Source organism: Bacillus rossius, chromosome 5 (assembly GCF_032445375.1).
Source record: "Bacillus rossius redtenbacheri isolate Brsri chromosome 5, Brsri_v3, whole genome shotgun sequence".
Taxonomy (NCBI): Eukaryota; Metazoa; Arthropoda; class Insecta; order Phasmatodea; family Bacillidae; genus Bacillus; species Bacillus rossius.
This window is the reverse complement of record NC_086333.1, coordinates 30,194,063-30,338,241: the sequence shown is the minus strand read 5'-3', so window position 1 is coordinate 30,338,241 and position 144,179 is coordinate 30,194,063. Positions and strand designations below refer to the sequence as shown.

The 144,179-nt window shown below is 37.2% G+C and overlaps 2 protein-coding genes across 5 annotated transcripts in view; both read left to right on the top strand.

The window, feature by feature from the left end:
* Nucleotides 1–56,581, top strand: part of LOC134531680 (mitochondrial uncoupling protein 4) — a 92,567-nt gene extending 35,986 nt beyond the window's left edge. For both annotated transcript variants that reach the window (XM_063367480.1, XM_063367481.1), the window contains exons 5-7: nucleotides 19,416–19,613; nucleotides 23,336–23,428; nucleotides 56,199–56,581. In XM_063367480.1, the coding sequence (XP_063223550.1) occupies nucleotides 19,416–19,613; nucleotides 23,336–23,428; nucleotides 56,199–56,373 (466 nt within the window). In that variant the 3' untranslated portion in view covers nucleotides 56,374–56,581. The remainder of the gene's footprint in view (nucleotides 1–19,415; nucleotides 19,614–23,335; nucleotides 23,429–56,198) is intronic.
* An 18,759-nt stretch (nucleotides 56,582–75,340) lies between these two features.
* On the top strand, nucleotides 75,341–143,555 carry LOC134531679 (uncharacterized). Of its 3 annotated transcripts, none has more exons than XM_063367476.1 (6): nucleotides 75,341–75,758; nucleotides 96,944–97,040; nucleotides 107,367–107,526; nucleotides 118,797–118,952; nucleotides 131,450–131,613; nucleotides 134,943–143,555. In XM_063367476.1, the coding sequence occupies exons 1-6, from the start codon at nucleotides 75,583–75,585 to the stop codon at nucleotides 135,135–135,137; spliced, it is 948 nt and encodes a 315-aa protein (XP_063223546.1). In that variant the 5' UTR covers nucleotides 75,341–75,582; the 3' UTR covers nucleotides 135,138–143,555. The 3 variants fall into 3 exon arrangements, with proteins under 3 accessions (XP_063223546.1, XP_063223548.1, XP_063223549.1); XM_063367478.1 differs by lacking the exon at nucleotides 75,341–75,758 and adding an exon at nucleotides 75,786–76,023; XM_063367479.1 differs by lacking the exon at nucleotides 75,341–75,758 and adding an exon at nucleotides 76,034–76,279.
* The last annotated feature ends 624 nt before the right edge of the window (nucleotides 143,556–144,179 follow it).

Sequence of the window (144,179 nt, the reverse complement as noted above, 5' to 3'; positions counted from 1 at the left end):
AAGGTGATAAATTTAATTAGACCAAGTATTTTGTTAGATACCGAGATAATGTTTTCAATGTGAAGATGAAAAAATAGTTTTTGATCCAGTAAAATTCCTAGGTCTTTGACATGTTGAGATTTTTTAATAGGTGAGTTATCAAGTTTGTATTCATATTGCAATGGGTAGGTTTTTCTAGAGAAGGTAATGATAGCAGTTTTTTCCATGTTTAGATTGACCAAATTATTTGTGCACCAATTTGCAATTTCTGTAATATCACATTGTAGAAGATAGCTGTCATGATATGAAGAGATTTTTCTATATATCTTTAAGTCATCGGCAAAAAGAGTGCCAACTGAGTTCTTTAATCCAGATATTATATCATCAATGTAGATATTGAAAAGTAAAGGAGATAGTGTGCCACCTTGCGGGACGCCAGAAGGACTTGGGTGGAGATCTGAACTTATATTCTGTACTGAAACATAAAAGTTTCTGTTATTTAAATAGCTTGTTAACCATGATAAATATTTATCACTTAGCCCAATTTTGGAACATTTACTTAGTAGTATTTGATGATTAACAGTGTCGAAAGCTTTAGCTAAATCAAAGTAACAAACATCTACTTGACCACGTGTGATGACTTCTGAATAAATAGGATTAAGAAAGGAGACTAAGTTTGTCATGGTTGTTTTACCTGTTCTGAACCCATGCTGTGAATCAGACAATCTATTATTTACGTTAAACGCTAAGTGTTTAAATATTATTTTGTCAAAAATTTTGGCAAATCCATTTAACAGGGATATAGGCCTATAATTTGAAACAATAGAAGTTTTGCCCTTTTTGTGTACAGGAATAACCTTGGCAATTTTCCATTTATCAGGGTAGATGCTATTTAGAATACTGAAATTATATATATGCTGTAAGAGAGGAGCAAGGATTAAGGAGCAACCTTTGATGATAAAATTTGGTATGTTATCAGGTCCTGTGGACAATGTAGATTTTAAGGTTTTTATACTCCATAGGACTAAACTAATCGAGATATTAGACATTGGAATATTGTATGAACAACAAGGAGATATGTTTTGGTTATTTGTGTTATTTGTAGTAACATAGACACTTGAAAAATATTCAGCAAAGGAATTTGCAATTAAATAATTATTATCCGTAATTGAGTTATTAATTTTAATTGAGGGATGCTGACTATAACCCTTTCTCATTATTTTAACATAATTCCAAAATTTTTTAGGGTTTTGCTTAATTTTATTGTTAATATTACAAAGCCAGTTTGTTTTATCCCTACACATAAGTGATTTAGTTTCCTTACGGTAATCTGAGAATAATAAATAGTAAAAAGGATTCAGATTTTGTTTATATAATTTATGATAGTGCGATTTCTTCTTAAGAGATTTTATTAGTTGGTTGGAATACCATAGGGGATATTTTTTAGCCTTTTTAATAGTAGTAGGTACAAATAAATCTATAAGATCATTCATTGTACACGTTAAGTAGTCAACCATGGTATTTATATTTTTAGAATTGTATAAAATTGACCAGTCATGGTCCCTAAGAGCAATAAAAAGGCCGAGATAGTCACCAATCTTATAGTTTTTATATGAAGACGGTGTATTATCGTTTATTGACATATCAAATTGGAAGTTTATCTCTAATGCAGGATGAAAGCTATCTTCTTTAACTAGTGGTTCCAGAGCTTTGCTAACCAGACATGATTCAATATTAGTGAGACATAGGTCCAAGAGTTGGGCCGAAGGTTGAGTTTGATTAAGCTGAATTAAACCTCTTGCTGATACAAAGTTGATTAATGATCTGGCTTTCGACTTAATATTTGAATGAACTATATTTTGGGTATGTAATTGAGGCCAGACAATGCCTGGAACATTAAAATCACCAATTATTAATAAAGAGACATCAGAATTCACAAACTTATCTTCAAGGGCCTCAAAGTATGAAGTGTAAGCTGAAGGAGTTGTTTGAGGGGGAATATAGATATTCCCAATGATTAAAGGTTTATCATGTGTTCTTATATTTATCCAGACAGCTTCTATTCCTGGATAGTCATATTCATGCGTAGATGTTACATTTTTGAATTTATGTTTATTAACAGCAGTCAGGACACCACCACCTCTACTCTTCAAAGTTAATACAGGGTCCCTATCAGATCTGTAAATAAGGTAATTATTGTTGAAATAATGAGAATTCAGACTATTATCGGTGAACCAAGTTTCAGTTAGACATACTAAATCATTATCACTACGCGAGATGTTTTCAAAAAATTCAATTGCTTTGGTTCTCAAGCCTCTTACATTCTGATAAAATAAAATAAACTCCTCATTTTTAAGTTTCACACTGAACTAGTGAGAAGCCCCTCCAGGCGCTAAGGCAGAAGTAGGAGCAGATGTAGGCTTAGAAATAGCAGTAGAATTAGTTGCGATGTTGCAGGTAGAGGTGTTTAGTTCCTCGGTAGTGGATGAGTTGCTCAAGATTTGTTCTGGGTGTAATTTACCATAGAAGGGGCTTATTAGGCAGCCGCTGGGCCAAAACACAATGTTATTAATTCGACTGAAGTCCTCTTCTAAAACCTGAACATGGAAGGAGGCATATGAATTGAATTTAGTTTTCATCTTCGTTACTTTAATATGATCTAAGTTCAGTTCACTTGAGATGTATTCTACAATTTCTTGTTCTTGTACACTTGGGTCGAAACGAGTCACAAAAAGAGCTTTCATTCTTTTGGGTGCTGGTTTGGGTATCATTTTAAGTGTGGAAATGTTACGAATCCCAATTTTCATAGGAGTTTTCTTCATTTCCGTTGAACGTTTAATGTCACTGGTATCTCTTGTGTTGGACTTGCGCCTATGTTCCACTAACGTGAATGGTGTACTGTCGACACGTTCTTTGTCATCGTGTCTCATGACGCATCGGGATTCCTGCTGACTGGTAAGTAGGTCACGCGGCTGGCTGCGGTTTACCGTGTCCCGTTGAGAAATTACACGTTCCGCTGTCTTGTGAGTGGAAGAATTCTTAATTACTTGACTATAAGTTGCATTATGGTCTTTACCTGATGATAAATGTTCCTTTATTTGTATCATTTCTTGCCTAATTTTGACAGTTTCTTTCTGGAATCAAGGAGTAGCGTTTTTAACACGAGGTTCTCACTTTTTAGTTCATCAACTTTGACACTTAGAGAATTCACTAGATTATATAGAGCTTCCATATTTATTTGATCTGACTTTAATGGTTCGATACGTAGCTCGTACATAGGTTTATCACATGATCCCGTCGCATTAGTAGGAGTTTTTTTCGTGGGTGATCGAAACATACTCGGATGAGTTAGATCGTGATTAAAAGTACACGCATCATTTAGGGTTGAGGGGAACCCCAAGAAGTCAGACTGATTAAGTAGCGAATTATTAATACTGATTTTGTCACAAAACAACAGATATACACGGAGCGCGATCGCACACACACGACCGTCCGCTTTGAACACACGGCGGCTACTGAACACACGGCGGCTACTCATGTTGTTGTAATTCTTGTGAATATAAAACCGGAAAGAAAACGTTTTTGTTTGTGTGCCAGTTAACTGAGTTTATAGTAAAAACGTTCCGTGCGTTATTTACCAGTAAATCGATGTGTGCTTTTCTAATTAATCGCCACTGCAACGTTTTAGCACGTGGTACTAAATATAGATCGGCCAAAAGGTGTTTTCTGTAATTGGTGCAAAATATTTCTTGACTTTTATGTATCATGTGCTATTTAGGAACATGGAAGAGTTTGTTGTAACAAAAAGTTACAGTTAATTATTTACTTAAGTTCTGGAAAGTGCAGTTTCCAAGATCAGTGGTTCAAAATGCCTTGCGCAATAGAAGGAAATTGGACGTCTTGGCTTAGGCCTGTAGAAAAGTCACAATACAAAGCTTATTGCACTATTTGTAGAAGCGACTTTGGTATTTCCCATGGTGGTGTATACTGTGTTAAAGTTCATGAAAAGGGGAAAAAACATGTTCAGAAACTCCTGGAAATCTCTAAAGGTAAGCAAACATTACTGCAATTTTCTAAGAAAAATGATGCTCCATCTGTGTTGACAACAGGTACTTCACCAATGAACACTGAAACACAGAATGACTGTTCTAGCGGAACAACTAATAGTGATACTAAAAGAACTGAATGTGCAGGTACTTCTGGCATAGGCCTAGGCAATTTCATTTTGAAGGATGACGTAGCAAAGGCAGAAATTGTTTGGGCTTTAAATAAAGTAGTTACTCATGGGTCTTCACGTGGCTCAGGATCAAGTTCTGAACTGTTTCCGTACATGTTCCCCGATAGTTTGATTGCAAAAAATTTCATGATGCAAAAGGACAAATTGTCCTATGTTATTACTTATGGTCTTGGACCTTATTTTCAAAGTAAACTTGTAGATGAAGTAAAAAATGCAAATTTTTTTGCTATTTCCCTCGATGAAAGTTTAAATAAAATTAGTCAGAAAGGTCAAATGGATCTGATTGTACGTTTCTGGGATGAAGATTGCAATGCAGTTGTGACCAAGTACCTGAGATCAACATTTCTTCAACGAGCAACAGCAAAAGATTTGTTGGAAACTTTCACAACTACTATGGCCAATCTAGGTTTGCCCCTAAATCACATTTTGCAAGTATCTGTTGATGGGCCTAACGTGAACTTAAAGTTTTTACGTGACTTGCAAGACAGTATTGGTAACGAGCTGGATGGAAATGGAAAGCCTTTTGATACTGGAACATGCCCTTTACATGTTGTGCAAGGGGCTTATAAAACAGCACACACTACAGTAGGATGGAAAATACATGAATTTTTGCGATCTGTGTACTATCTGTTCAGGGATTTTCCGGTTAGAAGAGCTGAATACACTCTGAAAACTGCTTCTGAAGTTTTCCCACTCAAGTTCTGCCAAGTTAGATGGGTTGAAAATTCAAGAGTACTTCAAAGAGCCATTGAGATGTTTCCATCACTTGTGAAATATGTCAGTGCAGTAGAGAAAAATCCCCCGAATTCTCAGTGTTATGTAAGAGTGAAAGAAGCCTTGAAAGATAAGCTATTGTTTGCAAAGTTGGAATTTCTTCTATCAGTTTCATTGCAGCTAGAGCCTTTTCTAACGAAATTCCAGTCCAATGATGCTTTATTTCCGCTGCTCTATCAAGATACGTTGTCTCTCTTGATAGGCATTGGCACTCGCATCTTGAAGAAAAATGTGGTAGAAGACATCAAATCGGGTGTTCAGCTGACAAATGTTGATGTATACAATTCAGATGTCTTGAAAGCTGTGAGCAATATAGATATAGGATTTGGTGCCAAAGCAGCATGCAAAGACCTTAAAGAGGTTGTAGTGTTGTTGTTTAGAAATGAATGCAGGTGTTACTTACAACATATATTTTCAAAGTTTACTGTGAAGTCTCCACTCAAAAGTAAAATTGTTAAAGGAGCATCCTGTTTATCGCCTGAAGTCATCAGAAGTAGTCTATTAAGAAACTCACGCATTACCACTGCATTAGACATTTTTGTGTCAAATGGACACATGGCTCCACATGTAGCAGACTGCATCAAACGAGATTACTTGATTGTTTGTGACAATGCAGCTGTTAAAGATGCTATAGAGACATATGATTGGAGGTCTCAAAAATTGGATGCCCTTGTTTTGGAATTAATTTCTATGGCGAAGGTGGACAATGCTGCCCTGATTCAGTTTTGCAAGAAGATTTTAGTTATGTTTCATGGCAATGCTGCAGTTGAGAGGGGGTTTTCAGTGAACAGAGAATGTCTGGTAGAAAACTTGTCGGAAGCCTCTTTGATAGCACAGAGATGTGTGTATGATTCTGTTCATTCAGAAGGTGGAGTTAAAAATGTCCAAATCACTAAAAAAATGATCCATTCTGTAAGGAATGCATCTGCCAGGAGACAGGAAGCACTCAGGATGAAAAACATGAAGAAAGATGAGGAAGTAGAAGCAAAGAGGAAAGCCAAGTCAGAACTGAAGGAACTGCAAGCTACAAAACGCAGGATGTTAGAAATGCATAAGGAGGAAATGACCAGCATGGAGGATAGGATAACATTTTTGAAAAAGCAGGCTTAAAATTATGAATTATGTTTCTATCCATATCCACAGTGCAGAAACACATAGGCCTACAAATTTAAATATTAACTGTCAGTGTTTTTTGGCCAGTGTTGAAATTGTGGTCTTGTATAACAACTGCTAACACCCGGGACTATTAAAAGGTAAGCACATAAAACTGTGTAATATTTTTTAGTATATTTTGTTGCTTTTTCGTTATTTTCAATAGTGTATGTTATTACATAGTCAATAAGTTGCATTAAAAATATTCCTTTTTTCTGTGTGGTATAATGTGAAACGTTTCTGAAAACTTTTTACCTAAAAATGAAACGTGTAATTCGAAGTATCAACTTTTCTTGAAAAGGTCACCAAAAGGTCACCAAAAAGTCACCAAATTAATTTTTCTGTTGCCTGTAGACACCCTGTCCAATAGCTTCCATGACGACTTCCCTAACTTTTTCATTGCCAGGACACATTTCACACTGTGAGGCAATACACTTTTCATTATTCAAATCACAAACCATCTTACTCAGAAGTTCTTTGTAATCAAGTTTAGTTTTTATAGCTGCAAGCATAAGTTTTAACGTTTTGGTGCATTTTACATACACACACAGAATGAGTACCAGCAGAACCTGTAAGCACACAATATTTTGGTCATAACTCTGCAAATTTAGAGAATCCTATTTTAATGTTGGGGCTATTATCTTTAAATGCAGAGTACAATTCTTTGAGATTACTTAGCACAAGTCTTTTTTGAATGTTAGTTTTTACACCATCTTTTCTTACAGATACACAATCTTTCTTCCCGGGCATCAAACGACTATACTCGTCATTTCCATAAAATGTTTGCACTTTCACGATGGTTAACTCGTCCCAACTTTTTCCACTTTTTTACTCAAAATATCAGGCAAAACTCCATCCTCTTTTTTCAGGTTATGGGTCAATTGAACTAAGTACTGATTAGCATTAAATTCAGTCTGAATTTTTTTTATACTCCAACTTTTAGGCAATAAGCTGAGAATTCCTATTTTCTCTTTTATATTTTCTGCAGTTCTGAACTTTTTTCTATGTTCCTCGATAAGTGATTCATATTCACCACCTAAATTTTGTAAATAATTGCAGATCGTGTCCTCTTCATCTTGTATTGATGTTTCTACATTGAAAGATTTTTGTAGCTTATCAGATACACCTGCAGCAATCTTAGACACCTTTTTTTAAAACAGGTGGTCTAGCATACGTTGAGAGTTTCTGTACTTTAACTGGAGATACACCAAGTGCTGAACATGCTGTATTAACTGACTCTACCAAAACACATTCTGGTTCAAACAAATCATGTGGTTGTTCAGTGTCATCACCTGAAATATGTGAAGAAGTTTGTACTTCTTGTAAGCACTTGGAGCACAAAGATTTACCAGGAATCAAACTAACGTGAGTGCAGTTTGTAGCAGTTGTGAGGATTATTTCTCGAAGAGATTGTTTAATTGTTTTTCTTGTGAAGTTGGTAGGGATCACAACAATGTTTTCCATGAATATGAAAATATTTGTCCAGATATTTTTTTTTCATGATACGTACAAATATTTTTTATGTTTTCACAACCTGATCTCAAAACTAGAAGTTTTGTTTTCTCATCACTAACATCACTTAATGTTTTGAGTTCGGATGATCTACTATAGGCTAGATTATGACATACTTAACGAATATCCCAACAGAACATTCCATTCTTCTAACATGACATCACTCCAAAAATTAATAACAGTTAATAACATAGAAACATCTCTGAGAAAAAATGTCAATATCACTGTCTAACTTGCAGGTCATATATATACTGGATTAATAAAAAAAAATTTGTATTGAACAAAAAGCACTGAGAAAAAAATGTTATTTCCACTTTCAGCACAACTGCTAGCTTGCTACTAAGGCTGTCTACTGGCAAGACTTCTAGGTATTCACTATCTAATGTTGTGACTCAGACTTGCTGCACATCAGCAGATAAGCATGCCTCAGCATGCAAGGCAAGCATAACTAATAAGCCTACAGACAGGACAAATACTGCTTGGAGTGTCCTAGGTTCCAGGCAAACTTTAAAGTAATACATTCCAATACATTCCAGGTTGTATAAATAACTTTCCCCTTTATTTTAAACAAGTACTGAGTTATTAATTTCACATCCTACTTATTTGTTCTGAAAAATAAACGTTTCAGTAGTCTTTCATATTTCATCATATTCTAAGCTCTGCAACTTTTTGGTATTCAAAGTATCAAAACAAACTATTCTTTCCTTAAAATATTATCTCATGAGCTTTATAAATTATATTAGTTTAGATTTTTTAAATTGGTCCCACATTAGGTTTTTTTTGCCCTGAAAATCCCATTTTTCCAAAATTTTTGATTTTCAGGAATTGTTTTTACAGTGTAGGACTGTGAGTATCATGATGTTTTTGCTGGCACACAAAGTGACCATAGGGATGAATCACAGGAAAAAAAAATTCAAGTTGTTCCTCAAATTCCTACATTAAAAATTAACTATTTAATATTACTGAAAATCGAAGATTTTTTGGTTAATTTCATAAATTTACAAAGTAGTGAAGAATGCAAAAAATATCCTATTTCAATAAGCCAAAAAAGGTACATTCAATGAGTTTTCCGGTGATATGTGTACGAGGTGTATAGCTCTTAACATACAAAAGTTATGGCCTATAAAAAAAATACCCTAAAATGATGGTTTTACACCATACTTTTAAAGAAAATTAGCTTTATTTCAGAAAGTATTAATAATAAAAATGTAAAAATTTGGGGTTTTTCTTAGGAAAGGTAGTTGTGAACACTAACTAAGTTTTGGGGGAATAAAAAATCATGCAGCAAAAAAAATAAATTTAATTTGTATATTTGTCATGGAATGACCCAACGTTTTTAGTAAGGGTCACCCTCGAATATGAGTCACGCCATATAACTTTCTGCAACAGAATACAAGTGGAGTTTTTATGGTCTGTGTCCTAGCTTATTGCCACATAAGAAACACAGCACTGTTGTCCTTCGCTTTCTCCTCTTCATTCTTTATGGCCTTTCCTCTCCCTCCCCCATCACTCCTTCTAACAAGAAATACAATGGAAAAGAATGCTATTTTATATACCCATGTTTTCCTTTTGGTCTTCCCCAAGAGAGAAAAGACAGCAGGCTATTTCCTTGTCAATCTTTTGTCAGATTATTCAATAAAAACAAGCATGTCCTTTACAGCAGTTTTGCCATAATTGAATTGTTGCAGTAAAAAGCATCGGAAATATAGTAGAACCTCGCATATCCGACCTTCCCACAACCGACTCCTCCCGATATCCGACCTAGTGTCCGACTGTCGGTGATTCACACGCGCTTCCGGTTGGTGAGCCTGTTAGGCTTGAAGGAGTGACTCATCTACGATATGCTTTGTTTTCGTATCAAAAACACTCAGTTCAGCCGTGAATCTTGATGTGTAATGTGCTCTGACTATAATCTTGTACAGTTCTGTGTTTGTTAACGTCAATACTGTTTGTGTTTTTCCCCATTATTTATTCACGACTACAGAATTTAAAGTGTGCAATACGTAGTGCTTTACGTGTGTGACAATGGCAACTCAAAAACGTAAACGTGTTTGTGTTTCTCTGCAACAAAAACTTGAGATTTTACAACGATTGGACCATGGAGAGTCTGTTATTAAATTAGCTTCTGAGTTGGGTGTAGGGGTGACTACGATAAAAGATTGGAAAAAAAACCGTAAAGATCTGGAAACGTACTCCACAACAGTTGAGACAGAAGATGCCTTAAAAAGTAGAAAAATGTTGAAAAAACCAAAACTTGAACTTGTCGATGAAGCATTATGGGTTTGGTTTTGTCAGGAAAGGCACAAGGGAATACCATTGTCAGGCCCCATCGTAAAGGAAAAAGCCATAAAATTGCATGAAAAGCTGGGAGGTGATCTAGAAAAATTTAGCGCTAGCGAAGGGTGGCTACATAAATGGAAGTTGCGTCATGGCATACGACATCTTATTATTGCGGGGGGAAAACTCTCAGCTGATGATAATGCTGCTACAGAATTTGTAGCAACATTTGAGAAGTTGGTCACAGAACAGAAACTTGTACCCGAACAAGTGTACAATGTAGATGAAACAGGCCTAAATTACAAAATGCTTCCAAAAACCACTCTAGCTGCTAAAAATGAACCTGTGTTAGGAACAAAGCTGGCTAAAGACAGGCTCACAATTGCAACTTGTAGCAATGCCACAGGAAGCCACAAAATGCCGCTGTTCGTCATAGGAAAATCTAAGAAACCAAGAGCATTCAAAAATCTAAACATGGCAACACTTCCAGTTTTAAATATCGGAATCAATCATCTGCTTGGATGGATGGCGATTTATTTAAGGAGTGGTTTTTTGGCGAATTTGTCCCCGCAGTAAAAAAACATTTAAAGTCTAAAAACTTACCTGCTCGTGCTGTTTTGCTGTTAGATAACGCTCCTAGTCACCCCTCTGAATGTGAATTAAATTAAGGAAACATCAAGGCTTTATTTTTACCGCCCCTTGTTACACCTTTAATACAACCTATGGATCAGGGCATCATCGAGTTGTTAAAGAGAAGATACAGAAGAAAATATGTCGGCTCTCTGCTGGACAAAACAGAAGAAGGAGGTAACCTTTTTGAGGCGATGAAAAGTTTCAACATAAAAGACGCAATCTACACCGTTGCTGCAGCCTGGGACGAAATTAATCAAACTACCCTTCAGAAGGCTTGGAAAAAGATTTGGCCATCATTGAAACAAGAAGAACCTGAGACAGAAGCACAAGTTGAGACAGACAACACAGAAGTATTACAAAATTTACAAGTGTTTCAGCATGATCTCCAGATGAATGATGTAGAAGAGAGGTTTGTTGAAGCTGATGTTTCGGAAGACACCAATGAAGAACTAAATGACGACGAAATTATCGCTGTTGTGCAGAACAAAGCCGTGGAAGAAGATATCGACTCGGATGAAGACGAAACCACCGGTGACAACGTAGTGAGTCATTCTGCTGCTAAGGATGCCTTCGAAGTTGCGCTGAAATACATTGAGCAACATCCAAATGCAAACCCAATGGATGTATTGTGGGCAAAAAAGTGGAGGGACACTTCTGCAAAGTCAAGATTGACAAAATTAAAACAAAAGTCCATTACTGAATTCTTTAAATAAGGTATGCTTGGATTTTATTGATCTCATTTAATTTAAAAACAGTAAATGTTTGAAATATATACAGCAACATTTTTATAAGTACATACTTTACAATAAAGTTGTATTACAGTACGATATAGCTGTTTTTCTATCTGAGAAAGTCGTTTTTTTTTTTGCTCCTCCCGATATCTGACCTTTTGGCCATTCCGACCATGGCCTGGTCCCGTCATGGTCGGATATGCGAGGTTCTACTGTATCACGAAAAAACACACACATTTGCATCACAAAAGCTTGTCGAGATAGATGTGATAATTGTGTACTGTGCCAGTTCTTGACGACGCGAGAGGGAGGGAGAACCATAAACAGTGCTGCATGATCACACGCACTCAAACACATACTCACTCCCTCCCTTCCCCTCTTACTCAGTCTGTCTCTCTGGTTGGTTTAATTTTAGATTCCCCCTCTAGCAGAGCGCCTGCCTAGCGGCAGTCAGCCAGGTCACATGCCGGTGCCGGCAGGGTAGCGGCCCGACAGGCGGCAGACGTAGCGTGAACGGCGCAGTCCATGATGCCTTGCACGCTCTGCCGAGAGATCTTAATTAAGCCCTTTATATTTACTCGTAACATATTTATTGAATACCAACACAAACTATTATTTAAGCACATATTCTAACATTACAGTGCAATTTTAATGTTTGTTTTACCCAAAATGAACATTTTTGCATTTGGTTAGCAGTACATTTTCTTAAACAAAAAATCGGTAAAAACTCTATGACCCATATGCAGGTAAATAAGGTAGTTGGTACCTGTGAAATTTAGTGGAATTAAACAGGTACAGAATTTTTTTTTGCAGACTAAATTCTTATATTTTTTAATGTGTTTAAAGCATTATCAAAGTTGACAATGTAAAGATTTTATTTTAATTTATTTTCGTTTACATTATCGGGTATTTTTTGTGCTAGGTCGTCACAGCTAGCCAAACACCTCAATGTGCCAGCACTCTTACATCTGGTAGAGAATTAGGAAAGCTCGCTACGTCTGAACAAAAGCATAAACATTTGTTCAAATCTATGTTTTTTATATTTATTTTTGCTTATAATTTTGAATAAAATTTCAAGTCTTTCATAATATTAAAATTTGATTTTTTGTAAGCATTACACTCAGGATGCATCTCATTTTTATTTAACAGTAGAGTGACCATTCAACCGGAAAAATCGGGAGACCTTGAATTAGCCGTAAATTTATTCAGTAAGAAACCAGTAAAGTTTTTCAAGCCACTGGGAATTATCTGATTGTCCAGCAAGTTGAAAAGAGCTTAGTTTAAAAACTGCATGCAGTGCCCAAAAACTCCGTCACTTATATTGTTTTTGAGCGCTGTTTACAGCTTAGTTAAAAAAACTACATGCCGTGCCTACAAACTGAAGACCATTTTTAAGTACCGTTTACTGGCAAACCTTAGCGGGGATTTGACAGATGACATCTAATAAAAATAATACAGCTTATGGATTAACCAGAAATCAGGACCAAAATTAATACGGCAATTTGACACATGTAAAACCAGAGAATCTCAATCGCAGGATAAAACCAAAAAATAATGTTGAGCATGAAGGTTTCTAGACTAGCGGATAGTGCCATAATTCTTTTTTCTTGCCTTTTTTTTTATAGCATGTAGCTATTCCAACACAGCACAGTCTAATAGCCACCGACCCTTGTTCAAGTGAGTAATGCCACATTGTTGACAAGTCTCCTTGCTCAAAAGACGTGCAGTTTTGAGTGAGAAGTCAGGCATTACAGTTTGCAGATATGTCAACAATTCACTCAAAGTAGAAGCATTGTGTTGCTTAGTAAGAGGCAGTCATGAACAGGAGACTTGTTGTTTGCTACTCTCATAGTTGAAACAACATACAAGAGCTAGTAAATTATGTTTAGGAAAAAACATTTTTATCACAGTCTTATTGAATACGTACTTTTCATTTCAATATTACCTTTTATTTTATATAGTACTAAATGATTGATGAGTAATATTATTTTTTATAAGTTCTGATAGAACCAACATGGTTTGCTATATTTTTATTAACGTAATAACATTTTATGTATTATTTATTTTAGAGAAAAAACTTTAAAAAATTCCTGGAAAAAACCTGGAATAAGTTGAGACAGAAGAATGGCCACCCTAAACCATACATACAGGATGCTAAACTCTTTTATTACCATACAAAGTTTATGAGAGCACAGTGTTATTTTTCTGAACATAAGGCCTAAAATTTCTACTAAGATGTAGTTTAGCTTTAAATTAAAATTTATGAGCATATTTATCTTACTGTATCTGAAATTTCATATTGATTTTTCATCTGTGCTAAGAAGTCATTTTAGACATGCAGCTTTCATTGTCCATCTAATGCACTAAATATTTTATTTTCAAGCATACAGTTACTACACTATAACTAGAGCCACGATTTTTTCGCGTATGCAAAATAACGCGAAATAAAACAATATTGAGTGTTAACACCACCAAAACGCGAAAAATAGATTACGTACCATATGAACACGAAATACATAATGATAACATCGCCAGTTAGATGACAAATTCTTGTTTATGTCGTTTCTTGGAACAACTATCTTTGTAGGCATTTCAAACACACCTTTGCAATATATAAATCTAACAGAAGACTTGAATATTTCATAGTTTTTACACAGATAATATTTTTTTTTTTCATTTTTGATTATATACACACACGTTAGAAAAACAGTGCCGCCATTATGTGAAGATTGTAAATAGACACAGTTAGTCAACACGACGCAAACGCACTTGTGTTGAGCATAATAATTTTCCGTGTGCGTGTTTTATAACGTAATTTAAAAACCAGGAAAAAATTTATCGTTTTCTGACCAAATAAGTGTATCGCAGGACCCGAAACTTTAAAATCTTGATGAAGTGCATCACGCATCGCATGTGTTAAGAAAAAAGAATATTAATGTTTTGTGTATTGGCATGATTGAATCAAACAACATTATTTTTGTAAACATAAATAAATGAATTTTACAGCGTCCGTGACGTATTTACCGTGCTGTAACAAATTGAGTTATATTTTCATTAAATTTTAAAACTTTTTACATTCGTTAAGTTTCTATGGATTTTTTTTTCTATGTTGCTGGCTTAGGAAAAGTTTAGCAACATTGTGTAACAAACCAAAAAATGCCTAAAAATAAACCAACAGTGACTGCATGTGCAGCAGAATTTTCAAAAGAAGGGTTTTATGTGAGTGGTAGTAAAATATTGATGTGTAAATTTTGCGACTGTCGTTTAGAGTTTGAAAGGAAAGGTACATTAAACAAACACATTCAGTCAGAGAGACACAAAAATGGGAAGCAAAGGTAACAAACTTCAAAACGGCAGCTTTCAATTGATGAGGCAGGGCCAGTGCTAAAACAAGCCAAGGAACAAAAATATGAATTTGTACTGGAAACAGTTGAAACATTTATTGCGGCTGGAATTCCTGTTGAGAAACTGGACAACTGCAAACTTAGGGAATGGCTAGAAAACATGTCAGTGGTGCTGGTGATATACATAGTGCAGACTGGGTAAGAAAAAAATGTATTCCTCTTTTAAGGGAAAAGAAAGAGGCAGAGATCAGAGAAAAAGTGGCAGACCAGAAAGTCATAATTATGGCAGATGAAACCACAGATAAAGCAAATAACAGTATGTTCAATATTCTTTTCCAGATATTGCAACCAGGGGCAGAACATAGCATTTTACTTGGAGCATCATGTGTACTTGAAGCTGCTAATGCTGTTAACTGCTCGAAAGCTGTGATTGACATATGCACCAAGTATGAAATCAAAGAAGAAAGCATAGTTGCATATGTAACTGACGGTGCTAGATATATGACCAGATCTGCAAGCACTTTGAAAGTTATATTTGGTGAGCATGTGTACCACGTGCAGTGCTGGGCGCATAAAATAATCTGGTAGGGCAGATCTGGCAGAACAGTTTGGAGGATTTAAACCTCTTTGTGGTCAAGGTAAAAAATGCTTTTTTGAACACTCAAAAGAGATGGCATGCCTACCTCAACTTTTTGAGGGACAAGAATGGAAAAGATAACGTGAAGATGTTTCCAATGCCCATTGTGACACAATGGAACACGTGGTTTCATGCTGTTTTATACCTGGCTGATCACCTGCATAACATTGTTAGCTTCTTTGAACAATTGAGTGAAGAAAATAATGCTGGTGTGAAATTCATAAAGGGACTGCAACAAACTGTGATACAAGCCCTTGAAGCTCAGTGTGTGTTTGTCATGAAAATTGTGCCTGCTTTGTTGACACAATAAACTTTTTGGAGGGATTCTCCTACTCAACTGCCCACCTCCTCTATTCAAAGCTTCAGAAGCTTCAAATTGCATTGGAAGTTCTAACAAAAGGAATTTTTCCAGAGGCTGTTGAAAAGTTACTGAGAAAAATGAAAAGTGTTCAGTCTGCAGCCTTGAAAGAACAGTTCAAACAGACATCACAGCTCAGCTTACTAAAGCTACATGATTTTGTCTCAAGTGATCCTTCTCATCCACTTTTTCGTGATACTGATGCCCTGCTGAACCCCAAAAATATTGGGAATGTCAGCATAGAAGACAAAAAGTTCTCAAAAATGGTTGATACTCTACCTTTCCTACAAAATGTGCCAAGAACTGCAATAGCAGCATGTTATATGGCCCTTCAAAAGCTTGTAAACAGTGAACTACAAAAACCACACTCAGCCAGTGTAGACATAGTGAACCTCTTGTGTCAACTGAAATGTGACTCCTGAGTTTGCTGCAGCTGCACTCAAATTAATGTGGATACCAACATCAAATGTTGACACTGAAAGGTCATTTTCAAAGTATTCTGTCATTGTCAGTGACCGGAGAAGATCTCTTTTGCCTGAGAATGCTGAACTTCTAACTATGGTTGCTTTCTCATGAATCATGAATAATGTTCACCAAAATAAAATACTGGCACCTGTATATAAATGCACCTTCACCAAATATGGGAAGAATCATGCCAAAATTATGAGGTCCTAAGTTATGTTCATAATGTTTTTATACTTTCCTCTAATACACAATCTACGCCCTTAATATTTATTTACTTTGAACAATGTTTTAATTTACTTTGAGCAAAAATTGTAAATATTAAAAAAGGGGGTTACAATTACATTTACTATTATTGATCTTAAATCTCCTAAATAAATCATAAAGGCGATACCAAAAAAATCTGAATTTTTATGACGATAAAGACGAAATCTCAAAATCTTTAGGACGAAATTTCCCAAAAAATAAAATCGTAAAATCTTGGCTCTAACTATAACTTCACATAAAAATTTTTAAGATTTTCTAACAATTGTTTACTGAATTTTAAATATTCAACAGCACTTTAGTGTACATTTTTACAACTCAGCATGATAGTTTTGTAATTTCAGAACATTTATACCTACTTTAATTTATTTTATGGTAGTAAAAATATGGAAGCAGAAGAAATATGTACCTACTTGTTGTACACATAGACACAAAACAATGCCTATTGTCAGGCTCACCACCGTACTTCCAGCCGCTAAATGTTTCTTCAGGCTGGCAGCTGGGTGCCCGTTGTCTCGTATATACGCATTATGTCATTTCGTTGGCCTGTGTGACCTAAGTTACTGTTTTCTGGGTGTTTAAAATGTGTCATTTTCAAACAGCCTAAAATCCCTTTAAACCGCGCTCAAAAGTAAAGATTTCACTTTATAGCATCTTAGTTTTACTTGTAGTTTCTTTGGTTCTGTTTTTAAACTGGAAAACACTTAAGTTATAGGTAATGATTATGTGAAATTGGTTAGAATTAGTAGTAAACTAAATTATGTTCTTTCATATAAGACTTCAATTGTTCAGAGCATCCTTTAAAAAAATTTGTACCAATATGTTGACCTCTTCTTGTGTGATGTATAGTATTAATTGTTAATGTGTCTGCATAGTCCATGAGTGTTCTGTGTCCAGGTAATATTAATAAAATAAGTGAAGTTGCTTTAGAAGACTAAGCATGTAAGAATTGTGTGGTTTTTAAAAAAATGTTTCTATGAATAAGTATGGAATTGAAATTGTATATTTCATTGTTTTTATGTCTGCTAATCCAGCTACAAATATTCATATTTGTTGTTTCTAGTTGGTTGTTACTAACTTCACTAGAATATGTAATAAAAATATCTTTGTAAGACATAGACAGCTTTCTCAGAAGCCGGTTGAGAGTGAGTCAAGCATTTGGCTTGCTTGGTGAGTATTTCTTGAACTGAGAATTATTGTTACATTTTCTCAAGAAAAATGTGCACATATTATTAGACTAATATTTTTTTTCAGATGAATAGAAAAATTAAATTAAAGAGATTTTGAAAATCACTGTTACTGTTGAGACATTAAAAAATACTTAAGCGTCTAGCAGCTATTGTTGATTCTTGCAGTAAATAAATGTAATTCATATTGTGAATGATTTTGTTAAATTGATGTGGTACATGACCCAATGTAACACTTACACACATGCATGTGCCAATGCTCTTACCACAAATAATATGTAGATAACTTTATGCTTGGAACACTTTTGTGTACATGCATGTAGAATCTTTGACATAAAGTAACACGTTGCACATGATTGTGCATGCAAGTGCTTTCTTTCATTTGTTCATATATTAAAGATAACACCCATGTGAGAGTTTGGGTATTTATAAAAAAAATGTCTGTAGTTTAGTGTCAGAAAAATTAAAATTTCTGATCGTGGTATTTAAATTAACACTTCTTGTTATTTATGTATGGGATATGTGTACTGCTGATATGTGGTACTCTTGCCCTCTTATGTTGGCCAATTATTGCCTGTTGTTGGTACCACAGGGGTATGTGTCCATATATTTGTAGTGATAACCTTGTATTGTGTCTGTATTTTTTTTGCCCACTGACTGTTGGTAGGCATGTTAGATCTCTAAAATAAAAATAAAAAAGAAAGTAAAATATATTACTAGAATTTAATTGTTTTTGTATGCCATTGGTTTGTATAATTGGTCTTGTACACAGTCACTTCTTGTTCCCTTAAATTGCTTACATCATCTCTAACATCATCGTCAGTGTAAAGTTTCTTAATTTATAGTTCAATTTGGCTGTTAAAATTTTAACTTTACAAATGTACCCTAACGAATGAGGTGCGGTGGTTGGTGGTTGAGTGGTCAAAAGACTCGCCTCCAACCAAGGGGATCCTGGTTCAATTCATGGCGGGGTCAAACCCAGATTTTTCACAAGTGGGAAATGTGGTGGACGTTGCCGAGGACTGTGGGTTTCCTTTGTGTACTCCTGTTTCCCACACCAATTCATTACGTCGCTGCTCAATACCCCATCATCTCAGCTCACACATTCCTCAGGCTGACCATAACTACGGGTCTGGCCCTCAGGTAGGGCAGCTGGATTCTATGAGTGTCAGCCTCATTCCATTCATGAAGGTCCTGCCTCGGGCGAGAAACTACATGTAGATTTACAATTGTACCCTAACACAACCTTTATTCTTGTTGGTTTTATGAGACATTAGAAAATAAGTGTTCCGAATATTCAGTTCTCTTTTAATGGCACATAATGAAACACTTTATGGCCATACAAAAGCATAATTAAATTATGCTGCATCCTTAAAAGTCTTCATAGCAAAAAAAAAAATACATCCACTAGAAAATTTTCTTTTAGAATGAAATAATTTAAAGCTAACATATATATTCCAATGGAGAACTAATTGTTTCCTTATTGTTTATAATGCTGTTAATCTTTTTGTGTTAAAAAGTTATTAATGTTTGCTAAGTGATCAGTTTATCAGCTTTTCTATATTATCCACGGACTTGTTAATATCGTGCTTCAGGGAACTGCCGTGACCATCAGAGGCTGTACTTGCCACCATCGTGGCTGCTGAGCAGTCGATGGAATCTTAGTTTGTTGAGCCGCTCAGCACACTAATAATTGGTCCTACCAATAAGGAAGGGATTCATTGTAAACTACTTGAAAACTTCAGCCAGCTCTTTGAGACACAGCGTCGACTTCTTGCTGGCGGCTTGTCGCGGTTTTCGCAGTGGTGCTGAGGTCGGGGAACGGTGAGCCAAGAGCCAGCAGGTGGCACGCGGGGTCCGTGTTGCAGGGTGCACGGCACGTGGCACGCCTTCACCACCATCCTGGACAAGGGCGGAGTGAAGGGGCTGTGGAAGGGCTCCATCCCCAACGTGCAGCGTGCCGCACTCGTCAACCTGGGAGACCTCACCACGTACGACTCTGTCAAGAGGTTCCTGCTGACGCACACCACGCTCACCGACAACCACTTCACGCACATCCTCTGCAGGTAACCTCTCCGCTTCTCAGCCGTGGTGAGAGATGTGCATGTTGCTGCAGTAATAGCTGTTTGTTAACTGGGCTGCAAATATCCCTTTCTATGTGGAGATTATTTGTAACAGAATCTTTTAAAAGTAATAAACTTTGAAATACGTATCATCGTTTAAGAAACAACACCGTCTATGTGACAGAAAGCAAATTTATCGGGAGATCTTAACAACTTTTTGTGCCATGCTGCAACTGATTGATAGCCGATGTTAGAAAAAAAAACCTTAGCAGCACATTCTGTTTGCTGCCTGCAGAGTGAAAACAATTAAACTCGGACAAAGTACCGTAGTTACCGTAAATTTCCTGATACATATTGGAAATGTTAAATCTTCATCACTATTGCTTGATGCACTGAGCATAAGCTCTATAGTAGAGTACATAAAATGTAAATTTTTTCGTACTGGGTGTAAAATTGTAGAAGGGTCATTCTAAAAGTAAACAATGTTTTGATCTGATAAGCCGTGCAGTTCTCCCACCACTCTCACCGCCACGTCATGGGCATTTGCATTCTATCATGCCACTCTGATGCTAATAGTAAGTCACAACGGTCATTTACTGTTTATAAATTTATAATGAAACTTTTAAGTGTGTGACAAAATTAAATATCCTGCCAAGTGTGTGGTTTTAAGTGTAATACCCTTTTTTGAATGCTAATAATGTCAGTCACATTCAAAATTCTCACACAGATGATCGAGGTTTATGGTAACTTAATGAATGAAGCTTCAGTTCAAAAATGGTGCATCATGTTTAATGGTGGGTGAACGAATATTCATTTTGAAGAACGCTCGGGCATTCAGTTGTGACTGATGAACTCAAATCAAGGTTTGGGGAAAAAAATTCAATAGGATAGACGTATCACTAAAGATGGAAGTGACAGTGAATTGAAAGAAGCCTGGTTAAGCAACTGACAGTAACTGAGTATGCAAAAGGTATCGAATAGCTGGTGATCAGCGAATAGCTGGTGATCAGCGAATAGCTGGTGATCAGCTATGACAAATGTCATCTATACTAATATAAAGCTGAAGAGTTTGTTTGTTTGTTTGTTTGAACGCGTTAATCTCAAGAACCACTTTTCCGATTTGAAAAATTCTTTCAGTGTTGGATAATACATTTATCGAGGAAGGCTGTAGGCTATATTATATTATCAATAACATTAGGGATCCTTACTAAAAGTCCAATTTAGAATCAAATGCGTTGGAGGGAGTTAGATACAACATGCAGTACACGTACGAAGTGTGTGTTGACAATGCCGCAGGCGCTAGAAGTTTATTTCCTATTGCATATTAACATTGTTGCCGTGCACTAGATGCCTTATCATTCTTAATTTTCCCAAACAAGTAAAAAAACATCCGTGTGATATTAACAACGAAGCAATCAGTACCCTTATAATAGTTCAATTAGTATTTAAATACTTTTTATCACTTTAAACCGCAAACCTAAACTATTGTTTTTTTTCCCTCTCTCTGTGTTTAATTTGTTTTTTATAGCCCTTTTTTTTTTCAAGTATATATATTTTACAGACTTGAAACTTCACAGTAATGTTCCTTATGTTACGCAGGATGACATTTTCCGAAAATTAGATCCCATGGGTGGTTAAAACCAGGCAACAGTGGGTACTTTGTCTGCATGAGAACAGGATTTTGCATTATTCATGCCTTCTGCGTCTCCATGGCAACGGGCATCGCGCGGCAGTGGCGTACCCACAAGGAGGGGCATGTATAATGAGCGGCGCAAGAGTGATCTGCCTGTAGACTGCCGTAGCAAAGTACGGGTACATCAGTAGTACGTTGCGTGCACGAGTTGGGAAACCATCGGTGCTATTCATTTTCTCTCTGGTACATTATACAGCATTGTAATAAATTTTCACTGAATTTTTTTTTATTTACCATTACTGCAAATGGGAGATGTGGCGTAATTTTTTTCCATTATTATAGCCGTGTGAAGTCGGGTTGGGCAGCTAGTTCAAAAATAAAAGTTTTAACTGCACTGCAACTGCACAAATATATACCGTGTTTTATCGCATAATCTTCGCACGCGCGTAATCGTCGCAACCATATTTTAGGCTGTCAAAATTGGGATAAAAAAACTTCTCGCGTAAATGTCGCATGATGTTTTTGGTCCCGCTAGTAGATGCCGAGCGCTTTGTGTAGGTATCATTTCCGTATAAAACAATGTATTTTAAAGTATAAATCTAATATTTATTCGGTCATTACCACTTAATAAATTAACGGAAAAATACGAAGTTGTTTGACGTGTAAATTTTCTTATAAAGACGTTTTTAAACGTTATTTCCTTTATCTGATCGTCTGCATCGCCGCGGTGTAGGTATAATCTAAAATTTAATTTCGGTCATTACCACTTATTTATTTAATTAACGGAAATACAAAGTTGTCTGACGTGTAAATTTTCTTTTAAAGACGTTTTTAAACGGTATTTCCTTTATCTGATTGTCTGCGTTACCGTGGCGTACCGCTTATAAAAATGTAGCCAGCGCATCATTCATGTTTGGTTATGTTGCTTCCCGTATAGAGCGCGCACACGTAGTCGAATATCGATATCTCGTCGATTTGATGCAACGCGCACTCTCGGTCAGGTGCCGAGTTAACTACATTTGATAGCCCGCATTCTTTCGTGGCAAGTGTGTACTACGACACGTTAGTTAACATCAGATTGAAGTGGCTTGCGTTCGTGTTAGAGTTTTGGTTTTTTTATTTAAAGTTGAAGAAAGGTTTTTGTTTAATGAATTATTAATATAGATTGTTTGGCGTGCTCTTGTATACTCCACCTTTTTTTAAATAAACGTACTTTCCATGAATTGGTTTTGTTTTTATGAATAACTTTACCTAACAAAAAAAATTTTTCCACATAATCGTTGCACCCCTACTTTTCAAACTTGATTTTAGAATAAAATGTGCGACGATTATACGAGAAAACACAGTATTTAGTATCATTTTACTCCATCTGAAATTTGAAAGTTTATTATTATTATTAACACAAGTTCCTTGTGAATAATTTGTTAGGAAAATTGTAATGGGCAATTTACATGAACAACTATAATGTCAATTAAAGTGAGAGACTTTTATCTCATCTTCCAACTTGTAGTATGCTGAAGTTTATGAGGAGGCAGTCTTCTTGACCTCTTTTCTAACCACCCCTTAGGCTGGTGTGTATCATTTACAAAGATAAGGAGGTTCACTGTCTACTTGAATTATTATCTTAACATAAACATAATATAGAATGTTCCTTCTTTCATTAACAGTGGACAGGTATAAATCAAAAGAAGTTACAAATGAAAAACTGTGAATTTAATTTCAAATTTTATATTTATTCATTCATAACATTGCATTAGCTGAATGAGCCACACATTTATTAAAACTGATATGCACCTTTTCCTAAAGCTGTTCTAAATTTTTTTATGGTATCTTCATTTTCGCTCACCTCATTTTGATTTTTTTTTTTTGTACTAACCATCTTAACTTTTGTAAAACTGATACTCCATGAAACACCTTTAAAGACACAACCTCATCCTGTCCTTGACTAGGGATACCTTAAAGAACTAGCAGCATGTGGAGACTGGCGACACTGCATTGCTGCCATCTGCCTGTGACCGGTCCGAGTGTGTGCCGACTGATGTGACTTCCTCCTCGCTGGCGGGACTCACTGACACCAGTGGTCGTGTTGCAGTGCGTGTGCCGGCCTCGTCGCTGCGACCATGGGCACGCCAGCCGATGTCGTCAAGACCAGGATCATGAACCAGCCAATAGATGATTCAGGAAAGTAAGTGTTGTGTTTTCCAAACTAACTGTTATTGTGTTTTAAAAGAGTTTTTCATTATGTTTAAGTTTTTCATTATGTATTAAGTTTTTCATAAGTTATATTTATTATGTGTACATACCTGCCAACCCTCTTGCTTTAGGCGGGAGACTCCCGCTTTTGTACCTATTCTTCCGCCATCCACCACTTGCTTTGAATCCGTCACATTTTGTTGTGTTCTGTTAGCGGTGGTAAGTGTGTCACGGTTGTGGCAGTGCTGCACAGCTGCCACACAGCTCAGCGATTGGAAACATTCGTCTTGCTTCGACAAGTGCACGAAGGGTGTAACCAATCCATAATCAGCTCTTGAAAGACTTTTCCTAATAAAATCATACCTTCTTGTGTGCTTTGTGCAGCTGGGATTTTAATTTTCAGGTGGCTGTTTGTGGTAGTTTGTAGTTTACTTTTAAAAAAAAATGTGTTTATTAACTGAACTACGTGGCTAAAGCAGCCATTAAAGTTTCATACCTTAAGTTAAGCTTACAGTTATGAGTTTCGTAGTATTTTAGCTTTTAGGAAGATAGCATACACATTGTTGATACAAACAAGAAGTTAAGTTTTTGTAGATATGCAAGCCGGAAAGAAGAGTGTGTTACGAACACCGATTGATTGTTTATGTTTTAAATTTTATAACACAATCTCCCCATTAGTTGTGTTCAGATCATGCTGGTTGTTGTTTCGTAAAATGTTTTCTGATAGCTTTATTGCTTAATAATAATAATAATAATAATAATAATAATAATAATAATAATAATAATACTAATAATAATAATAATAAAATAGTTGTGCACGTACAAAAACTTCAGCAAATATATCTGAGATGGCAAACATGGAAGAAGAAATACTTGTGAAGACGTTAAAAAATAGTAAGTTTCCAGTGGCGACAGTGTTTCGAAACTATATCCCATTGTTCTATGTTACAATAACAGTGAAAGGTAAGGTGAAAAATTATATGCTTTGTGTATATGATCTGGGATTAATTTTGCAACATTGGTTATAAAGTTGTTGATGTCACAGGATATTTAATTTGAGAATTGCATGTCCATCAGCACTGGTAATGCTCCTGTAATGATAGGCTTAAAGAACAGGGTGGCAGTGCATTTAGAAATGGAAACGCTGTTTTTGTCATTTAATGAATTTGGCTGCAGAAAAGGCAGTAGTAACACTTCCCAGTGAACTTCACAAAATTTTATTACACATTTTTTCTATCTTGATAAAAAAAAGAGGTAAAATAAACCAAAATAATTTCCGTATTGCATGACATGGAAGTAAAACATGTTTTTTTATACGAATGCTCTCCCTAGGGAATTGTTTGTCAAGAATGCTGTAACAATAGGACCCTTAGACTAGTTATTTCAATTGAGGTTACTTTTTCACATTCACATGAGATGAAGTATGGAAAATTATATTCTTACAGCATACCAAAGCAGTGTCTTCTGATATTAATTACACTTTGGCTGATTTTTCTAGCCTGAAACGAAGTTCTGAATAACCAGTTTCAGAATCAAAAGTATCAAAGTTACATCCCGAACCAAACAGTGGAAGGGAAGAGAGATTATTGATGTTCCTAACATGCAAGCTAAATAAATCAATTTTTTTATTCATTCGGAATACATTATGAATATTTTAAAAGCCAAATATGGTTTTGCCATCTCAGAAACCATAGATTCACATACTGTGTATGCTCAATTCTTATAGAATTGTTCAAATATGTCATTACAAGATTTGTAAAATCAAATGTTTCCAGAAACTCTTTATCTGTTGTACCTAGGTGTACTTCCACAGTAGAATAAATGAGAAAGAAGATATGAGATTACAATTGGAAATTTCATTTTTATGACCTTAAACCTGAAGAAAAGGCTGTTGTTTACTCATCTGTTATGGAGTATTTTGTATGTGAATGTGATTTTCCTTTAGTGCTGACGTAGCTCAGGCAAACAATGATTTAAATTATTTTTTTCCAGTTTTAAATTTTTTGTAGATAACATTCTATTTATTTTAATGCTGAAGATCAAGTTTTAGGATCTTGAAGAGCTCAAAAAAGTAATTAAGAAAGAGGAAAAGATTGATGCTCAGGGATTTCGGAAGGGAAAATTAAAAGTACATTTGGAAAAAGTCAGGTATGAAAAACTATCAAAGTTTATGCTGACAATTTTAACAATTCCCCACAGAAGTGCTGAATTTGAGAGGATATTTTATTTATTTATTTATTTAAATTTGTTACATGCCCACCGACAGTCTTGGGACTTTAGAGGTGGGCACGACACAAAACAAGTACGACACAAAACACGTAAAAACAAACACTATCACAATAAATAGAGACAGCACAAGATAAACACAAAACATGAAAACAGAAATGATATAAATACCAAAAGGACAAGATAACATGACACATTACTTAGCGAAATGTTAATTACATAATTATTAAACTATACACAAAATATATAAAAAAATGGATAATACAAAATATAACCTGTGAGTAGAGGACAAGTTAAGAGGATAAATTTTTAAGTTTAGACAATTGATTATTATTGTGATTCCTAACTAATCGGTATATTATGTCATTAAAGTTATGTAGAGTACAATATGTTTGGTATAAACGAGAATTAAATTGTGGTATTTTTAACCCAGTGGTTTCCAGGAGATAAGTACAGTTAATTTTAGTGTTAAAACAATTTTCAACAAACAGAGAATCTAAATATACTCTACGTGCACCAAGAGGAGTTAATGCAGGTGATGGAAGGTTTTTTAAGTTTATTAAATTAATTAATTTTGTTTGTATACTTATATTCAGCCAAGTAAAAAAAGCAAGGACACAGTTTAGATCTTCCATGTCTAACGAGACCTTAGGCAAATTCATGGTGGTGACTATAGGCTACAGAGATGCTGCTATGAGCAAAAATTTGACTGCATTCTTGAAGAAAGCCAAGATTGCAATCAGAGAAAGCTTAAAGAATTCATTTATAGTAAAATAAAATCATACTTTAAGTAACTATTCTTATGTTATTTAATTAGTCTTTGGTGTTGACAGTAATTAGTTTTGTACTGTGATTTTCTTTGAATTGTTAATTAATAAATACTGTCGGTCAGTTTGATATTCTAGGGTTGGCAGGTCTGTGTCCACAATGAAAAGATGTCTCAGGTGGATCTGTAACAGCCAGCAGAAGTTGCATAACAAGTGCCACTTGATAGGGGAGTTTTGAAAGGAACAACAGCCACTTACAGTGCACTTGCAATCTTTTTTAGGAAAAAAAAAAAAAATGTTTGATATTGTGAGCTTCATGCATAGCTTCAAATTAATATATAGGACAAGATTAAATTAACTATGGCAGGACTTTTCGTACAAAATACAATTAACCAGAGACATCTATTCTAATATTATAAAGAAGTAAAGTTTGAAAGTTTGTTTGTAAGTTTGGATGTAGAGGTAATATCTGAAACTACTAATCCTATTCTGACAAGGAAGCTACACTATCCCTGAGTGCTATAGGCTATTTTTTATTCTGATAAAGATGTGTTTTCAGTAAGAAATCACAAAACTGTACTTTAAGTCAGAAAAAACTAGCAGCCTGATTTATCGGTGTTCACTGCCTAAATGTTTTGAAATAAAGAAATAAAATGTATATCAAAAATATAGAATTTTATTATCTTCACAAAGAAGTCTGTGATACTACCGTATTTATCTGAATATAATGCAATGATTTTTATCAAAACTGCTGGAAGAATATTTTGAAATGATGTAACGTCCCGAGACAACTGTATCAAGGTCATGGCTAGTACCAGTGATGCGGCCAAAACGTGAAGTAACAGCGCTACTAGTCAGCGCTTGGGTCATGTATTAGAAGTGATTGTCGTTTATTTGTTAGCTTGTGCTATTTTTTATCATATGGATACTGTAGAGAGGTGTGGGAGTTCACATTTTAAAATACCAAAACAATTGAGACGAAGTTACGATGCTCACATTAAGATTATAGTGGCAAATCACGCAATTCAAACCAATAACTGCCAAGCTGCTCGTAAATATGACGGTACTGAAAGCAATGTGCGTAATTGGAGTGCGGATTTGCTTTGTCTCAAGAATGCAAATGGTTCGAGGAAAGCATTCAGAAGGCCTAAAAAGGGACGGTTCTCTAATATTGAAAACCCACGTGGTAAATTTCATCAAAGAGAAGATAATGCTAGTGAATTGGACATTCCGCGTACTTGCTTCAAGGCAAGTATTGGTTGGTGCGTAAAAATGATGAAGTGTTGCGGTTTTTGTTTGTGGCACAGAACACAACTAGCGCAAAAATTACCAAAGATTTCCAAGAAAATTTGATTAAATTTCAGCACTAAGTGATTGGTTTGCGTAAACAACATGATTATTTGTTAAGCCAAATTGGAAACGCTGAAAAAACTGCAGTGTATTTCAACATGCCCAGCAACAGTACCGTTGAAACAAATGGCGTTAAGACTGTCACCGTCCGCATGACGAAATGAGAAGCTGCAAGTCACTGTGATGTTATCTGTTTTGGCAGACGGCAGGAATCTGCCACCATTCATCATCTTAAAAGGAAAACTCTTCCCAAAGAAGTGTTTCTGCTGGACGTAATCATTCATTGTCAAGAAAAAGGCTGGATGACGAGTGATTTAATGCAAGAATGGTTACGACTGGTGTGGATCGGCGCCCAGGTGCACTGCTGAAGAAAAGGGGCATGTTGGTCCTTGATGCGTTTCAGGGAAATCTGAGACATGAGGTAAAAACTACGATAAATAATTTTAACACAGACTTGGTTGTTATACCAGCTGGAATGACAAGCCAGTCGTAAACAAGCCATTTAAGGACCACCTTCGGCAACAGTATAGTGATTGGCTGCTTACAGTGACTATTCTCTGACACTGACTGGGAAAATTAAGAAACCATCAGTTCTTCAGCGAGCAACATGGTTTTCTACAGTCTGGCGAAGGATAACTTCAGAATCCATCATCCGCGATTTTAAGAAGTGTTGCATTTCAAATGCCATGAATGACACTGAAGACGATATGTGCTGGCGAGATGAAGATAAAGGCATTGTCAGCAGTAGCAGCAGCAGCATTGCAGACCCTGACAGTGAATGATTATTCTTACCAACATCATAACAAACTCTGTTGATATATTTAATGTAAATACTATTGTTTAGTGTTGTGACAGACTCAAATTTATATAGACATGTAAGTTTAACTATTAAAATTTTATTACATATTTAATTTTTTTTGAAATTTAGTGTTTTCTCTTTTAACTGTAATTTCCTCTCCATGATTTTGTATTTTAATGTGATCTCCTCTCCAAACATTCTTTTTCCACTCTCAATCAAAAAGTTTGGTGTCACATTACATTCAGAGTTGCAGTATCCTTGGGTAAATACGTTATTTATCTAAGTTAAACATTTCAGCCATAAAGACTGTTTTTATGGTAAAAGTCAAAGAAATTTTACAAAATGAGGTTTTCAAATATTGTCTATGAATATATCTATTAATAGTTTAATCAATATGAAATGCTTGGGCAAGTATATATATGACACAGACATTGTTTTAATTTGAAAAACTCATTTAGGTTAGGTTCTAACTTCAATCTTATTGTAGTTTTGTGTAAATTTATGTGGAAAGTTTTCTGTAAAGTGTTGTATCAAGTTATAGTTACTGCAACTGTAAAATGACAACACGCCTAAAAGAAAATCGCGACACTCACAAATAACATCTCAGACAAGAGCAGCAAGGTTATGCAGAATGGAAGAGTCTTCTTCTGAAACTACGCAGCGTCTCACGAGTCACAGAGGTTACATTTTGCAAGCTCGTGCTAGGAAGACCAGCCCGAACGTACGCCCCTGGGCAAATTGTTATAGGACACATCATTGATAATATGGGACGATTGTATCATGAGTTATAGATACCATGTTGAAGCTGTTGACCGAACGTTACAGGACCTCGGAAATTTAGATGCTGTCATGGGTGGGTTTACTTTTGTGTTTGCTGGTGATTTTTGGCAGGCACTTACAGGCGTTAGAAAGGGGACACATGCAGACATCAATAAAGCATGCTTAAAATCATCTTTTTTATGGATTTCCATTCAAAAACTGAATTTGCGAACAAACATGAGAGCCCGTCTTAGTGGAAACGCAGATAATGATTTCCCACAACTACTACTGAACCTTGGAGAAGGAGCTTTTTCTGCTCCAAACATGAATGCTAATGGTGCTTAAATCATACTAAATGAGACACCAGGTTGAATAGTTCACAGCCTACAGCATCTTATAGATGCAGTATATCCTGACCTTTGAAAGCTATTCGATAGACTTTCATTGGCTGTGGTCAAGGGCAATAGTGTTGCCTAGGAAAGACACTGTCAATGAAGTCAACAATATAATTCTACAAAAAGTTACTGGCCAAACCAAAAACTACAAGTTGGTTGACACAGTTTACAATCTACAAGAATTTTTAAATTTCACTGAATCCATTGGGCCTGCCATCTCACAAACTATTATTAAAAATCGGTACGCCTAACATGCTCTTAAGAAATTTAAGCCCACCTAATATGTGCAATGACAGGAAGGCTACTAATAAAAGACCTAAATGACGTCTTCATTGTGGTAATAATCCTCACCGGCCCAGCAGCCGGCCATTTGGCGCACATCCCGAGGATTCTATTGCTGTCCACGGACTTGTTGATATGTTTCAAATGGCTCCAGTTTCCCATAAAAATGTAATTTGCGCTGACCATTAATAAGTCTCAGGGACAAACATTCTCTTTGGTTGGCATTGATTTACATAAAGAGTGTTTCTCCCATGGTCAATATTATTATTTTGGTTTATCACAAGTTGTAACTCTAGAAAACCAATATATAATGTATAAAATATATAATATAATTATAATTATTTATTATAAAATATATAATATATAAAATGATGGCTAATAGACCGTTTGTTGTGGAAGGTTATAGAGGAATATGTAGATCAATATAATTCAAATTTAACCCGGGATACACTGTGGGGCTCTGCTAATACAATATAATTTGGTTATGCTAAGCATATTTGTTTTTACTAACTGAAGAGAACACAAAGTCTGATGAAATGTAGAAATAACTGGCAGTGTTGACCCAACCAAGGTTAAGTGAAATCATGCTTGTTGATGTGCCGTGCATGTCTAATCATTAAATGGTTAGCTCCTCCCTTTCTAAGCACTTGTGTGGGCCGTGGCAGACGGATGAGATGGCTAGCACCACCCGTCCACAGTTGCGTCACCTGTTACCGGGGCGACCACACCCATGTCTCCAGTTGCCCTGGGCAACCACGCTAAAGGCCGGCGAAGCAGCCTGAGCACATCCGAACGGCCTATACCCCCACCCCACCCCCTCTGCCTCCAGGCTGGTTGAGTGCACACAACATGACAGTTGCCTAGAGTTCCCAGAAACGGTTTATAAAGCTGCCCCTTGGCCATGCAAAGGCAGTTGGTGGTTGGGGAACACCAGAGGAACAACCCCGAAGACAGTCGAGTTCGCTCACCGCGCCAAAACTCCACTGCAGAGACCTTTTCTCGCAGTGCCAACCACCAAGACATCTGGCTACTCATGCGCTGCACGAGATCGGAGGACTAGCGACCAGCAGTCAGACCACCTAGTAGGATCTGCTTAGCTAAAGGCCGTAGTCAACCATCTGCCACAAAAGGCACCATGTGTAAGTGGTGTAAGTGTGTTGATTCTGAACCAGTATGTATGGAGAGGCTGTTGCAACGAAGTGTCAACTCATTATAAACATCATAATCGATGAGTGTTTTTTAAAACCTATAAATTAAATTAAAAATTCTGGTAATGTAGCGCAAAGAACAAGAGTATATTCCAAACAAATTGATTTTATTAGATTTTTTTCAACTGTAATGTTTGTCATTTGATATATGTATATATATATTAGTGTTGGGCCGATTCCTAAAATATACCGATTCAGATTCTTTAGAAAAATTTCTGACGACGTTCAACAGAATAATATACTCAGAAAAAAGGTTGTTTGTGATTTCAAAAATGCAATAGCATTTTGTTTTATTTTCTGTGCACAAATTAACATTATATACAGGTTACATAATTTTAAAAAGCATGTTCATTACCCCCAGTTACTGCTACCGTGAATTTCTAGCACTAATTTGGCATTTTATCCTTGCATACAGTTAGACTAAACATGTGCTTGAACACTGCCAACAATCGAAGATTTCTTAAGGCGTAAATTGGAAATAATGTTCTTATAGCATACAAACTTTAGAAACCTTAAATCACCAAATCAATGTATTATTAAAATAGGGTTTTGTATGGTTAGGTTAAGAATTTTATTTTCAAGCGTAACTAAATAATGATCCAAATAAAATTACATTTATACCTCATTTTTACATATTTCAAGGAACCAGGATAAAAAAAAAATAAAGAGGAATGTAAAAAAATACTTTATTATCTTGTTATGATGGAAATGATAAGAAACAAATATACACCACACAAAAATAAAATGTCAGATGAGCTTAAATGTTTATATATTAACTATAACTTAATTATCTCACTTGGTGAAAACAGTAAATTCACCCAGTCTTGTAGTTCTTCACAATCGTTAAAAGAAAATAAATTTTTGGCTCTTGAAGTAAGAAAGATATGTGCAGGTTGAAGCATCTCAAAATGTTCGCTTTCTATGGAGAGATCATCTTACACAATTTTATTTAGACTTTTCAAATAATCTCATGTTAAAATTTAATTCATTTCAGATTTTTATCGGAAACAATTCTATTAAACGAACACAAATACTTTCGAAACAATTTTTTATGTTTAGTAATAGAAAAAGTTATGAACGTTTCAGCAGCAATGTTTGGAAATTCAGTACCGCCAACTACCTTTCCAAGCATTTCTAATGTAAAACTAGCATTGCTAACCATGCACAAGGATGCTGTTTTTTTTTTTTTTTTTTTTTTTTTTTAGTAATTTGGTTGTTTTGCTTCTTAAACTTATTTAATATGGGCTCAGTAATCCACTGTTTATGTTGTAAAATCTCATTAAAAACTTATTTCATTAATAATTCTTTAAAATTTAAAGGGGATAGTTATAAAGCAACTTAATTTTCAACTTAGTTTTATACAATTCAATTTTGAATTTTTTTAATGGGCAGTAAGACACCTGTGGCCTGAACAAGCATTTTTGGATGCCAAATTGTGCTTAACTTCTTTAATACTTTGTTTATAATGATGATTGTGCACATAATTTAGATAATAATTATTAAAAAATGTTACGATGCAAGAGAGAAAATTGCTAAAAACTTAACATTAAAGTTGGTTTTCACCTATTTTCTCTCTTGTAACGTAATATTTTTGAATGGTTTCACTTTTAAAAATTCATTTACATTATTATCTAAATTATTTGCTACAATCTTAATTATAAACAAAGTATTAAAGAAGATATGCACTATTTAGCATCCCAAAATGCTTGTTCAGACCAGGGGTAAATAAAACCCCTTAAGAAAATGAAATTTTTGGACAGTGAACAATTTATTTTAGTTTCTTTTACAAGTTGTGTTTTTTACAACCCAGTTTGGAATAGCAATGCACTTGCATTACAGTGGACAATAGTATAATATATTATACTCACTTTAAAATGATATGACTGTTACAAGAACACAACAGTATCTGACAATTTAATTTATCTCTTACTGCTGATTTCACTTCAAGAACTGTCTGATGTGGGTTGAAACTTCTCTTCCTCTATTGTATTCCTTCAGCAGTGCCATCTCTTTTAAGCATGAAGCAGTAGTCTGCCATCATCTTTACATGCCACCTTCCCTGGTATCTCTTTTCCATGTCTTTTAGTCCTGGTGTAAACATTCTACTTGTTCTTTACTGACATCGCAGAGATTCGCAGGGAAAAAATCAATGTGTGAATGTAAGAAGTGAAGTTTCACACTCATGTTACATCCTAATTTCATGAAATCTTCCAGCATTTCTTTAACCATTCTTTTGTACTCAGGATGTTTTTTGTTACCTTCAAATTTGGCCACAGCATCTTTAAAAGAAACCAGGCCTTTTTTCTACCAGATTCATTGTATTTTTGAACATACTGTCTTTAATTAATATTCTGATCTGCGGTCCCACAAAACCCCTTCTTTCAGTTTTGCATAAAATATTTTTGGAAATTTTGTTTCCAGATACTGGAAGCAGCCACCTTTTTTTTGGAAGTGCTTTAGTAAATTACTTCATTAATCTGAGTTTAACGTTGTTGAACAACGGGTACATTTATGTATTATGTTCTGTGAACCAGGTTGTAGGTTTTTTTTTGGGCCAGTCTGCTTCTTTTGTTTTTCTTTGACTCTGCTGTCCCATTCACAAATAAAACACAGCAGGCGTTTTTGTGTAGCCAGATGGTAGACCAAGTAGCATACCAACAACTTTTAAATCATTGCAAATTGTCCAAGAATGTTTTTCATAGTTCACACATTTTAGCAGAACTTTGAGATTTTCATATGTTTCCTTGAGATGCACTGAATGCACAATGGGTAGGGAAGGGAATTTTTCACGGTCGCGAATAATTCGCTAATTCTGAGGCAAAATTCGAAATATAGCATAGTCATGAAAAATAGCAAAACTTGCACATTATTGTTAGTAAAACAGTTTTAAACATACACTTGATTACAAACCATGGTATTTGATGGCAAATGCAACAGGGTAATAAAATCACAATGCGAACGGTGTGGAAAAACGGGATTATCTACTGTGGAACCTCGCTACTACGAGACCTTCGAAGTTACGACAGTTTTGTAATGCACCATCAGTTTTGACTACGTAAATCATACTGATAATTAGGAGTGCTTCTTTGTCGGTCCTCTTGTAAGTACGATGATTAAAATGGCATCTCCAAAGAAAGAAAGAAAAAATTTCACGTAGTAAACACAGCCAGCAAGAAAAGCTTTTTTTTTTTTGGGGGGGGGGGGGGGGTTGCGCGTGGTGCATCACTACTCTCCCTCCTTGTTCTGTGGTCACTACATCGCGTTGGCGGACTGGGACTCTAGCAAGTTGAAGAGGGAGGGGCGAAGAAGGAAGTGCGGGGGGTGCGGGGGGGGGAGACTAGTGACAAACAACATGCTCTCTCTCTGTTTAGCGCTATCACTTGAAAGTGACAAGTTTCCCTTCCCCCTTCGCTTCCCCCCCCCCCCCTTCTGGAAAGTTTCTGTCTAGGTTTCTGTAGAGGGGGAAATCTAAAAATAAACGTGTGAGCTGTTGTGACCATATCTCCCCCTCCGACATAAGCAATTTTCTTGTCCATCTTGACAGGTTTTCGTGACGCATGAAGCTTATATTCCACTTAGGCCTACTACCTGCATCAACAAAATTGTTTTCCCGTGCGTTATCCCACGCTTTTAATGACAATATTTCATGCATGACACTACAACCATTTTTCAGCAATTTGTGCATGTATTGTAGCAATCCATCCTTGAATTGTGGAAAATTTCTAGTCTTATCGCAACAGCGTCTGAGAGCTGTGCCATACTACGACATCCACTACACACGCTGGTATTTCCTTTCAGAAACAGCTTCAGCTAACGCAGCGAGGATAGTGGATAGTAGACATCCTTCCCTCCTCCCCTCCCTCTTTCACCGCCCATTTTCTCCCATCCACCTCCTCTCCTTGTTCGTGCAGGGCACTGTGATTATTTTAGCTGCGTCTCTGAGCGCGGCCATTACGTCAAACCATTTCATTTGTGATTAAAATAAAAATCGTAGTAGATACAAAACATTTCATGGAAACCTTTTCTATTCGTAATTTAATTTGCTACAACTTTTATTCTATCCGATTTTTCACTAAAGTGCACCGTTTTCTAGATATGGTGTGAAATTGAAACATTTTTGGAAAGTTCAGGAATCTAACTTAGACTTAAATTTTCTATATTCGGCTATTACGAGTACTCATAGTTACAAGTATTTCTCTCATAATTGTCAACTCTCGTAATAGCAAGGTTTCACTCTTCACTGTATTTATGTAATGGTCGGGGGGAGGGGAGGGATGATGCAGACTGGCTTGGCCAAGCATGACTTGATAGAGAAGAGGGCAATAGTGACAAAGAGAGATGCGGGTGGTTGGAATGCAGACAGGATGACGTCACTGTGTTGCTAGGCGAATATCTTTCGGGCTGCTCTACTCTGAAAATAGCTTTCCCGTCTCATAGTCAACACACTTCACTACTCCCCTCGCAACCCATCTCGGAAGTAAAACGACCTTCGCAGTGCGCACCTGCCCGACAGCAGTCACGGTTAAACTTGCCTAGCGCACGTACGTATGTAAATGTAAATAAACAAATTGTCTTGTACTGCTGGCAAATATCGGTAATTTGATCATGGTGAATTAAAAACATTCCAAAGGTGATTTGAAGTGAGAGTAGGTATAGAAAATTCCGAAAAATAAATTAAGTGCTCGCGACAGGGCATTTCAATATTAGAAAAACGGATTCTATTGCTCGGATAGCCGCAGCATAATGTGCAAATTTTGTAAGTGCCAGGTTGCGTGGGAGCGTAAAGATTCTATAGAAAAACACCTAAAATTTGCCAAGCACATCAGTGCACAAAAAGGTTGCCCTGAAGCAAAATTACAGACTTCGATCGCTACATGCTTCAGTAGTGCGGAAAGGAAGAAAAAAACGTCTGAATACCTCGGCAAACGAGTGACGGAAACTTTTCTGAAAGCAAATATTCCGCTAAAAAAAACTTGAAAATCCGCATCTGAAAGATTTCCTGAACGAGTTTGTTGAAGGTGCTGGTGATATTCATTGTCTAAGAGTACTAAAAGAAAAGCATCTTCCATCACTGCAGCAAGAGAAAGATGATGTAGTAAGAGAAAAGGTGAAAGACAAACTGTTAGTAATTCTGTGTGATGAAACTACGGACTCAAGAGGAAGCTGTGTATTTGTTGTGCTATTTAAAGTAATTGATAGCAGTGACAAAATTGATACTGTTGTTGGTGATGTCCATACTCTGGAAACAGCCAATGCCAAAAACTGCTCCACGGATATTTTGGATTCCCTAAAGAAGTACACTGACTTTGACAACGTGTTAGCGCTTGTTTCGGACTCGGCCAGATACATGGCAAAGTGTTTTGACACACTAAAAGACATCATGGCCGACCATGTGCTTATTGTGCAGTGCTAGGCTCACAAGCTCAATTTAGTTGTAAATGAGCTTGGAAAAAACCTCCCTGAGCTTCAGAAGGCTCTTGCCAAAGTAAAGTCAGCATTTTTAAACACACGCAAGAGAAAACATTTGTTTAAGAAGTTCCTGGATGAAAAGTTCCCAGGTGAGGACATTCCCCTGTTTCCAATGCCAGTGTTGACAAGGTGGTCTTCCTGGTACGACTCCGCTTCCTACCTCGCCGACAATCTTGAGGCCATTGTTGAATTTTTGACCAGTGATGAAATTTCCTGTATCAACATTACTGGAGTAGAGTACTTCTCTACTGCATCAAGGGATGATGTTAAGTGTGTGAAAATCCAGGCAGTTTTTGTAAAAGAAGTGTGTGAGGCTACTGTACACCTTATCAAGAAACTGGAAGGGTCATCATATCCTTGCAGTCACACACTCAGTGGTGAAATCTGCAAAAATAGATCAGGTTTTGCAGCTTGCTACAAGTGGAAACTTTGGGCAGAAAGTAAATGAGCTCTTGATTGCTTGTGAAAAAACGGTCTTCAAAGGGAAAATCATATCTGCCTTGGTGACAGCAGCATCACATGCATCAACAAAACTCCTGTCATTAAAGGCAGGTGATCCTTCTCAGAAATTTTATCAAAATGTTTCTGTATTTGATCCCTCAGAAATTGTGCTCGAAAGCATCTCTCCCGAACTCGGCAAAAAGTTTAAAAAGCTGTTCTTGCTCTCCAAGCTCTGTGAAGACATTTTACTTCAGGGGTACAAGGAACTGCAGTTCCTTGTGCAAACAAAGTTGAGTGAAAACCAAACTGTTGACATTGTTTTACCCCTTATGGCGGTTTCAGTGAACTATCCTGACTTTGCTCGTGCTGCTTTGCAGTCTGTTTGGGTACCATGTGCTAACGTTGACTGTGAAAGGTTTTTTTCTAACTACAACAACATTCTTAGTGATAAGCATCATAGTTTGAAACAAGAAAATGTTGAAATATTTACTGCAATTTATTTTGAAAGTTAAACTTTGCTGTTTCCTCAGACATAGACATTATGTTAAAGATAAAATATTATTCACCAAGTGTTTCAGTGAATTACATTGTTTTTACAAGTATTTGCTAAGGGTTGTCTTTGTATTTTTTAAACTTTTTTTTTTAGTGATTATTTGCAATAACTGAAATGTTACTGTATTTGCTAAGTTTTCATATGTATTATGTTGTTTCCTCAGTTAAAAAAAAAACACTTCCCCATTTATTAATTCACTTAATTGGAAGTATCAGAAGGTTAAAATTGTTTATACATCACGAGAAAACTATTGCGGAATCATTAAAACACTTAATATGAAAACACTGATTTTCCCTTCCTGAAAGTACCGCTTTCTGGGTTTGAAAATACCGCTTTATGTATGCCACTTGAAAGTACCGAAAAATTCCCTTCCCTAACAATGGGTAATGTACCAAAGATATTTGCATTATGTAAAATTACACCTTTGAGACTACTTTTGGACGAGTCTATAAATAACCTCCACTCACTTAGATTGTAAGTGACATTAAAGAAATTCAGTAAACCAGAGAGTCTTATTCTTTAAAGAATCTTATTAAATCCTTCTCATGAGTCCTATACCAAGAAAACGAAACTCCAGGTAGTAAAAGATTTTTTGCTTTCAATCTTGATCCAAGCAATTTAGCAGATTCCTTTGTCAGATTTAAGTCACCAGTTAAATCGTTAAGTTCATTTTGAGTGAACAATTTTGGTGCAGAATTTTGTTTGGACTTATAATCATCAGCATTATCAGATTCATTTTCTGAACTGCTCTCCTGCAGCACATTTTTGAGAACGGGAGTTGGAACTAGGATAGGAAGAGATTCACAATGTGTAACTGGTTGTATGGCCGTAAGGAATGTTAGGATATTTTATGTCCTCAGTTTTTGAGTTTTGACCGTGAACGTTAACCATACAGAAATAACAATCGTTAATATGATTTTGTGGCTCCCTCCAAACGATTGGAATTGCAAAGGGCATTGATTTTTTTTGCACAATTTTTCAACAGTCTCAGTCCCTCGACACATGTACGACATACCTTGTGTGGTGCACAGTTTTTGTCTTGATCACCAAGCTTTATGCCGAAGTAAGCACATAAGATATTTCTCACAAAACTACTGATGTCTTGTCTTTGCTTAGCAGTTACATAACTACCACAAATATAACAGAATACATTTGGGTTATTTAAACACTTACAGAACTAATTTCTCAAGTATAACCTCACACTACAGCATGTAAAGAATGAATTACTGTTTCCCTCCTAAAGCCAGCTGGTTGTAACAAGTGTTGCCAACTATTACCTCATCAAAATAAAATTTCCCCTTCACAATGAAAATTCCCTTTGTAAAATTTATGTTTAAATAAAAAATGAGTTATCTCAATTTGCAAAAAAAAAACTTTACGTGATAGGGAAAAATGGATTGCAGATCTGGAATCAGTGCAAAAAAATACTTTAGGAACACCTAAAATCAGAGGATGATAGAAAATCATGTTGCACAGTGCAATCAATCTGAATGGGATTCAGGAAGTGTCACTTGACAATTAGTGGCACCCAACGTGGGGCCACCTTTAGGACACATCAGGAGACACCCACCCACCCACCGCTACCCCCCTTAGATTAAATGAGCAGTTCCTCAAATTAACAGCTAGTTCCGAGATTGCCCATAACTCAGTGGCATCCAAGACCGGTTAGATCAATCATGACTGCCGACCATGTTCAGGAAAGCAGTGTAAACTTTCCCCAGGCTACAGAAGCGCTGTACTACCTGGAGTGCAACACCTGCTCAAGGAAAGTTCATGGACAATGCCTCAGTGGGACAAAGAAAGCCTGCAATTGGGAAGATATGGAGTTCTGATTTGTCGACTGTCAGCTGCAAGCAAAGATATGTGCCTTCACCTCATGTAATGGCACGGGCAGACCTTCCACCTCCCAGAAATCAAATTACAGGATATTTTTTTAAGGATCATCTAACCTCCCCCCCTCCCCCCTCCCCGCCCCCCGGGCGTATTTTCTCCCAAAATTAAAAAGAAACTGTTAACTTTCACCTCGAGAAACTAACATATTTATAAATTACATTACACTTGTGCCACTCTTCAATACAATGAAAATTTTAAAACCATCACTATACAGAAACAAATAATCAAAGTTTTGAGTTATAGACTTACCAATTGTCCCTTCAAATTGCTGTTCCACATACATATTGGATCCATTTATTTTAGACATAACTTAACAAATGGTAACAAAATAATTTTAGGTACGTAATTCACTGTTTGTTCAGTTTTTAAGCTCATTATCCTACAATATGGCCTAACTTTAGCCTGAAAATTTAAAAGTTTGTAATACGAGCATATATTAAAAACTAAGTTACTGTCTACACTCAAAATAATCACAATGTATCCATATGACTTTACTTTTACTTCTCCAGTAGAGTTTCTTTCATTTTTGTTGTTGCAGATTTGGCCCTCTCCAATGTTTGTGAATATTAAAACTGTGTTCAAAACAAGATCCACGTTGTGATGATTTAATGGTCAGTAGTTTCCCTAAAGTTTCATCACCAAGGGATGATCGAAACTGAGTTTTGGTTTTTGTGACCATACTGAATACTCTCTCGCATTCTGCGTTGCTATGGGGAATTATCAGTATACCCAACATTACTTTAACAAGTTTGTCATATTTACGAATGCCATCTGCAGACACAATTTCACCAACCAAATACCATTTGGTATCAATCCTTTCCTCCTGCTCAATTTCTGGGGTTAGTTTTTGTAACTGAAATCTAAAAAACTGAGACTGCAATATGTCCATTTCTCTAGGCAAATCATCTGCACGAACACCCAACATTTTTGGAAATCGTTCCACAAAAAATTTAACACTTGAGAAAGATGCTGTGCTGATTGAGGAGATGTTTGCTACCTCGGCATGCATCAAAACATCACTTTTCAAAGGGAACTTGTGTATCATATAGTCACATATTGTAGAATAAAACTTTCTAACAGAAGTGAAGAATACCTCCTTATCCTCATGCTTCAGAGAATCTACTACAGTGGTAGTAGCACTACCAATGACTATATCCGAGTCCTGTTTCTGATTTCCTTCACTGTGATAGTCAATTTCCAGCAATGAAGGTGATGAAAGGACAACTGATGGCTTGACAAATTTGGACATAAAATTTTGCAGCATGTCAAGTATATAACGGTTCGTTATATACAAAAAATAAACAGATGTCCACCAATTTTAGTTTTTGTTTTATTTTTTCACAATAGAATGCACCGACGATTCCAAACACTTCCAATGGTTCATTCACTCGTTCCACATGTATATCTGACTGTTGAAAATTGCTAGTATTTCGCATGATGAGAATTAACGGAAAAAATAGCGTCCTTCAGTAATGTTTCACTGCAAGTACCCGAAGATGGTGCGACCTCGAACAGGGCCGCACCCCGCGAAAACAAATTTCGCTACGAGCCGAACGCCGACGAAGGTGGCCGCAATTTCTAATTTAATACTGTTCGAAAGAAAATAAAACAAATTAGGTTGACTTAATACTCGGCCTGGCTCTGACCACCAACGTTAAATTATCCATTAGCAAATTACTTCATAATCTGGCGAGAAGCCACCGAACGCGACCTACTGGGGCAGCGATCGACAGACGACTGGTGAAGTCCTGCCACGCTCTTCTCCACGCAGGGAGTAGACATCACATGACCTCACCGACCAATTACACGCACTCTTCATTCATGCTACAGATACAAGCCAATCACAGAACAAGTTACAATACATGAAAAAACCTTTTACACACAGAACTCTGGGCTTCCCCTGATCTATCTCTTTTCAATTTCACATCAAAATCGGGGACTTCCATTCTCGTTCTCTCTCCCACACCGTGAGAGAGCAGTTATCACTCAGTTCCCACGCAGGGGGGAAATTACCGTCTTTATCTCGGTTGGCGGGGAAGCACTGTTTCTTTCTCACTCCCACTTACAGCAGACACAGTCCCGTGATTTATAATTATATTACAATACGTTAATAAAAATTAAGAACAGCAATCATAATACAAATTACTTTACCAAAATTAAACTTATTGAGAAAAACCTGAAAAAGTAGGCCTAAACAGGTAAAATTCTAGGACAGCGACTTCTTTGTGAATAATTACATAAAAAATAGTACTGATTGAAAATGTCTAATAAAATAATCAATACCTTCTTAAAAACATAGCAAGTGAAAAATATCAACCCTAAAATATATAACAAACTGTAAAATATAATTAGAAAGACTTTTTAAGAAATATTTACATTTATGAAAATAGTTTAAAAGAAAAATTATTTAATTAGGAGGGCAGGGTTCTGCAACATTACAAGTAAAATAGACAATAAATGGATATGAGGTTGGAGAACTATGTTTGGAGTTTCAAATACTGGCAAAGTACTTGACACAAATAAGCAAAATGCCTTGTTTACATCAGATGACAAAAACAAAAACAATCTTTCTTCACGTTGAGGGCTGCGCGCACGTTCCCGGTGACTTTAAGGTGTTATGAATGGGCGCCACTACGTGTAAGGGCACGTGGACCCGGCGGAGTCTCTCTCTCAGGGCGTGACGTAGCCCAGGTGGGGACGAGTTACCAGCCCTTTCTACCCTATCTAGATCCAGACCTGGCCCGCTCTAGGCGTCGGGCACGCCACACTCCTAGGCTAAATAGGCTCACTCACCACGTGGTTAAATAAAGTACTCAGGTTTTACTTATACCCAGATTTAATTCCACGAACACGCTTCCCTCTACGCACGTTACACTTTACACGGTTAAAAAGCCTGAGGCACGAATCGGCTTAAGTGAATGCATGGTCCACACACGTGGCCATGCTATAAAGTATGCTTAGTACACAATGGTTAAAAAGTCGACTGAGACAATTAATTATTAATGCAGCCCGCCGACCGAGAGCTGCCCCGAGGAATGACGGACGAAAGAGATTTAAGAATTAATTAAGATACAGAATTACTTGATCAGTGGTTCACAACGGTTGAGGTCCCCGGGGTGCTGGCGCGTCTGCTCTCGGTCAGTGATGAAGCTGGACTGGGCTGAGCTCATCGCTTGCAGGTGGCAACATGGCGCCCTTCGCGCCGAACACAATTACCGTTACAACATTCTGCGATTCCGTGCCCCGGCGAAAGTTACGTAAATCATAGATTACATTAATAAATATATAAAAATTACTGGCAATTTAAAATACATTAATGTTTACGTAGTTAATGAGAATTATTATAAAACATTCCTACCTTCGTCCAAGTCCGTGCCTATTCGGGTCCGCCCGGGCAACGTCTGTAGTTCTTTCAAGTAACATGATATTTAAATTAAAGATTACATGAGTAAACTGCACAAACACTGGGGCAAAAAAATGAATGAAAACAAAAGGTTTACAATTAAAATTAAACTTAGCAAATTAGGGGGTCGCCGCACTGCTTCTAAGCGCCCTCTTGTGGTAGTTCGTGGCGCGCAATTCAAACACACGACTACGTACATGGTGGTACAAATGCCAGGGAAGGGAAGGAGGATGTTGGGGAAACGGAGACTGACTAGGCTCATTGGGGCGAAACCCCGGCTGACGTCAATTGCCCCCCCCTCGAGTAGCCGGTCATGGCGACGTTTCCGCTAGGTTGTCGGGGGGCGTGGTCGCCCCTGACGTGCCTTCTGTTCCTGAGCCCCTTATCAAACAGCAGCTGGGCTCCCTCGCGACCCCCCGGGGTCGTAGCGTGTATCGCGGCGCCGGGACTGGGACTTGTGGCGCAAGGTCTCCCCTCTCCTCCCGCGGTGCTTCGTCTTCCTGCGGCTCGGATACTGTCACCCGGAACGTGGAGTCTGCCAACGAGTAATGCAGAGGCCACAGTGGCTCGTCTGGTGAGCCCGGCCTACTCTCTACTTCCTCCGGCCACCTTACAAGTGGTTGGGATGCTGACTGGCTCTCCGTCGTTCCGGGCGTGTCCCTGAGAAATCCCTTGAAAGGCGAGATGTCACCCCCAGAGTCTTCGAACAGCCGTCTCGGCCGGACCTCTGTGACTGCGAAGGGTGTCGCCTGTCCCGCCTCCAGGTTCGGGAAGCCTCTGAACCCGCCCCCGTCTGTTGGGGTGGACGTGGCCAGCTGTGCGGCCGCCCTCCCGTCTGTCCCGCCCCCCGTCTCCGCCTCTTCCTGTCCCGCCTCCGTCCCGTCCGCCGTCTCCGTCTCCCTGCCGCGTCTCTGCTCCGTCCTCTGTTCCGCCCGCCGTCTCCGCCTCTTCCTGTCCCGCCTCCGTCCCGTCCGCCGTCTCCGTCTCTCCCTGCCGCGTCTCTGCTCCGTCCTCTGTTCCGCCCGCCGTCTCCGTCTCTTCCTGTGCCCGGCGTACATCGTCCCGGTGATATTTCGCGGCCCGGCCTGAGGGTAACTTTATCACGACCGCCGTGGGCCCCGCCTTGATCACCATCACAGGGCCAAACCACTTTGGCGCCAGGCCGGCGCAGAAGTTGCGTCGGCTGGAGGAGAGTGGGTGGAGCCTCGCGTAAACCAGCTGACCTGGTTTCAGTTCAGGGGGCGGGCGGGTCGTCTCGGGCGTGCGTTGCGCTTGGTAGGCCGCCTGGTTACGTCGCGCCATGTCGTGCGTCTCGGCCAATCGCCTCAGGCGTCTTTCGGGGCTCTCTACTTCCGGGTCTGTTTGTTGTTGCCGCACGTGGTATTCCCCGGGGAGGGTGAGGTTCCGCCCCTGGACCATGGTGGCTGGTGTTTCGCCAGTTGCCGCGTTCACCCGCCGCCGGATACAGTACAGAATGTCCGGGATGTGAGTGTCCCATTGGGCGTGGTCGTCCGCGAGTCTCAACCGCAGTTGAACCTTCACCTCCTGGTTGCGTCGTTCCGTGGGGTTCGAGCGGGGGTGGTACACGGGTGTGGTGTGTAGGATTACTCGCCATTTTCTCCCCAGCTGCGCCCACTGGCGCCCGACAAATTGGGTGGCATTGTCCGACAACAGGACCCGGGGGTAGCCCCACCTAGGAAAAAACTCCGTTTCTAGGCTGCGTGCAATGGTGCCGGCGCGGATGTTCGCAAGGGGATAGGCCTCCACCCAACGCGTGTAGCAGTCTGTCACCACCAGCAAGAATCTTTTCCCTCGGGGCGAGCGGGGGTATGGTCCCATTAGGTCTAAGGCGACTGTATGGAATGGCTCGGTGGGCTGCCTGGGTACCTGCTGGGCTGTCCCGTCGGTGCGGCGCGCCTTGTGCCTTTGGCAATGTTTACATCTCCTCACGCAGTCCCGTACAAACTTGTTTACCCCTGGCCAGTAGAACTGTTCCCGAAGGTCGTGCCGCGTCTGGTCTGCGCCGAGATGTCCGGCCAGCCTGTTCACGTGGTACATGTCAAACACCTCCCGGCGGGTGGTGCTGGTGCGAATGTCCGCCATTGGCTGTCTGTCCCCTTAGGCCGTGCCTGCAGTGTCCCGTCCAATACACGGTAGCCTTCACATTCTCCGCTCCCGCAACGGCGCACGATCTCCTGTGTGTCAGTGTCCGTGAGTTGGGTCGCTCGCACGTAGGCGTCTAAGTCATCAAGCTCCGCGCCTGGCGGTAATGTCGGTGTGGCGTCAAGGCTTAAGGCACACAATGCGGCTGGGGGTGTCTGGGTGCGCGGGGTCCTGGGCACGCGCCCGCTGGATGGTGGCAAAAGATCCTCCCACTCGGCGTCGTCACAGGCTGTGACGGTGACGTCCGGATTCCGTGACAGCTCGTCCGCCAGTTCGTTCTGTTTTCCCGGTACATGCTCGACTTCGAAATCTAAGGCCTGTAGGAGCATGGCCCTGCGCGTCAGCTTTGAACGTCGCCCCTGCATCGTGGCTAGCCATTTGAGACATTGACTGTCCGTCCTCAGCACGAATTTCTGCCCCTCCAGGTACAAATGCCAGGGAAGGGAAGGAGGATGTTGGGGAAACGGAGACTGACTAGGCTCATTGGGGCGAAGCCCCGGCTGACGTCAACGTGATAGACTATTTCCAAAACTGTCACCATGTTTTGACTTCTGATTACTTGAGCGTACACTTTGTGATTCAGAACTTCTCTTTTTCAGAACAGGATTAACCAATTCAATTTTACCACATTTTTTGCTTGAAACAGACCTGGAACCAGAACTTTGACCGTGTTCTTTGCTAGAAGCAGACCTGGAACCCCCATCCTTGCAAGTGAGAAAATAATTTTTTGGGCTGTTTGTGAGCTTCAGTTTCGGAATTGTGAACGTATCTAAAGTACTTCCAGAAGACTTCTTAGAATTTACTTCAGTCATGAACAGACTTGTGAATGGTTGCCACTGCTGCAATAATCTTGCCAGACACCTCCCTAATGTAAGCCAGCGCGTGCAAACGTGTTTGAGAACTTTTCTAGTTTCTGTTATGCAACTGCTGAAAGTCATGTAACTTTTCCTTTTGCTTCACACTTTTTTCAAGATATTAATATATAACTAAGTACTTGTCAATGTTAACTGGAAGGCATGCAGCTCCTTTCTCTGCTGACAAATTTATTAAATGACATGGATACCCTATCACTAACATTTTTTCTATTTCTGTTGTTAGAACAGCTGCCACTCCACTCTTCTGCCCTATCATAACCGGCGCATTGTCCGTACTCAAAGCTACACAATTTGACAATGTAATTTCACATGATTTCATTTCAGATAGCAAAAGATTGCCAATATTGTGTCCAGTAGAGTCACCTACTAAAGAAGGTACACTCAGCAAGCAACTTTTTACTTTGTGTGTTTCATTATTATAGAACGTCACTACAATAGGATACAACTTTGAGTCACTTTGATTACTACCATCTGTAGCAATAGAAAATGTAGTATTTTTCAAAGCCACAACAAGTTTTTCCTTTTCCAAGTCACCCAGTACATTAACAATTGACGCCGTTAGTACGCACGTGCTTAGAGACATCGCACTTCCCGCCATGAGAGACAGTGAAATCACACCTGCACACAGTACAAAACGCATACGTAGCTCCTAACCTCGACTCGATTATCATTGGAAATTCCAATGAATAATCATTCTTGAATTTTGCGTGGTATTTCTTCGACATTATAACTTTATATTCTTTTGACCACAAATAAATAATGTGTTATGAACGGTAACCATTTTACTACACGCACAGAAAGCAGGTGAGAACTACCAAAGTTGTAGACAAAAATGTTTCCTAATCCCCGAATTGTCGTTTATTTGAGAATATTACGGTACAGTAACAACAAACACAATTTTATTCTCATTCAAAGTACAATAATATAGTACATAATACTAGTGTTAATCAATATTTATGGCACGGTCACGCAGCGCTGACATCGTAAGCCGAGCAACGAACTACTATTGATAGTATAATTATTCGATCATGAGTCAACTGACGTCAAAATCGGGAGAATGACGCATCAAATCATGAAGGCGGGAGATTACATAAAAAAATCGGGAGTCTCCCGCCTAAATCGGGAGAGGTGGAAGGTCTGCACGGGTCACGAACAAGTAGCTTGTGATAATTGTGCCTGCTCATATCATACAGTATGACTAGGTTGGAGGGAAGAGGTGATAGGCATCGAGGGATTAGAGTATAAGTGTACTTCTTGTAGGATGCACCCACACCCAATACTGTGGTCCAATCTCTTACCACCCAATACTGGCATCGGGAGCTTGTTGCTGCCAGATTTCGCAGGACTGTCATGAAAACCCAGCAGACTTCCTAGACCATTGCGAAGGTCAGACTATAGAGTTGGGAATCTCACGCTGTCACTGGCTCCAACATGGCCAATGCCAACTAAAAGGGAGTGCTGCCACATGGAGACGCACGTACTGGGACTTTGTCTCAAACTGGGATAAGTTGAGGGCACAACTTACATCCAACTTAGCAGGGGCGGAACTGTTGGCTGATTTTAGCTGACAGTTTTACAGCAGGGAATAGGCCCGCAAGACAAAGCCAAGATTTTCATTCGCAGGAAAATGAAAATCTACCTATGACTATACTCAGAACAGCCCCAAGAAGCAGGCATCCCCTACATGAAAGAACTGTTACAGCCAAGCACACATTCGTACTTGCATGCACCCACCCCCAGCAAAGGATGTCAAGGAATTAGTGGAGAAAGCATGGGCCTTAGAAAGGGACAGACTGGGTAAACCCCCTTCTGGGAATCCTCCCACCAAATCAGTACCCCCGAATATTGGCCTGATTCCAAAGGTCACGGGGCGAAACAGAAGCACAGGCTATGTGATGCTGGTATTGTCTGGGGTTCCATCTAAATGTACATTGCTCGACCCACTGAAATAACGAAGAACAGAACCAAAATTCTTGGGGAGAAGCAGGCAATCAGAAACCATCAAACCAACCTGAGACCAAACAAGGATATCTTCCCTTAAAACCAAGGGCAAGTGGAGGCATATTCACCAATCCTAAGAATTGTTTTACAAGTCGAGGACTGAAATACATTGGTCCTCCTCAGTTAGGCTGCAACGGCTAGCTTCATCTGCATAGACGAAGTGCCAAAGAACAGAAGAAAAGAGGTCATCCATCAGACCCTGGAGAAAAAAAATTCAGATTACAGGAAGCATTTCATTTCGTCTCTAGACCCAATCCGGCAAAGCCCTCACTCCATTGATAGTGGCATATCAACTAGAAGATGATTTAATTTTATACTAGTAATGGTTACAGGAACATGGTTGTGTATTGGATTTCGATAAGAGGAGAGCCCATTTTGTTTGTAATGAATGAAACATGAGCATTGGATTGAGTGTCCCTCAATTCAATCCCCGCAGGAGATGCAAATTGAGAATGGGCAATCCCCTAGCCAGTATCAGAGATGCCACCAAGAATGGTTATAAAATCCTGTATTAGACCATAAAAAATCCTGTAAAATCCTGTAAGAAGAAAATTTCTGTAAACAGGTTTTTCATTCGCGCCAACATTTTTTTTACAGCTACGACACAGGAGAAAACAAAGTATTATAAGCATATTTATTCAAAAAACAGCTTTTCCTTTATTCCAGTTGCATAGGCCTACTTTAAAATAATAATAATGAATGTAGATAAAAAACAGATAAGTTTACATGTAAAGAGTTAAGTACCAGTATGAGGTTCTCACAAAAATCACTTAAAAAATATACGCACAGACTATGACGTATTTGCAGGCATTTCTTGCCTGAACATTCCAACTGCTTCACTTCTTCAGGTTCCTATTTTTTTTTTTCTCAGCTCATCAGTGAGTTTGAATTTTAGCCCCAAATTTTTGGTCCTGTTGTGGCAGTGCAACAATGCATTCAACATTGGCATTTCTAAACGTGACCTGTGTGCAGTTTTCACAATTTTCAAATTACTGAAAATTCTTTCTACAGCAGCATTGCTGTGAGGAAGACAAAGCATCGCTTTAGCTAGTCTTGAAAGTAACGGAAACATTGGTTTTCCATTTTCTTCTGCTTCGGATACAGTGTGCCAGTATGTGTCAATATCCATCACAGATGAATTTTCCTCAGGTTCCTTCAGTGAGTATGAGATTAATTCTTCCTGTAGCTCGTCCCGTTTGTCATCTGGAATGTTATTCGGGAACCTAACCACTAGTGCTTCCAGTTTTTTCCAGTCACCTGATGACTTATGTGCAGGGTCCAAAATAACTAATTTTTTAAGTACTTCACCATTTAGAGGTAAGAGACGATACAGTTCTTGGGTTCCTGTCTCATTAAAGTCCCTCACACTTGAAAAGAAGTTTTTTATTTCTTCTAGGGATGCATGAGCAGTTTCTAGAAAATTTCTTGTTTTATGGCCTATGAATAGAGGCAAGATTTTGTGGTGTTATTTTAAGACAAATTTCGGCGTAAAGAAATAAAGATTTCGGTGTTATATGGTTTTTATTTTTTTTGCTCAAAATACCCACGGCAAAATTTTCTTGCTTTTCTGTATGACATGCAAATTTATTAAAACAAATATTAATAAACACTAAAACCTCATGATCTAATTAAAATTAAGTTCATTTGCAAATTCATAAATAATTAAATTCATTTGCAAATTCATAAATTCAAACTTTTAAATAACTACTAAAAATTTCACGACTTAATTACAATCACATACACTACAAAATTACACAATTAAGCACTTCCAAAGTTACTATTAAGACGGTTTTATTGAAATGCTATCATAGTTAAAATTTCCGCATTTTCTGGAGTGAGACGTTGTCTTCTGTCACTAACTACCAGTGAGTACCTGGAAAATGAACGTTCTGCATCAACATTTGATGTTGGGAACCAGATTGCCCTTAAACTGGCTTGAGCAAATTCACTGTAGTCCCCTTTAAGGGAGCAAAGTACCTTTGCAACATCAATTTGGCTTGTTTCTGGCAATGAATGTTCATCCTCAATTATTTTTTTGAAAGCAACTTAACCATGTATGACTGTGTCAATGGGAAGATGGGAAACAGAAGGCAAGTTATGCAGAGACTTCTGTAGGTTTGCATCTTCTATGCTAACCCTACTCACATTTCTTGGGTTGAACAGCAAATTAATGGCATTAAAGACTCTTGGATAAGGATCGTTGTCAATAAACTCACCCAGTTTCATTTCACATTTAAGTGAAGTCAACTTTAGGCACTGTTTCACATTCGCCTGTTCCACTGTGTTAAGTTCAGATAATTTTTCATTCATATTGGAGGAAAATACACCAACACTCAAAAGATGAAATTTTGTTTTGATGTCGCTCACTTTTGATCAGAGAACATGTGCTGTGGGGTAGGATGATCCTTCCATAAGGGTAAGCAAATCGACTAAAGATGCACATTTTTGTGACACGAATAAAGCTTGTAGTTCTGTCACTTTGATCTCTTCTAGTGTCATTTCTTTCAAAAATTTAACTCCACTGTTTCGATACTGATTTTGTCCAGAAACTCGATAATGTCACGCAAATGCTCATTAATGTAGTCAACAGACTCAAACCAAGTATTCCATCGAGTTATTACCGGCTGAGGAAATAACTTGTGCTTCGAAACATTTGATGGATATTTTGCCTTTAGAAATTCAATGTACTGGTGTTTGCGCTTTCTTGTGTTAAGGAAAGCATTTTTCATTTTCACCACAACATTATTAAGTTCCTCCATGTTAGTCTGCCACACAACTCCAACCAAATGCAGTTTGTGTGCCAAACACTGGCCACGGAGTAAATGATCCCCAAACAGACCCTGCAGTGTTGTGGCACATTTTCTCATGTACCGTGCGGAATCAGATACACATGCTACAACTTTTTATACTGCACCTCATACTTTTGAATAACATCAATAACTGCCTGGGCACAAGATGATGAGTCTGCACAGTCCAGCACAGCAGATACAGCGAGAAATACTGACTGTGCTGTGGATGGTTCAAGTGTTGTTGAAAACACAACACCCCCCTCTGTCAGTGGTCTCGTCACACAAAATTACAATAGGTTTATCCTTTACTGCCGTTTTAATGTCTTCTCGTTTTTTATCTGCTACTACTGGTATGTATCTTTTGCGAAGCCAGTCGGCAGTTAGGAGATCACCACCACCCTTCACAAACTCCTTGAACCACTCCCGTAGTTTTGGATGATCCAGCTTCTCCACTGGCACGTTGGCAGATACAAAAGCTTCTGTCATTTTTAATAAAAACTCTTCTTTGTCGTCCTTTACCTTTTTCGCTAAGTTTTCGCATTCTACTATGGAAACTTGTTGTTTAACAAATGAGTTTTGCATCAAACGCTTATGTTTCTCACTCGCGACATGTTTCACAAGCGTATCGCGTCTCTCATAGTCTAGCCTGCAGTTACAGAACTTGCACATTAAAATTTTATCACTGAAATAAAATCCTTCGCTGGAAAATTCTTTCGATCGGTCACTGGCAGAAATCTTCGTTTTAGGCATTATCAAAAATTTTTAATCACATAGGAAGAATTTAACCTCTTAATACGCAAAAACTTGCCGTGCTGGAAAGATCAAAACAATGGAGAATAGATGCGAGTACAAACGCATACCGAATACCAACATACGTACGTGAAAATTAATACCGACATAAACATGTACTATTTATTATTTACAATCGTTACGTTAAGCAGGGTTAATTTTATTTTCGTACCCTACGTACTTTATTTTAAATAAACAGTAAAAGCAATGCGCTTTAGTGTGTAATATTTTAATGATTAAAAACGTAATCTTAGAAAAACTTATTTTGGACGTTTGTTATTTTTGTAATTACAGAAAGTGAACGGCGGCCATTGTATCATAGTTATCAACATCTTAAATTATTATGGTACACAAGATTACCGTTTAAAGAAAATATTACGTTAATTCCGAGACTTCATTTTAAAATCTATAATGAATCACCGTCGCATATAATATATATGGCTGCTAGTTACTGTCAGAAATATTTGATTGTGCTGAAGATAGTGAATTGTCCTTACAGAATGGGGGAAAAAAAACGTAAATAATCAGGATAGACGAAATTTCGTGACATATCACGGATTTCGCACAATTTCGTTTTATTTCGTGTTTTCAAGTGGTTTTCGGTGTTATTTCGTTTTATCGCCCATTACCATATAATCGTGCCTCTACCTATGAACATGCCTGCATCTGTGAGCTGGTTTTCTCTCTTGTACTCAACAGCTGTAATTTCACATTTCTGTATGACTTCAAACTGTACAAAACTTGCATTGAATTGCCGTAGAAGAATACATATTTGTGGATGGAGCTTGTGAACACAAGGCCGTTCTTTTTGGAACATGACATTAAATTTTGTGAAACATGGGAGTAAGTACTGCCTGAAGGAAATAGAAATAAAGTTTTGCTGCATTAGACTGCAAGGTAATTCTAATCTGTTTCACAGCTTCAGAATTGGCCTCTTTTCCATCTAGTCTGTCAAAGTATTCTGCCAAAGCTGGCCATTGTTCTAAGAGACGCTCCACACAATTCAATAGGTCCAACCACCTGGTAAAACAAGGTCGCAGAATACTATGATTTTCTACTTCCATTAAATCTTGAATGGTGCTGAAATCATCTTTTCCTTTGCCAGATGACTTGAAATGAACATACACATCTTTGGCAAGCTGCTCACATACATCTGGTAACTGATTACAGGCGTGGGAAGCTGCTAAATGAGCAATATGGCACATGCAGTGCAGAAACCACACATTTCCCTGATGTTGCCTCACATGTGAAAGTACAGAATTAAATTCACCTACCATGGCTTTGGCACCTTCGGAGGACATGCTGAGACAGTTTTCCCAAGGGCTACAGTCTTGTTCAAATGAAGAATTTACCAAATTAAATAAGTTTTCTCCACTAGCCTGACCACTTAATTCAATCACTTAATACAGGTGAGTTTCAACTTTATCTGAAACAAACACCCTGGCCATAACATCAACTTGCCTCGTGAGAGTAACATCCGTTGACTCGTCAATCAGTAGTGTAAAAACTGATGTTTTCATAACACTAATTATGTTTCCTTCAACACAGGAACTCAATGCCTGAACAATGATCTGACTCATTTTTGTACGCGAGCAGTGAAAATTCTTAGCAATTTCGCTGTCAGGAAACATCTGCGGGACGAGTTTTGTGAAACTGTCGCTAAGTTTCTTTGCCAAATTGTTTTCACAAATAAAATTCGCCCACGTGAGCTCTGCATCTACAATTTTGTTGTCTGGTTTGCTGATGAAAGATGTGAGAGAAGTACTTTGTTCAGCAGACCTCTGATTTCTCTGGTGTATCTGTGTGCTTTCGTGATGCCTAAGATTATTCAGACCACCCTTTTGAATGTTAAAGTCCGACTGACACAATGAACACACTGCAGTAAAGTCTGTCTTACCGGGTTTCAGCCACTTTAATTCTACTTCCCACTCACATTTATATTGTTGTTTATACAGCGTTCGATCTGGAGATGCCTTGCGTTTTCTTTCCATTTCTTTCAATTACAATCTCCACAAAGATGCAAGCCGAATTTTTTGTACGTAACAATTACTTTAAAATTTACAACAAACTGTAAACACTCCGTCAATCCATCATAGAAATCGTGATTGCACGGTATAACAACACAGACTGTAAAAACACAGTCACAGATATCACTTCGCACAAATATTACTGGGCGTGTTCCATTACACGCACGAACACACCATCGCGCAGAAGAGAAAAACAGAACACTGTGTCCAAAACAACTGTCATAGATATTACGATGCACGGTATACTTTCATCAGTGAAATAAAAAAATGCTTCCAGACATAAAAGGTAGAGTGTGAATTGTTGTCATCTTAGAAAAATTGAAACGACGTAGCAAAGTGAAGTGTCTCTTGATGGCATGTTATCTATGAAGTGGAGCGGGAGCAGTAAGTAAATATTTATGTTTGTGCGCTCGTCAATTAAAATATCCGTGATTCGAAGTGCTTATCCGTTAATCCGGTGTAACTCCAAAATATCCATGAAAACGGATAAAATCCGTAAAAACTGCAACCCTGCTCTAACGCATGTCAGACAACACAAGTGGCAAGGCTGTCGCCAGCCAACAGGCTGATTGATGATGCCACAAGAACAACACTTGACGATTCGTGAGAGCTCAGCAGACCGATACTAGCGCTTCTTAGTAGATGGCCCAAACACTACCAGGGAAAAAGACATTCGAAGGTTGTCTATAAAATGTCTCCAATTTTTTGCACAAAGAAAAACATTTATTTGCAATGAACTATACATTGTTGGAAAGCCTGGACTTTACATACTATTTTTCTACATTATCTCCATTGCGATTGTTGCAGTTTTATATGCGTTTTAGTATTTTTCGTGTACTCGTGTCGTAGAACTCTCCTGCCACTACACGCAGGTAGCGTACGATCTCTTCTTTTAACTCCTTGGTGGTCGTGAAATTCATTCGACCTAGGTGTGACTTCAATGCAGGAAAGAGATGGTAATCATTTGGTGCTAGGTCCGGGCAGAAAGGGGTATCCCATCCAATTGGTTGATTAAGCTCAGTTGTAGCACGGATGGTGTGGGGATGAATGTTGTTCTGAGTCCTGAATTCTGGGTGAAGAGCCGAGGAGCCGACCGCCATCCTGGATTGTGATGTCACGGTGGCCATCTCGTATGCTACCTGTGCGCCGTAGTAGGAGAGTTCTGTGACACTGGTATACAAAAAATCATACATTGCATGCAAAAATGCATCTATCACATCAGGGACTATGTAGAAAAATAGTAGAAAGTCAAGGTTTTTCAACGTTTTGTTCATTGCAAATAAATGTTTTTTTTTTTTTTTTTTTCAATTGGAGACCTTATTTTACGGACTACATTATATTAGGGACATGAAAGACATCTCAGCAGCCAGACTGGAAGCTGTGGGAACATCTGATGCATTGCACACACCAGGAGAACCAAGCTGAACACCACAGTGTTTGAGAAATATTGGTGGCACGGGATCACCAAGCATGTAAGAAGATATGTCACTTGCTGTACTTCCTGCCGTCAAGGGACTAGAACCCAACCAAAATCACCAACATACCTCCGACAAGCTGGAACCCAGAAATCCATCAAGCCCTGATGAGACATTTCAGCATTTTTCAAATTACATTCATCATTACTACAGGATAACTTATACGTTTCCAGTTTTACAAAAGTTCAGTCTTTTTAAGTCCTAAATAAATTATTATAGTATAATTTTCCAACCGAACCGTTAATCTGCAGTGTGCATCCTGCCAGAGACAACACATCCACACATCACACACTGGCAGTTGTGGTGCGCAGCTTGAGCAAAATACATCGGCAGTCATTGCCAACCATTGCGGTCTACAGTTCCAGCAAAATAGTACCTTGACGCGGCTAATTGAGATAGAACAGGCTGCTACTGGTGGTCGTCCTTAAGAAAATGTGATGTGATTTATGGCTATGTGTATGGTCACATAATCCTAGCAGTGTACCTCCTCATTAACTCTTAAAAATTCTTAAATCTTAAATTATATTTCATGTGGAAAATTATTTTCATTACTACAGATCATGAATGTTTTGTGTTGTTAAAATGTAAAGAAATGTAAAATATTTTTGTTTGAACTATGAAGTTCCGTGATGTGATATCTTGGTTCCCAAAGTCTTGGAGCTAGTGGAGGCCAAGTCTGGTGATATTGTGGTCTCTCAGAGTGACCAGGGGTACGGTGTGTCGAGGGACCTTCAGATACACTCTGGACTTAGCCTGGCCAGAGAGCTGTTTGATAATACCTCCTCCTTGAGACTGCACTCTGCACAACCTCTGTTCATGCACAGGCCAGCTGGGTGGTGTGGGCCATTAGAGTCACACCCTCTGCCACTAATATTCAAGCAAAATAATAATTTAGTGATAATTTTTGGTTTCATGAGGCCAGAATGATTTATTATTATCAAGACAGTTAAAATCAAAATTATTTTTTTTTCTACAGAAATTCCTTAGTTTCATTATATTCCGGATATATGTGCTGAAGAAGTAAATTCAGTGTCGAACATAAATGTTTGCTCATTTTAATGTGAACGTTGATATTTTGAATGCTGTGTTTGTTTGCAGAGGGCTGATATACAAGTCATCTGTGGACTGCCTAGTGAAGACTGTTGAGAACGAGGGCTTGTTTGCCCTGTACAAGGGCTTCCTGCCCGTGTGGATACGTATGGCTCCGTGGTCTCTCACGTTCTGGCTGTCATTCGAGCAGATACGCTCCATGCTAGGCGCCACTAGTTTCTGAGCTCTGTGAGCTGAGTAGTCTGGGTAGCTGCTGTTGTACGCTTCCGTCACTGTATAACGTAGTCAAATGTACAACCACAGCAAACATCAATGAATTAACAATGCAACATCATTCTTTTCACTGTACTCATTAGTTACAAACTTGTACATGTAAGGATATTTTCTCAATATTGTTACAATTATCCTAATTAAAAATCCTGAAATAAATATATATGACTACACTTTATTAAAACAATAAATCACAAATAATACTCTAACATTATTTTGTTAATGCATAGATATGTGAATGTTACTTATTTTAACAAGTTGTGATTACAAATTGAGTTAAAACTGTTTGTATGGAATTAAGTTAATGTAATTTTTGAAGTTACACTATACTACTTTAGCAACATTAAAGGTAAAATTTTAATAAGTAAATGTAACAGAAATACAATGCAGTGCGTGTGCACCATGGACAAATGTTTAACATGCTGAAGTATAAAGTGCATGAGCATTTCAGCTATACCCACCCACCAAAGTCATCCATATATATGTAGTTGACAGCGTGAGGCATCATTAACCAATATATATTTGCTTACGTAAACATAAAAGGTCGTACTAAGCATATAAGTGTGCCAAATAAATCTTTGTGATAGCAAAATTATGATGGAATACATTTTATAAACTTTAATAGTCACAAAAAGAATTAACTTCAAGTTTTAAAATACATTTTAATCCTGAGATTCCAACTGATATCCCAATATTTTCCAACATTGGTTAAGTACCTGGTATCAATTCAAAGTCCCCAGTTTTGAATCCCATCTCAAGAGAATACTTTTTTTTTACTTTTTATTATACAGAGACTTCCGATTATCCATGTGCTGGTTATCCAGTTTGCTGGTTAACTGTGCCATTCCATAAATGATAAACACAAAAAATTATTTGTGACTTTATTTCTGGGCGTGCACAATTGCAACCTCATTTGTGTAGCATTAAATTCAATGCAACAAATTAGTAATGAAACTAATTAATAATGTGACAAATCAACAAACAATGTTTTGCTCTCTCCTTGACAACTATTTGCTTCCTCATTGCACGTATTTATCTCCGACAACGTCTGAGTGTTCAGCCAACGTTTATATTTTCCGTCATCCTGCATGTCAGGCATGTCAGCACCAGCTCTGGAGAGTGAAACCAGAAGCTTTCTAGGCTAGTTTACCTCACGTTTACTAGGATTCGCCAGTGGCTAATCATTGCAGAATCACATTTATTAAATAACAGAGTCATAAATTACGTTAACAGGTTAAATAATCTTTCTAATAATAAAAAATGTTATATTTATGCCTTTTTAAATATTATTAGAACAGAAATACATCCCCTATATTGATAACATTAATTTGTAACTCAGAAATTTGGTAATGCATACTTAGGAATGTTATGCCCTAGCCCTATTATGTAAACAAGGTGGTGCATGAATTTTTTAATTTGATTTTAGGTTTAGTCTCAAAATTTTATTCAAAATTTATTTAAATGTACTTCAAATGTATTAAGACATATATTTGAACTGTAAATTAATTTTAACTGGAGTAATGTCTTGATTAAAGTGGTAGTTAGTAAGCACACTTACCTTATTGGAAAATGAATTATTTTGATCAACATTCTTATGGAAAAAAATTATTTGATTAGAGCTGTTTTGATTAGCCCTCTATTTTCCTAAAACTTTGAGGGGTAGGTGTTACAGTGTTTGTCTAGATAGTCGGTGTAAAAACAAATTTTAATTCAACCATTTCTTTTCGACATTGCTTTAACGGTGTTTTTTGTTTATCTGTGAACCCCTTGCCAGTCATTACTCCGGATAATCGGGAATCTACTGTATAACTTCTTATTGCATTTTAACACTTCAGTTTAAGATAAACTGCCACTAATATTCAAGCAAAACTGTGTTTTTCAGTTAAAGTAATGTCAAAAAATTACCGTTAAGTAAGTTAAAAAGTGTTTTATCCTACTACTATCTGGACAAACACTGTAACATTCGCCCCTCGAAGTAATGTCCTAATTTGTTCGAGAAAAATAGAGCACTAATCAAAACAGTGATAAATCAAATATGATTTTCCCATAAGAGAGTATGTTAATTAAAATAATATGTTTTCCAACCAGGTAAGAGTGCTTGCTGACTACAATTTTAATCAAGAGACTTCTCCCATTAAAATTAATTTACAGTATTAATATATGTCTAATTACATTTGAAGTACATTCAAATAAATGTTGAATAACATTTTGAGATCAAACTACCTAAAATAAGATTTTTAAAATTCATTCACTGCATTGTTTACATAATAAATCTTGGGTATACATTCCTAAGTACAGCCTGTCCCACTCTTAGATTGCAGTGCACGGCTTATGGCGCGCGCTGTTGCCAAATCTCTAACACATTACGAATTTCAGGAGATTTGTGTCTTTGTAATTTAGATCGAACAAGAAGCATTTTAAGAAATCATATCGTAATTTATAATATTTTATACTATTACACATATAAATTTGTAATAATGCCACTTTATGTAAATATCAAATAAAAACTACCTATTGTAGACGAAAATTTCTTATAGTTTTCTTTTATGTTCTAAAAATCCCATATATATCACATTTTCATGGGCCCGATAAACGCCGTATTTTTGGACAAGGCATGTCCAAAATGATAAATAAAATACGGTAATGGAAATTCTCGGTCGAGTAAGTTATGGGAAAAATCCGAACAATTGGGTCGAAATGGGGAAGATTTTTTGAAAAACAGAAAAATCGCAACAACTCCCATAATATGAATAATATTGCATCCGGTTTTTAACGTATGATAACTCGGAGTACCTAATGCCAAAAAATGTTTTCTAAATAAATTTTTGATATGACCAGCCATAACTGCATGGGTTCAAAAAAAATTTTCGCCGGACAAAAAAACGTAACTGCCTTAGTAGACACCTTATCAACTCTGTTCAAATTGTTTGTAAATATCGGTTACTAAATTGAAGGTTCCCCACGGAACGAACACACGAACACATCCACCCCGGGCCGCGAGCTGATCTGGACTTGGGGGGGGGGGGGGGGGGGGGGACAGTTCCGCCGCGCGCTAAACCACGAGTGAAGAAAATAAGTTACCGTTATTCGGTTTTTAATTGAAAACTAACTTGTTAATTGTACATGACCCTTGTTTGAATATTAATGCTGACATTAGATGTATTATGAAATATTGATTAACCCTTACCCGGGCAGTGGGAAGTATACTTCCCACCGATGTCGTTTTTTTAAACTAAATAATTTTATAATTTTATGTTTAATATGTAATTTGAGTTTGATGAAGGAATCTGATTTTATTTTCGAAATTTACTTTAGTTTACTTGTTTAAAATCATTCATGCTAAATACATTATTTCTTTGATATTTTGAATGTAGGTGTTGGTGTCACTGTTCGTTTAAAAATTTAAAACTGTTATAGTTTGAATTTGAAACGAATGCAATTTGGCATTACTTTGAGTTATTAAAAATTTGAGATGGAAAAAGTTAAGAAGAAAATTTTTGGAAGAAGATGTTGGGTGCCGCACTGTGAAAATATTGAGCCCCAGAAACGATGTGAAAAATTTTATGGACCTATTAAGTAATTTAAAACTTGAAAATAAATATTTGACAATCTACAAGTAAACATGGGGTTGCTAGGTTACATATGTGTATTTGTTGGGCTTCAGAATAAGTTATTAATTTGATGGATAGATTATAACCTAAGTTATTCTCCGAACGATTCTAATTTTACAAAATTGGGGGGGGGGGGGGGGGGGGGAAAGGGGGAATTAAAATTATTTCCATTAATCTGGAATAAAAATAATACCCTAGATCCTATACAATATGGAGCCCTAGATCCTGCGTTATTGGGACAAACAAAATTACCTTCTTAAACAATAACATTGAATTCAATTTTTGTACATACATTTAATAAATAAAAAAACTGTTCGAAAACTATTTTAAAAACATAATTTAACATTATGCATTAATAAAATACGTATTTAAAATACATTTTTGCATGGTTTATTACATGCTGGTTGTTGGTATTATTACATTACATTACATTACATTACATCCGAGAAAAAAATAAGAAAAGAGGTTCGGAGTTAGTCTATAAAGCAACGGGAAGCCTACAACTCACGTAGTTTCGGTTCCCTACCACGTTCATGCAAGTTGGATTTCTCTCAAAAATTGAAATTAAAAATATCGAAGGGTTAGGTTAGGTTAGGTCATTTACAACATGCTTTTTTTCATTGGAAACTTCTGATTTAGCGGCTGAAGTGGCGTTAATACTGACGTCCCTCGGCGTGTGGTCCCTAAGTCCCTGCTGCGAATTGTCCGGAGACTCGCCCTGATTTTCCCGTGTAGCTCCAGTCGGAGAGAAAGTGGAGTTCAGGCCAACGTGGCCGGGAACATGGGACCAGGAGGGAAATTTACGTAGGTAGAAGGAATGGTAGATGGTAGCAAGGAGAAGATGTTGATGTCCGTTTTCACGAGCTCCTTTATTCCGTTATAAGCCCTGTCGCAGCCTGGCCGGTACGTTGCTGGACGAGCGTTCTCCCTCGCCGCGACACGGACTCCCAGAAATACACTCTCGATAACGAAACGCGACTCAATGTGGTTGCGGATGCAGTCCCGTGATGTGACGTACTGGTTAGGAAAGTTCAGATGCGCAAAGCAGTGCACACGCGGCCTACATCCGCGGAGATAGTTCTGTGACGAAACGTACTGACTAGGAAAGTTCAGCAGTGCGAAGTAGTACATACGCGGCCTGTTACGTCTGCGGAGATAGTTCGGTGACGAAACGTACTGACTAAGAAAATTCAGCAGTGCAACGAATTCTGAGACGGCTCGACACGACTGTGGTGGCAGTCCCGTACTGAGAGCGAACAACGTTGCCGTGCTACACGCGTCCCGAGCGGAGCGGAGCGAGCCCACGTCTGATCGGCTCCGAGTCTGACTAGCCACTGCCCTCCTCCGCCCGTCCGCGCGCCGGGGCTCACGGGCGGCGGAGGAGGGGAGGGGAAATAGGCCGGCGTGGGAGAGGCACGTCTCGCGCCGAGCCAGGCTGCGGTTACATTACTAAACATGGCACTTGAAAAAATCACATAATTATTAAGAAATGACATGACAAGTAATTGAATGGTAATTGATAAAACGAAAACACAAATTAATTAATTAGTTACGAATTAATGACAAGTGAAGTATTTGTACAATATTTAGGCACATTATTTAAGGCGTGAGAGTTCTGTTACGTTACAAATATATACAATCGTGGAGGCTCGGGATCATTTAAAAAATGTACATAAAAAGTATAACTATTTACAACACAATGACGTCTACTGACGTGCTAGGGCGCACGCGGGTGCGTCCCTGATCGTAACACTTCACTTATGCAAGAGAGGACGCTGACGAGGCATAACGGCCTGAAGGAGCCGAGGAGACACTTGGGTCGACGTCAATACCAAAACGCAAAACTTCGGAAATCTTTGGAAATTCTTGCAGGGAACCGAAACTACATGAGTTGTAGGCTTCCCATAAAGCAACAGTAGAGGTCTTGAAAAAAAAATAAGAAGCCACATGAATTTGTGTAAAAGTAATACTTGCTTAAAATTAAATAAAAACCGAACGAGCAATAACGTAAATCAATGTTACATTTCTGACAGTACTTTAATATTATATGTTTCCCGCCCAACTTACGTAATTATTTAATTTATTTGATATTTATTTGTTCTATGTAAATAATTTTACTAGGACTTGAAAAATTGGTTGTCTGTAAAGTCAGTTTACAGACGATAGTTTAATGTGACAAAGTCATAACAAAACATTGATGAAATGATTGATCCAGAAGAAAAATAATATCATATTCGGGCTGAGACTGAGCCGAAATAGGTTTTTGCAAACCAAACCATTTGGGCATTAAAAATATTATATTCTTTGAGGAAGAAATTTTTTTAAAAAATTTTTCTGTCATTTGTATGATAAAATCTACCTCTGCATACTTTTATGAATAAAATTGAATCATTTTTATTGAATTATCACTATTTTGTATGGATACAAAGAAGGAGTGAAATGAAATCTACAATTTAATTTATAAATTTACTTTTATTTGCATTCATTAATTCAAATATATTTTTTACTTTTGAAGTGTCGTGCCTTATTTATTTTTACAAGTACAAAAAAAAATTTCAGCTGCTGGGATTTGATCCGCCAATCTATCGACTGGTAGTCAGAGATGCTAACCGCACAGCCACGAGGCCATATTGGAAACAATTGTTTCAGATGTTATAAATTAATAATATTCCACGCACGATATTTGTTTGAATTTCTTTTAACTAGCATATTCTCTGTTGGACTCGAAATATTTACACGCTCGTGGGCTCATAACTATAATACGGTGTGTGATTTAGTTTATCAAATAATAACTCATGACAAATAATTACCAATGTCAAACTAAAGCGTGAAAAGTATCATACCAGCAATAAATATTTAGTTACACTGCTAAAACAATACTCATATAACACTGTTCAAATATACTGATTTACACTAGTAATTACAATAAAACATACTTGTAAGAACGCCATTTCCTTGTGAATATACTCCCGTGGCGCGGTGCACAACAATAACCTCTAACCCCGCTATGCCCGCTATGTTGTCATCTGCCCCAAGCCGTGTGTGGCGACATGCGCAGGCGTGATCCAACCGGCGCGACCCGCCTGTCCCTGCAGCATGGCGGGGTGAAACCTGAGCAGTACGCCGCCACGTGCCGGCCGAGTTCTCTGTACTGTCCGCAACATACCAGAGAGATGCCACGCATGCGTAAACAGGACACATCCGTAGTGGGACAATTTTGCGTGCGTGCAGCCAGCGTTCATCGATTTATTAGACGTTGTCACGTCAAAACTGTTTATATTTCAATGTGTATATCTATGTAATTGATACTCAATGGACAGAAATGTACGTTTGAAATGAACAATTGCAAAGACCCCTCTAAGGAGCTATTGACAATTTAACGGAAAACGGTTTTAATGTGTTTGACTTTAAATAATGTAACTGTCTTCAGTTCTCGGCCAATCAGGAGCCGTAGTTTGAAATCTGTCACACATTGTTAAGAGGATTTAATTTAAGAAGGTTTAGAGAGAATGAAATGGCCTGCTAAGGAATGAACTCCTACAAGACGTCGACGAATAATAATCCTGAAATATAGCTAGAAAAAGGTAGGCATCCGCACTGAAGGATGATAGAATTGTATTGTTAGGACGTATATAAGTACTAATAGGGCTTTATCTAAAAAGATAAAGTTAATAGGAGTGAAGAATATACGTGAGTAAGAAATGTTAGGCCATTTCGCTAGTAATCACGTACCTGATCTACACATTGTTATTTTTGCGTCCTATTTACAAAATAAACATTGATGAACTGAACTATTGTAAATATTAACTACCAGAATATAATTTGATACTTTATTTTACACACAACTGTCATCACCCAGTGGTCTGATGAGAGAGAGCATCAGAGCTCTACCGACCTAAGTCATTTTATCTAGCCGAGGTAAAAACTTATATGAACCTTAAGTATAAACTGAACCTGTGTAAGAGATTTTCGAACCCGAACCAAAAGGAAATTTGATTAGTATATGAATGTGCGCAACGTCACTCCAGACATTTTTAATGTATATGGGTTGTGCAGTGCCAACAAATGGTAAGGAATTTTTGAAAGTAATAAATAATTTGATTAGTATTAAAATAAACCTGAGAAATTTTCATTAATAAATAATTGAAGTTACTAGTGTTGAAGTATGGTGAAGGGAAAAGGGGAAATCCACCTCACTTTACCTCAATGATGTTAACATTTAGAAACATAAAATAAAGTAAAAATGGCCCTTGTAAAGGGACAGGCAGAGTGCCAGACGTGTTGTGCAACCCCTAAAGAAATAAGAGTAAATATCAGAAATACAAAAAATACACAACTTCATTATTCTTTAAATCAAGCCCCATATGAATGTAGAGGGGCAACACATAACAAGAATTACGAAAGAAAGAATTACGTAACAGGTACTGGAGAGCAATACAAACAGCCAACATACAAATGTTATGTGCTAACGTTATTTAAATCAAGCAATTGCAGATAGAATGCTGTCTGTCCGGACGTGAGAGGTGCGGCGGAGAAAAACGGCAAATGCCCCAACGGAAAATGGGTCGAAAGCAAAAAACCAAATTGAAAGAAATGCACAAGGTGAAACACACTGGCAATGCAAACCAGAAAATTACGAAACAAATTCGGTGTCTAGCAAACATAACCACAAGGAGGCAAGCCAAACTTGACGCAGAAAGCAAACTACAGAATTATCACACAAAAAAAAATATAAGACACCGACCAGAGAACACCTCCTAGCCATGCGTAACACGGCACGACGCCGAAGCACCCCTCACGGCGATCGCTCCCGGAACAGAACAGAACGAGCAAAATATTTGCAGCCCTATATATAAAAAATCCAGATGGCGCTAGTGTCGCACTCAGTAGGCCTGGAAGGAGGCGCCTACGTCACGCGGACGTCACAAGGGAGTGCGGGAGGGGTTTTAAGGGGAACGAGGGAAGGGGAGGAGCCGGCGGGCGTTTGAATGCCGAAGCGCACGTTGCAGTGTGTTTTATATGTTATTATAATTTACCCATCACAACTGTATCCATACCTATGTATTTCAAGTAATTACCTAACTGTGGCCTAGTAGGAATATCACATACACAAATTGATTTTATCTAAGCACAGCCTTTTACATAGAGGTTTCCCCACATATTAAACTGGCGCCTCAAAGTGGGGCCCATAAAAGCTAGCTCTACGTTACACCACACATATTCATCTGGCGCCCTTCGTGGGGCCTTTAAAAGTTAGCTCTACGTACGTTACATTGTTCATATTCATCTGTCAGCCCAACAGTGGGGCCCGATTGAGGTTAGGTACCAAGTGAGGTTATGTGTTAAGACCCCAATAGTTAAGTTGTGTGTTGGGAGTTTTAAGGTATCAGGATTATGTGCACTTGCACTATTTTTATAACATTAAATTGTGTCCGTTAGATTTAAGCCCAGAAACATGTCGAACGAGCAGAACACAAATTCGCTCAGGAGTAGGTCTCAGAGTGTATGTAATGATTATGCCACTGCACATAGCTCAAGCAGTGAGGCACGAACAGCATCGTCCACAGGTAATTCACCTGGAGAAACACCTGTAGGGAGGAATATTGAAGGTGCAATTTCTAGTATTGAGAGGTTAGGGCGGCCCATGTCTCCTGTGACAATGGAGCAGGATGACATGAGTGTCACTGTTATCCACACCACGTCTCACCAAGACAACACTACTGCACAACCGGTGACTTTGGAGAAACTGATGCAGATATTGCTACAAAATAATGTAAAAATGGACCAGACCAATTCTCAACTGAAACAAAACAATGCTAAAATGGAGCAAAACAACGCCGTTTTGACTGCCAAAATGGACCAAACAAGCGCAAGTATCAGGAATCTTGAACACAACATTGAGGTTTGGTTGACTCAACAACATGAGATACAACAGATAACTGAGCAGGTGGCTCAGTATAACAGCCATGTGGATGGGTTGGAATCCCACATGACATCGTTGAGGAACATGATTGCGAATGAACACAAGGGAGGAGGTGTGAGGCCACATACAGCACCTCGAGAATAGGCTAGGGGACATTGAGATAGCCACTGCCACCTTGCGAGACAGGTTGGAACACCTGACCGTCAACCCTAACCCTACGGTTTAGTCAGCTGACTGTCAAGGCCATGTGCAGTCAAGTGTGAGCCATGAACCCAATGTCTCAAGCGCCCCTGCAAGTAAACAACATGGCGGCGCCGAATTGTACCCTGAACATCAGCATCAGACACACACGTATGGCACCACCAACACAGACAGGCCTGTAGTGCGTACACGCGCTAACACTTCTAACCTTGACCCTGCCACATTGATGCACCATCCTGCCAAGCATTGGGCGGAGGCAATGCCAACATTTGCAGGACGTGTAACAGAGAATCCGATACGATTCATAAAGCAATTCGAGGAGTATGCAGCTACGTTTAACCTCAGTGAGACCAAGGTGTTGAAGTGCTTGAACAGTGTACTCAAGGGACAAGCGTTTTACTGGTGGGAAATGCTTAGTGCAATCACCCAGAGCTATGCCCATTTTCAGGTACTATTCCGTCAGCAGTACTGGAGCCTGCGGATACAGAGCAACCTGCGTGCCCAGCTCCACACTGAAAGGTACGACCCAAGGAGAGGTACGATATTGGAAGCACATTTGTCGGCCATGTTCGACAAGACCCAATACCTCGACCTGCCCATGACTGATGAGGAATTCATCGCAGCAATCCTCACCCAGCTACCACTTAAGTACCAGAAACATCTGTCTGGACGGCCATACCGGGACGTGATGGAGTTCCGGGAACGTCCACTAAATTATGACAAGCTGGAGAAGCTAGGCAGGGCACCGAACTCTAGGGTGGACAGCGAGAAGGCACCTCAACATAATCGTCAGGCACCCATGAATGCCTACTGGCAAAATAGGGACAACAAGCCAAGAGATAACCGACAGGCAGCTGTAAATACAGTGAGCTGGCAGGCGCGAGGGAGAGAGCAGAGTGTGTACGGCAGGTACACTGCAAATCAGCGGAAGGGCCCCTACCCCAAGAAGAGGACATGGTGGTCCAATGCACGAAACTATTACAGTGACGAGGAGGTCCACAACAGGAGGAGGCAGGACGACCTCAGGGACATGCGCCACCGATCGTATTCTCCTGAGATACGGCCCCCCAGGGAGTCACGTGATCGCCGGCAGAGATCCTCATCAGACGATGAGAGGGAGTATGCGAGGAAGTACAGGAGAACTGATGAGCCCCGCTACAATGGCAGACATGAGGACAAGCGAATGCCACACTATTATGCCCCCAGACACAAGAGAATCATGGTGGCAATGCCTACAATAGCCATTTCTCAAACACAAGAAATTACCAGAACGCGACGTGTCCGCCACCTTTCACGGCGCCATCAACAGCACAGCAAGGTGCATACTACCAGAAAGAAACGGTGAATCCGGTAGCAGCCGAATTCGAGGCTGCCGTTTCCAACCCTGCAGGACCAAGACAGTGGAACCACCACAACTGAGCGATAAAACATGCTCCAGGTGAATGTGCCAGTCCAGGCACGCTAAACTAGAACGGGTTTCCGTGCGATCGCCCCGAACAGAAACCCACTATTCAGGCTCAGGGGTGAATGATACAATCCCAATATACAGCTGCATAAGTTATAATAAGTTTATATGCACTTTCATGCTTCGTGAAAGTGAAAGAGAATTTTTGTTTAATGAGAATGATGAAAACTCAGTTCATCAGATATGCACAGTTTGTCCCCATGTGACATTGAAGATTTGTGATTGGAATGTAGATGCATTAATAGACAGTGGCGCTGAAGTCACATGTATCAGGGAGGAGGTAGTGAACTACCTCAAACAGCAAGGTATCAAGATACCTAAGATTCCAGTACCAGCACTCATGATAATAGGAGTAACATCAAGGACCAGCCCTGTAGTCAATAGACAGGTGCTGATTACAGTACAAGGCCTAGGAAAACCTAAGGACATGACTGCACTGTTAGTGAAAGGCCTAGCGAAGCAGTGGTGCAACAACTAAATTTCCAGGCGGTGGGGGGGGGGGGGGGGGGGCAATATACCTTTTTATAAAGAATCATCGATCCCCCCTATTTAATTGGGTGGTCCGGGGGTCCTCTCCCGGGAAAATTTGTATTTCGAGATGGAAAATAGTGCTATTTAAGCAGTTTATTATCTAAAAATTGATTACACAGCACTTTCTTTGCCCCTGTTTGCTCCCACTTCATGGTTTCAGAAGGGCGGGGGGGGCAAATATCCTAGCCCCCCCCCCCCACCATGTTGTTGCGCCCCTGTAGCGAAGCCATTAATAATTGGGACTGATTTTCTATCACAGTTTGGTGTAGTGATAGATTTCCAATTGTGTGCTATCTCCACTCGAGTGACTGTGAAACTCCAGTATCAATAACTGGCAAGTGGCATGAGAGGAACAATTTTGTTGGAATTTTATACAATCAACCTATTCACAAGCAGATATGTAGCAACCAGATCAGTGAGCAACTCCAGGCATCACTTGAAGACATTAGACAGTCGCTACAAGATGTGAAGAGTGTAGCACCCAACCAGCTACAACTGTTCAGTGTACTGGCAAATTGCCAGATTGTATTTTCAGACAAGCCAGGCCGGAATATATTCTACCAAGCTAAAATTAGAATTAATGAAGAGGCACCTTACCACCGGAAATGTTATCCAATCCCAGTGAAGTATGTACAAGAAGCTACAGCCTACCTACAACTCATGATAGATTGGCAAGTAATTAGGAGAGAAGCTAGCCCCTATGCTAACCCAATAGTATGTGTGAGCAAGCGAGACGGTACAGTCAGACTGTTGCTGGATGCTAGGGAGCTGAATAAAATCACTGTAAAGGACAGGGAAAGTCCTGTACAAACAGCAGAAATATTGAGGTTATATCAAGGTGTGAAATACCTCACTACTATGGACTTGTCATCAGGATATTGGCAGATACCACTAGAGCCCAGCTCCTGCCAATACACTTCTTTCCTGTTCCACAACCACCAGTATGTGTTCACAGTCATGCCATTTGTAATGTGCAATGCAGTGGCTGACTTTACAAAATGTGTACATGCAACCTTAGGACCCGAGTGTCAGGGATTTGCAAGGGGTAGGGCCCCTTCCAACGGGGGGCGAGTCCGGCGCAGTATTTGCGCGGCGCTGCTGACAGGGGGTACGCTCGGGCGTACATTCAGTCGCCGGCCCGCAGTTTTGCCAGTGGTCACACTGTCTGCGGCATAGTTCCCTGGCTGTAGCGGGCTTGTCTTGCGCATGCCGCGTCGTGCTCCTGGGTTAAACGCGCTCCGCCGGTTGTTCGAAGGGGTGCAAAACACCGTGTGTTGCCAACTCATCGGGCAGCCGCAGGTTACGCTCCTGGATCATCTCGGCGGGGGTCATCCCAGAGGCCACCTACACGCACCTCCGGATGCAGAACAGTGCGTCGGCGCCGTGGCGGTCCCACTAGGTGTGGTCTTCCCCTAGGCGCAACCGCAGTTGAACTTTCAGATCCTAGTTCCTGCGCTCGGTCGGGTTGGCCCTGGGGTGGTAGGAGGGTGTGGTGTGGTGGATGATGTATGTCTCTTGGACCACCCTCTCCACCGGGCCCCAAGAAACTGGCTGCCCTTGTCTGTCAGGACAGACTCCGGGTAGCCGAACCGAGTGACGAACTCGCGCATCAGGACCTCGATGATGGTAGTCGCCCGTGTGTTGCCGCAGGGGTAGGCTTCGGTCCTGCGGGTGAACATGTCGGTCACGACCACTAGGAAGCGCTTACCCCACGACGAGCAGGGGTAAGGCCCTATCGCGTCCAGGGCGAGCGTCTGGAACGGTGTTGATGGCTGGCGAGGCTGCTGTTGCTGCGTGCCGTCGCCTCGGCGGGCTTTGCGGCGCTGGCAGATCTCGCACTTTCGGACGTAGACCCGGACATCCCGGTTCACCCCCGGCCAGTGGTAGTACCGGCAGACGGCTCTCCATGTTTGGTCCGAGCCCGGATGTCCGGCGAGGTCATGATCATGATTGAACCGCAGTGTTGCCTCGCGCTCTTCGGGTGGGACGTAGGTCTTCCATTCGTCCTCTTACCCCGGCGGTCTGTTCATGACCCGGTCGTCCCGGAGCTGCCAGGAGGGGTGGTCTCCTCCCGCGCTATCTCGCGGCGCTGGTCGGCGTCCGGCGAGCGGTGCTGGGCCGTGAAGATGTGCCACTCCAGGTCGGCCTCGGTACTGGGAGGGTCTTCGGTCCCTTCTACGCCGAGCATGAGGTGGGTGCAGGTAGGGAGCCCGTTGGCAGTTGTGCTGGTGTGGGAGGGTGGCAGGATTTTGTCCCACTCCTCCTCGTCCCGCACCTTCCGTCTGCCGTCTGGCTCGCGCGAGAGCAGTTCGGGGAGCTGATTTTCCGCGTCTGGCACGTGCTCGACCGTAAAGTCGAACGACTATAGAAGCAGCGCCCAGCGGATCAGCTTCCCCTTCTTCCCCTGCATGGTGTGGAGCCAGGTGAGGTAGCGGTTATCTGTGCGGAGGGTGAAATGCCTGCCCTCCAGGTGTGGATGGTATTTCTTCACGGCCCACACCACCACCAAGCACTCCTGTTCATTGCTATGGTACCGCTTCTCCGCCGCGCCGAACTTCACGCTGGTGTGGTCCACCACCTGCTGTTTTCCGCGGTCGTTCACCTGGTACAGCACAGCTCCGGTTCCCAGGGCGCTTGCATCCGTCTGGAGGACGAGTGGGCGCTCGGGGTCGATGTGGGCCAGTGTGTGGCACCGGGTGAACGTGCACTTGATGGCCTCAAACGCCGTCTGGGCGGGCGAGCCCCAGCGGTAGCAGACTTGGGTTGACAACAGGTCTGTCAGAGGTGCGATCACTTGTGAGAAATTCAGAATATAGTTCCGGAGCCAGTTCAGTAGTCCGATGAAACGCTGCAGTTGCTTCCGGGTGCGTGGGACTTCTGCCATCGCGATCTGCTTGAGGTGACCTAGTTGGGGTGGTTTCCCTCCGCATTGACCACGTGGCCCAGAAAGTCAACCTCTGTGGCTCCGATGTGGCATTTGGCTGAGTTGGCCGTCAGGTGGTTTGTGGACAATCGCTCCATCACCAAAGCAGTGGTCCTCCCAGGTGTCTGAATACACTATGATGTTGTCCAGGTATGCTAGGACGAACTGCCCAATGTAGCCCTCCAGCACACTGGTCATCATGCACTGGAAGGTGGATGGGGTGCACTTTAGGCCGAACAGCATGGCTCTGAACTGGAACCTCCGTCCGTCGGGCACCGTGAATGCCGACTTCTCCCGGTCCCCACGTCGTATGGGCACTTGCCAGTAACCGGACTTCAGGTCCAAGGTGCTGAAGACCTGGGCCCTTCCCAAGCCGGCTATGGGGGCCTCGACGCTAATCTTGGGGGGTGGGGGGGAAGGGGCGCTGACGATCACTGCGTTTAACGGCCGGAAGTCCACGCAGAATCGGCTTGTCCTGTCTTTCTTAGTGACCAGTACAATGCACGCATTGTACCGGTTGTGGGACGGTTCGATGACTCCGTTGTGCAGGATCTCATCCACCTGCTCCCAGATGGTTCGCTGTTTGCGAAACCCTTAGCCGCGAGGCGGGTCGAACACTGGGTCATCAGTAAGGGTGGGTATGCAAATTTCGGTGACGGTGGTCCGCCTCAAGATTCCGTCCACGGCAAACACTTTGGGTCGGGCAGCGATGACCTTGTTTACCTCAGCCTGGTAGGAGGGGGGGACTTAATGTTGCATGTCCGCCAGGGTCAGCACCGTGTCCTGTCGGGGGGCGTCTGTCCTAGGGCATACACCACATACCTCGGCTCTTCCCAGGTTTTGATGATGAGGGGGGGGGGGTCCTAGCTCCAAGACAGCATCTTGCTGGACCAACCAGGGGAGTCCTAGCACCACCTCCTCACACAAATCTTGCACTACTACTGTGGACACACTACTATTTAATCCTTGTGTACTCACCATGATCTCAGCATGCCCCAGCATCCGCCCGGTGTGTGTGGTGGTAGCTAGGCCTAGCTCGCCGCTGCCCAGATGCAAGCACCTGCAGGCACGAACTCGGGGCATACGAACATGTCGCTGGCTCCCGTGTTTACGAGCGGGGCAGCTGGCCGGCCGTTGACCTCCACGGGGATATGGAACAGTTTGTCTCGCGGGCGGCCCAGCTGTCCCAAGGTCGGGAGGGCGCGCACCTCGCCTGGCGTGGTGTTGATGGTCTGTGCGGGGGAGAGCCTTTCTCCCGGTCCCCCGAGGGGCGTTTCCCGACTGGGCCGGGCTGGCGCGCTGTGGCGGAGGTGGCATCGCGTGCGCCTCCTGGCGAGGCGTCATGGTGCGTCGTGCCACCCAGAATCCCTGCGGGCACTCGTTGTGCCAGTGGCGTTCGCCACGCGGGCATCCCAAGCGACACAGGGGGACTTGCTCTCATGCTCTGGCATCCCGCGGTGGTCGCTCCGCTCGCCAAGCCGGTGGCGGCTCGATGGCTCGTAGTCCTCTGTGTTGTTGTAAGGGTGAGTCCCGTAGTGCGGTGTTCCGCCGGGCTTCTGGTGGGCTGTGACCCCCTCGGGTGCTCTTGGTCGGGCCGCGCTTGCAGGCTCGCTGGAAGTTGTGTTCCATCTCGCTTGCTTTCTGCACGTATTCTGCTACACCGCCGGTGTGGCAGCGACGCAGAAGAGGCTGCAGCTTGTCCCTCACTAAGCCAGTAATGATGGGCAGTGCCCCGGACAGAGGGGTTCCGGACGAGATGCGGCGAATTAATTGGAGTTTCGTGGCGATGAACGCCTCCACTGCCTCGCTGTCATTCTGCCGAACCTCATAGAAATTGGCGGAACACTCGACGAGGGGCGATCCTGTGTCGAACCGGTGTCCGAAAGTGTCTGTGCACTCGCCCCATGGCATGGCAAACCGGCCCCACATGCCCTACCAGCGGCAGGGCTCGTGCCAGGTCTTCCAGGCTGGGCCACACGCACTTGGCCTCGGTGATGTCCAGCGCGTGCGTCGCGCGGCCAGTGTATGATGTCGGGTCGTGGGTACTCTGCCCTCACGTGCCCCACCAGGTACACGGCTTGAAATCTATCCTGAACGTTTTTTTCTTGGCTGTGAAGGCCGCTTGGCCGTGTGGAGGACGGAAGACTACGGAAATGATTGTACACAAGTTTGTGAGAATTACGTTTAATTTAAGAGCTTCACCGGGTGTCCCCGGGGGTACTCGGTACGCTCTACACGTTCGTTCCGCGGTTCAGTCCCGCTACAAAAACTCCCACCAACACTTGGCAGCGTCTAGCAGTTACACAATTACAGTTACAAAACGATCAAAACAAAAAACACAACACTATGCGACACTGAAATGATTACTGTGGCAGTCTCGTGGGACATGGGTCGATGTTCGCTGGAGAAGGCCAGTGCCGAAAGTTAACGGGTGCAGGGTGGGCTCGATGAGTGGGCTCCTACGTTCGAAGAAACACTTACATGAATGCAGCCGGCAGGCATATGCACGGCGCCCTTAATTAAAATCCTCTCGCTGGAGTCGGCCAGTACCGTAAGTTCCGTGATCAGATACGCAGCGCGGTATCACATTGAAGACGGTCGGGATTGGCCCGAATCCGCAAAATACGCGCCGAGTCGACGTTGGGCAGTGATGTATTATATAAGGTATTTAGTTATGAATGTATCGTGCAGAATAAAAAAATGAATCAGTGAAACTAACTTGAATGCTGCCCACGGATACACGTCTGTTCCCGGCGCGAAGTGGTTGGAGACTGCCGAAAGATGGTTGCTTCGCAAGGGATGCAACTATCACCTCTTTTGGGAGTCGGCGCCATAAACTTATAATAACTTAATTAGTTATATGATGAGTAAAAAACATACTCCAGGTGCTTGATTAAAAGTTTGCACCTGGTAAATAGTTGCCTAAGGCTGAACAGTTGTTTTAATTGATTTACTAATTAAAAAAGCGGCACCAATTTGGCGACTGTAAATATAACTATAAATTGTCTCAACATGCACTGTTTGGGTTTGAATTCCCTTAGTTTGGCTAGACCACTATCACAGGCCAATTAATCAAAACCAGTAGCCGCTGTGGCTAGTAACAAGGTTTGCTTTCTGTTCCTTGCATGCCGTGCACACACGGAGCCTCTACGACACACTTACACACTGCTTGTGATCAATTAACTTTGTCTTAATGCCTCGTTTAGTAATTGTTTTCCGTAGTCAAGCCCCGGGGTTTCGTGTCCTGATGTTTAATTCAGTTAATTGAGGTAACGCCCGGGGCGCTTGCTTGACTCATTCCGGCTGGGCTAGGGTGTGCTCCGAAAACGGGATACGGTACTGGCGGTGCGTAGCACGGGCTTAACAGCCATGGTCGGTACGATGTCGAAACAACAACAAACATAACCTCTTAATCAGCTGTTTACCACTGTCAATTGTTTACATACTACCAACTTAGCAATACAGTTCTTAAAATTTAGAATTACCTATAAAACAACACAAATTATTTCATATTTTTGTTACAATTATTTAAGCAAATTATGAAGTGCTTTAACTTTTTCCCCCGATTTTGTTTCTCTTTACCACAATGTTTCTAATCTCCCAATTCTACAGTACCTCTGTTCGCATTGGGTGGCAATATTCCACAACGGTCTCAAAAGTAAAGATTGCTATGCAGTTGAACATTGTGTGTGTGTGTTAGTGTGTGTGTGTGTGTGTGTGTATATATATATATATATATATATATATATATATATATATATATATATATATTTGTTCTTAGAATCTATGACTATGAGTGGATTTGTGACTTCCATGTATGATAGGGGAAAGGGAAATGTTTTAATGTCCGGTCGTTGTCTGGCAGTAGTCTCGGTTTTATACTTTACATCACATAAGTTGAATGAAACGAAATTGATGTTGTTTGTTTTAATTGCTAGTGTTTTTAACAAAGCGAGATATAATTGAATTAAACGAAGTTAGAAGCATGTAATTACAAGGCGTCACAATTACATTTTTGTATACATATTTTATGTTGATATACCCAAAAATATTTTTTAAAAATTGCAACAAAGATCATTTTATTGTCAAAATAATGAGATTTTAAAGATTTAATTATTTTTCTCTCACATGGACTTATAAAGATACGTTCTATCAAATCTAGAAATATTATTTTTAATCGTTCCGTCATCTTTAAATCACGAAATAACCATTTACCCCAATGTATCTGGTAAAGGGAGTTGTTTTACATTGCACTATTTCTGCACCAGATATAAATGGCTTCGTTTGTTCAGTTTGTGAGGTTTGGTGCTAACCTTCGTTTGCACTAAAAGTAACCGTCAGCGCGTATACCTAAATTAATTGAACAGTTTACAAATGTCAACACCAAATATATTCTTTGGAAGATTTCATTTATGAAATAAATATATTTTTAAAAATCTTTCTGAGCTGAGAATACAGTCAAACACTATTCTGTCTGTATTTAACATTTGCCTGCACTCTAGCGTACAATGTGCGAACTACCTATTGTTATCACAATGGCTTCCGTGAAGGATACAGCAACTTTCTTCGCTACAGGAACATCTAATCAATTTGAGTATGTTTTAAACCTTTATCCACAAGCACTCAAACTGAAGGCAGATAAGAAAACAAAAAAGCCGGAAGAACTAATAAAACTGGACAACTGGTGAGTAGAGATGTGCAGAATTGTGGTAAAAATTTGGGAAAGAATGTCATTGAACCTTGCATTGTTTTACGTTGCATGTAGCAGACTACTCTCGATCAAGGAATGCTCCTAGGACGCCTCGATCTGTAGCTCGGTCATTAAATGCCTTTCGTGTCACGTGTCAATGTCAGCTGTCGCACTTCATAAATTTTTGTTTTTACCGTATGATGCGGTCGTTGTTAAGGTGTTGATAGCGTCATGTCGTGAGCAGCTGCCGTTTCCTTTGGTATTTACGATACATTATTTTAAAAATAAACGAGGTTTAGTAGATTTTACTCAAGTTTTAAAGTAGTTAGGCTTTTGTGGTTGGTTATTGAGTGCAACTTATTACTACTACCGTCTTATAATAAAAGTACATCGTGTCGCAAATTCGAACTTATTGCAAGTGGACTTCCAAAATGGAGACGACATAAAAGCTTTTCGATAGTGACAATCCATAATAATTTCCCATTTAGTTAGCGTTTTGGACGTTCTACATAATAGTTAGTATATTTTCGTTACTCTACAAAAGTAATTCTACTTGGAAATTTTTCTTTTTGGAGTCATAGTTCTCAGAAATCATGTAATTTCGTAATCCGAAATTGCTCAACCGTTACTACCGCTGGGTGAAATTTGACAATATGTTAGGATAGCATTTTTCACATGAAAGTGAATTTGGCGTGATTTTAAGTACTTTCAGAACTGTATAATACTTTCTTGTTTGTGTTTCCTACATTTATTGCAATTTGTAGTAAAATTTCTTAAAGTATGATTATTGTGCTTTAATAATAATGTTTCTTAGCATTATTTTATGGACTTTGTCATGCAATTTTCGAGTTGTGGCGTATTCCAGTATTAATAAATTCATCCCAGAAATAATATTTAAACCTAATTTTCTTAGTTATACTGCAAAACTGTATTTTTAAATTTTCTACTAGATATTAAAAAGTTCATAGTGGGGAGGACTATGTCATTGTTTTATGTTCCTTACATGTAAAAGGGCATTGTAATAATTCAAGTACTTTATCTTTTAGGGTTGGTTAGGTTGTTTAAGGTCCGGACACAGCATAATATTGACATGGATAGTTAACAGTTACAGGAAGCATTTACACAACACAAAACTAGCACATTGGCCTGGCTACAATGGATATAAACTGAAATCTTTTCCTTTGTTTTTTTTTGTAGATTTCAATAAATTAATGCTGGTTTATTTAATAGTGTGTAGTTATAAGAAAAAAAAATAATATTAATAGAATAAACTACAAAATAGCCTAGGAAGTGCAATATTAAATTTAAAAAAAAATATTTTTTTCTTTGGAAACTGGGCAATGTAGTTTTGGTATAACTTAACTCCATTGTGCAACCATAATATGTAAATAAATGAAAATAATAGAAGTTACAGGAGTTTCTTGGTTTCTGGGTTGTAGTCGCATTGAAGGTGAAAATATCACAGACGTTTCAGTCGACGTTGCTGTCACCAGCATCAGGGAGCAGTTACCTACTGTTTACAGTGTTTACAGAAAGTCAACCCACACAGACAGGTATCTACAGGCAAGTTCACGCCACCCACCATCTCAGAAGATAACTGTTATTTCCACTTTGGTCAACAGAGATAGAGCCATTTGTAAAGAAGACAATATTGGGGAAGAGCTGAAACATCTAACATCTGCTCTTCAAGCAAATGGCTACACAAAATCAGAAATTGAGAAAGCCACGAAGCCATCTCAAGAGCAAAAGAACGAGCGACTCCCTAACAAAGCCTTCATTTCTAACATCAAAGGAATTTCGGTAAATATGTAGAGTCGCGGTATATGCGGAAAAAAAATGTGAAAATTGCGAAAATACTTTTATTCTATGCTCTTTCACTTCCTCTTTTCAAATCAACTGGGGGAGGTAAGAAATTCCAAATACTTTAGGAGATATCAAATTTTTTAATTTTCACCTGTGTATTAATGCGGCGATCACCATTGTTTCTTGTTTACGAGTATCTATTATGTTTCTTATTGGACAATTTTGTCACGTGACAGTTTCCTGATTGGCCAGTATTCAAATGAACCAATACGTGATTATTTTTTCATTTATTGTTCATTACGATGTTTAATTACAACGGTCAACTTCTGCCATTTGATCATTAGATGTTGTAGTCGTTCTGGGGAATCGTCTATCATTATTGTGTTACATTCTGTCTTTGAAATGGCCTGTGTTTCTGGGAATAGTCAGCTATGCGCCGGGTGTTCCTTGAATGTATTCGATTTTGTGCATTTGTGTGATATTTGGAAATTGTTGTTTGAATATTTAGTTGATCATGGAGTTTTGAGTTGTGAGGTAAAGTGCGGCCAATGTGGGACGGTAATTGAGTTGCCAGAGGACAGCGAATTTTTTCAATGTTACTGGACAACAATAACTTGTGCCAATAAAAAAGTTAAAAGTGTACCTTGTTATTCCAAAAAATCTTTCAGGAACGGCACGTGGTTCTCCAAAATTAATCTTTCGATTGTAACTATTTTGAAGATAACTTATTTTTTTTTAACAGTTGATCACCTTAATACAGTATTTATTCAGTTCAATTATAATGTCAGCTTGAAAACCGTCGTAGATTGGACATCCTTTTGTAGGGAAGTTTTAATTAAGTGGAGTTTGGAAGTAAATGTAGGGAAATTGGGTGGGCCGGGAAAGTTGTCGAAATTGATGAGGCTAAAATTGGTAAACGTAAGAATAATAGGGGGCGAGTCATTCAAGGTCAGTGGGTTTTTGGCGGTATTGAGAGAAATAGTGATAATATTTTTCTCATTCCTGTCAAAGATCGTACTATCAGAATGCTCCTGCGCGTGATCAAGAAGTACATTTCGCCTGGAACAACAATTATAAGCGACTGTTGGCGTGCTTATAATTGTCTTTCTCAGCGTGATTATCTTCACCCGAAGGTAAATCATAGTATGAACTTCGTTGATTCCGACACAGGGGCAAACACCCAAAGAATAGAGAGACTTTGGCGGGAAGTGAGGCAGAATGTACCTCGATATGGTCGACGAGTTGACCACTACGTCGGGTACCTTGCGGAATTCATGTTCCGTCTGAGGTATCGCGACGTAGGTGAATGACTGCATCATTTCCTTCTAATGGCAAAGGAAATGTACCCGCCTCCAACTTAGGTGAGTTTTTTACGTTTCTAATTTTAAAGTCTTATTTTTTATTTCGATATTGTTGCGCAAGTAATAAGTAACAAAAAATTTTTACGTGCGTTGTTAATGTTCATCATTTGTCCGGGTTTGTTAGATCAGGTCAGTTACATTATAAATAATTTAAAACTAAAGAATCATTGAAATTAATTCATATTATTTTTAATGTATGCTTAGTTTGAAAGTATTCATAATGTAACTGACCTGACCTAATCGACCATTTTAGTTCGTACTGTTCATCCTTTGTCCCGGTTTGTTTGGTCAGGTCAGTTACATTATAAATATTTTAAAACTAAACAGCCATTAAAATTAATTCACATTATTTTTTATGTCCGCTTAGTTTGAAAGTATTAATAATGTAACTGACCTGTCCTAATCGACCATTTTATTTATTACGCATTCACGAACAAATACAAAAATGGCTTCCGTCGAATGGTTGTATAGGTGTTGTATTACAAAATTAAAAAATTCAATATCTCCTAAAGTATTTGGAATTTCTTATCTCCGCCGGTTTTAATGAAAAGAGGAAGTGAAAGAGCATATAATAAAAGTATTTCAGATTTTTAGAATTTTGTTTTCGCAAATACCGCTACTCTACATGTTCAAAATTAAAAAATTCGATATCTCCTAAAGTATTTGGAATTTCTTATCTCCGCCGGTTGATTTGAAAAGAGGAAGTGAAAGAGCATAGAATAAAAGTATTTTCACATTTTTCACATTTTTTTTCCGCATATACCGCTACTCTACATATTTACAGGAATTTCAGACCAAGTGGCCAGAATTCTCAGAACTTAACTTTTTTCAAATGTTTTTATTTATCTTCCATAGCATCACACTATCCAAATACAAAATTAAAATTTCTTATTTATGGTAAACCACAGGATCGCAATGTAATTAAAGCAGAACATGGTTGATTACTGCTTCTTGCATAGGATATCTAATGTGACCTATAAACTAAAAATTTCTTAGAAACCAGTAGGAATTTAGAAACTCTGTTTTGAGAATAAATGCAGGAATGCCTCTAGTTTTTGAAAAATGTATTTTCAGAATTTTATTATCACTTCATGGAAAAGCTGTGCGGTAAGAATATTACCCCTTTCATATTCCAAGAATTAGCAACACGTGTAAGTGAAAACCTAACAGCAGAAACATGTAATAAAGAAATGAAACAATCACCAAGACTATGAAATATGATGAAACAATAAATAATTCATCTTGTCACACTTTCCTTATTTCAAACAACATACAGTCAGATAACCAAAAAGTTCACAAATTTAGTTGATGTTCATAGCTTAATTTTGTACTATTGCAAAAAAGATTATCAACTAAGTTACTACTTTGATTATATTTATGATTGCCTGATATTCCATATTTTCCCACTGTTAGTATAGCCTAATGTTTTTGTAAATTTTTAAAAAGACAAAATAATTATGTCCATAAATTATGAAAGTAGCTACTGTTTAGAAATAATTGAGATAATTAAAAAAAAAAAATTTTCCATCATCAAAATTATTTATAAGCTATTTTCCACTGGGGGATTTTGAAACTCCCACCAGTTTATTTCTGAGATTTAATTTTCCTATTTTTTCTCTGTGTTCTGGCATATTTATGGTACATTATGGTGCATGTGTTACATTGTGGTACCATTATGGTACATGTTCAAAAAAATTATTTTGGTGAGAGGTTAAATATCTTAACAATATTTTTACCATTTTTGAAATGTAGCTACATTCAGGGCATACCTGGAAAAGTTAGGTAATTTCGTACACCTTGAAAAAGTCTTTGTAAAGTCGTCGGAAAATTAAAAATATTTCTGGAATTTACTTTACATACTATGAACTAACACACTTTCTCCCGTGAGGTTAAAATATAAATTCTTCATAAAATCTACATGTATGCTTCGCTTGTAATTTTTAATTCTCTTACGTCACATACACGACAGACAAGACAGCTTTTAACAAACCACTAATGATAGGCACCATCAAATAAAAACTGTCAACTGAATCAGTAGTACGAAACTATCTGTATTCGCGACTAACATATTAAATTTAGTCATTCATTCCCTTGTTCCCGGCCAATCGGTGTGTTGTGTTTGTTGGTGCTTAGTATTACCTAAACAAGTTTGAGCTACATTTTCATGATTATACTTCTTTTTTATGCTATCTCAAAAATCTAGGTAGGAAAATTTTGAAAATAGAATACAATGTCAAAAAAAAGTGCTAACATTTTTTACTCTAGTTGCAAGTTCTTGTTTGGAATAAGATAATCACAGTTTTTTAAGCTGTTAACTTAGGTGGCTATGCTAGCACAAAGATTTCTTTTCTAAAAAAATTAAAATAAAAATTTCAATTTTTTTTCCACTTCCTGGCATGTTTTTAAATCTTTATTTAAAAGGACATTGTGATACTTCAAGTACCTAGTTTATCAGCATTTACCATTTTAGGTTAGGTACCTATGTCGAAAATTGCTTAAATTTATGAAAATGGTTCTTGGGTAGTCACATTAAAAATTCTCTGAAAATGAGTGAATGATCAGTTTCAAATGATTTTGCAGTATTTTTACCGTAGCTAACCTAAGAAACCATTCACATTGTTTTTAAATGTTGCTAACCTAACTTGACTAACCATCCACACTATCTTAAAGTTTTTTAAATGTATGTAACCTAACCGACCATTCTCATATCATCACAGTATTTGCAATATGTAACCTAATCATACCAATCATTAAAATGTAAACTATTGGTAAAAAACTGTAAGTACTGCAATGCCCTCTTAGAGAATGATTACAAAACATGTAATAAAGTAAAAAAAAATCATTTTGGAATTCTTATTTATAATTTTTCAGAAAATTGTCCCTTCTTCAGAATTACTGTCTAAATGGTAGCTGTGATTCTTATTTAAATATTAACGCTTAAGAAAAATTAAAATTTTTATAGAATCTTTACTTGAAACATCATGAAGAAATCATGAATGAATGCCAATGTATTTTTAAAACCTGAAATTACTTTTGAATCAAATTACCACCTTACATTAATGATAGCATAGCACACTGAATAAAACTTTTGACAAACTGATTCACTGAATGTGAATGTAAAATGTTTAGGCTGGATTAAAGTTAGTATTAAAAGTTTTGTATACTCCTACAAAAATGAATAATTTCACAGAGTGAACTAATAAATAGTTTCTAATTTAAATAGTTTATTAGTTTCACATTTCATATTGCACTGTTTTGAATTGACTTACTAGGCAAGTTTTATCTGTTTAGTATAATTTCAGATAATTTGAGATTGCAATTGAATCGGTCATTTGAGAAACCCTACATGTCCATAAAAGTAAATTGTTCAGGAGAGACAAAAAACATATTACAGACTGTATTATAAACATTCTTGTATTTCAATGGTTCAGATCGATTTAGTATCATTTACCTAGTGAAGTATGGTTGGCTGGAATGAAAATAGTGTTATGACTACTATAATATTAATGTTATTACTTTTTTATAGAATGGACAAGTGGGGTTTCTCAAATGACTTGCATTAAAATAGAGAGAAAATGAATCAAACAAAAGTAATAATCATGTAATTTACTATGACCACAAATAAATCCCATTTGTACACATTACTTTTAAACTTAAACACTCATCTAACATCTTAACAACCATCTCTATATAAAATATGGGCAATTGAAAATAACTTAAATTTGTTTCTTTACTACAACATATCAAAGACATCAGTAGAACTTATTGTTTTTGAAACAAACATTTAAGTAAACATTTAATATTACACCAAAAGGTATGTGTTATTAAAAAACAAAATAGTTTGCACATTATGCATTATGAAACAAACAATATTACAATACATCTACCTCCTCTACACCAGAAACCGGCCATACAAAAAGTGTATTATAAAAGTCCATAAATTCAGTTGGAATATATTGTTTCAACTTCTTCAGGTGTTCTATCTTTTTGGAGTGTATAGGCACACATTTCTGCGGATATGCAGGGAATGCGGTGATTGTTGGAAGAGAGGAAAGTTTGTTGGGTATAGCCAAACGAAACGTATGTTCTACCAAGCCCCCGATGAACGGTCTGGCTAAAACTTGTCCCATGTGTTGCGTAGAATAGACAAACTCCATAAAACTTGAAACGGCGAACTTCTGCTTTTCGTGTCTCGTAACAGAAGACGACTCGACAGTCATTACGTTTCTTTTATTAAGTGTAGGCCACCATTTCTTAAAATCAATGACCTCTTCAGTGCTAATGACCGCTTCAGTGTTGAATGTAACATCAGTTCCATATAGTGTTTTGCGGTATATATACGATCTGTTTTTCTTAGTTTCCGTTTGATTACACTAAAATCACGATCACACGGCAGATATGAATGGCCTATAATTGGGAAGTAATGGTGTACAATATCAAAACGGCCAGTGTCTACAAGAGCAAGCAACATTCTGATTAATGTGTGATTCTTATTCTGGCCGGCTGCTCCATCAGAAAAAATGTGAAGTTCTCTTACATTTCCATCCAGTTCACTATTAATGTAATCATACACGAAGGAACATACTTCATTTGGGCCTTTTTTTGCTATGCCTTCGTGATATAGATAAAATTTTACCTTTTCGTTAGCCAGGTTGTGTATGTTGAAAACATTAAGGGTAAGCTGGCGAAGGTAAAATACTTCTTGTACAGGTATTTCAGGCAACTGGAGGTTTTGCATAAAATCCAGACAAATTCCTACTACTGTACTGTCTTGTATACATTTTTCTCTTACATGCTTCATGTAGGTATAGAATTTTTTAGCTCTACGTTTATGAACAATAAGTTCTGCCGTATACATTCTTTTGGCAGCATCGTTCAGAGAAGGACTTCTGATTTTCACTGAAAGCTCTTCGCATTTCCAACACGAGTCAATATGCGGCCTTCCGAACGTCAAGTCAAAAGTCTCATTGAAAATCTTTAGATAGTACTTATAGTTAACACTAAGGTGTGGATGTTTTTCCTTAAAAAGGCTCCACATGAGTTTCACATTCAAATTTGCGCTAAGATACTTGTACACTCTAGTGGTATAGTGGGCCTCTTTGTGAGGAAATGATGATATATGATCAGTAATACATTTGACAAGGGATACTGGTTTTGTATTTCCGGGGTTACTTTTGCCTCGAAGATCTTTTGGCGATTTACCTGCTGCCAGAAGTTTGCACAATCGCTTAACTCGATCTGCGGTGATACCGTGAATAGAAAGAAAAGCATTTTTACATACCTCAGCTTTTCCTTTTTCTGTCGAAACTGTACTTAAATGTATGTGATTTAGGTTTCGTTTGCCGGTTGTCCTCATTGGTACCAATTCTGCTGCGGTGCCTGTGGATAGGCTTACATTCAATCAAACTCTGAAGGTATGCATCTTGTTCATTTTTTGTGGTGAAATCAATGAATCGGACGTAGATACTTTGACATTCTCCTTCAGGCATTTTCTGTGGTATGCATTTCCATTGGCATCTGGGAAAAACAAATGATTAGTATTCAATGCTTGTGTTTAGTATTAAAGAGATGCAAAAACTAATGCAAAACACTGTTTTGTATGCTTCACAATGATTATTGTGGCTAGCCTACTTTTAAGAAAGACAAAAAAGCAATGTAGGTTAGGTAGGAAGTTACCTGCAGTGAAATCCATGTTCCTTTGATTTAACAATATTTCATTTGTAATTTATATAGTCTTCATTCTTTAATCATGCCTTTTTTATCTTTTCACTCTGGTACTCTACTTGTTTTACACCTTTTTTACGTTTACAACTGACAAAAGCTTCGTCTTTGTTCATGTTGAGAACACAGAGACAGTTCACATAAACAATAACAAGATGCACATACACATCTGTGGCTTTTTCACGTGTGCCAACATACAAAAAATAGTCATTTGACAAACCGCATATGTCCAGTCAGTTAAGAAAGGCCACATGTCCTGGACATGTGGGATTTCTCAAATGACACATTATTTTCTACTCCCGCTTTATACACAGAGAGATGTGGACATGTAGCTTTTTTCAGTTCATTCCGTGCAGCTTGCAGCAAATGAAAAGTTATTTGACTAAAACTATAGAATATTTATTCAATATTGTGGTATGAATAATGATTGATTATTCAATAGTAGAAATTTGTCGATGGTGCCCAACACTACAAACCACAATAGACCTAATCGCGTGTCCCATAATTTTAACTAATCAATAGTTACTGATCTTGATTTAGCATGTCACTGTAATATAGGTACATTGTGACAGATACTGTGGCAATTTCGACAAATCTATGTGGGCAATAGGCGTAAAAATTTTATAACTTCCATGACACTCTGTGATGATTTCATTATTATTAATTTTGTAATATTGATGAGTTCAAAAACCACTGTTTATATTTTTTCATTTATATCATGTATAGAAGCTGCAAAAAGCTAGAACTTATAATAACTTTGTATTTTATAATTTTTGTTTTGTGAACTTAACATATAATTTGATTTTGGGGTTAACGAGGTTAAATAAACACATAGCTTAGAACCTTTGTCATTAAATGTAGAAAAAAACCAAGGTAAAATTTTCTCCTGTTAAAACATGCTAATATATGTAGGCTATTTAATATCAATATTAGTTCCTTCAGATTATTGTTTGATCAAGTCGTGTTCCAATCAAAATCAGTTTCAACATTTTAGCACTTTGCCGTTTGCGTTTTTTCGTCTTTCTGATGGAACACGTTGACTACTGTCATTTGTCTCCAGATGTTCCACCACAGTGCTTTGTGGTTACTCTTGTTTGTTGTGCAACACAATTGGGTTAATTTGGAATGGAAAGGCTACAACAAATGCGAGAACCAGACATGTTAATGTGTAATAATGCATGAGATAAACTGTGTAATTAATAAGTGTTGAAAATATGTACCGAGAAAATATACTATGGGTGTAGAATTTTAACATTACGTCTTTTAAATGTGTAAGTATACTTCTTAAATTTAATCTTTGTATAATGGTGTGTTTGTTCATTTGTGGGCTTACACATTTACCTATTAAAAATTATTGTTTTGGTACATTTTTACATTTAATTAATTTATTCTACTGTAGATATAATTGCATATAGTTAAACCACTCATTAAAAGTTAACTAATACTAAGAGATGAACTTTCTGAAAGGACATCTCTTAGACAAATTATCATTTATTTGTGCTGGAAATATACTGGATAAAAATGCAGTTTGCGAACTTTCCACAATAAGTTATCAGGTATGATTACAATCATATATAATGGTCTGGAAAATTTTCCATATAAACTGGATAACCTGGAAAAGTCAGGGAATTTCGTATTCAAAAATGTGTAGCAACCCTGAAACCTCTTATTTTTATTATAATCACCCAATCTACATCTGTTTTGGTGAGGTTTTTTACATTTAGGTGATCATAACCTGAGCAAAATTGTAGGTTAGATTTGTTCAGCCACATAAAAATATATGTAACATCATTATTAAAATTTATACATAAATTAAAAATATTTCAGAGTGTGAATAACAATCATAAACTATATATATAAAATGTACAACAGTGAGTTGCTATAGAAAATGGTAATCAACCTACCTAATTAATAAGCCTTTACAGGTAAAAAAACCCATGTTATAAATCAGTAGCTACTTTTAAATTTATTTTATAACCTTCCATGAACATGTAGAAAAATGTCAGAAAGTAAAAAAAAAAAAAATGTTACTTTTTTTTTCAATGCACCTCTTCGACAATTACTTAAGACTAACCTAACCAACCTTTCACATTCTAAATGTTCATGTTTAGATGCAAAAAAAAAAAACCTTTTAAGAGGTTCACAAATAGTGAAATCAATAAATGTGTAAACTTTCCTTTAGTTGGCATAGTTGTTCATACAATAGGTACATATTTACAAACACATCCATTAGTGTTTTCAACATGGCGAAATAAAACATTAACCTATCTTACCACTCTAAGAATACTTTCTTTTACAGGTAATGAAATAATTACGACAATGCAATTCCACATTTTCGAAACCTTGAAAGCAATCAGAAATCAAAAATTACCCAGGATTTTCTTTTTCATTAATAATTACTCTAGAAAAAAAACTCTCTTGGTAGTGATTAATGATATTGGGTAGTTGTTTAAAGTAGGGACTACTGAGAAATAATGCAGATAATAACTTAAGTGAAAGATTGTTTTTGCTTAGTCAGCTACATTAATCTATACTAATAATAACACTGTTCCAAGTAAAAGGTCTTTACATTGGATAAAATTATGAAAAAACTATTAAAAATGGCTATTTACAAGTAACATAGTTTTTTAAAAAAAAAATTATGTCATTTTGTTCTGGCATCAATCAAAAACTACTTGTCAGATTTTGATGAATTTTGTTTATTAGTAAGGTCTTTGGCTAACTTAAACACTTGGCTATATATTTACTGAATTCCACCCCTAAGGGTGTAGGGGGGGGGGGGGGGGAAATGGGGTGAATATGATTTTAAAATAATTGATCACATATACAAATCAAACCATAAGAACATATATTGGTCATCAATATTAAACACACCAAAAATACTTTTTTTTTATTTACTATTTGGGAAGTTTTACCTATAAGGGATAAGTTTTATTTTAAGAAGATAGATGCAGACTCTGAATCTATAAGAACTATATATACGAAACTAACATGCATATAGAGTTACGTATTGTGTTTTTTTTCTAATTTGTCCGTTAAAGGGGTTAAATTTGGTTAAGTTTTGATTTAAAAAATAATAAAAATTGTATGTTTGGAATTAATAAAGCTGGCCATGAAATTGTGAAAAAAAAATCAAACAACTAAAACTGAACATTCACTTTTACTATTTGGTGGTATCCCACTCCTAAGGGGGAAAAAAAGGTATGTTTGTGTTAAGAAGAATAATGCATACTATCTTCCTTGAGAAATAATTTAAAATGTCTGGTTTAATAATATAAATTAATATAATAGAGCTATAATAGGTGGTAGTTCTACAGATATTCTCCTTGAGTTTTGGTGTGTTTACTCAAGAATCACATTAGAATTACTTAAATTATTTGTTACTGATAATTTATGACACCATTTGATTTTATTTGTACTTTGAATAATTCATGCAATGGAGTGTGGTCTACTCTTGGGCATAGCCATAAAAGACAAGTACTGATGTAGTGTAATTATTTGCTAAGTTCTACAGGTTTGGGGAGTAATGACTTGAAAGTCATGTGGTGTTACAGTGCTGTTCTGGTAACCATTTACTCAACAACAGTAAACAAAATGGTCTTAAAATCTATTGAAACATCTCGCACAAGAACGTTTCCCGCTCTAGACAGAAAGAGGGGTATTTTCCGGAATTCAACCTCTTTAATGGGGGAGGAGGAGGCAGAGCTTTAAGAAATTGTAATGTGGGTTGTCAATTGCTAGGTAGTCCTGAAGACTCATTAGCCAGTCAAAAGTATAACCTTGTTTTGGTATGCACTAATTAAAGAGACTACATTGACCGTACTACAAAAAAATGTGTATAAAACACAATTGGGGCAATGCTACTGAATGTCGGAGCCCACATACAAATACAGTGATATTAGCCATGTGTTAACCCATTAGTTTGGCAGAACAAATATTTTACCACTTTTCAAAGTCCATTAGCTTTGATGTATCGCAACAAGTTAATATCAAGTGTGATAAGTTCCAGTGACCATTATAAAACTGACCCTCCCTCCACTCAAATTACACTCAGGCCATTGATTGGTGTAAGTGGTAAGTAAATAAATGTAATTTCTTCCTCGATGTGAACAACATGTTAATTGCTATGCATTCAATGGGTATGTCCTTCAGTAGGTCAGTTAAAATTGGACCATGGAAAACATAGTAAGAAATTAACAGACATGGTCATTAATATACATTACAACTTATGGTGATGTTATATGTGAAAGATTTGTGCAATGGGAGTGCATGACTTGATGTAAGTTTTTGGACATACGCCATTGCTAACAACTTTTTCTGTTGAAGAAAAACTAAAAACTAAATAAATAAATAAATAAAATACCTAAAAAAGAATTTTTTTGGGTTCAATATTTCTGTGTCGTCATCATTTGTGGTTTTTTTTGTTCTTTTAGTACATTTTTCTTTGTTTTTCTTTGTTTGTTGACCATATTCCCGTTACGGAATATTTTGTGGTGTTCATATCCTTGTTGAAAACAGCAATTTTTTGCTTAATTTTGTGTTTTTGTGTCTTTTTTGGGTATTTTATTTATTTATTTTTAGTTTTTAGTTTTTCTTCAACAGAAAAAGTTCTTAGCAATGGCGTATGTCCAAAAACTTACATCAAGTCAACTTATGGTGGTATTGGGAAAATTAACAGTGGGCCCTATTTATCATGAAAATACATTTTACTGAAAAATAAAATTTGTGTGTAAAGTGGTAAATTATGAGGAATAAAATACCAGCATTGCAAAATAGAGTTGACTGGGGTGGGACTATTCTAGTTCACGATACAGAGAAAATATTAGATCATAAAGTCTCACTTTCAAAAAATTAAATACCGGTATCCAAAAATAGAGTAGTCCTGAGGGACTGTATTCTAGTTCACGGTACTGAGAAAATATATCGAAAAGTCTCACTTTTAATAAACTAAATACTGGTAAAGTAGAATTGACCGGGTGGGACTGTGATCTAGTTCACGGTACCAAGAAAATATTGTATTGAAAAGTTTTCTTTCAAATAATTGAATAGCAGTATCAAAAAATCGAGTCGACTGGGTGGGATTGTACTCTACTTCACAATGCAGAGAAAAATATTAAAGGTATATTTCACTTTTTCACTAGTATCGCAGAGTAGAGTATACCGGGTGGGATTGTATTCTACTTCACAATACCGATAAAATACCATCTAGAATTTTCATTAAGGTAATTAGTTTTAAATCTTGGTACCACAAAATAAACTAGACTGGGTGGGCCTATTTTCTAATTCATGTACAACAAAATTTTAATCACAAAAAAATATCATTTTGTACAAATGAAACACAGCTATCACAATAGAAACTAGACCTTGTAGAATTTTATTCTCATCTATGATAGCTTCCATTTATAATTTACTCAAATGAAATATGCAAAAGTTTATTAGCCAACATAGCCCCACTAAACATTTCATATTTTTATCACTTCAACGATTGCACAAATAACCTACAGGAAAATGAGCCATTTTTACATTAGTTACCTAATAACGTTTATGATTCACCTAACCAAAGAAACTATTTCACCTAACATCGAAAATGAAACACACAACACACCTCTCACCTAACACATCAAACGAAAGTCACATAAAATTACAAATCACTAACATCTAAAAACCATAAAAAACACCTTTCTTAGCATGAGGGCAATAATGCTTTTCTGTCAATATTTCTCTTGTAGATATTAAATTGCAACCAAAAACAATTTTCCATACCTCCTTATAATTTATTTGATATTGTGAAACACAAACATCACCTCCCTGGTCAATACTACAGTCAGAACCGCACATTCTCTCTCTTCACTGTACCGTTATATTGATGCAATATAAATAAACACTACCTTTCTCTTGTCTCATCACTTCTACGTTCATTACATCACATATCCAACAAATTTTTTATTACTTGATTCTTATTGTTACTTATTTATTCAGTTTATAATGATATTCAAATCAACTTCTTAATTCACTCTTCCTCGTGTAAACGATGCTATTTTGTCTTTTGCTGTTGCCAATACTACATATTGTTACGATCGCGCTTGGCTGCAGCGCTTGGCATCGCCGCGCTCGTTCTGCCTGTCTGCACCCCCTTCCACCCGCATCCTCTCCCTGGTATCTCGTGCCATACTATCTCGCGACATCCTGACCTTCGCAGCGCGCACCTGCCTCAGATCTAGTTACTTAAAAGAGGCCGCACTGCGGCATAAAAGGACTCAGACATGTTTATCGGCGTGTTTTGTGGGAACCTGATGCTTGTTGCGTTTATCGGCGTTCTTTGAGCAGCCGCAGCGTCCTTCGACAGGACTCACGACACGATTCTGGGCATTACGACGGTGAAGGTCGCGCGATATCTCGGAGACATGCCCAATTGTTCTGGACGGGAACCCAAGGGCTATATAAGGAGATGGGGCCGACCTTCAAGTCAGTCTGAGTGAGTTTGGAGTGTTCAGTCGGGAGTTCTCCCGCGGCGGAGTTTCCGGGCGATAGAGTCGTGGGCGCAGTGGAGTCCTGAGCGAAGTTGCGAGCGAGGAGCATATTGGATCCTTGGCGAAGGGGACGTGCGTCGGCAGCGGCGGAGTGTGGATACGGAGTCCCGCGGCGGAGGCCCACGTGGGGTGCTGCGGCGAGAGTTGCGCCAGAGGTGTGGCCCAGCGAGGTGTGCGGAACGAGTGACTGAGGAATAGACCTTTCTTTAAGTGTAATTAATTATTTGCCATTTTAGAAGATTTTTAGTAAGTGACATAAGTAGTGGCAATAAATAAAACTGTGTAGTGTAATAAAATCTTTAATTGGGCTATCTTTTACGAACCCGCGGTAAATTGCAACTATATTATATTTTCCTTCGTTTCACCACTCAATTTATTATCATTAGCCACCATGATGTCATTATTTTCCCCTATTTTGTTTTTACACTTAATAAGCTTCCACACTTGACCGGTATCAGGATCTAGGATTGAGCTATTTAACCTTTTCCTATAAATATTAAAAATAAATTATAATATTCTTATATGAAGCATTATCTATGTATTAACAATGATATAGAAATATTATAGATAAACAAATAAGCACACATGCGCACGCATACAACACACACAAACACAACACACACACAGATGCACATGTGCAGACACACACAGACACACAGACTTTCAAGCATGAGTATTTAAACACTTCAACGAATACATCGACTGAGATGCATAGGTTTTCACTGTGTGAGTGTAATTCAATGGGAGATCACGCTCACATCATTATCATTGATTCATGTCTATCTGCCATTGGGAACTTTAAAAAAGTCTCAATGAGTTTTAGGCTACAATAAGTGCTCTCAGTCAAAATGACAAGTAGAGATCATAGATCACAGCCTCCATCACTGGCCTGACCAATGTGGAGTATGCCTTCCCCCTTACCCCCTCCCTGCACCCTGTAGAGTCCTGCCAAGCAGCCCCAGCGCCATCCTACCCTTAAGCACCACCCGTTGAACCTGTTTTGCCCATTCCATGTTATTTTGTAGGGTCACCCTCTGGTACTTATATGCTTCGGTCTCCTTTATCTCCTGCCCCTTCCATATATACACTTCCCTCAGTACCTTTCACCCAGTGTCATTTGTCATCACTTCACTACCATCTGTTGTGCCACTTTGTCTTGCCCTCAATTCTCAAAATTTCTGACTGCTCCCAGTTGTAGAATGCAATCTTGGTCGTGTTTTTTATCAGTTTATAGGCTGTAGATAAATAACATCTGTACAGTTAGAAAGCTGCAATATCTTTCTTTAGCCACTCCTGCAAGCTTTATAAGCACATCAGCAGACTAGTTGATTCAGTCTTTCGTTTTAATGATACTTTCGATTGATGTGGGCGACTGCTGCAATGTTGTTGTTAGCAACTGTTTGCAGAGCTTATTTCCAAAATTTTCTGCTGAAAAGGGCAAGTTGCAGCATCATCATAGAAATATTTTGCGAACTTCTACACCATCTGTATGTCATAGAGGAAACCTGAAGAACAGACAAAGAAAGTGGAATATACAAACACACAGTATGTTAAAAATAGTGTTTTGAATCAATATTCCCCTTTGGCAGTCCTTCCCTTCAGCATGGTGTCTATTATCTGCTGCATGCAAAATGTAATAAAAATATTTTCCAAATGACCAAAATACTTAAAGCTGCCTTGTTCATAGACCTACCCTTAGCACAACAGGGATGTGCGCAAAACAAAATATCATAACTCAGAAATCATCAAAAGCAGCAAAGATAAACAAATTGAGGAGTAGCAAAAAAAATTGAATGCATATATAAAGCCTTTTAATCATGCTTTGATCTTGGGATGTATGTATATATCTTGCAAACATTTAAAAATCCATGAACAATTTGTACTGTGTTGGTTTTAATTTTTTTAATTGGATCTTCAAATGATTCATTCATGGCTTTCTCTCCTTACATTATCTTATGTCTCACACATGGAGTGGGGACAGGAGCCAACTGGAATTCTTTGCAAGCCTTTTGTGGAATTTTACGGGATGGTTTTAAAGGCATTGTTGGTTTCTGGGTTCTTGGATCTTGAAAAGTTTTATAGGCTTCTTCGACAGTATGGATTACGGCCAGAAGGTCAAGATCCGTACGTTGCAGCACTGCACTCGAAGGGTGAAAATACTCGCAGATGTTTAAATAAGCAGAAACTGTAGTTACAAAGCATCATGATCACAAAAAATATAAAAATTCACCGGGTAAATGTCCAAGTATTTTTGTAAACATTTTTTTGTTGGTTAATAAACATTGTTTCGATAGAGCTAGTTAAAGTCATTCCATGTCGTCTACTAGTGTCACAACCTTAACTTTTTAGATTTATTTGAAATAAACTATGAGTCCTGTACACACTAAGCCACAGATATTTTTTAAAAACATTTTTATGATTTATTACATAATCAGCAAGTGCAAAAAATAACAAAAATTACAATTTCGGACTAAAAAATAGTTTTGATTTGTTGGTAACTTAAACTCTAAACAAGCTAGAACAATAAAATTGAGTTTTTTTAAAAATTCTTCTTGTATAGTTTCATGTCATGTAATTACCTATACATTTGTTCGGCAAGAAATAACTATAATTTAAACTGAATTTAGAATTTTTTTAAATTTAAAAAGTGTTCCAGTATTTTAAGTATTTTGAAAGTCAATTTGAGATGAAATTGGGATTGCTCTTAAAAGAACTCATGTGTAATATGTTGTTATAGAACAGCGGTTTCCAATTTTTTTTTCAGCTAGGGAACCACACGCTTGTATTTTCTTATGGTGGAACCCCAACTCCTTCAAAGAAAGTTATTTGACGATAATTGTGTCTGCTTTATATGCCATTCGTCCTGACTCACGGAACCCCTATGACCCTGACACGGAACCCCGGGGTTCCGTCGGACACCTTTTGGGAGCCGTTGCTATTGAAACACTTGTTGGGTCAGTCTATTTGTTGCTAAAAAGAAAAAAAAATTCTTATAAAATGAGAAAAATGCTGTAAAATATGATTTTGTGCTAATAAGAATAAAAAAATGAGAGAATATCCGGGATTATATAGTTTGAAATGACCACATTGCAAAAGGTTTGCATAAATTTAGTGAATGTTAGTTGTTCCCATAACAGCAATAACTGTTGGAGACATTATATTGTTGAGATAATTAATATACAAACTGTCTTTGTTGTGAAAAACTATCTTTGTTGAGTATGCTAATGTTATTAAGTATACGCATACCCATGGATTCACACATTCATGCCTTTGTGTCTGGAAATCATAAAAAAATGCACCTCACACAGAACACTGTTTTTGTGCATCTGTTTTAGCACAAATTGATAAAAAATAAAACACAGGAAATAATTTATTTCCATGGTGGAGATGCAACACAGTATAAAAACAAAAATATTATCAACCTGTGTTACTATAGTAGAAGAATTTCATCTAAAAAAGATTTGTAGCATGTTTTGAACCTCTTCTTACAGTAAATGTGCTGCTGTTTGTGTGTTTGTAGTACATCCTAGTGGCTTAAGTGAGTCTGCAGGACCTGTATTCTTCAAATCATGACCCACAAACAACTGTATGTTATGCCAAAGATAATTTAGAAGTGGTCAATTCCAAAAGTGAGCTATTATAAAATCATGTATATGAACAACCAAAATTTTAACATGAACTGCTGTCCTGTTCCAATGACATGAAAACTTCATAAATGGATATTGTGTTTAAGTTTCCCTTACTAAAACTAAAACAGTTACCACAGTGTATTTAGACTCTGCGAAAAGAAAATGTAAGCTCGTGACAGCAGTTGACAGCAATCCAATGTCATTTGATGATATTGTTACAATTATTAAAAACAATTGTCGTGGGAAAACTACTGGGTTCGTAAATGGATAGCTCAATTAAAGATTTTACTACACAGTTTCAGACCTGCCAACTCTCACGATTTTGGTGTGAGGCTCACGATTTTAAGGTCCATCTCACGCCCTCACGCCAAAATAGTGTTTCCTCACGATTTTTCGGGGCCCCAAGATTTTGTTTGTAAAAGTTACAAAACAAGTTTTACGAAAGCTTACAGTAACGAGTTTCCATCAATACTCGAGTCACGTAAAGGAAGCAATTTTGCGTTTTGTAGCGTGTGCCGTGCTGATTTTTCTATCTCGCATAGTGGAAGAGGAGACATTGTGAAACATGTCACTACAAAAAAACGCAACTAACACGTGAAGTGTATTGCTTCCAATAAAAAAATTAATTTTGCTGTGAACAGTGATAATAGTGTTACACGAGCAGAATGTTATTTTACATCTTTTGTAGTTGCGGCCCTGCATGATCACTACACGACAGCGCTAAATTATGTTCAACTAGATTAAATCTGCAACCTATAATTTGTTGAAATAAATTTTGAAGCAGAGACCATGTAACATATGTACAGTTATGTCACTTAAATTTAAAGATTCTCTTTTGTTGTTTTTTATATCTAACCTGTATTTATGGGCCTGAAAATTTTTATCGAGGACCTCATGATTTTTTAAATTTGAATGTTGGCAGGTGTGCAGTTTTATTGATTGCCAATATTTACATCACTAACAGATAATCTTCTAAAAATGCCTAATAACGAATTACACTTAAAAATGTTTATTCCCCAGTCACTCGGTTTTTACACACCACGCACCTTGCAGGGCCACACCTCTGGTGTAACTCTCGCAGCAGCACCCCTCGTGGGTCTCCGTCGCTGCACTCCGCCGCTGCACGCCGCCGTCGCCGTCGCACTTCCCTTCGCCGAGGCTCCGCTCGATGCTTCGCTCGGAACTTCTCTCGGGACTCCCGCCGCACACGCGGCACTCTCGCCTTTCAATTATCGCCGAGAAACTTGCTCACCGAGAAACTTCTCACCGAGGAACTCCGCCACACCCGTGACACTATTGCACAGACTCTCTTGCCCCGAAACTCTGCTGCACCCGCGGCACTATCGCCCCGGAAAAACTCCCTCGGAGGCCGGGCGTCACTTCTAGAAGTGACAAGCGCGGCTGGGGCCATTCGCCTCATCCCACGCCGACCCGACGCCAGAATTATCGAGAAAGGCGTCGGCAGGTCGCACGACGGCCCACGGAATTCCCAAAGCTGCCAGGAGTCGGGTAATGGGGTGGAGGCAGAGCGCCGCGCGGGGAGCCGGGGTGAGGAAGGGGGAAGCGACAACCCCCACAATCCACCAGGCGCACGGCACGTCTCACATTTATTAAAAAAAAATGAAAAGTTTTATTGCTCGTGACTGCTGGTGGGCATGTAATATATATATATATACACACACATACATATATATATATATATATATATATATACACACACACACATATATATACACATATATATACATATACATATACATATATATACATATACATATACGAATATCAAGGAATGTCTAACTGGAATAGATTAAGAGAGGGATGATATTATGGTAAACCTTTTAAGGTTTATATGGACAGTCTACATATGCACTTTGTATTTCCTTTGTTTGATGAAAAAAGTACTTTTCAATTGTTTTATTAGTGCATGTTATTTACTTTAACCTATTCTGTTTTAGCTTTTTGTGTATTCATCTGATCTACAAGTTAGTTCAGTGCTAAACAATTAAGTATCATCTGTCACAAAATTTGCTATAAAACATGACATTGTAGGTATATGAAAATACTGTAAATATGTCGTCCCATTCAACATTTAATTTCATTTATGGGTTGAATTTTCTTTTTTTTCCTTATAGGTATCAGAATGAACTCCCGAAAAAAATAAAGTCTCGTGGGAAAGATGCTCATCTTAACCATGAAGAACTGGTGCAAACTATGAAATGGAAACAAACTGTAAGTATCTATTAAGATATTTGAAGCCTGGTCTTAGGTGTTTGTCTATCATACTCTCTCACATAAATTTAAAGCAATTTACTACTGTAACATATTGAAAACGTAAAGAACATTTATGTTGTAGTATGTCTTGTCTTCAAAGAACTTTTTCTAGAATTTTTGTTTTGTTGTTCAATTTTTAGCTATTAGATTGTTAAGGTAAGTGCACCGGTACTCGTCACTGCTCCAATGGTCGTCTCTAGCAACTTCAAATGTAAATAATAGAGAAGTAGCTCAATATATCGCCAACTTAAATATTGACAAAAATTTGGTCGACGTTCTAGCTGAAATTACCACAATAGTTTTCGGAACAAACACTATTTTCAATCAAAAAAAGTCCGTGCATCAAAAGTTCGTAGAGCAGTGAAGTAAATAGGGGAATTCCTATACTAAAACACTAAGGACGTACGTGCACATTTTTACTTCTAATTCTGTAATATTTCATGTTTATTCGTGATGTTTTGTGCTGAATGTGTTAGTTAAATGTTCTCGAAGAGGTGAAAGTGTTTATTTAAAAAAATTCGTTTTCTTTGTATGATTTAGTTAGGGTGACGAAAACTGGATCAATAAAACCTTGTATTGCTAGTGTTCGTCATACCTGACGAGCACTGGTACATTTAATATTTTATTTAAAGTTGTGCTAAGTTACACCCTAGAGTTCTTAAATAATATTGGTTCTTTGTTGTTAATAGACAAAGTACATTATTATGATCAGATCCAGTAGTCGTCACCTATGACGACTTCCGATGCATGTGTATGACGACTTCTGGGTCGGAAATTACTTTACTTTATTGATTGCAGAAATTGTGTAGGCATTGTTGTTTACATTAATTTAGGGGTCATTCAATATATATTTTGACATTAATAAGTAAATTAAACATTGTAATGTGTCTCGTTCTTTAATTACAGGGCAAAATGCCAAAACGGAAAATACTGTTGTATGAAGAGTCAGCCATGGAAGCTGCTCTTAAAGATGTAGCGAATGGTATGAGTATAAAACGAGCAGAGGAAAAAAATAGTGTGCCAAGAAACACATTGTCCGATAAACACAAAGGCAAATCGCCCTTGGGTAGGAAGATGGGCCCTGATTCATTTTTAAAGTTTACTTCTGATACCGCATAACATGCTATGTTATGTTGCAGCAACAAATTGAGTCGTATTGCGTACGCGTACAGTATGACGTCGCGTAAATAATAATAAATAGAATATAAACAATTAACAATATTTGATAATTAAACAGTTTTTGTTAACCAAGAAACAATTAAATCTCATTAGAGCGGCTTTATTATATCTCTTTTAAGATAAGAACAAAAATAAACGTGAAAATATGCGGTAGTGAAAAACAAAAACATACATATTTCTAATTTGTAAAAAAATACTTTGTTACGTTGTTTCTGTTCCAATCTCAAACTTTGTCTACACACATAATACCTTTAATAAACAGTAAAAAAATTTCCAAATTATACTTTACTTAATAAACAAACATCGTTCTTTGTAACGTAAATTCATCGAATATGCGCACGCATGCGTAAAATAAACAAGAAATGCGAGTAACAAAATGCATTTGTGTGTACGTTTCGTTACTCGTTACTAGACGGCGCACCCATTACTCAGTAACGAATACATACGGTTTGCTACAGCTCTATATATTTTCATGTTAGTTGTGCTGTCCCTCTTTGTTCCCTGAGTGCTGTAAGTAAATTCAAAATTTAATGAGGATTATTCATTATATTACTAAACGATCTTTATGAATTGCCATTTTGATGTTTAAAATATAGTACCAAATAAAATTTGAAGCCCAAATAGTACAATACTATCATTCTGGATCCATGAATTAAAACTAATGCAGCCGAAATCGCACATGACTACTGGCACAAACATGTGACGAACACTGGTAAAACACGAAAATTTGCATGACGACTACTGGCTCGAAATCACACTTTTTCCAAAATTATAAATCTACAAAAATAATTTGTTTTTATTGAAGAGTGTTGGATAGCATTGTAGAGTAAAGTTTGCAGTTAAAAACAAACATGTAGGGGCAGTAATACACCTACGAGGTTATGAACACAATTTTTTTTACTAAAACTCTTCTTAGCATGACGACTACTGGTACATTTACCTTAGTAATATCATCTTCTGTGTGTATTTTAATATCATCATCTAGTCACCTCAAAATCTTAGTGTTTTTCTAGAACAGCATTTCACAGAAGAAATTATATTAGAAAAATGAAAACCATGGTGTGAATACTGCTTATGTAAACAGTTCATAGCCATCATGTGGTAACTACAACATATGTTTGTTTGTATTATAAACACAATGAATTAAGTCAGTGATTTCTGTATTTCCAATAATCTATGTCCCAAATATCTAAAAAGGTAGGCAAAATGTTAGTATTTTAGTTAGCTGAAAATTTTTCATTTTTTAAAAATACATCCAATCTTTTTATATTAGGGCTGGTTACTGATTTTTTTTTCTTTCCACTAAAAAATTTTCATTTAAAAAGATCTAAGAAAAAAAAGGGCATATTTTTGGTGTGGGAAAAAAGGAAAATGGACACTCAAATGATTTGAGCTGTGACAGTTGGGAACATTTTTAAATGTAGGTCCAACGGGGGTAGTTTTTTGTTTGCACTTTGAATCGGGGTGAATTGTTACAAAATATGTCGTGGACTTTTAGGAGAGGGTAAAAAATATTTAAAATTTGGAATGTATACACCGACTAGCTTAAAAGGGACTAGTGCATTTTACGATTCCAGAACGATACTAATGACGTCACCAAGTTGGCATCACTTATGATGGCATTGCTTTTGTCATTACCACCTCTACATTATTACTGGACAGGCGTGGGAAAATGGGGATATTGGATGGGGAACTATGATCACTTTTTCTATTTGCATTTTTTGAATATTATGTTTCATCGGTATTGTAAACTACATTAATCCCCTCCGCTGTAGTCTAATTTGCGCTACCGAAATTTCATTATCAAAGACACTATTTCTGTACATGATATAAATTACATTGGTATCGTGAATTATAACAATGTGCCTTATTTATTAGGGCATGATTCTGAAAAATAAAAGTTTCTGGAAACGTGAATTATAAAGAATTAATACCGGTATTGCAAAATCACACTAGAAGAGTGGGACTAGTCTACTTCACGATACCGCAATTATATTTTCTATTATTCATTACTGTCAATAAATAATTTACCGGTATCTCAAAATACAGTAGACCGGTCGGAACTTTAATCTTCTTCACAGAACCGCAAATATTTTCCTATTATTTCTTACTTTCAATATATTAGTTATCACTTATCAATATCGCAAAATACGCTTTACTGGGTGGGACTGTAGTCTATTTAATGACACCGCAATTCTTTTTCTTATAAAACTCTTACTTTCAAATAATTAAAAACACAACTGTCATCTAACACATAACATATAAACATAAAACCACTACAAATCACAAAAAACTTCACATCCATTCAACCCCACTCACCATTCTTGTTTTTACTGCAGTAATTGTATACCATCAGTTTTTCTCTTACAGTTGCATCATTCACTCCAAATCAAATTGCAGTTCCTCCATTTCATTTTCCTATCTCGCGAAACGCTAACTGTCATTGGTCCATTTACTTATACAATCTCAATCTACACATTCTTTCTCTCCACTGCACATTTATTACAATGTGTTACAAATAAACAACTCCTTACTGTTCACTAGATTCAAGTTTATTTATTTGCACACATATTCACTACGATTCTTATAACATTCTTAATACTTATACTTGCATAGACCTACTTATTTATTTACTCAATGCAACTGTTATTTCTTTATTACGTCACTCCTCGTACCTCATCCTCACCAAATCACATACAAATGAACACACAAACATCAAAACACTTACCTCTGGTACTACCATCACCTTCACTTCCATACTCTGTTCCAGTACTATAATCCAACCTCTTTGGTTTACTAAAATGACATCATTGTTTTCCCCTCCCTTACTTTCAACCAATTGGAATCTGGTATCGTAAAATGCACTTGATCCGCTTAAAGTATCACATCGATCTGTATCATCAAAACTACCAGGTTTAAGAGCGTAGGATAGGTCCAATTATGCATGAATAAAGAGAACATAAAAACAATAATAGAATCAGAATGACTTGACAGAATTTGATGGTATATGTTTTGTCAGATATTTTCATTACATTGACCTGAATGTACAGAAATAGTCAATGCAGTGTATATTAAAAAAAATTGTAAATGGTTTTTCATTAAAATAATGGTTTGAACCCAAAGCATTATAGAATATAGATAAAAAATTTGGTTGTGAAATTGTTAAAATCACATCTATAATAACCATATAATCACTTTATAGTAACCAAATCTTAGAACTTAACATATTTCAATTAATTTTTTTTACAATTGCATAATAGAATGTTAAATTAGTTAAAATTAGCTTTTAATTGAAATATATTTCATTTCTAAGATTTGTTTGGTTAATATAGTGGCTTTTCTTATGTGATTTCTATAATTTTACAGGCAATTTTTTGTTTTCATATTTATTTTTTGTTTCGAGCATTTATTTTATGAAAAAGAATTTGCATTTTTTTTAAACCTTGCACTATATTGATTATTTCTGTACATTCAGATCTCTGTAATGAAAATAGCCTACCTAGTTGACATAACCAACACCATTGAATTCTATTAAGTAGTTAAGATTCTATTATTGTTTATCTATTCCTGTCATTCATGCATGATGTGACCTTTCCTATCCTCTTAAAGTTTACATTCAAGGCTAACTTTCAAAGTCATTAAAAATTACATTTATTTAGCCTTGCAAACTGTACATGTAAATAGAAAAAAAATGGAATATATTTTACCTCACTTTTGTAGAAGTTGCTGTCTGCTTCCTTCTACTTACAATTTTTAAAGATATTTGAACATAGATTTCAGTACTAATCAAATATGTCTATTAATAATTATTTCACCAGAAGTTTGATATATTTTTCCTGATGTCTTTTAGACATGAACTATATGATCGAAATATTCAGCATACTATTAAGACTGAACTGAAATGTGTCATGGCTGCTGCAAACTCCTTTTTAAACTTCCTTACATTATCAAAATTTAAACTATTTTACAAAATACAATCAAATAATTCTGAATTTATGTTCAAAGAGTATAAAGTTATAGTGATAATACATTAAATAATAAATATGTACCGTATTTACTCGCATAATCGTTGCAGCAATTTTACTAAATTTTACGAAAAAAAAGTGAAGTGCGACCATTATGTGAGGAAAAATTAAAAAAAAAAAAAATTTTAAGTAAACTTTTTTTGTAAATCGCTTGAAAATACTAAATTAAAGAAGTTAATATCTAGGTACATGGTACCTATACGTAATATTTATTTACAATACGCGCAAAATAATCAAAACAACTTTTGGTTACAAGAGTTTGGCAAAATAAAAATATAGTATAAACACAACATTGCGAAAAAATCAATTAACAAAATACATTTATAAAACACATTCAGTCTGAACACTACCAAATTTATCTATTCATTGTCTGAACTAGATTCTGATGCATCCGATTCATTTGCCGGGACGTCATCTTAGTCGCTGCTATCGTCACGTGTTATTCAGATTGTCTTTTTGTTTTCGCCAGTCACGAACAAGTTTTTCACTTACTGAAAATTCTCTTTCCGCGGCCCGATTTCCGTGCTCTTCTGCAAATCTGATAACGCGCAACTTGAAAGCGGCAGTATACAAATTGTATTTACCCATATTTTCACAAAATGAACTTTCTCAAACTCTGCAATTACCGGTACTTTTCACTCCAATGCAAACAAGGTAAAACAATGGCATCACAGCATCTTATCTTCCACACACATTCCTTCCTCCCACACGGCCAATTAGGACATGCCACTCAAGGTTGGACCAATGATAAGCGCCACACGCCACATGAAAGCATGCTGTTCCATTGTGTTTACGGCTGTTCCGATCGCGCCACATGCCACATGAAAGCAGGCTGTTCCATTGTGTTTACGGCTGTTCCATTCGCGCCTCGCGCCTCAGTCGCCGTCAATAAATTAGGGTGCGACGATTATGAGGATAATCTTAAATACCAAATTCATTACCTCAAACAATAGGTGCGACGATTAAGCGATGGTGACGATTATTCGAGTAAATACGGTAGGTATGAATTCAGAACTATGACCCAAAGAGAAACAAAACATAACATTGCAAACATTAAATAAATATTACAATATTTATATGTATATGTACAGATAACACTGGTCTGCAACAAAATCCTCCTTCAAAAAATTATGTCATAAATATGAAGATTTTGTTGCTCTGAATCTGTTCCCTATGGCCAATTTTTTCTATCACGTCTAGATTTTTTGATATGAATTTTTTTTCAAAATATCATAAATTTCGTTTTTTTTTTAAATTTGTTTTATGCGTTAACATTATAAACAATGTATATACATACGAAATAGGTTTTTGCTAGTTATAAGAGAAAGAAGGAAAGTGCCGAAAGTGATTTCTATGGTAGTACATATGCGCCTGCGCAGTATACCTACACTGAGACTTTACAACAGTTAGTTGAAAACTTGTCTTTTAATTGTTTACGTTCTATATCAAATACTTTAGTAAGTTTTGCACAAAATTCATGTTATACATATATTTTAAGTATTTTATGTGTAGGTTATCCATTTTTTTATGAACAGAGTTAATAAATATAAAATATAAATTTAAAATTTTTTTAAAATAAATTCCATTCAATTTTAGGTTATAAAATGCTGTGCACTTGTAAGAATTCTACAGACTGTTTTTGTTACATTTGTTTACTCTAAAAATACAGCGGAATGTGATAAACAGATCTTGTTAAAAAAGCTTATCAGCTTTATTTTGGATTCTCTAATGATGAGAGGGATAAAAGTTGGCTCCCAAAAATTTGCTGTAACAGTTGTTCAAGAACGTTGAGAGGTTGGCTTGAAGGAAGTCACAAATCTATGCCATTTACGATGCCAATGCTTTGGAGTGAACCTCAGAATCATGAAAATGGCTGTTATTTCTGCATGACATCAACACGAGGATTCTCGAAAAAAAAAATAAAAACAATATTGTATATCCAAACATCGCATCGGCAAAGAGACCACTTCCTCGTGGTGAAGGCAGTTCACCTCCAGTACCTTCAAAAAATAGCGAGAAGATGGAAAATAAAAATACTTCTGGTCTACAGCCTCAATCAAGTTTTATTTATACCTGTACATCTTCATCATCATACGCTTAATCTGGATCTTCAAGCCCATCACAAGAACCTTATTTTCTTAAACAACCTGATTTAAATGATCTCGTTGGAGACTTAGGGCTATCAAAATCTAAGGCTCAATTACTCGGATCAAGATTGAAACAGTGGAATTTGTTGGATAAAAGTACAAGAGTCTCATATTTTCGCACAAGACAAGAAGATTTTACGAGTTACTTTTCCAAAGAAAATGATTTAGTATGTTGTAATGATGCTGCAGGGCTTCTTGAAGAACTGAGTTTCCCAGAAAATTCTGACGAATGGAGACTTTTTATTGATGCATCGAAGATTAGTTTGAAAGCCGTTTTACTTCACAATGGAAATAAATACCCATCAGTGCCTCTAGCACATGCAACAAACATGAAAGAAAATTATGTAAATCTGGAGGTATTACTTGAAAAAATAAAATATTCTCAATACCTAGCTATGAACAAGGATGGTGCAGGCTTTCAATATCTCAAAACAAAATTTCCTCTAATCAGTGACGCAAAATTGAAAGAAGGGATTTTTGTAGGTCCGCAAATACGAGAGCTTATGAGGGATGAAGTTTTCAATTCGAAGCTGAGCAAAGCTGTAAAAAAAGTTTGGGTGGCTTTTGTAAAAGTGTGTCATAATTTTCTAGGTAATACAAAAGCTGACAACTACCGACAAATCATTCGAGAGCTTCTTTCTGCTTATAAATCTTTAGGATGCAATATGTCACTCAAAATTCATTTTTTGGACTCGCATTTAGATTTATTTCCGGAAAATCTCGGTGCCGTATAAGATGAGCATGGTGAAAGGTTTCATCAGGATATTATGCATATTGAAAGACGCTACAATGGAAAATGGTCAGCAGCAGTGCTTGCTGATTTTTGTTGGTCGATTCGCCGAGAAACTTCAATGGAAACGATGAAAAGAAAAAAAAACTACAAAATAACTTGAATTATATTACCATAATGGGATAAATATACTATAACTTGTAACTGTAAAATTAGCATTTTTCGTTGTAAAACTTAGACAGACCGTTGTCTTTTTTCACATTTTTGTAATTGTTGTTACTAAAATAATATTGTTTTTTAATTAAATGGACATTATATTTAAAATCTATGTGCTGTATTTTTTTGCATGTTAAATTCCGTGGTAATATCACCAAATTTGATGTAATCATGCATGAAAACAATGAGGAGAAAAAAAAATTTTTTTCTGCAGACCAGTGTAATTTGTTTTTTAATAATATTTGAGTGCAATCACCTGCATACACACTGAAATCTTATTTTCTTATAGCAGCTGTATTACGGATACATTGCAAATAAGACACAATGGTATAGTACAATGATAAGTCGGTAATTAAGGGCCTCACCTCTTGGGCACACACACCGTGTGCAGAGCTTCAGAAAAACCCTAGTGATTTGAAACCTGTTTGAGATATCTGCGAAGATTCTGTTAACGAAAAGCATTTAAGAATACACTGAGGGCACATGGGTTGTTCTTTTTTTGTATTTAGTTTTTAAATTGTGTTAGAAGCATGAAAATAGCTAAAACGTGTGAAATATCCCTAGAGATTCTTGAAAGCACTCAAGGGTCTTGCATTTTACCTTTTGTTAATTTCTCGACCATCTAATGTTATGGTTACCGCTCAAATCTCATAGTTGCTCTGTGTACGGCGAGAAGACTGCACGCCAGTCCACAGCCTTGTGCTTAGAGCCGATACCGCGCCAGAAGCACCAGTGAGTCGCACTTTATCATCCTGCCTCACTAACACAAATTCAGCCCTGACTAGGCAGGGACCTCAATCACTATTTACAGCAACTGGAAAGATGCAGTGAGGTGGCACAGTAGGAGAGCTCTGGACTCGTGCTTGAACTCTGATCCAACCATTATTGGGGTGGTTCCTTGCCAGAGGTAATGCTCGGCTTGCTTCCCCAAACCTTGGTTTGTGGTGGTCTCTGTCGACCAGGCTTACAGCCGTGTGCAGAAATGAGAAACCTCTGACGCTATGGCCACACTGGGTGCTATGCTCGCTATGTTCGCAATGTTCGCTACTTGAGTAAAATATAGCCAGCTGCATCTCAGGTGTCTCTGGCCACACTAAGTTGTATTCACTATGTTCGCTGTGTTGGTGACATCGCCAGATGTTTAGTTCTTGGCTATGTTTCTAAAATGTCGCAGATAAACAAAAACATCTGTTTTGTGCGTAATTATGCTGTACTTCTGCGTTTTCTCTCAGTGTTGTACTTTAAATAGTCAAGTTGACGGAAAAGTTAATCCAAAGATTACGAAAATATCCGTGTTTATGGAATAATTCGATGTAAGATTATAGAAAGGCAGGACATGCAGGATAATGCCTGGGATTTGATTCCAAAGGAATGCTATCACACTTAGTTTAATTTACCCTTAAATAATCCATAAATTTGGTTTCATCCTGACTAGCTACTGCTTCATCAAAGAAATTCTTCAAATTCTTTTGTTTTTATATTGAATCTCCATGCACCTATTTCTTTTTATGTTCACATTCTGTGAGAGCCAGCAGAATATTATCATTGTTGGAATCGTCACTCCAATCCCATGGCATGCATGTCTCTGACATAGTGCATTAGACTATCCTGTTTTCCTGTTAATGCCACCTGGCACTGCGTACATTGCAAACATAGCAAACATCGCGTATATAGGCTATCTTTCTGTGTGGTCTCGGCTTAAACCCTGTGTTTTTGAATCATTTTTACTGGAGGAACATTAAACTTACTTAAACTTACATTCCAGGGATTATAAACAATATCATTATTATAGGAATTGTGTTTAAGAGGATAATTAGCATTTCATAATTAGAGATTAAGTTTTTCAAAATGTTTTAAATCATATCACAAAGTATGACATAAAAGATAAGTAGTTATGCCAAGAAGTTCACTTTGTTATGACTGTAAAATGACGTTGCAATTATTTGATGTGCTGTTAATGTGTTGTGGGTGTTTGTGTTGTTTGCAGCGGGGAAAGTTCTATCCACAGTTGTCGTACCTGGTGAAAGTGAACACTCCTCGAGCAGTGATGATGGAGACGAAGAAAGCGTTCCGCAAGCTACCCAACCTGGAGCAGGCCATCACGGCGCTGAGCAACCTGAAGGGCGTGGGCACCACCATGGCCTCAGGTCAGTGTGAGGCGCCACCAGCGAGAAACTCGCATGCTACCTAGTTTATTCATGGAAGATCAGTGATTTCCATTTGTGTTTGGCAATAATAAGGGTTAATTTTAAGTAACACAGCGGAAAATTTTATAATATTAAGGCGTATTAACATTAATTCCATCTTTTTTTTCCTTCATGCAATAGAAATGAATCATGCGTAGTGATAACGTCGGCAGGGTGAACTTATTAACTATATGTAGACATTGTGTGTGTGTTTAAGCTTAAACATAATTACCGTATTTACCTGAATAAGCCTCTCATCCATAATATTTAGATGACAACCAAAAATATTTGTTGTTTGGAATAAACTTTAATTTATTTATACATTGTAACATACACACTAACAGCCAAGAGGCTTTTGTGGTGTGCACACAAAAATACAGCACCAATTATGTACACTCACAGAATATGCAGAGCCTACATGTAGGTAGGGTCCACCTGCAGGTAGGCACAACAAGCCGGGAAAGACCATCAGCAGGTAGTCGCCTTTGGCAGGTGGGCAGCACATGCAGGCAGGCACTGCTGACACAACATACACAAAAACAACAAAAAACTGCTACATATTACTTAAACAAGAAAAGTGAACATGGAAATTATAGAATAAAACAGCAATTAGTAAAGGTGGACATCAAATAAGATTAAAGAAATAAACATGATTAAGTTCTAATGGCAATTACAAAGTTATTTTTATAGTTGATTGAAAGATAATACTTCTGGGATCGTTTTAATCAAGAAGATCAAGGCTCTTACAGTTGGTTATGGGTCTAAATAAAATATTATTTGTGCTTCTCAGGGTACATAATATCGAGGTCCAACGGCTATGGACTTGAACTCTTATACCAGTGTTTTCTAAGAGATAGCAATTAACTAGAACTATAACAATTTTTCACAAATAGAGAATCTAAGTAAATTCTGCTATCAGCAGGAGAAACTAAATTAGGTTGAGGAAATTGTTTTCAAGTAATAAAGATTGATTAATTTACATTGAATATTTTCAATTTTAAGACTATCGGTTGTATTAATATTGTTTCAAATCATTGAATAATTTTCAAGCTTAGATCTAATTAAAGCTAAAAATAGTAATAGAATAGCATCAACAGTGGTGTTATAAAAAGTGATGTGTTTTATTAGTGCGAGAGTTCTACGGGAACTATAGATTAGAGAGTCTACATGTTAACGAAAAAAATAATTTGGAATTATAGCTTAATACCAAAGTCTTTTAAACAGGAGTAAGTTAAGTTAGTATTAGTGTTTGGTCTAAAAAAATATTCATGTTTCATAGGAAGATATTTTATTGTGAAGGATATTATTTTGGTTTTATCTTTGTTAAGTATAACAAGTTTTAGTTTGCACCATTACTAATTGCATTTATATCAGATTGTAACAGTAAACAATTGTTTTAAGAAGTAATTTTTAAACGTATTTTAAGATCATCCTAGAAAGAACACCGTTGGAATAGTTAAGGGTTTGAGAAATATCGTCAATGAATACAGCGAAACCCCTTATTTACGTTACCGTTATTTACGTTTTCCCGTTATTTGCACTATATTCTTCAGGTCTCGTTTAGTTCCCATTTAGTCCAATACAATACTTTCACGCGAATTACGTCTCAAAAATCGAATCCATCCCGCTATTTACCTCACGTAACAACCATAGTAGGCCTAAAAACATTGTGAAAAACGTAACGTTTATAGTCGGCAACAAACATTTTAAATCAATATATATATATATATAATAACAACATGAAAAGTTGCTTTTATTTCTAAACATAAAATAATTTAAGCCTAGGCGTGTAAAAGTCAGAGTAATTATAGTAGGAGACAATCTAATATGTACTAGGGAAAAAAGTAAACTCACGAATGTATAAACGTAACGGGAATATTACGACTTTACGAGGCTGCTTATAAGTTCTGTCACAACTTAGCCGAAATACTGGTACGAGACATAAACTTCATAAGATAAAATGAGCGCAGTCTTGTTACTTTTTTAAATGTATTTTATAATTTCGAAAGTATTGTACAGTTGACGCATATTTTTTAAACTAACCATTTATTTCTGGGGATCGTAAATAATTAAATTGGTATCAAGACATCAAGATGAACGTAAACTTGAACGTGTCATGGCAGCGAGAAAACTGGTGCGTATACCAATAAACTGGTATTATAACTGGACAAAACTGGTACACGGGAGGTGGAGCTTATATTTTTTTCCGCTAAGCTCGTATCTATTGGCTGGCTGCTGATGGAAGGTCACGAGTCTGGGCGGAGCGTTGAGTGAGCTCAGAGAACAGAGAGAGCCAGCTGGCCGCTACGGCTACGCCGCGCCATAACAGCTGATTGAGTACAATGACCTTTCTCCGCACACGGCGCGCTATTGTTAGTAAATTTCCAATTTGCGGCCCTTTTTTTAAAATTTTTTTACTGTGGTGCAATGCGTATGTGTAATGTAGCTCATATTTGTTATGAACGCTGCAGGATGCGACTGTATTTTAATTAACTTTAACGTATTTCTTACTTTTCCCTTTATTTACACTTTCCCGCATTTTACACTTTTTTACTTTGTCCCCATGAAAAGAGCAAATAAGGGATCGTCCATTAATCACGTGAGGCTCGAAAGGGGGTGAGGGGGTTGGGAAAAATCAAAAAATATCACAAGGGGGGAGGGAGGTGTAGAGAGATATCACGTGTATTTATTTTTTCGCCCGATTTCTACTAAACCGAAAAGCGCCGTAGCCAGGCAACAATATCCCCGCCCGCCGCAACATGAACCACCCGGTTCGGCTTGCCAGTCACCAGTAAGACTGTGATTTTGGCGCCAAATACATGTGTAAATCACATATAAGATATAAGCCTTTCCTTTATTATTTTTATGCCAGTGAAAATAAACCTGCAACCTTAATGTGTGTCTGGACATTTTTATCACTGTGCTTAATGTTCCAGAATTAAATTAGATTATACCTATATTTAAAGATAATATTCTGAAATTTTTAAAAATATTTTGTACCAAAAAAATACGTGATTTATTGGGGGGGGGGGGGGGGGAATTAGTCTAAAACCTCACCACAAATCACTAAAGGGGAGGGGGGTTAAAAATTTGCTAAAAAAACATCACGTGATTAATGGACGACTCCTAAGGGGTTTTGCTGTATCTTGAATAGTAAAGGTGATAAGGTTACACTCTGTGGGATACCTGAGCTAGCTTGGAAAAGTTTAGAATAATAATTATAAATTGAACCAAAGAAACTACAGTTATTAAGGTAACTAGAGAACCAGTTAATGAGATTATCACTTAGACCAAAATGTGACAATTTACCAAGTAATATTGAATGATTTATAGAATAAAATGCTTTGGCTAGCTCTGGGTATCTGGCCTCTGTTAATAACTTCATCATAAATAGGATTTAGGAAAGTAATTAAATTGGTAGCTGTGGTCATTCCTGATCTGATCCCATTTTGAGTATTTGATATTATATTTTTTTAATGAGAAATTTAATATTTAAATAGGTTTTCAATTAAAAATATTTGTGAAAAACTATTGAGAAGAGAAATAGTTGATACATAGTTTGAAACATTTAATTTAGAACCATCTGTATGAATAGGTATTACCTTAGTGATATTACATTGATCAGGAAATGTTAGGGACTCAAATTAAGGCTAAGATCCATAGTTTTGCAGCCACCAGGAAAATTATTTCTCCCATGAATATCATTGTAGGTAAACAAACGTAATATACATAGTTTTGTAAATAAAGATTTGAATTTTTAAAATATAATGGGAAAAAAATTCTAAAAAAATTATTTTTTATAAAATTTTTATTAAGAAAATATTAAAACTAAATATTAGGTATTTATAAAAAACTGTACATGGCTTTTGCTTTGCACACAATGTAAATGAAGTATACTGAACAATTCTAAGTTGCTTAAATGTTTACATACCATACAGAATTTAAATTACTTAAGTTTAAAACTTGTTATTTAAGCAACGCGTGTAGCTCAAGCAACGCACGAATGATGTGCGAGTTCAACATTACGCAGCTAGACGTCAGGCACGATGAGTTTAGATTTGTGCTTGTACAAAAATATTTCTTTTTTTGAATAATAATTACAGTTTTTTAGGATGTCGGACGTAACGATAATTGCAATGTTCTATTATCCAAGATGGTGGGCATAACGAAAATTGCAACGATGACATTATACATATCCAATATGGTGGATGTAACGAAATATGCAACATTTCTAGAATCCAAGATGGCAGCCGTAACAATATGTGCATCGAGGTGTTTTAATATTTTTTTATTAAAATTTTATTAAGTAAATTTTTATATAATTTTTTAAGTTTTTCCCGATTTTCTACCATAAAAAATACGGATTTGCAATATGGTATGCGTACTGATAATTGCAACAGTTACGACATATTCAAAGTGCTGGTGATGTCATCCTAATTGTCAATGTCATGACCTCGGGGGCTTAGAGCGACTTATCACTAAGGAATTTGAGCATTTTTTATGAATTTTCAAGCTGTTGACATTTTTGAGGTCTAAAATGGGAAATAATCCCTCAAACGGGAATTTTTCCCTCAAAATAGGGTTTTTTGTTTTTAGGAATTATGAGTTATTTTGAGTCATTTTTGAGGAATTTTGACACCAAAAATGGCCACCGTGACGTCAGAGCAATCAGTCAATGACCCCATCCTTAATGATATGTAAACAGAGTAGATTTTAGTGTAAATCAATTAATATTTGTTATCTTCTGTGCCTCATACGTTTATGCTCTTACGTATTTTTGATTAAAATATGAAAATGTATAATGGGCAGGGCCCATACCATAATTAAGTGTACCAGTTGCCGAAAATGTAATGTAATGATACTTGTATATCTAAGAAAAATTATATTTTTTATTAAATTGCAATGAATGCGTAGTTATTTTTCTACATACATTTGTTATACATTGCTATTTAAATAGATAAATTGTCCTCAAATTGTTTTATTTCCTATTGTCCAAAGACATTTAATTGTATACTAAGGGCGTGTACTACTAGGATGGCGGAATTTGCCACCGGAATTGGTGGAAATGGAGTAAAACATTAAAAAAATTCACCACTGCAGGGAGAACTCAGCTGCCTGGCTGCCGCCTCGTAGACCGACACGGTAGCACACGGTTGGCTTTGGAAACCATGATGGTTACGAAGAAAGTCGGAAGAAGAAGAAGACAAAATTTAACTGGCGACTTCTTAGGGCAAACTAAAAGCTAAAAATAGTAAATCAGCACTTGAGGCCTCAACTGTAGTAGACTACATTCCTATTGATTGATCGGCGATCTTCTAATTCTCGCGTAAGTCAGGAGAGTCGCTGACCGGAGACGTTCGCGGTTGGCTGCCCTAAGAAAACTGACCTCGGGGCGGGGCGCTAAATTAAAAGGCCAAGTCTCCCTTTAAAGAGTGTGAGGGGGGGGGGGGAGCCTTCGGTATTCGTCGGCACTCGCCGCCATAGACACTCGAAGTTGGCATCCTTGGCCAGAGCGCTCTGGATGGAGAAGTGGGGAACTCAACTCGCCCGGCGAGTGGTCAGGTCGAGGGTAGATTCAACTTGAACATTGTTCTTATGGGCACGACAGTGCTGCCCTCAGGTGGACAGCCAGGATGGTAGGGAGGGGTTAGTGTCTCTAGCTACCGCTAGAGGGATCGCGGATACGTCTTTTAGCAGTCCGGCGCACCTTAATTCCTCTCGTCGCCGGCAGGGTGTGCGGACGAGAGTGTGAGAGCAGCTGTGGGTTATATGATTTCCATGGACCAGAGAGGAGGAGGGGAGGTTATGACCGGTGACTTACCCGGCCTGGTTTCTGGACGAGGGGACTGGCGTGAGCAGGGGAAATTCTGCAAGGTTCGTGAGAAACGAGGCGACGAAACACGACGTGTCTGTCGCACCGAGAATTTGACCAGGCTGGTTGTCCAAGCTTGCCCCTGCAAGTCTGGTCACGAAATGGCTTCGTGTAACGAGACTTAGTACATGACAGCAAGCGGGGGTTATGGAACCGGGGCGATTCAAGCAGCACTCCAAGTCGCAACGTAGCATTGGCGAAGCTGTGAACCGGATGGTGTGGGGGGGAACACGCTGAAAAGGAATTGGCTCGGCGTACACTAGGCTGAATAAAATGGCAAAGAGCAAAGAATTTAAGTAAAAAAGTTAAGAAAACTCAATTATTTTAAAATTAAAAAAAAGGATGCCTATGATGCACATGATTGGCACAATCACATAGAGTGAAGAATTGTATTTTTTAAATTTTTCTGGATTGCAGTGCTTTGGAATGTAAGTTCACTGCATCTGCAGCCATCTAGTGTAATGGCTAGTAACTTTCTCTTTTAGACAAACAGGATTTTTTTGAAGGGGGAAGTTACAAAATGCTTGTTGACACTGGTAAAGTATAATTATTCTGGCCAAATAGAGCAAATTGTGTAAGAAATGGCATCAGAAGTGTGGCAGTAATTTACTGTTGACTGTGCAAACAAACTGAATTCAATGTAGGCAATAAGTTTGATGGACAATTTAATATTTTAATTCTTTGAAAGTTCACAATCATTGTATTTATTTCCATTAATGTAACATTTTCTTTTTATTCCTATGCTTTAAAGGAGGGTTTAATTAATATAGTAAATTTTAGTTTTATTAAGGTTGGTGTGTTTACTGTAGCTTGAAAACTATACTAAACCTTTTAATTTGCTTTGATAGCCTCTTTAAAGACTGAATCATTATGCCAATGCATTTCTTTGTAAGCATACAATAAAAAACATTGAGGACAGAACAATACAAACAAATATTATTTTCAGTGTTACAAACAGTAAATTGTTGAAGATGTAAGTCTGGACACATGCTTTTTAGTGCTTTTTTGTAGCCAAAACATTAAATAGTTTATTACTTAAAACACCTCGTAAATAATGTGTGAATAGTATTTATTTTATTTTTTTAAGTCAGAACAAAGGAACCGAGAACCGAGAACCGATTTTTAAGAACCGGTACCGAACCGAGAACCGGGAAAAAAACAGGAATTGACCCATCACTAGATGAAGGTATTGAATTTTTCAGATATACAGTTTGTCAATTGCTCAACAAGATCATTAACATCTGAAGAAATGTAAAAATCTGACCAGTCGTGATTTTTAATGGAGTTCTAGAGATCCATAAAATTACCTTCTTTGTAATTTGAAAATGAACCAGAAGATTTGGAATTACTAGAGTAGGTGTCCAGTATGATGTTAATATTTAAAGCTAGGTGATATAAGTCATCTTTGATAAGCTCATCATCAGTACATGATACTATACAGTGAGAAAGATTAGATAGATTTAGGTCTAAAAAGATTATGTATACTGGGCATTATTGTATTTTAATAGATACTGGAGGTAAAGTTAAGTAGATGATTGGCTTTAGTTTTGACATGAGAGTGCATAATGTTAGTGGATTGATTGTTAATCCAGTTGATCCAAGGAACATTAAAATCACCAAGAATCAATATATCATCACAGGCGATAAGCTTATCTTCTAGCGACTCAAAATATTCCAAGTAAACATTTGGAGTGGTATCAGGAGGTAGGTAGGTAGTACCAAGAGTTAGTGATTTAGTTGACAATAGTTTTACTTTCAGCCAAACTGCTTCTATCAGGAAAATTAAAAATTTTCCAGTATTCCCTGACCATTCTAGGGGTAACTGCTCCACATTAATAGCATTTTCGGTAGGCCTACTGGTGTTGACGCCTGCCAATTGTTTTAAGCACTCTTTACTACACTACAGTACTTTTAAATGTATCAATATTTCCAGTAAAAATCCTCTTGGAAATACACATCCCTACAATCATTAGGCAGTATAATTTTATTTAGGTATTAATTCTGAATGATTTATCATGATGTGAGCAAATAGTGGTATGAATTTAAAATGGCTACCGACTACAGTTGTTTTGTTTACTGCAGTGAAGCGCCATCATCATCCCAGCCATGAATGACAGAAATCAATGCTATGCTACAAAGATTATAACAAAATAAATTATGAACTTGCTAAAACATGCTACAAATGATCAATTTTAAAATAAAATTTTTATTATGATATGCCATCACTAAAAAACAAATATACAGTAACCTCTCAATTATCTGGGGCCTGGATTTTCTGGTTTTCGGGGTATCCAGTTTTCGGGGTTATCCGTGCTTTTCTTTGGCGCAGTCAGAAAGCTGTTTGATCCGACCCTTCCTTTGTGTTGTCCACCTGCTCAGCTGTCAAATTCGTAACACTATAAACCAGAGGGATGCCTTGACTGTTGCTTTACATCTCCAGTATTTCAGTCTGCGCCCTGTTTGTTTCACATGCTAAGCTACGTTCCACTTATCAACCCGGCATGTGAGTTACGTTACATTCCAGGCTGGCCCGGCTAAGCAACTCAGAATAGTAACAACACACTTTAATCACCTGGAAAGTTTATGTTTATATACAATGATTTCGAAGTTTGAATTTTTAAGTTTGTCTTTTTACCTACTTTGGGGAAGAATTATTCCTTTTGAGATAAAAGTTAGTTTTTAGTTTTTAAAATAAACAAGTTTTTAAAGCAGTATTTTGTTTTATTTTTGAAATCTCTAGTAATGATAAGATTAACTATCTTAAATAATCTACATGCTCCCTGCACCAAATAATGTTTGGGATCCTTGAAGGTATTTTTTTGCAACACTAACGTGAAAAGAATTTGGTAAGGGTATCCCAGCTTTTATAATTATGGGAGCCAAAATTCTCTAGATCAGTGGTTCCCAAACTTTTTCAGCTGGCGACCCACCTTTCCTTATAGGAATACTTCCACAGTCTATCGGTCCTTGGTGGAGTAAAAAACCTTATTTGTATCATATCCCTTCCTTATGTATATATAATTTACTATCAAATATTGCAAATATATATGCTTTTTTTAAGATACTGATTGATAGAGTCAAGATTTTGTGGTGTTATTTTAAGACAAATTTCGGTGTAAAGAAATAAAGATTTCGGTGTTATATGGTTTTATTTTTTTGCTCAAAATACCCACGGCAAAATTTTCTTGCTTTTCTGTACGACATGCAAATTTATTAAAACAAATATTAATAAACACTAAAACCTCATGATCTAATTACAATTAAGTTCATTTGCAAATTCATAGATAGTTAAATTCATTTGCAAATTCATAAATTCAAACTTTTAAATAACTACTAAAAATTTCACGACTTAATTACAATCACATACACTACAAAATTACACAATTAAGCACTTCCAAAGTTACTATTAAGACGGTTTTATTGAAATGCTATCATAGTTAAATTTTCCGCATTTTCTGGAGTGAGACATTGTCTTCTGTCACTAACTACCAGTGTGTGTACCTGGCAAATGAACGTTCTGCATCAACATTTGATGTTGGGAACCAGATTGCCCTTAAACTGGCTTGAGCAAATTCACTGTAGTCCCCTTTAAGGGAGCAAAGTACCTTTGCAACATCAATTTGGCTTGTTTCTGGCAATGAAAGTTCATCCTCAATTATTTTTTTGAAAGCAACATAGCCATGTATGAATGTATCAATGGGAAGATGGGAAACAGAAGGCAAGTTATGCAGAGACTTCTGTAGGTTTGCATCTTCTATGCTAACCCTACTCACATTTCTTGGGTTGAACAGCAAATTAATGGCATTAAAGACTCTTAGACAAGGATTTCGTTTAACAGATGAGTTTTGCCTCAAACGCTTATGTTTCTCACTCGCGACATGTTTCACAAGCGTATCGCGTCTCTCGTAGTCTAGCCTGCAGTTACAGAATTTGCACATTAAAATTTTATCACTGATATAAAATCCTTAGCTGGAAAATTCTTTCGATCGGTCACTGGCAGAAACCTTCGTTTTAGGCATTATCAAAAAAATTTTAATCACATAGGAAGAATTTAACCTCTCAATACGCAAAAACTTGCCGTGCTGGAAAGATCACAACAATGGAGAATAGATGTGAATACAAACGCATACCGAATACCAACATACGTACGTGAAAATTAATACCGACATAAACATGTACTATTTATTATTTACAATCGTTACGTTAAGCAGGGTTAATTTTATTTTCGTAGCCTACGTACTTTATTTTAAATAAACAGTAAAAGCAATGCGCTTTAGTGTGTAATATTTTAATGATTAAAAATGTAATCGTAGAAAAACATATTTTGGACGTATGTTATTTTTGTATTTACAGAAAGTGAACGGCGGCCATTGTATCATAGTTATCAACATCTTAAATTATTATGGTACGCAAGATTACAGTTTAAAGAAAATATTACGTTAATTCCGAGACTTCATTTTAAAATCTATAATGAATCACCGTCGCATATAATATATATGGCTGCTAGTTACTGTAAGAAATATTTGATTGTGCTGAAGATGTGAATTGTCCTTACAGAATGGAAAAAAAAACGTAAATAATCAGGATAGACGAAATTTCGTGACATATCGCGGATTTCGCACAATTTCGTTTTATTTCGTGTTTTCAAGCGGTTTTCGGTGTTATTTCGTTTTATCGCGCATTACCATATAATCGTGGCTCTACTGATTGATTATTGATAAACAATTGGTGTTCTGATTTGAAAATGGTTGACAAAATATAAGTACTTTGTAGCAAAACAGTTATTTATTTAAGAACAGATATGTGTTTGCACACAATTCTATTTGTTTTGATTTTTCTTATCTTTTATGATGGTTTATTGGATGGTTTCTGATAGTTTTAGGATCAAGTCGCGACCCAGGATCAAGTCGTGACCCATCTGTAACCCTTCCGCGACCCACCGTTTGGGAACTGCTGCTCTAGGTTACCCCGATAGTCCGGTACATTGCCCTTAACACCTTGGTCCTCGTACAGCATGTATAATACTTGCTGATGTTGATGGCAGCTAGTACGTATACAGACCGTTGCAAAATGTTGACTCAAATTATACATGCCTGTGCCACAAATGTTTACGTGCCACAAATTCTGGCCAGGACAGGCTTGTCTTTCATATGGATCATTGAACACACACATCATAAATTACTCTCTTTACACTTTATTGTGTACTTCACAACTTACCATTACTGATACTGGTTATTTTAAAAGTGTTAAAAATAAAGAAGAGTGATACATGATGAGCAGTAGCAGCTGAGGCTGACGTAAAGTGTGTGTGTAAGTTGTATTGTGTAAGCGTGGTTGCATGAGTAGTGGTCGTGCACAGCGTTGCTGGCAGCGGCCGCTCCCGAGCAGGCTCCCTTCATGGCAGACGAGTGCCTTATGGCCATCCCAGAGATAGAAGGGATAGACTACACAACCAAGGAGTACCTCAACTTCGTGCAGCACATCCAGACTACCGTGGCGAGGCTCAATAGAGAAGGTTAGTACTGCACACAGTTCCCCCCCCCCCCCCCCCCCCCCCCCCCCCCCCCCCGACAGTGCCTGTGACTGCATCACGCCTGGTCGGTTTCCAGTTGACTGGACGTTGGTGACGTCTCTTGGCCTTGGCCTTCGCACAATGAAGGGCTAAAACATGGTACATACACTCTATACAAACTTTATTTGCATGAAATGTAAGATGAGTTGTAGGGTCGCACTTTGTGTCGTCATGTCCCGAGAGTCGAGAGTCACGAAAAAGTAACAAAACTGAGGGACTGGTTACGAAAGTCACAAAAAATACAGAAATAAATAGAAACATTGCTAAAAGTCATAAAACTTTAATTTTCTATAACCGTTTGCTAATTTGAATTTTGTTTTTTGGTGCCTTACTTCAGTATTTTGTTGCCCATCACGTATAAATAATTGGTGTCTGTCCACTTAAATCACACAATGCTGCCAAGTAGTATGGATTTTCCATAGTTATTACTGATTTAGATTATTTAGACATCCAGTTTGTGAATCGCAATTGTGTCATTTACTCAAGAAACAGATAAACCTACTGATATATCAGCAATATTGTGTTTATTTGCATTTCGTTCAATAAATCTAGCTCATGTGGCTAGCTGCTGTAGAATCCATATATTTGCACAATAATTTTTAGGTTCTTGTGCTCGCAGCTCTATAATTCTGGTAATACGTGTAGGTAATGTTTGGCAACGTGAAAAAGACTTGCAAGGGTGGCAACAGCCATCAGCGGAACAAGCTACCGTTGTGTCGCTTTTCGTTTCACCATTAAATTATGCCAGGTTTAAACAAGTGTGTGCTGTGGTTTCTTATGCCTAAGACAGTATAAAGGTTTTATCAGAGTTTTGTGATATCTACACAAAAGTGTGACTGTTTCTCGTTCCATCTTTAAGTTTCAGAAATTATCAGAAATATGATTTTTGTGAGTCATTGCTTCCATGACTACTGATGCATTAAACTGCAGGAAAATGTCATGCGTACTTAAACTTTTTTTTGGGACAAACAACGGGGAAATTGAGGCTACGAATTTTGTGAAGCATTACATTTCTTTAGCTGTTTTTGACTGGAGGTATTTAATTCAAGATTTATGTTTTGAGACACTAAAACAGTAAAAGAATATAGAATTTTGACATACAAACATCTGCATAAGTTCAATGTATTGCGAAACTAACCAAGGAACAAATGGCATCTACTTCGCTTATTTCATCTTTTTCTGAAGCACTAGGGGTTAAGCCAATAGGGTGTGCTATAAAAACAATAATTTACCCTCGAGGAGATTAAAGAATCCTAGCATGCAATGCTTGCATTACCAAATGCTAATAAGGTAAACATTTTGTAGAGTACTTAATACAAATTTATATCTTGAAAATTTTTAAGCTTTTTAAATACAGGTTTTCAAACCTGTGTTATTTTTAAATTATTTAATTTACTGTAAAGGAGTTGGTGTAAATTATTTAGTAATGTATTATTTGGCCGAAACTTAATAACATTTACTCTGAAAAGGTATAGAAATTGACACATTCCTGCTAATAGTAGTTTTCTTTAATGTTAAGCTTAGTTTTGCATATTGAATTTAAAAAAATTAACCCCTGACATAAAGTTGTAAGAAATTTTACTAAAAGGTTCTGAAAAAGGTTCACCAGGTAACTGTAGACACCTTGATAAAGGATCGCCAAGCATGTACTTGACAAGCTAGGACAACATCGAAAACTGACAGAACAGAGTAGTCACATAAGTCTTAAAAAGGTGTTAGAGGCCGTGTGCATGGATGAACTGATAGTTATTATCGCTGATGGGAGAGAGTGCCACGGAGCTGGCAGTGTGAGATGCAGTTGACAGCGAGGTTCATGCAGTCTGCCCCTGCTCCTTTTTGATGTTACTGCGAGGCCCAGGTTCAGTGGGAACTGCATGCTTGGAGCAGAATGGATACGCAGGTGTAAGGGATTGGCAGAATCGGGGGGACCACTGGCATTTCTACCTTCATCACGTTTTGCTACAGGCGGTCCCTTTCAATGGTGTGCCATTGCACAGTTTTGGTGCTCAGGTTTTGCAACTGAATCATAGTCAATCCCAATTTAAAAAAAAAAAAGAGATGGAAACCTTGAAGGGGTCAACGAACTAAAAATTTGTACACAGTAGATGGTTGCCTCATCTTTGTTGACAACTCTGTTGATTGACTTTTTTCATTCTATCTTCATCAATGCATGCTAATATTTTGTTGTAACTGTGCTTGATTGTTTCAAGGCATTAATTTTGCTTATTGGTAGAACCAGGAGTCAGTGTTTTGTCTGTTATTTTCAGACTTGTGCCTAACAAATCCAGAATCCCTACAGGCATAGAAAACTGGGAAAAGTTAGGAAAATTAAAATGGTCGGGGAATACTGGTAAATGTCAGAGAAAACACAAATATTTCTGTAATTTTTTCTTGTGATAAAAAAAGGCAAATGGCAAATACTGCATTATTTGTCTGCACCTAAAAAGTGCTTAAATTTTTATCACCTAATTCCATTGATGTTCTTCCTTTTGTGGAATCCCAGGCTTTCTACTGTAAACACAGAGTTAAAAAAAAAGTATTTCCACATGTTTACATACAAGTTTGATAGTTTACATTCAGTAGTTTTAGATAAATCAGTAGTAATCATTTACAATTTACAAACATGTATATTGAACGTAAAGTGTGTTTATTTTTATACGCAGTCATTTACATATTTTGATGTGCCCATATCACCAGTCATCATCAATCCAAAATGTAATATTGCCAATAATTCTGGAGATCACTGGCTTCTGGGTGTTAATAGAGATAATATTCTGTAGAGTTATTAAAGAATAGTAGAGCAATCATATTGTTATTGATCAAATTTCAATTGCGTAATATATTTCATGTCGGAAGATATATATCAAAAGTTTTTTTAAGTAGAATGTAGTTCACTATTTTTTGCACTGTTTGGGTTAATTGAATGTGTTGGTAGGGCTTACGTATTAAATATTAAACCTACTACATATATGAAAATAAAAAACTAGACCAGACCGCACATGTTTTGAGGCCATTAAAAAAGGGCATCTGTTATCATTTAAAAATTCAAAAATAAAACATTTCATACAAAACAACACAATGAATTGTCTCATGACCATTATCAGCAAATCTGTAAGGGCCTTGATTTAAAGTGAGTGACTTGTAAAACTAGCTTTCTGACTCGGGTAACCTTTACATGTGAAACAGTTAAATTCACTTACACAAAAAAGGATTATAGTTTTTATATTGGTTGTAATCTGAATTACATTACAAATTTTGTAATGCTCATGCTGTTAAGTAGTACCTACTTCAGACAATAATTGATTTTCACCTTTGCATTGAATTTTACATTTTCACAGTATTTTAAATGTAGCCAACTTATCCCAAATTACCATTTTTACAATATCACAGTATCCTAATCACTCGTTATTGCAGTAAACTACTTAAAGTTTCAGAATGTGCTCTTAAGGAATGATGGGTTAATATGCCAGGAATAGTGATGGGATTTTCGATACTTCGATACCTCGATACCTTCGATACTTGACGGTATCGCAAAGTATAGAGTATCGAAACTGTAAGTTCGATACATTTTTTCGATACCGGAATGCTTGTTCATTTGTATTGAATTAAGTTTTGAGTCGCCATCGTACAAAATACAACTACAGTAGAACCTCGATGATACGTTCCCGTTTCATACATTTTCCCGTGTCATACGCCGATTAATTTTGGTCCCGCCGAAAGTACTATATTTACAATGGTTTACTTTCCCGGAACATACACTTATAAAATCATTAATTTCCCATTTCATACGTTTTTACGAAGCGGATAAGTCCTAAAATTCACAAATTTTTTTGTTAGATATATTCCTCCTCATAAATTACGTTTTAATTAATGCTTTTATTTTGAAAAACGTTCATTGTTTACCTTTGCAAACGTAAGAAAATAACTTTATCGCACCATAGATATGGATAGTATCAGGAAGACTGTGCACTTCGCTAGTAGCATCTATGGCCAGCACCAAGCGAGACTAGTGGCGCAAACTAGCAATGATTATGAAAATGGTGCACGCGCTTTACCAAGGCACGGATCTCATATTTTGTGCATTCATTAATCTTTGAACTGAATATACCCGTTTATTATTGTTTTCTTACGATCGGATTGTTTTGTATTTTACGTTTCTCAAGTTAAAAATTTTATTGAAAATTGTTCTGTTGCATAAAGTTGTTTGTAAAATGAAACAAACAAGCAAATATTTCTGATTTTCTTTTTACAATAGCCTAATTTTTTTATTTCTAATTTAGGCTTGGTGACTTTTCCCCCCCTCCAAGAAAGGACTTCAAACATTTTGTAAGGCCACTGTTTCTCATTTCAGCTTTACTTGATTATGGACTGTATTTTACATTTCTGGTGGTTTTATTATATGTATATATAATGATGAATTCATATCTTTCATTAATATAATACAATTATTTACACATTAGACATTATGTATTTAAGTTTAATCTGACATTGTGCTGGTATGATAGATTCAATTTATATAGTTTAAAACTAATTTATGTTATTTGTAATAATTGTTACTAATGGGAAAATATTTTTCCCTGGAGTATCGAAAGTATCGAACTGAAAAAACAATACAGAATCGAGTATCGAAAGTGTGGTATCGTCCCACCTCCAGCCAGGAAGTAAAAATATAAAATGGATTTTCTTTTCAGTACTTTTCTATGAATTACCAAAAATTAATTTCAATAAGGTGAATTCTATATAGTAAAATCATATTAGAAGTTCGGGTGAAGTCCATTGCTAGTATTTTCTAAAGAGAAAATTTTTTTTATCATGTAAATATTAATTTATTTTTCAGGCATGTGTTTTGCGGTTAAAAAGACACATTTAAACGGCATATGCAACATCCTTTTCCTTCAGAAAATGTGTCAACACAAGTGGCGCCACCTGATTGTGTCTGAAAGGTTAGGGAAACTTGTCAATTTAGGTCTGTAAAACGTGGAAGAGTCAGGGAATTTTAGAATTCCAAACCTGTAGATGCCTGAAATCAAAAATTTATTGAATGCTTGGTTTGTAGTTATCTGTCTGTGCCCGCATATTGCTTGTGAAGTGTATCGAGAGTAATTGGGCCAATGATATGAACACACTCTAAACAGGAGGCTCTAGCTTCTAATTGCATGATTGTTAAACTCTGTCTAAAAAAACAATAAAATAATCCTACTCATACATCTATTACATCATCTCACATATTGTAAGGTCTATTGACAGCCTGTATACAGCATGTTGCAACCCTCAAGTTAGTTACACTCTGCCTGTTTCTGCACTGTAGTGGGTGTGGCGTTTGGTTGCAAGCAAGACCACTCTGAACCTGTGCTCATGGCTGTGGGCTTGTATAATCTTCTCCAGTGCTAAAATTTACAGGAAATGAAGTTTTTGAAGGAAGTATAAATTTCTTGCAAAACTTAGTACACCTATCCCTCACTTAGCACGTCTTCAAATTGCGCAAATTCAATTAGCGTGATGTGAATTTTACTGCCCTAAACTTGAATAGCACGTCTGTAAATTATAGGTAGTTAACGCGAAATCTCCGCAGGAAAAAAAAAGTCGGGCATGACGCCACAAGTCTACTTCAACTTCTGTAAACAACAGATGTTCCGTGGGATACAGTTAGCCAAACAAGAGGGGAAGAGATGCACACGCAGATCTGACTACGCTATCGACTGTTGTACAAACATCAGGTATGGCAATTTAAATTGCGACTATGGATTGTAAAGGACCAAATGTGCCGTGCCGTACTGTTGTAGCCTGGGCACAGACCGGGCTGTGAACTCAGTCTAGTCAGTGGCAGGGAATTCACACAAACAAAAGCAACGTCTGCCCATTCAGCTGCCGGTAACTGTACGTGCGTAATCACCTGCAGTTGGAATCATAGTGGAATTATGACTTCCAAATGAGAGCATAATGCATTGTGTTCAATTATTTGAGACAAAACTAGAAGTATTACGGCGTGCTTATACTACGATAGTAGTTAAGCGTTAGTTCAGACTCGCAATCAGGTTACAGATAGTTTTTCTATTTAAAGTTGAAGAAAGGTTTTTGTTGCGTGACTTATTAATTTCAATTGTTTGGCATGCTTTTGTATACTCTACTTTTTAAATAAACGTACTTTCCATGAATGGGTATTGTTTTTATGAAGAAAAAAATTTTCACATAAAATTTGCACCCCTACTTTTTAAACTTGATTTTAGTACAAAATGTGTGACAATTCGTGACTTGAAGGTCACGCCCGGGCGGGCAAGTCAGCCAGCCGACTGACGATAAAGTACGTAACCACGTATCTCCCATTATGCGGTGTCGTATTTGTTATACAAAGTGCGATGGGAGGCATATAAAGATAAATGGTGTGACATTTATAGTTGAGTGTTATTCAACGCATTTATATTACGTAAAGTGTATTTTCCTACACAATTTTGGAACACATAAAATAATTAGCCTTGCTATTTATGGAAACTAATGCTTCAGAATACGCGATTTCGAGTAACGCGAGCATTTTTAGGAACAAATTAGTTGTGCCAAGTGAGGGATAGGTGTATAGTACTTTTAAAAAAAATATTTTGCTCAACATCTTTGTTCTTAACCCTGCGGAGGTCGCGCGCAAAAATTAACCTTAGTGGTCATGCGCGGAGTAGGACTCCGCAACTGTGTTACACACATATTCATGAAATTTTTTTGTTGCATGTTAGGTAAAATAAAAGGAAAAAAATCAATAGAAGTTAGTTTGATTTTACTAATAGCTTAAAAAATATATAAATATTAAAGCAACAGTTTTATATACATCTCTTCGCTAATGTACAACTTTTTCATAAAACATAAGAAAACAAAAAAAAATAAACCTACTTTAGTAGTGAAACAATGGGTCAGCATGATTATTACGGTTCTAGTTAAAAATTAACATCTGAAAACAATTTTCTAATATTGTTTTCCATGACTATATTTCTTTTGAAATTATGTATAACTATTTATCTGATATTCCACCACTTTGCAATGAAACATAATCAGGAAGCAAATGTAAGTATAAATGTTTTAGTTAGTTGTGCAAACAATTTGACAACATGATTACCTATTACAATGCCAGTAACAAATTGCCATCTGAGCATAACTTTCTAAATAATTTTTCATTACCTGCTACATTTCTCTCGAAATTCCCAATAATCATTTCTTGATATTCTACCACTTTAGCATAAAACATCATCAGGAAGCAAAACACTAAGTAAATCTGCTTTAGTGCAAAAAAAGTTGTCGTCATCAATATTACAAGACCAGTTACCAATTTAGGCCTAAGCACAACTTTCTAAAATAGTTTGATTCACCACGTTTATCTTGAAATTTTATTTAGAAAACTAGTTGTTTGAAAATTCAAACAGTTCACAAACTTACTGCATCTGTATACCTATAATAATAAGCAAAACAATAATATAATTTATGTAACAAAAAGAACACATGAAACGCTATTATTTACAGAGGATTTGTAATCGGTGCCATTTTATGTGTAAGACACACTATTCGAGCAATCTGGGCAGTTTACAGATCCTACATGCTGAAGAGACACAAATTTCTGACACGCAGCATTGTGACACATGTACTTCGTTGGCCGATTTTTTGTTCGGTCACAAAGTTTACACCTCCCACGCCTTTGTTCAGTGTTTTCACGAGTGACAGGTGTCTTGTCGTGGGGCATTCAACACTTCCTTCAAGCAAAGACTTATAGTCTGAGGAAGACTTTTACATACAAGTCTCGCATGTAGGTGGTCTTTTAGAAGAGCTTTGGATAATGACTTCAAGAAGTCTTTCCTCGAAGATTTTCGGCCCAAATTTGTGCAGTGAATCACGTAGGAATTTATTCCTGCAATATTTAGTAATGCAAAGAAAATTACCAAAGTCCAGCATCGTGTTATCCTTGCTACATTGTAAAGTGATTTCATTTGATCAACAGTATCAACTCCAGATTTTGTTGAATTATAAAATGTGACTATTTCAGGTTTGTCAGCTTTATAATCCATATCGTCACTAGCATGCATTGTAGATATGAGTAGTACATTTTTATTTATTTTTGGTTTGTATGACACCAATGTAATGTCTCTATTGAAAGCAAAAAGACTGGATCCTATTGGTCTATCCTTCACATAGACTGTTATCGGTGGTAGCTCTCTTTTATTTTTCTTGATTGTCCCAACTAGTGTCAAGTTTGTATTATTTAGTAAATCCATGGCTAGGGGCACGGATGTGAACCAGTTGTCACAAGTCACATTTCGTCCACTCTTTGCTATGGGCGCTACCATTCTCTTCACAATATCATGCCCTGAGTTTGATTGTGCATAAGGACCTTCAGGTTGGTTGCCACAGTATATTTCTAAATTTTTTGTATATGTAATTTTGGCATCGACTAATGCAAAAATTTTAATACCATACTTGGCAGATTTAGAAGGTATATACTGCCTAAATCGGCAGCGACCACGAAAGGCCTCAAGCATTTCGTCAACTGTGACAAACTCTGATGGTGAATAGTGTATCTTACAGTTGTCAACAAATCTGTCAAGTATGGTTCGCACAGCAGCAAGTTTGTCAGTTTTGAGTCTTTCATTTATGGTTGATTTATCATCGAATCTCAAGGCTCTCAGCAGAAATTTGAATCTCGATACACTCATAGCCAAACGAAAGTATTCAATGCCAGTTCCATTAGCAGCTCAAAGGTCATTGAGATTTGTATGCGAGGCTTTCATTACACCCCCAAGGAAGACTAAACCCAAGCAAGCTTTTACTTCATGAATATTTGTTGTATGTGTGTCTCTTTCTCTAGAATAACTGCCCTGTAAACACTCTATATACAAATTTGTAAACTTCACTATGTCATACAACATGTTCTCGGTAAAATATAAATCAAACACTTCCTCGTAAGTAACTCGAAATCTTGCATCGCCCAAAGCACCTGGAAGATGTCTCACAATGTTGTGACGCCCTTGTCGGCAGGTTCGACCTCTTCTTACTGGGCGGTCGTACCTCTGTGTGTTGCCATCTCTTCCACGATAAGCAGCTTGCCTTGGAAAATCATCTTCACAATCTGATTGCTCCGTGTCTGTAGTATGGGGACTTACCTGGAGAGCATCTTCGCAGCTGTCATCACTACCTTCTACTTCAAACTCTGGGTCCTCCATTTTTCAACATCAAACTAATATTCAAGTCTCACAAATGCTCGCGCGCGGACTCAGATGCCACCAGTCACGTAACACGCACGATCGCGCGCGGACTCAGACTCCGCCTGTCATAACATGCATGTACGCGTGCGGACACAGACTCCGCACATGACACGTGTCCGCTCCTTGCGACAGCTAAGAACGCACTGACTAGCACATTCTACCACTCCTCCCGGTAGGGGAAGGTAGCTAGATGGCTGACGACGCAACATGTAGATAACAAAAGAAAAACAAAAACAAATATATATGCGGAGTTTGAGTCCGCGCGCGACCACTGCAGGGTTAATTTGCTGCTAAAAAAAATCTGAGTACATATGATAGTTCTGTAAAGAGTCTGATCGGCCCTGCTAACACAACGACCAAACATTACAATTTCTCCTTACACATGAACGCAGGAATATGCAGGAAGAAATTACACTTTTCAAGGTTAATGTTTTCTCCTAAATTTAGGATGATTAGTGGTTGATGAAAACAAGAGTTGTAAAAGTTTATGGTTTTTTATTTACGAAAACTGTTTCAGAATTCATTAAAATTTAATTATTCTGTAGTGTTACTAAAAACCAAAAAATTTTCTGCCGCACCTAACAAAACATAATTATTGAAATGATTGTCTATAGAAATTCCTTGCGTTATAAGGCAGACTATCTGGGCCCTAGTCCACAGAGGCAGTTACTGCCATGATTGTTGTGGGCTTGTTCTTTAATAGTATTCGTGAGCCACAGAGTAACCATATCCTGCCAGTTCACTCGCCCAGTGACAACTGAAGTGTACGCAGCTAAGCTGGCTAAACTATGCTTTTAGAACATTATAGAAGGTTATCACATGCTGTCACATGTATCTCCTCTCAAACACAAAAAATTTCATGATAATCTTTCCGAATGCAAATAACATTAAACAAAAAATATTAATTAAAATTTTCTGTGTCAAAACTTGGAAAAAATTTATTTTTGTCATTTCTTGGTTATTTAATAATAATAATATTCTTAACACACACACATCAGTAGTAGCAAATCAATTTTTTTTAAATCCAATCATGTTTTCATCTAATAATTTACATTGACATTTTTCCTTTAAAAAAATCCTTACCCGCAAGGTGTTCACATTCTGTAAAGTCTACTCTTCCTGGTGATAGTAATTTGAGGGGAAAATGTCATGTTCCAGTCCGTTATCACCCATAATTAGTGTCGAGATTATATGGCAAATTATGATAAAACCTAAATAACAACACAAAGCATGTCAATAAAACATGAAACACATAAATGCAGTTAGCACCAAAATGTAACTCAAACAGTGAAATCAATCAGCAATTTGACAACACTTAACTCAAATTACAAAAATTTAATGTTTTATCATGGTAACTTTATTGAATGTGATTTATTTAAACAATTTTTGTATCAAAATGAATGTCCTAAATAGATACTTAATATATTGTTTGATTTTGCATGTCTTACATTTGTAACACATTTTTACGTTAATGATTACACATCTTTTAAACACACCAACTTTTTGATTTATTTTTATTTTTATGAGTACACCTATCCATCACCTAAAACGACTAATTTGTTCCAAAAAATGTCCGTGTTATTTGAGATAGCATGTTCTGAAGCATTAGTTTCCATAAATAGCAAGGCCAATTTATTTATTGTGTTCCAAAATTGTGTAGGAAAATATACTGTACGTAATATAAATGCGTAGAATAACTTTCAACTATAAATATGTCACACCATTGCCTTGAGTGTTTATCGTTGAGTGTTATTCTATGCGTTTATATTACGTAAAGAATATTTTCCTACACAATTTTGGAACACATGAAATAAATTAGCCTTGCTTTTTATGGAAACTAATGCTTCAGAACACGCTATCTCAAATAACACGGACATTTTTTGGAACACATTAGTCATGCTAAGTGAGGGATTGGTGTACATAAGTGCATCTGGTGTCTATCACAATGATACTATTTTGGTGAAATAAGTGTTAAGAAATATTTTAGTTTCATATTTGTTGATTAATACACTTTTTTTAAAATGAATAAAGAAAATATATATAAAAAAACAATAACACCAGACTCTTGTGTTCTAGCTAGGTAAATAGGGTGAGACACAACTGTTTTGTATGTAGGTGTGATTCATCATTAATTAAAACCTCCGTAAGGCCCTGTTTCTGCATATTTACCGCATTAACTGAAAAACTCTTATATGATGCTAATATAATTCAAAAACTATTCAACGTACGTAAATGAAACAACATGATCAGAGACATGAATTTATTCTTTGTTTGATAAAACACTTGTTTTAATATTGAAATCATTATTGTTAACTCAAAATAACCTAAAGTAAAAGACTGACACACTAGAACTCAGAGGTCTTGTGAGCAAGGTCTTAAACTCACTATTGACTTTCCTGGCCGAAGCAACTAACTTGAATCAGTTACGGTGATGTGCAGTACTGAAGTTAACTGTGATATTTAAAATACTGCAGAGAACGTTTGTGAGTAAATGTGCCCAACATAATTTTCTGTACATTATCAAGCTACAGTCGATACAGTAGTGATATCTGGTTGGGTCTTATTGTTTTGAAAGATTGTAATTAATAATGTTGAGTTAACCAATTGTCCAAGAGACACATGAATTATTAGATTTGTTATTGTGTATGTATGGTCTGTACAAAGAGTACTGACCTCTATGTTTATATCTCCATTAACAGTATATAAAATCTTTCATTTAATTTGTTTTCAAATTTATATTGTTGTTTTGTTTGATCACCTGTCAGGAACTAAAAACTAAGGCTATTTTATGTTTTAAAAGGTAAAGTTTACAACTGCACATACTTGCAAATGCACCGGTGTGTGTGTACATACAGCAAAATATACGTCTGTAGCAGTAACCTACACAAAGGCATATAGGTAAAGTTCCAAGCCCCAAATAAAAATAAAAACATTCTTACCATTCAAAACTGATGCTGTTGTATAATTATTTTAAATTTTACAGTACTTGTCGCAAAGGTGTCTTGTTTATGAATGTGTGCTTTATCTTTTTATTTGTATGAACATGCCACATTTATTTATACTGTATTTCCCCCTCCCCCCCTTTTTTTGCCTTTTATTTCTAATATTAACTGTAACTTCAGTACAAAATGTTCAGTTAAGTGTTCCTTTTGAACACAAGACTTTAAAAGTATTATTGACAGTTGTTGCTATTGTTTTATTTTGCAGCAAATAATGGCATCTGGAATCCTCACAGAGTGGAACTGGCTTTGTGGACCCATTACGTGGCATCAGAAATGCAGCCAGAGCTGTTAGATAGTATTCCAGGGCCAACAGAAAATGGCATGACGCATCATGACCAAAAGAATGGAGCCTCCATGCTGAAACCTCAGGTAAAAACTCTAATCTTTATAGTCACTGTGTCATGGGTAGAGACAGGTGTTTTCGGTGAAAAAATTTGCACAATTTTGTTACTTTTTACTAGATGATTTCGGTATATTTTTCGCTATTTTATCAGAAGTTTCGTCAGAAATTTCGTTGATTTTAAAACTGCAATATGAGGTTTATAAATATAAGTTTTACGTGAATGTGTTTAATATGTCATTTAAGAGTAGAACTACACAGTTTGTCTGCATTGTTCAGGTTTCAAAAAATGCAAATATTTACTAGGCCTAAACATGTTACAAAGCACAGTACTAGAAACTGTTTTAAAAAATTTACTGACAAAAAAAAAGCTCAAGTCCTAACCTAAAAAAACAAATAAGTTACGTCTATTTTTACCTGTGGCTAGGTTATATCAACTTTTTCCAATAAATGCTGTAAAAAAAACCGACTCGCAGCCATATGAATATTTCAAGAGTAGGTAGGCCTAACAAAATTTATTATCGTAACATTCTGTTTATCTGCTTAAGAATGCACAAAACTGTTAAAATATCATACGCTTTAGCACCTACGTGCAATGTAGGCCTACTTGTGCATCCATTGACGAAGTTTCGGGTCATCCAGTTTTTCAATCGGGAAGTTCGCTTCGATAAAAGCTCGAGTTGTTGACATAATGAACTCATTCTTGTCAAATTTTGCTTTTTTTGCCGTCAAAAAGGCTGATTCCAGCGAAAATTGCTTTTTTGCACTGGATTGTTGACTTTCCTTGTTTTTGTTATGCGAGGCACTGTTTTTTATGTGTTTCAACCACATGTCTTTCCGTTGCCACTCTATTCGAACGTTAAGTGAAGCAAATAGTAATGAGGTTTCACTGTACAGATTTGTGGGAGCATACAAAATTTAAGTGTAAAAAATCTTTTTAACATCCTGTTGTAGTAAAGGTTAACCATTGTTTTGGGAAACTTACTTATGGATTGTAAAGTACATTGAGAAAAAAACAAGTAAAAACTTGTATCTGTGTTGTCTCTCTCTTTTAATGCTTAAAGAACATCAAAAGATGAATCAAAATTAACATAGAACATACAAAAATAGATAGATAGATCTTATGTTAAAGAAAATCAGTGTGGTTAAACATGATTAATGTTAGAATTTACATTTCTATTTTAACTTTATAGGTTAAAACAATTTATTTAGGATGATGAGAATTGTTCTATTATTTTGGTTTGAAAAACAGTTCTGCGGAAGAAATATTTTTACAGAATGATCTTTTCTGGTGAAGATAATTAGTAGTTATATACATTCCTTTAGATTTACTGCAGCATGCCAAAGTGTGGTGGGGGTTGTGCAGGCTGGAGAAATACGTTACAGGGAGGTGAAAAATACAGTTCAGCTATCAGCACAAAACCTGAGCAGTGATGAAACAACTAAGGCAAATTGTTTCGACAAAAAAAGTATTTAAGTAATATAGTGGGTATCACTCACCTCAAGACACTGGGGTGTTCTGTAACGAACTCATGATAGCAGCTGTGAAGGTATTCAATTGAGGAATAACTCGCTACGCTGCGGGACTACATTTCATAAATAACGCTGTCATAGTCCGGAAATGAGGGGCGGAGCAGTTTAAGTATTACGGGCAAGATAGGTCACCAATATACTGACAGGAGGACGTGGAGAAACATGTAGATTAGCGACCCTAAAGGAGCCAAGTGAAAGGAGTCTGGTAGATAGCATATGTAACATAAAACACATAGGCATGGGACCGTTAAGAGGGGAAGGGACAACAGACGGTGGGTCCAACGCCACTAGATGGCGCATGTTGGCTATGCAGCACGTGCGTAACTCCAGGGTGTGTTTGAGTAGGGGATACACTATTGGAGGAGCTTACCAACAAACAGGGGAAGGAGTGGGAGTCAGAAATAAAACAAATACCTAGATTTGACTGATTAACTCATATTCCATGAAAAAAAAAATACAAACATATTTTAATTTTGCAACAAACTGCTGTTTGGTTTTAGAGTTACATGCTTTTAAATATATCAAAACGTACCTACAAACTGGAGTTTTTTAATTTTTCAAAAATTTATAACTCAAAACCCAAAGGTAATAAATTTTCAAACTTTTTAAAAATTTTTATCTGTAAGCTAATACTATCTCATATTAAAAAAATAAAGATCTGAAGACGACATGTTTTGACCATTTGTTGATTTGGTGTGGAATGACCCCGTTCTGAATTCTCATGACGGCAATCTTTGCACAGGTAAGGTGACTTGTTGCAGCGTTATCTTTGCGCTTACTGGTAGCAGCCTCTCCTCGATCAGGTTTCCAGCATTGTGTGTCGCCAGACTTGGCCAACATGGACGGAACTTCCCCTCCCATCCGTGTATCAGGCGGTAAAGCTCTCCCACTCTGCCCTCCGGGTTGACGGAGCAGGGGGCAGGCTGCAAGAAAGCCGAGAGCCAAGTATGAATCTGCGGGAGAAAACTGTTCTCAATTTTATCCATCAAAATTTCAATAAATGACTAATGGGTCTTATCACAGTAATTTGTTTTACAATAAATGGAGCTTTGTTTCTACATTCAAAAATCTTATTTTGCAATAACTGATTTGCATCTTTGCTTTGAAAAATTCTTTTCGACGAAGATATGATAAATTTTGAGAAACTGTATACTGAGATGCTATTGTTTATTTCATAAATATTTTTCTCTGAAAGAAATTAAGTTTAAAATTTTCTTCTTGTGCAATGTGGCACAGGATGAGAATAATTGTGTGATAATTTTTATTTATAAGTATGTAGTTGTACATTAATATGAAAAACCTAGTTTCAGAATGACGTTAATGATTGCCTAAATGAATTTGAACACTGCTACCAGTTGAATTATTTCTATGCAACAGCTTGCTGCTTGTTTTGTGAAACTGTTAAAGGTGTTATTTATTAAATATGCACATAACATTTAAAACCATACAACTATTATTTGATAAAAAACAATCTAATTCCTTATTTGGTTTTACCAAAGGCATTAGCATAAAAAAAAATTAAAATAGTATTTTATTTCTGATACTTTTGCCAACATGAAGGTGTTTGATTATAGTTTGTTATACAGAATCGCAAGGTATCTGCTACCCATATTGCGGTGTGGTGTGTGATCATCAGCTCACAGCTGTAATCAGACTGTTGAATGAAGCATCTAGGGACACCCCTGCCTCCCTCCACAATCCACTCATCAGTCAGGCAACCACTGCAACTAGTCATTGTAGAAATGTGTTGGCAAACGTGCAGAAATGATAGAATACAATATCCACGAGTGAAACATGGCTGACCGAGGAGAGGTGTTGTCGGCAGGAAGGAGACCAGAGCTCGGACGAGAGCCTGCAGGACGCGGCCAACGGCAAGCTGCCCCTGGATGACACGGCGACCCCGTGCTCGGACAAGCCACGGCCGGACAACACTGACGACTCCACGGCCACGTCCGACTCCGGGACCAGCGAAGAGACGGAGCCGCCCTCCAAGAAGCCCAAGGTGGAGGCTGGGAAGTGACCGCCGTGTCCTGTTTTCTACTGACTCCACACCACGTTCCCTCAACTGACTTACATTTTGTACGGTAGTTTCTCTCCTGCACGGTGGCGCGCGAGAGCCGGTGTCGACAAGCGTCCTCTTCTTGTGTGCGTCGTCATGATTGTTTCGATTTGTCGTCTTATGGATTCATTTGCGTCGAGTAATTTATCATTCATATTGAATAACATCCAACCACTTTGAAATAGCTGCTAGATGGTGAAAAACAGATTTGGTGGGACTTAGTGTCAAAGGAAAGTGAATTTTTTTGTGTTGGAACTTAAACTGCTGAAGCGAAAGTGGCGCTGTAGTTTTAGGAGACAGACAAACTGTTTTGTAATAATTATTTTAAGAACTTAGGAAAATGCAAATATGTAAATTTTCTTAACACTTGCAAGTTGTAGATTATGAGTAGATTGAAACGTACCAAATATGCAGCGTTTTATAATGTATGGGATGACTTTTTTTTGTAATGGTAAATACGGTGTGCTCAACATTCCACAGAAACTTGCAGAGACTTGAAATGCAAAAATGGAAACAGCAGCATAAATATTACATGAGATATGGAGTTGCAAAGTAAATAATCTTACTTGACAAACATTCCATAAATTTGACGTTACTTATGTACTTTTCATTTATCACATGCTTTAAACAAGAATTTGTAGGTATTACATACAATCCTTATATTCTGTCTGACTTTGCAACTTCTAAAAGCCATGACCTGTCTGCAACAATTACTGACATGCTGTTTACATTAAAAGTAAAAAAACAAAAAAACAAAAAAAAACAATTAAAAAAATATTATATTGACAGTGCTAAAATATAATCAAAACATTCAAAACCCATGTATTTTTAGCATAACGGAATGTTTTATTTATTTTTAATTGGAAATTGTACAGTAACATTTTTTTTTGTTGGCAAATATGTAATATAAATCATTTTTTAGTGATTTTTGATTGGGATGTTAAAATGTGATCGAGAATGTGGACAGGCGTGTTTCTCAGTTGTAATCTATACATGTTTTGGCGATCACGGCTAGAGAAATGGCTGAAGATTTCTGAGGTGTTAGTTCAGAGTTGCTCTCTATTGTGTATGGTGTTAAGTTATGCTGGTAGTATAATTGTGTTCTTACAGATATTTTCTGCTGAATTTAATGTCATTATTAAGGTATATTTTTGCAGTATTTCACCATATCTATGGTGATAAAATACAAAACATTTCATCATTGCCAAATTTTATATGAAATAAATAATAATTTTTTTTAACAATTCATAAGTTATTTGTTTAACTAATAGTAGGTATTTATTTATTTATTAATTATTTCTTGTTTCATATCACCAAGTTGCTAATAAAGCAGACTGTACAAACCACTAAAGGACGGAAGTTGAGGTCTCAGAATACGTTGTTTTATGCTATATACTCTATATATTAAACCAGCTGATTTGAAGGAACTAAATAGATAATTAATTAATTAGTCTAGGTTTTTGATGCAGCCTTATCAGTATTGGTATTTATTGCATGTCTGATTTTGTCATACTCAAGGGTTTGATGTTGCCATGAATTTTTCTCTCTGGTATTTTAGGTTCATTGAAACAACAGTTTAAACAAAAAATAATTTTTTGGTAACTTGTAATATTTTACTACTGCTGTATTGAGGTAATTTTTCTTATAAATACACTATTGCAAAAACACATAAACACTTCATAGCCGCCAACTATCAGTTTTAGTTTATCACTCACATTGTCCAGATGTTGCTAGAGTTATTTAAAAAATGTATCAGTGTGAAAATAGGCCAATCTGAAAATATTTTGACTGCTTTTTTATCTTTTTCTAACTAGACAATGTTTTTACATTACCAATATGCAATACATATTAACAATAAGGAAACAATTTTTATGCTAGAGTAGAACCTGTTCAATTCTAACTTCTGTTTTTAAAAATTTTCGTAATCAAACAATTTCACTGTGCATTTGAGTATCCTTTTAATTCAATGTAAAAAAAAAAAAAGATTAGAATATTATCCAGATAATTTAAAGTAAAATGCTCTATGCTGTAGTAAAATATTTTATTTTCTGCGAAGGCTACATATTCTTTTTTCACTATAGAAAGAAAGGATACTGTTCACTGTTTTGAGGCATGTTTTATGACAGGAATGACCTCTCTGGACATAATTGTGTCCAAACCTTTCAAACCATGGGTCAATGCAACCCTGCCAAATAGCAAGGAAGTGAGCGGGTAGTACTCAGTTACCAGCTGTCCTAATCCCCTTGTTTGTTTAGTATAATCTTGAGTTACACTTAGCATGCATACTATAAAGATGCATTCTATAAGGTTTGTTAAAATAGTTTTAACCACATTAGTCCAACAACATTCCTGTGTCAGGGGTTACGAGTTCAATTCAACTTTTTAATTTTTTGTTTTGTTTTCTGCCATATTGCACACTGGCAATGCAATTTGCAAGTCTGTATTGTGAAATGGTGATGTTGACATGCAAGTGGTTGGTGTCCCGCAATTTGTTAGTAATGAATATGATAAGCCACAAGAACCCAAAGGACATTTTTAACGCAGACCTGATTTTACTGTTTTTCGAATGACCTCTGACTGAACGCTGGAGGATTGGGGCTGCTCTGGTGATAGACAGGGATTGTTATGAAAAATTGCCATACTGAAATAAATGTTTTTGTTAATTCATTATTATTTTTCAGTTCTTTCAGCCTTGAACTAAACAAGTTCTATTTTACATCAACATCAAGTATTACTTAGTGTCATTACTAATGCATTATGTTATCCTTGTTTACAAAATGAATTGAAGAGAAAACAATTTACAGGAACCAGAAAATTCATAATCATTTTACTACATATGTACATGAAAAATGAAATTCCGTGATGTATTTTATACATCTCGTCTTGCCAAATCACAGTATATTGCGTAATCCGTAATCCCTAAGCAGTAAAGGCTGACTTTTCATGTACAGGGTGAACATAGTCTTTTTATGGTTACAAAAAAACTAATAAAAAAAATTTAACCTAGAAAAAAGCAGAATTTATTGGTGCATCTTTATTCTCAACTTGTGAAGTTATGTCTTTATATCTCTTCAACTTGTGCTCTGTTAATTTAACTGAAAACAAACTGGTCATACTCAATATGTATATATGTATCCCTTTTTTATTATACATGGGTTGCATTACAATCAATACCACATTTATTATCCTTCCTTCAAACTATTGCCAGTAATGTAGGCTGAAAACCCTCCTTTTTTCCTAAAACACTAAAGAGGTAATATTCAGTGTACCTGGTGGCCATGCGTTGGACCGTACCTGTCAATCCACAATTGTGGAAACGTTGCATTCAAGAAGTTATGGACACTTGTAAACTCCAGTGTGGTGGTGCACCATCTTGTTGGAAATTTGCCAATGGCCGATTCTCTTCCAAGTCGCAAGTCAAAGCACATGTCAAAGCACACTTTTGCTGAAATGGTGAAATCACTACTGTATTACACCCATAATTTTCATCTTTTTGAACTCATTTGAATGTTTTTTGATTCAGTGTCTTTGAAAATAAATGAAATTCTTGTAAATGACTATGATTGTACTATAAATTTTTGTCATTAAATCTAATATGATATTTTTTATTACAATTTAAATTGGCTTTTTCTACTTCCATTCACCATAGATCTGTATGCAATAAATAAAATATGGCGGAATTCAATAACTGTAACTGCGGTAGAGCATGCAATATTTGTCCAAAGAAAAACTATTGATTCAGCCCATGATGCCTAGTTTAAAGCATAACATTGAACATGCAATACATTTCTATGCACTGTAATGAAACAAGATCTCTTATTTTCTGCATGGGCAAAAAGTAACTTTCTTAACACCACAAATAAATTACCAAAAGCAGACATAATTAACATTTAATTCAGGGGAAGCCGTATGTTCTTGGGTGCATGTGCAGGCATGTGTGTATGAAACTTAAGACAAAAAAATGGCATGAATTCTTAACTTAAGCTGCTGTAAATCACAGGAAAATTATCAGGGTAGAAGATGCAATCTTGGTGAGCTTAGTAAGTGTTCCAATGTTACGGATAACACAAAGCTTCCACATTTAGAAAATTATTTCTCGTAATGTTAGACTGTTTTACTTTGATCCATTCAAGGTTTATAACATACAACAGGGCTGAATTTATTCCACTCAATATACCGTATTTACCTGCAGAAGGGTCACCTCTTCGTATGGGTCGCACCCTAAATTTTGGGCAAAAAATTTCTAACATTTTTGCTGTAGGGTATAGGTCGCAGCACCATATATCTGTCGTCACTAGAGTTCGGTGGATACAAGTGAAATGTTCCTTTTCTCAGCTTATTGGCACGTAAGTGGCGATCCTCAGCTCTTTTTTTTTTACTACTGGGAGGGTGTGAGGCGGCCCAAATTTACACACTTCCTAACAAGACGAAGAAGACTGCTATTTTTTATACCCTTGTTTCCCTTTTATCTGTTGTATTTTAATTTTTTTTACCCATCCCTTTGCCGTGGAGAGAGAAGAGATGGCAAGCTACTCGTTTTCAGTTCTGTCTAAAAATTAGTACGCAGATTACTGCGTAGCTGAAGGAATATTAAAGGTGCTCTTAAAAACACCAGCGATGGCTGCAGTTTTGTCACGGTATGTTCAGTTGATAGCTTAAGAAATCTCATTCAAAAGCAATAATGATTGGGCACAGTTGCATAATGAACACCTTTCAAGATAGCCATGTTAATTGTGTGGGTGCCAGTTCACAGGATATTTACAACAGAGAGAGGGAGGGAGAACCGTCAACATTGCCACATGGCACAACACACACACACAGATGCACACACTCTGGCTGGTTTATTGTTAGATTCTCCTCTCCTCGCCCTAGCAACGCAGCAGACTTGTCTTGCTGCAGCAGATGCGTCACTTGCCGGCACTGCGACCGCTCGGGTGGCAGACACAACACACTACTGCTATTCATGGAGCTTCACACGACTGCTGAGATATTGTAACTAAACAATTTACACTTACTCGTGGAGTTATTTTTATTAAAAACCAACATATGTATTAGTTATTTACGCACATATTTAACCACACAGTACAATAATTTTTCTTTAACCCAAAATTTGCATATGGATCGAAGTACATTTTTTACACCAAAAATCAGCTTAAAATATGTGATCCATACATGGGTAAATACGGTATCTAAAAAAAAGAAGTTGAATTCAAAACTACATATTGTTTGATTCTGCCAATAATGTTAGTTGATTTTGGATCTGAACAATTGCTTGGACTCTGCGTGCTCAGTTGCTCACTGTGCTCTAACAGTCCGGCAGTCAAACACTTGAAGGTTTTTGTCTTTTTCTTTCTAAATGGGGGAAATATTTTTATTTTAAAAATGTTTACTGTCATAATTGATAGCACATGTAAAGTGTAAAGTTAAACACATTTATTAACTCTTTTCTGCTAGCTACATTATTTTTTTGGTTAATATAAAGGAGTTATTTTATAATATTGTACTAATACAAAATATTAGTTTTAATAAAATCACATTAATTTAACATGGCTGTAATTAAAATATTGAGTATCAATATAAAAAAATGCTTTATTTTATTGTTCTTTTTATTAGTAAGAGCATGTGGTGTATTAGTTTATAATTTTATGAAAATATCAGTTTTAACACTACATCAGTCTGAAATTGTGAACATTTGCCTATTGCAAGCTGCATACTTGTCTCGGTTGTTTGTGAGTGTTTCATTAATCCCAATTAAGGTCAGCCAGCCTTATTCATACAGTTTCCTGAAATAACAGTAGAAAGCAATTACAAGCATTCATTTTTTACAAAGGGACAAGCTTAATTAACTGGCAAATGTTAACATTAAGTCCATATTAATTGTGAAACTTTGCAAAACACATTCATAAAAATGGTGATGGCAACCCATAAATATTTTGGCATAATGTATCTGACTATTGTTCTACTTCAATGACTTTTCTGTTTATTATCATTCTTTTTTTGTATCCTAAAAGTATGTGTAATCTAGTAAACTAAAGCCAGAAAGTGATTGTTTTGAAAGTTTTGTAAATTAAATAACTGCTGGAATGAAGTTGTAGTTAGCATTGCCTGCTAGTTAGTGGAGTGTAATGAGATGCTTGTAAAAGTAAATATGGCTCATACGTACTTTTCTTGATTGTTAATTAAGGATATAACAAAATAGCATGTGTTCCTATAGACCAGCAGTTCCCAAAAGCTGTTGCACGGAACCCTGGGGTTCCATGGCAGCGTCACAGGGGTTCTGTGAGTCAGGGCGAATGTCATCTAAAGTAGGCACAATTATTGTCAAATAACTTTATTTGAAGGATTTGGGGTTCCACCATAAGAAAATTAGATCACAAGGTTCCCTTGCCGAAAAAAAAATGGGAACCACTGCCATAGACACAAATCTACAAGTAGGCTGCATTGCCACTTTAGGCTTGCGGACGGTGGTCACGGCGTACTTAGCCTCAGTTTTGTCTCGTGTTTAGGCAATATATTACATTCACTTATGTACAACTGGAATGCCCCTGCAGTGTGACGTAATGTCTGAATAATTAAAAGTATCAACTTTCCAAGTGGTTGTTCTATCGCATTGTGCTGTGCAGTTCGTGCCTTTTGGATATGTGATGTTTAAGATGGTGTTTAGAAGGTACTCTGCAGACTCCATATTCACTCGGATGCTTTACTGTGAATTTTTCCCCAAATGTTTCTGGAGTCTCGGAACCACTGTAGATGGCCACTCCAAGCAGTTGAACACATGTTTAACATTGGTGCATGTTCAGTTCACACCAGCATGCTATAGCTGGGCTTTGTCCAAACCACTCGTGTTAACTCAACATTCAGATCTGAAAATTAAACATCATGATTTGGTTTTCTTAAACTGTAATATAGTATTTTGTTTTTCTGTGAAATTTTTAAGTAAACAACTACGAAGAAGGGGATGAGAGTTCTGGACTTGTGACTGTTGCGCGGTGTTGCCACGTCACCAGCTGACTGTGAGTGTGCTCGCCATTTCCTTACGTGTGTCCAATCACTTAACAGTATTTTTACATTTGCCAGGTTTGAAAGTAGTGATCGTATTCTTACAATTCAGGGGCTGAGAAGAGAGTTAGTTTCATGGCACTTCAAAGTATCTTGAGTTTTAATTGACAATATGTTACTGTAATTAAAAGTGTGGTCAGAATGCAGTTGTGTGCAGCAGTGAGGCCCAACCTGTTTGGTTGAAGGTTTCGTTACTGCATTGTGCTGGCTCAAACAAGTGTCTGGGAATAGTGACTCCCTTTAGTTTATAGTAGGCCTCCTTGTGAATGGCTTAATTATATGATGTTTTTTTATTTAGCTACACGTGTGTGAATGGTATTGTCACTAAAGGCTTGCAGTTCCACGGCAAACTGTGACACTAAACAAAGTGTGTTTCTTTAAGTGCAGGTAGTGTGTGTTTTTTTTTTATTTTTATAGTTTGCAAGTTGTTTGAATAATAGTTCCTTCGAGGTAGTTCACAGCTTGTTTGTACATATTAGATAAATTTTGGTTTGACATTGCATTGCAAATAGTTTGGATGTGGTGTGTTAACTGTGAAGAGACTTATCTGCATTTCATTGCAGCCATCTAACTTAATGGATTAATACTGATTGGTTGTTATTATTCTGTGTAATCCTCACTTTGAAATCAAGTTATGTAACCTTACATCCAGATTTCAAAATTAAATTATGTTAAATTTAATAGATGTTACTTTCTTACAATTATGTAGGATTATACTAAGATAGGAGTAAATGTTTTATTTTTATGATAAAATTTATTTGTGAGTAATGTTCTGTGTGACAAGTTCTGTTTTATACGTATTGCCAGGTTTCTTTGCTGCAAACATTGAGTAGTTTGTAATATTTTACTATTCTCGAATGTTCAGCCATTTCTTGCCTCTATTTTACAAAACAAATGCCTTTTGTAGAAATGTATTCAAAAGGACTCAGAAAGGAGTTGGACATGTGTATAAAAATAAATACTAAAGATAATTTTACTGCATTGGATATAATTTGAGTGAATTTGTTACACTGTAGTATTTCAAGTATTATCTGACAATGGTTAAAAATGAACAAATTGGTACAATGTGCTATTTTTTATATTTTATGATGTGATTGTGAAGTCTTGTTCAATAAATCATGATAAACCCTAGTTGTAGTTCTAGCTGATAAATCAGGGCAGAAGTTTACGCTGTACTCACTCAATGGCCTTATTACAGTTCTTCACAGTTCATATGTTTTTGTGAACAGTTTCTGTTATTTTTTTGGTTCAGTTATGGTGTTAGAGTAAAAAAAACTTGTTGCAAAGAAGACTCGAAATAAATGAAACAATTAAGCTGAAGAGTTGATTCCAGTTACATTAGTTTTTATTTGATTGCCACCAAAAATTCGCTTTTTACATTGCTTGACTGCTGAACGCCAATGTAGAAGATTATTTGTGGATGAATTTATTAGGCAGCTGTCAGTGAAAAGGTTCTTGCATGCGGCAGTGAATGTCATCACTCGTCACTCACTGCACCTCAAGTGCATGGCTGTTATTGGTGCACTGTATTAACTTTGAATGTTTTCTGCTTACTTCCACAGTTGGCTGTGATAAGTTGATGCATGTGGGTTCTTGCTTCGTGCAGGTCTGTCTCCGTCATGGAAGCCTCAAGCGCTAACCGAGTATATGTTTATTGGATATTTAAATTAGCTTCACAACCTAATTTATAATTTACACTGTAATCAATTCAAATTTTTTTTCCTGCATTTTATCAAACCAATAAATATCAACATTTGTCTACAGTAACCACTATTTCTGTAGGTATGTGAAGTTATTATTCAAATACATTTTTTAAAATCACTGAAATGGCAATCTAGGTACATTAAATGTATTACCTAAAACTTTGTTTCAAAACACTTGTTATGAACACAATTTGTGAATGTTATGAACACAATTTGTGAATGCACACTTTCAGCATGTAAT

What these genes read in the sequence shown, in the direction of transcription:
- LOC134531679 (XM_063367476.1), top strand. Translation starts at nt 75,583, where the DNA reads ATGTGCGAACTACCTATTGTTATCACAATGGCTTCCGTGAAGGATACA. An exon ending in CTATGAAATGGAAACAAACT is followed by an intron (nt 97,041 to 107,366) that starts GTAAGTATCTAT and finishes TGTTGTTTGCAG; the next exon opens with CGGGGAAAGTTCTATCCACA. An exon ending in CCTCCATGCTGAAACCTCAG is followed by an intron (nt 131,614 to 134,942) that starts GTAAAAACTCTA and finishes TGTTGTCGGCAG; the next exon opens with GAAGGAGACCAGAGCTCGGA.